Genomic DNA, 144,179 nt, shown 5'->3' with positions numbered 1-144,179 from the left:
CAGATGTTAAGCAATTTGTATTTCAATGTAATTTGTCTTTGGTTTCAGCTGCAAATGATTCGAAATTACAAAGAAATAATTTTTGCTGCCAGTGAAATCTGATGAAGGGCGAATCCTTGCTGCATGACTGAAAGAACAAAAGAGATCCAGTTGCTTTGTGTCTGATGATGATTTTGACAGTATTACCGGGTAGCCATATACTTTGCAAATTAGGGATTCATCAATTATCACCCCTGCTGATTATCAGATCCAGTATTTGTGTTCCCAGCTACCAAAATGAGTACTTGTCTGATATGATTATATAACTGTCATATTAAATTAAAACGCACTCCTCTAGCAGTGATTTAGGCACCTTTCTCTGAATGATTCTATGTTATCTGACTGGTTATACGTCCCCACTTGATATATAGTCAGAGACATGCTGCAGCACAGGCAAAAGGCAAAAGCAAAGGTAAAGATGCCTTTCCCCCCAAGATGTTCAGGATAAGTCACAGTTGTTATGACCTGTTTCCATGATAACAATATTTCATTTGCCCTCATTCTGGTGCACCAAGCCATAATGGCACTCATTACTGCCCCATGAGGGCTCAAAAAACAAACCTGGAGAAGGAGCAAAAAGCTGAGATTGCTTTTTCAGAAGTTTTCAAACTGTATTTTTCAGTTTTAGAAGAGAAATGACTGCTGACAAGAGAAGAGATTACCAACAGGCTGATTTGACAAATGTTGTTACCGACACCACCTTTGTCCCAGCCCATTGCCAGGTTGCTGAGTTTCTCTGTGTGAAAGAACAAAACTGGTTCCCAGACAGTGGGTGAAGCAGTCACTTTGCCAATAACAATTTTAAATGATTAGTCTGCTGCTGAAACATTCATTGAACACTTCAAATTTTTCAGATTCTCCCCCATATTAATATTAAAATGAAAGTTTACATGGCAGCTTAAAATATTAGTCATTGTTCTATATTGCAAGTAATTGATATCGGCCCTGAAAATCTCATACTGGTACACCCATTTTTTTTAAACGACTATTACCATTTTCCAATTTCGTGTTATTGAAGGTGATGGTTTCGTTACTGTATGATCAAAGTAGAAGATTGGAATTGGTTGCAAATAAAAAGAGCAATCCCCACAGAAATGTCTGACTTCATTGAACTGGATGAGATTGAAGCTGTCTCCTTAACCACCTTTCTGTCCATCTGCCACCGAACGCCAGTGGAGTTGATGCAGGTGCACACCGAACTGTGCTGTCACTCAACATTCTGAAGGCTAATTCAAAATGACAGTCTCTGTCCATCTGTGCAGCCTCACTATCTCTTTATTTTAGAAAGCACAACTGGGGGGCAGTCGGCTTTCTTTAAAACCTTCTTATCCCTAGAAATGTGTGACACTTTTTAATACCATGTTAGATTTTCTTGGCTTGGAGGAAACGGCCGTAAACGAGAGGCATTTGCTGAAGGCTTCCGCTTTGTTTTAATTTGATAAATTATTTTGCCATCTCCTTTGAGAAATGTTGCTTTAAGGACATGTTGCTTCCACGCCAAAGTCACCTCTTGAAAAACATTTTTACAAGACTGTATTATCCGCTTCATATTTCAAAGACAAATCCAGACAATATGACGGAGAGAGCATCAAGCCATAAACCACGAAAATGTGACAAGCTATTGTTCCTTTGCTGGGTTTTCTGTTTTTGCACAGGGCTGTTTTGTGTCAGCACAGACTGACCTTCTTTGCCCATATGAATTACAGTTACATTTGCCCAGCAGACAGTGGAAAGTTTATGAAATCTCTCTGCTATATCCTCTCATAAGGCCATATCTAAGGCCACAAATACTGAATTATTGTCCAAACACATCACAGAGGAAGCCTGTATAGCTGTGGCCTGTGTACAGGTGCCAATTCAGGCTGCCTTCTCTATAGGAATGCTATATATGTGCTGTCGAGGACTGCAGTCATAAATGAGAAGGTCTCTGTCCATAACTTTTTCCTTATTGTTTATCAGCCCCGTCCAGGACCCAGTCAGCCTCTCTGGACACCTGCTGAGCAGATCATCTCTTGTGAAACATAGATCTGAATTTTGACAATGAACCCAGGATGAAAAGATGGAAAGAGCAGCAAAGTATGAAGAAGAGAAAAGGAGAAGCTATATTTCAGGAATGACAGACCGTTAAGGGGCAGCTGGCAGCAGTTTCTCTCACTTCTGGTCTGTGCAGTTGGGTTATGAATCAAGTAAGTCATCCAAGCTATTGCAAAGTAGAGGTCAAACTTTATCTTCACAACCAAAAATTTGATTTGTATGAAGATTACCAAGCCTCCAAAGGCCCTTGGACATTAAGCAGATGTAGTCTACATATTATATTGGTGGTGAGCTGACTGACTTTGAGAAAATGTTGTGCTTTCACTGATATGCTGATAAAAGATGTTTTAAAGGAAAGAAACTAGGAAATTGTGGCCCCAAAGGGGCTCTAGTCAGCTTAGGATTCATGTGACTGATGGTGCCTGTATCTTGTTTCACTTGACAGCAATATTGACCGCAGTGTTAGTTCAGGCAGGCCACGAAGTCAAGCTCAGCTTCCAGTCGAGGTAGATCACCTGATAACAGTTGAACTCAATGCCTGGCAATATCAGCTGAAAGTTCAGCTTCATGCCCTTCAGTGCATCCAGTTGGTAAATCTCAGATAGAAATTGTACTGTAAGTTGCTTACATACTCTATCTACAACTCCTGTTACATATGCAAGCCACTTTGCAACCTACCTTTGTTTTCTGATCTGTTCTTTACTGGTGGTCATTTTGCTGTTATGTTCTCTTAAGCGTTTTATACTTTCATGTGCAAGAGCACAGTGATATGGTCCTTGTCCCTGAAAAGATAACAAAGAGAACAGTCTTCATTTAAATTGCTCAATCACAGATAAATCTGTCCTCTTCCACGGTCTCCATTGGGTTGCAAATATGGGATTTTAACTTTTAACTAATAAAAAAAAAAAAGTCAACATTGAATTATAGTCAAGTTGCAAGTTTCAAGAAACCAGAGAAACACAAACTTAATTTCACATTCACAGAAAGAAAGAAACAAAAGAAAGAAACATGCACAATATAAAACAGGAGCTAACAGCTGCAAAACAACAAAACACTGACCTTTGTCTCACTAATTCAGTTGAAATAGAAACACATACAAACATGAAACAACATCAGCATTCATTCAGAGTTCTTTGCATCTTACCACCTGGTGAATATTGTCGGATTTTCTCTCTCTTTTTTGAGCGAGCAACCAGTAAGAAAATAGCCTGATCCATTAGCAACTAATTTAGCCTTTTACCAGGTATTTGCTAACATTTTTCTTTGGTCAGATAAATTATGACTCGGTCTGTTTGGCTAAAGGTAGCTGCCTGGTACTGTGTACAGTTTTTACATGAAAACAGTTAAGTGAACTTCAAAGGCAGTCTGCAATTATGTATACAGTGTGAAAATACATGCACAATCCTTTTCACGTTGCATCATATTGTAGTTATCAGACATGTATTTTAACATAGTACAGATAAAGAGTAGTGCAACATACCTGTAGAGTACATACACTTTACAGAGTGCAGTTACAATAAGTTGAGTTTAATGTTGGATGTTATGAATTTTTTTAAAAAATAAATAAGGGGTGTTGCTACAAGCATAATGTGCAGCTAGAAACAACATTATGCAATGCATTTTGTTCATATTACTACATTAATTTGACAAATTAATGTTCTTTAAGTGGCAAATAAATTAAAAGTTAATAATAATAAAAAATAGAGCAATATACTGCAGTACATGCAGGAAGTCTCAAGGAACTAATCAAATATTTATTGTAGTCATTTATGAAACACACACAAAAAAAAACAGAGGAATTGTTTTGGTCGCGCGGTTGCCTCTAATCATTTTGCTGCTTGTACATATACACATGTTGTCTTAAGGCAAGATCGATCTCATGTTGTGGGAGGATGATCAACGGTCCTGCTCCTTTAAAGCTGTAATTACCTTTAATAACAGTGTATTTACTGTATTAGTGGTGCTCATCTGGAAATTATCTCTCTCTAATTGCTCTATTAGTATGTGTAGCATCAGCCCCCACAAACTCCGGTTCCATCATTATGCGAAGTTATCTTATAAATGAAAGACTTGGCTTTGCATGGAAATTTGCCTTTAATTATTTTATTATTAGAGGTTCTGCAATGTATCATTTCTGGTTTGATGATGATTACATGTCAGTGTTGTCTCTCCGTTAGTCACGAACATCACTCTTGGTTTAGGGTTAATGCCGTCTGTGGGTTTTCTTCCTCCGCTGCACATTAACAGAGCAGGCAGAGCTGTAGCGCCATGGACTGAAGTCAAACACCTGCAGAAACGCTGTGCTCACATTTGCCATCATTGCTGGAGAAAGAAAGCCAGAGGACCAATGATGTTTTTGCAATTTCCCTTCGTGCAGAGAGATAATTAGAGGAAGAATGTGATTCATTACCCTATTGAAAGAAGCATACCTTCCTCCCTGAGCGAACAACCCCTCCACTTCAAAGGGAGCACAGGTTCTTTGATCCACAACCAGGAGTAGGAGATGGATAGAATAGTACGTCGCGGTGATTGCTGTGCACTTCGTGGCTTCGCCTCTGCCTCTGGAAGATGGATGGGGATCGTCAGCCACGTTAGAAAGATAATGTGATTTGATTCTGAGAGGATTTGGCCCCTAAACTTGCTTGGCCAGAGCTGTCGAGATTAACTTTGTATCATGTCCTGTGATGTCCACCTTAGGTTTTGCTGGTTGTAGTATCTTTCTTTTCTTTATTTCTTTCATCCCTTCCCCACATGTGGTCTATTTTACAGCTCACTGACCTCAACACTGATGCCGTAAAACAGAGCTGGGAGATAAATGTGTGTGCATGAACATTTTTTTCCCCGCCGTCTTTCTTCTTATTCTCTTTGTTACTCTCTTTGAAGAGCAGGACAAGGTGATATTCCAATTCACTTGGTGGCTATGCTTCTTTCAATGTATCACTGACCTTCGATTCCATTACATTTCTCAATGCTGGCTGATGCAAAGCTGGCAGCAGCCTTTTCAGAATGTTCTTTCTTTTTAATTTGCAATGTTCTATCTTCTTCTTTAAAAGCTTTGCTACAATTCCTTCACAGATAGATGCACTACTTTCGCGCAAAGAGAATCCCAATTAATTTAGAGGTCGTTTGTTTAGTCCTCCTCATCAGATCAATTTTATGCAGGAGGGAAACAGGGAAAATCGTTACACAGCTTAAAAGAAACCTAAGTGAATTACAGTAATTATTTAATGCTTGGTCTTGATCAAGCTAAGTGTCTGTACAGGCTCTTATTTATTTCCTTAATTGCCCCTTCATCTCCCAAGGTCCCTCTGTGGACTGTGATAAAAGAAACATTCATGAACAGAGGATGTATCCGACTGTAAAGAAAAGAAGCTGCAGTTCAGATGTTTTTATTGGAGGTTTTTGTTATAAACCAACTTGGAAAAGTCTCAACTTTCTCGGGAGGCCTTAAATGAACCCACAGTTTCTCAGCCAGTATCCAAGATAGTGTTCTGAGATGGTTGCCCATGTTCTACAGTAATCAGAGAGAGTGGGCAGTTTATTTTGTTTGCCTGAACATACATTTTCACGTGGAGCAAGTGTCCCTGGTTGTTTTATGGGGGACATTAACACTAAGAGAAGATTTTAAGTGGTTTGTTTGACCACACGTTCAGCAAACACTTTCCTTTTCTTTATTTTTTTTTCCAGAAATGTAGCAGAGGAGCTGTTTTTGCAATGCTCCAAGAAAAACTTGTATTTCTTTTGTATAATGGAATCATTAATCATTTGTAATATGGTGTGGTCTTTTTGTGCCCTTTTTTGCATAATACAGGAAATAGTAGCTGTTTAACTCAAGGTGTTGTCTCTTGTTCACTGTAGGTTCTTTGTGCTCAATTGCATTGCATAATTTATTTAAAAAAATGATGTACAGGTAAAAATACAGTGAACACACTTCGCTTTGATATAAAGTAACTGATGAGTTTGTAAACTTGGAGCATTTTCCCCTTAGTTGAAAAAGTTGGCCTATTGTTCAGATGTGTCTGGAGAGGCAGCAAAGAAGTAAAGGCAGGAATTCCTGTAGTGTAAACCAGTGTATATATTGCTGAAAGAGACATTTCTTGTTAGACCGCATTCATTCTCCGGCTAGCTTCTATCACTACACCACAAATGCTACAGTTTGTGTGCTCTGCTGAATCCTAAAATACAAAACACTCCCACTCAATGGAGCTAAAAGATTGTGTGATGCTTAGGCTGAATCATGTTTTTGCCTCAAATTAACTTCTTTAGAGTTGTATCTAGGACCAAACCGAGACCACACTGCACCCGAATACAATATCCGTGTTTACGTCTGCCAGGCAAAAGAAACTAAAGGTAAAAACAAACCCGATTAAGATTTCATTGGACTAAAGAATTTGCTCCTAGTTTGAATGTGATTCGCCTGAGAGTGAACAGTAAGCAGTAATGCTAAATTAAGCATGGCATAAATTACAAAGAATCCTTAGAGTATTTGAGAACAGTACAGATTCTGCCACTAGCAATTCAAGGGGAAAAATGATTTTACATTTATTATTAACATAGTTTTGTCAATTCATAGTATGATATCTTTACTAACGAGTCCAACTGGCACCAGAAGTTTCACTGACAAATGTCCTCTGAAACCACTGTTTAAGCTCCTCATCCATCTCTAAGGCAGGGCGCAGCCAAGTCACTCTATGGATCTCTTTCGTTTGGACACTACCCAGAGCTCATGGCCATGAGCAAGGGCTGAAATGTAGATCAACTAGTAAATCAAAAGCTTTGCCTTCTGGCGCAACTCTCTCTTCACCAAAACAGTCTGGTGCAACAGCCGCGTTAGTGCTGCAGCAATCTCCCCTGTCCGTATCGTGCTTCACCTTCCCATCACTCTGAGAAATACCATTCTGAAATGGATAAACTCCTTCGCTTGGTTCGACAACTTTCCCTCAACCCAGATGGAGCGATAGAACATTTCCCGACAAAGACCCATGAAATGAGTCTCTCTGACTCTCGCTAATACGACTCAGGCAGTTGCATAAATCTCACCTAGACTAGACTGAATAACAATACATGCAGTTCTTCTTGATATCAAGTTCCCGCATGAAATGTTTTTGCATCTGACTTTGTGGGTGACTTTCTTTTGTTTTCACATGAAAAAAATATTAACCAAATCATGAAGATTAAAAAAAACTGTTATCTGTAACATTAACAGAGATGCCATTCCAACTACCACAGCCACAAACCCGCTGAATCGTCTTCTGATTCTAATATGACTTTAACTCCACTGCTTCACCAGATGTAGTTTTGTTGTGCCTTAAAGAATGAAAGAAGTGAAATTACACCCTTTCAGTTGAAGCTTTTTACTTTGAGCATGGCAGATTGTTGTGTTTATTGTGCTCTAGACAAAACCGGAGGCTTTTCCTGTCAACACCTCTCGCGTACAGCGCACAGAGCTTGACACTCTTCAGAGAGCAACTATAAGTACTCTGGCAGAAGGAGGCAAAGGGAAGGTCAGTTAATGATTTTGTGAGCTCTAACCTTAAGAAAAACTCTGCTCCTTTTAAAGGGCACTGCCTGAGCAAGAACAACAGTTTTATCTTCTTTTACTTGAGTTTTGAATCAGAGGGAACAAAGCGATAGACAAACAGTTCAGCCCAAACAAAAGAAGATAAATCCAGCACCGCATTTGGCAAACCAGTTGGAGCTGAATGAAACGCACCTGGTAATTCATATGGTTGCACAAGCTGACGTGGCCGCGACTCAGAGAGCCATTTCTCAACTGCCTGGTTTACTGCCTGGTTTAATTGCTTCTTGTTGTAAATGTGCTTTGGATTGAAGGGCAAAAAACTGTTTAATTGGAAAGCAAAAGTAGGGGAAAAGTTGCAAGTGTTACATGCTTTTATTTGGACAGTAAAACAGTAGCTTTAGTATAGCAGTATTAGTTGAGTCAATAAAACGTAGTTTATGTAGATGACAAGAAAACTCACTTCATAAATCTGTCATTTAAAGGAGGAAATATGAGGAAGCAGTGTGGCAAATTGGGATAATGCTTCTGAATGAAACTTTTTCCCTATAATGTAATTTCAATTTTACTGCGTCCTTTGAGGTCAGTGAATCTGTCTCACTGTGCCCTGGGAAGGTAAACTTAATTTACTGCTATATCTCTTTCCACTACTAAGGCACACCATATCCAATAGTGAACCTCCTAAGCATAATCAATTATCTGAGCTCCAATGGTGGAGAATGCAGAATGCTGATAAGACTTTGTAGACGTTTTTTTTTCCTAATGAAGAGAGAAAAGACGATTTGGTTCAATACCCTGGGGGACTTTTTTTTTTCTTCCTCCTCTCCTGGTAAAAGAGAATTATTCATTGCATCCTCTAAGGGAAAAGTCGATCATTCCCAATAAGTCACTGAGTTGTTGTCCCGCTTTGGTTGTGCTGAGTAGGACCCTAGGCAATGTCGATTTTGTGTCATATGCTTTGCTCGACTTTTTCTTAAAGGCACGGACGTCAGGCAAACAGTGACTTTGACTTTGTCGTATTGTATAGACAACTGACGCTTAGTGATATTTGTCAAGGTGCATTGAGAGGTGCAAGGAACATCAGCTTCGCCCCCTGTTTTCAGTGCAACCTTCCTCCCTCAAAATCATCTTTTCCTATCTTGCAGCGCTCTCTAATCACAGCAACAAAGGGTGGAAATTGTGAAAGGACGGACGCAGCCCGTGTGTGTGGTCTCCTCCAGTATGATTACTTTGATGATGATCCACTGGCTGTAATATTTCAGAAATTATATTTCTTTGGAAAATAAAAAGCTTTTTTATCACACCCTTGGGTGAAGTTTATGACAAGCCCGTGTCCTAATGCATTGTGTTGATTGTTTCGTTCAGCCGATTTGCATGCGGCGAGCTGGCCTGCAGACACGTGCAATGCTGCACATTGATAAGGAGTGACGCTTCCCTAAAGATCAACTGCATTGATTTTCTTTCCATATTTTTTTACCAAGCTTTGATAACAACCTCAGGCTTGCATTGACAAATGCTACGCGTGGGGCTATGCAAACAAATGAAAACAATGCTTTAGCCTCTTCTGCTTTTTAATTTTTATAAGTAAAATGATTCAAAGTCATACTGACCTTTTACAAGAAGCATCTGTGCGGAACTAGAATTTATGATCCGTGGGTCAGGCTGTATGCCAACACTCGCTGCTGTTTTTCTACCATTAAACAAGAGTTATGTCATACTTCCCATTTAATCACGGGCTTTTTCAGAGGTCTGGGCGGAATCGGTGCGCTCAGCCAATGACTCACTGTGAGGGACCCATTTGACAGATTACACCTGCAGTCGCACTTAAAGGTAATGTTAGTAGGCTCTTGGCAGAGAAGGAGGAGAGCCTAACAGTTCCATTAAATGTTTTCAATTGACCTTCATGGCAAATGAACAGTTGGGTTCAACATAGTCAACAATAGCGCTTATTGCTGGTTGAAGCCTTGACATTCAATATTCCTGCTACAGAGCTGTTACTCATTATTCCTGTCAAAGTAACGTTTGTCATCATTGTATTAACACCACCTCTGCCCTTGCTGGAGTCGAATTTTAAACCTTAAAATTACTCAGGTCAGAGTGTTTTCTCAAGGGTATACCAGCAGCTTTAAGGGCAAACTTGGCACTTTCATGGTCCAGTGCTGTGCTGCAAGCTCTCTGCCACTACCTAGGAGACTCTCAGGATCATATAGACAGCAGAGTGACAAAGTGTGGAGCAGAAACCTGTTTAACACTTCATCATTGCTGTCATAGACATCCAGGAGGAGTCAGGCAATTCACCACATACAGGGAGCGAGAAAAGACTCCCGGTAAGGTTGATCACATCTGTGAAATTAGAAATACTTTAGGCCTATATGGCCACCAAATGTGTTTGCTTTTGTAATTATCTGCAGTCAATTGTTCTGAGACTCCCTCCCCACCCCCCCCCCTTTTCCCCCCCAGAATAATGCTGCATGCTGTTCCTGTGCAGCACAGAATTTGTCAAAGTCAAATAGAATTTTTGGGCAAATCTCACGGCCATGAATGGACCAACAAACTCTATTTCATGCATTGTTAGATTTAAAGAGTATTATAAGGAATTCAGGAAGATATATCTTAAGGCTAGTGTGTTTGAGTGTGCTACACAGAATATACTGCAGGCTGTTATAATAGTGGTTAACGGGCTGAATCAGGCCACGGTAATGCACCAGCACCTTAACAGTAACGATACAGTTAAAGAAAAGTACGACAGATAAGCCCTTAAGAAGTTTCTAAGGAAAAGAATCTCCAGTTATTTGGAACTATTGTGTTTCTCTTTGTTATATTTTAAGGATTTTTATTGCAATATGTTAGTGTTACAGGCGTGACTTTCACACAAATATGTTTTTGTGCTTCAACCATGTCAATGTTTAAAATTTTAACCCTTTTTACACTTTTTCTCTATGAAATACAGTTTTTTTTCTTTATTATTTATGTTTTTTTTTTATGAAAGCAAAGTTCCATATTTTCTAGACAATAAGTAAACTATATGCACATACTGCCCCCACTAGCTACAGGGAGTGCAGAATTATTAGGCAAGTTGTATTTTTGAGGAATAATTTTATTATTGAACAACAACCATGTTCTCAATGAACCCAAAAAACTCATTAATATCAAAGCTGAATATTTTTGGAAGTAGTTTTTAGTTTGTTTTTAGTTTTAGCTATTTTAGGGGGATATCTGTGTGTGCAGGTGACTATTACTGTGCATAAATATTAGGCAACTTAACAAAAAACAAATATATAGCCATTTCAATTATTTATTTTCACCAGTGAAACCAATATAACATCTCCACATTCACAAATATACATTTCTGACATTCAAAAACAAAACAAAACCAAATCAGCGACCAATATAGCCACCTTTCTTTGCAAGGACACTCAAAAGCCTGCCATCCATGGATTCTGTCAGTGTTTTGATCTGTTCACCATCAACATTGCGTGCAGCAGCAACCACAGCCTCCCAGACACTGTTCAGAGAGGTGTACTGTTTTCCCTCCTTGTAAATCTCACATTTGATGATGGACCACAGGTTCTCAATGGGGTTCAGATCAGGTGAACAAGGTGGCCATGTCATTAGTTTTTCTTCTTTTATACCCTTTCTTGCCAGCCACGCTGTGGAGTACTTGGACGCGTGTGATGGAGCATTGTCCTGCATGAAAATCATGTTTTTCTTGAAGGATGCAGACTTCTTCCTGTACCACTGCTTGAAGAAGGTGTCTTCCAGAAACTGGCAGTAGGACTGGGAGTTGAGCTTGACTCCATCCTCAACCCGAAAAGGCCCCACAAGCTCATCCTTGATGATACCAGCCCAAACCAGTACTCCACCTCCACCTTGCTGGCGTCTGAGTCGGACTGGAGCTCTCTGCCCTTTACCAATCCAGCCACGGGCCCATCCATCTGGCCCATCAAGACTCACTCTCATTTCATCAGTCCATAAAACCTTAGAAAAACCAGTCTTGAGATATTTCTTGGCCCAGTGTTGACGTTTCAGCTTGTGTGTCTTGTTCAGTGGTGGTCATCTTTCAGCCTTTCTTACCTTGGCCATGTCTCTGAGTATTGCACACCTTGTGCTTTTGGGCACTCCAGTGATGTTGCAGCTCTGAAATATGGCCAAACTGGTGGCAAGTGGCATCTTGGCAGCTGCACGCTTGACTTTTCTCAGTTCATGGGCAGTTATTTTGCGCCTTGGTTTTTCCACACGCTTCTTGCGACCCTGTTGACTATTTTGAATGAAACGCTTGATTGTTCGATGATCACGCTTCAGAAGCTTTGCAATTTTGAGACTGCTGCATCCCTCTGCAAGATATCTCACTATTTTTGACTTTTCTGAGCCTGTCAAGTCCTTTTTTTTTACCCATATTGCCAAAGGAAAGGATGTTGCCTAATAATTATGCACACCTGATATAGGGTGTTGATGTCATTAGACCACACCCCTTCTCATTACAGAGATGCACATCACCTAATATGCTTAATTGGTAGTAGGCTTTCGAGCCTATACAGCTTGGAGTAAGACAACATGCATGAAGAGGATGATGTGGACAAAATACTCATTTGCCTAATAATTCTGCACTCCCTGTATGGCTAGATCGCCAACCAGAATTTTCCATTTAGGAATGGGTATTGAATGTTAAATGCTTCCACCTGGTGCAGAACCCACCTTTGTCTGTGTCTGTGCGTATGGAGGTGTGGGCACATGTGCATGAGATAACTGTGCTCACTTGTTTGTGTTTTTTCTTTCTTTTTTCTGGATCTATGTGAATGTGAGCGAGCCAGGTGTAAAAGGAGGATAAGCATTTTGGGGGTTAAAAGGAAGACAGGAAGCAATGTGGATATTGACCCACATTCCCTCAGTGTGTGGAAGTACAGGGGGGGGGGGGGGAGAAATTGTGCTTCTGTTGAGGCCACATGGGGTGAGGGATGAAGACTAGCTTCGTGGAAGTTTAACAATAGCTAACCAGCAAAGCTTCTGCCCTGGGAAGTCTAATTTTAAGGCTTTTCTGTGAAATCTGGTTCAACTTTGTCTGTGAACCGGCTCTCTTAGAAGTGTTTTATTAAGAGTCCAATCCATGAGTCCTGTGCCCTTTTGTAAAAGTCGCTTCGTCGTTTTAAGCATCACTGGAAGGCGATGGTTTTTAAGAGGGCCGACATTAGGGATGGGTATCGAAAACCGGTTCTTGTTGAGAACCGGTTCCCACTGTTTCAATTCCTTGGAATTGTTTGCCATTTTTGCAAACGATTCCTTTATCGATTCCAGTCGCCCCGAATGACGTCACCACGTTGCGGAGCGTCATTTACCTGGCAGGAAACACGGCGCGTAAGCAGCTCAAACGCTCAAAAGTTTGGTTATACTTTACGAGAAAGGATGACAACAGGGCAACTTGCAATACTTGCAAAGTAGATATTTCATTTAAGGGAGGAAACACTACGAATATGCAAAAGCATTTGCTCACAAAACACGTGATAACCTTAAATGAATGTCGTGTTTTTAATTCCGCTCCGGACTCGTGAATCTCAACCCAGCAGCAGCGGTAACGTTTGCACGTCCTCTTCCGTTAATGCGGCAGGTAAATAATCAACTAACAGTGCATATTATGTTAGCGCGATCTGCCTTATTACAAAACCATTACTGTGCATTTAGGTGACCGTGATGAGAGAGACTGACAGAGTCTGGCTGGCTCAGATGCTGGCAGTTCTCGCTGCAGTCTACCGGTAGCGTCTCCTTTCAGGCCAGGATAGACGAATGTCACCGAACAGTGACTAAGTTTGTGGTAAAAGGCTTGAACCCATTTGCCACAGCAGATGCCCCCAATTTTAGGTAAGTGAATGTGTTTAATTGTAGGCAGGGACATTACTGGATATTCTTGTGTAATTGCTACTGAATAATTTATGTTATACTTTGTTATTGCTATGGGAGAATATTTATTTTATTATTTTACATTTACAAATTTTTTTTCTGGGGACCCTGTGACACCCATTGAAGCGCCGTAGGCTGTGGATCTCTTAAGATCTCACTGTTGGGTTTGTAAGGCCATGTTACTCCTAAATTTCTATCTTGTTCAAAGAGAAGATATAAAACGAAGTTCTAAGCTAATTGAACTTAGTGTTCTCCTTTTTTAAAAAGAATCGATAAGAGAATCGATAAAGAATCGAATCGTTAAACAGAATCGAAAATGGAATCGGAATCGTGAAAATCTTATCAATACCCATCCCTAGCCGACATCAGACCGCCTTTGGGTTTGTGTGGATTTGTATGTGCGTAAGCGAGTGAGACCAGAACATAAAACGCAGTCAAAGCTGCTCAACATTATTAAACATTTACCAATTAGGATTCACAGACAACCTCACCACAGGCATCGTGGTGCTTTAGCCGAGAAATGCTCAATAGAGGAAACAAGAATGAATTAGTTTTGTGAGCTTTCATTGTGTGTTAGTGCACATGGTAGCTTTTGCTTAGTGATTAGGGATCTTGAAAATATTTAGGAAGGCCAAGCTAAATATACAGCCGAGGAGACGTTCTCATACCGCACTTAACCAAGTGTGAAATAGCTTTGGCTAAGTAAGGGGACAACCATTAATACTGATAAAAATGGGACTAGGTGCTCTCAAGGTGGAATGTGAGCTCTCACTAAGAAAGTGATTTATGTCACCTTCAACTGAGGTTAAAAAAAAAAAAAGCTGGCACTCCGAATAAGAAAAAAAAATCCCACACACACTTCCTTTATTATCAAAACCAGGTTGTCATATTGATTATGACGCTACATCCCACAGCGCTGTGTCTTTTCTTGATATCAAATATTCATCTTAAGGTGGGATTGGTGATTATCTTTAAGAGGCGGTGTCAGCTTTGCATGCTCCGTTTTGGCTTTGTGATATCAGGCTGTCACAGTTTAATAAAATGTTCCTTTCCTTCATCTCAAATCTACCTGCTTCTAAGTGCTTGGCAAACATGCTTCCACATGCTGCAAACATCACCCCGCCGTTTGGGATCAATACGCCGTCTTGTTTTTGTTTTCTCTTAATTGTCTTGGCAGCTTGAGAATATACCTGCTTGAAAATATTAAGTATGATGAAGAAAGAAAATCCTATCATCAGATGTATGCCTTAGGAGACACTTGGCAACTATTATACCTGATATAATAATTGACATTTTGTAACATAATCGCCTTTAGCATGTCATTTGCTGATTAAAGTTGCAAAAGCTGTAGCTTAGAAATTGAGGAGCCTGTGTAGACACCACAATGCAAATATCTTTAGGCCTTGGGTAAAGCGCAACTTCTTCATCAGGACCAAAACACTGTCAACAGAACGTGTGTGTGTGTGTGTGCGTGTATGTGTGTGTGTGTGTGTGCGAGTGTATGTGTGTGTGTATCTTTGTTTTTCTCACAGACACAGAGAGTTCCATCCAAGCACTGTCACCTTATGATGTGCAGGCACTTCCAGAGCTGTATCCTGCCTGGTACAACAGTACGAAAGGAGGATGTAGTAATGTATTGCACATTGCTGTATCTGGCCATTTTTTCAAGATTCTCCCCTCGCGTCATTATCATAACGTGAGATTCTGAGTGTCTGCATAGAGATTACGTCCAGGGTTTGTCACCTTCCTAATTGGCCAAATCACTGTGCGGTACATGCCTGTGGATATGCTTTATTAGCCTAATCAAGACTCTAGAGGGAAGACCCCGGTATAAGACCCTTCACAAGTAGTTAATAAGGTCCTTGGATGAGATCAGCTTGTAGAACTATAGCAAGCTAGCAATATAACTGTAGGGAGAAGGTTGGTGAACACTACATGACTTTCAGAGAGGATTAGGGATTTGTATATGAATGCTTAGCAAGTAATATATGCAAGCGCATTCAGCACTGCTGAAGCTTTTTGTGCAGAATCCCTGGCAGAGTTTGAGCATAGCTTTAAAAAAAACATTACATTAGAAATGTATACTCAGTGCTGCTACAAGGGGCCTGGACAATAGCTGTATGCATAGTCTCCTCTGCTATTCACAAGAACAAGTGCGTTGAATCACTTTTTGTTTATCTCCACATGCAGCAATATGAATAAGAGAGAACTACACATACATGTGCACATTTATGTCACTTATTTACAGAAACAGGATGGTTCTACATGAAATGCATGCATCTGTGAGGAAAAAAAAGACTAGTACTAATTTGAGAGTATAATATATTCTTTGAACCGTCTTCACCTGTTTGTATCTTCTCTGAGAAACAGGTTCAATAATAAAAATTCAAATAGAGTTGAGCATTGTGCACATAGCTTGCCAAAACCCTCAGGAAAGTCTTTGATGTTCTCAATCCCCGGGTGCACAGGAAGTGATGCATTTTATGTTTCTGGCAGAGCCGTAAATATAATCACCATAAACTAAATCACCGTAAGGCATTAACCCAGTGTGATCAGCCTCAAACTAAAGTAAATGGTTGCCTACAAAGCACACTTAACACTATTTCAGCAGGGTAGTTTGAATTTATGGATGCACACATAAAGATTCTGTTTTTCACCTTTTTCTTAGCACAAGGTCAGGTGAACAGGTATAATAGTGCTGCCCTTCTTTAATGCTTCATGCAAATAATCTAGCACCAGATGCGGACTGGTATGCTTCTCACTGAAAGACCTCCAAATGAAACAAAATGAGTGCTTTTAAGATGCAGCTGCTTAAAGAACTTAAATAACCTTCAATTTTTTTGACTTTGTGCACTTTCTAAAGCTAAATAAGAGTACATCTCCCACACTTGCAAAGCTCACTAAATGGTAAGATCACACCTATAATCCAGAAGGCCTCAGATGCTATTGTAACTAATGGTTGTCAAGGGTGCGCACACGGGGATGATAGAATTCAGCACCATGGACAGTGTTTTATGCTTCATCTGTGCAAAAGGCCACGGACAAATCAAGAGCATCACTGCAGGAGGGAACACTTAAGCACCCCGCTTATGTTTCCACCCTTTCTTGCCTTCATGGTCTTTAGAATACCAATCTGTGACTCCAAGACGGCATTGTTTTCACAGCTGCTTTGGCTGCCTAGAGAAATACACTTAATCTGTTGGTTCAGTTTCACTAAACAACATCGCTAAATACCAAAATGGGATTGTTGTTAAATTTGAATAATGTAGTTATCCAACTGTAAGCTCCACATAACTTTGAAGTGATTGCTTTTTATCACATCATGGACAAACTTTGTTACTATTTCTTACCAACATTTTTTTCAGGTACACGAGTAGAACTACTGATGCTAATGATAATCATATTAATTAAGGTAGATATTTCACAGTTTCAACTAACTGTAGGTAAAATAAAACTGAACTGGAACTTGAGAGTAATAAGACATCTTTATATTTTTATTTCAAGTGGTAATATATCCTTTTGCTGTTCCAGAAAAATGTCGGTTTCAAATTTATCATTTGTACTAACAAACAAGCATAATGAGTTCCAAAGAATTGGTGTTACATGATTATTATTATTATTTCTATTATTATTACTGTTCTGTTCTTTCCTTCACTTCATGACTGTCACTGATGTACTCTTTCCTATTCATGTAAACCTTTTGGCTCAACAGCATTCAACACATAATGCCATCACCGGTGGGTAATACACCATTAGCTCTTTGAATAGCTGCATCGCTATATAACTACACAAGACCTACACAAATGGATATGAGAACAGGACCATAAATCTCAGACTGCCTTGCCAGTGCTTCTTTTGTAGCCAACAGGTATCCAAATAATGGCTTTCTTTTCAGTGTGCAAGTTATTGTTTGCTGTCTCATCAATGCAAATGTAATTAATTCATTAACAGTTTTAGTTAATTAAAACTCTTTGTTGTCAAACAAAAAAGCTGATGGTGCATTGATCGCTCACTGACTCTTTACTTGCAGGTATTCCAAACCGCCTTAAATGTGACAGCTGTAAAAAAAAAAAAAGTGTCTGGTACCAAAAATCTTTTTTGTGTTTGTGTCAACATTTTCACAGAAATGTCTTACAGGGTAAAATGCTGAACCAACAGAAGTCAGGAGGGATATACATGTAGATGAAAACTGCAATTAACTGGTCGGCTAAAACATGCAAATGCATGGTGATGATTTTAGTTGATCAGCTGTAGTCAAAATTGCTGGCAAGATGTAGCTTTAACTTTTAATTCTGTGCTTTTTAGATTGAATCTTGTGGTCATGTTGTCAACGACATGCTTTTAAATTAGGACATCGGAAAAGTCACCATGTATTATAAGCTTGAAAGGTGCTACTTGTGAAAGTAGTTTTCTTTCTTTCTCAGTACTTTGCTCTGGAACATACACATGCATGTCATTTCCTTCTTGTTTTTGTCCACTTATGTGATGTATGCCGAGCAGGAACTCTGCTCCGTGACATAAGTAGCCACTGGCTCATAATGACCCCATGTCACTCTCTGCCTCTTTGCTGCCCGCCCGCTGGCTTGTGCCTTTCCCCACCATATGCAGCTGTCTCATATGCCTCCTAGCAACAGCTAGTCTTGGCCACAGCTGCTTTATAAAAAACCCCAACAGAGGCTTACAGACAAACGCACACTTAAGCATGTAGGCTTATTGAAATAGAGAAGTCTCTCACTTGTATGTAATACAGTGTTTACCATTGCCCCATCAAATCTAAATGAACATATGAACATCTACATATGTTCATTTAGATTTGGGTTTCTGAAAGGCGCCCTCAAATAAAATGCATTATTATTATTATTATTATTATTATTATTATTATTATTATTATACGACACTCAGTGTTTTCACTAATAGCAGAAAAAAAATTAGCAGTTATTAACCATCATGGAGATAAAGCAGACTTATCCCAATAAAAATATCACACTTCTGCCTTCATACACCATAAGTGGACAACAAAGCAAAATATCAAACATGATCAAACTGTACCGAGTCAAACCTTTGTTTACTTGAATCCCACACATGGTCAACCAGTCTGCTCAGGTGCTGGTGAGGTGCGTTGGGATAAACATGCTGTTTGTGATGTTGATAATTGACAGCCATGTCGCTACAGCGGCTATTCCCAGGTTATCTGGGGATATTCCTTGTGTGTTAGAATTTTGTTTTTTCCATTCTCCTGTCTCGTATCGACAGAATGCAGCAAAATCTGACGTGCATCAATATTCTGCACTCCAGTAATGAAGGAGGAGAAATGAGATGCTGGGAGCCAAGTGGGGCCTCGCTGTTTATTGGGACAAAAACAGCAGTAACAGCTGGAGTGCCAAACAACAATGTGCTGCATTTCAAGGCTTTTTTTTAAGGTGAATATCAACTACAGTATTTAACTTAAAGATATTTATCTCATGAAAGATTAAAAGATTAAATCAGACACTGTAAAGTCTTTGCTTAATTTAAGGAGCCTACCATTGCCACTGTAAGCCATGGCAGTCAAATAATCCTGGATAGAAATCTATCTACGAAGTCTAAAATGGTGGCTAAAATGCAGCTCTCTAAGTGTTACTGTAATAAAAATACAATTATTTTTAACCTATTCTTTTTGATTTGTTGATTTATTAAAGCAGCAGTATACAATTTGACATCTAGCCTCCAAGCTCATTGCTCCCTGTAAATATAATACACACAGAAATTGGGGAATAGTGAGTAAATATCCCTCTAGAGCCTAAAAGTAGAGACGGTGTTGGTGGAGGAGTTGGAATAGCAGGCAGTGTTGCATAGGGAGTGCAGGGCGTTGATATACCATAGGGATAGGAAATTCTGCAGCTTAAATCGAACAGCAGATTAGGAATGTGTGTTTGTGGCATGAGGAGGCTCGGGAGTGCTAGTGTGTATGATTCAGTTCATCATAGCCTGCCTGAACTACCTCACAGTCTTCAATACATTTAGCATGGCGACTGTTTAGTGCTCCTGTGGGATTAGTGGTGACGCTTTGCACGTTGGAAATCTATATTGAGCCGATATTAAAGCTGGGAAGATGTAGCCTTGCAAAATTGTTTGCTTGTATAGTATTAAGACTCATCGGTGCCACACGGTATGTTATGTCTATCTGATCATTGGAAGTAGAGTAATTTAGAGCGTGACATCAAAATAACTGCTTGGATTCATTCCAAGAGTTGCTTCCACAAGGACTAGCATTTGACCAAGATAACTAATGAGGCCAGTATTTTTTTTCTATCCACCCACCCTAGATTTTTCATAAACAATATATCAAAGACAAATACATGACTGCGAAAATAATTAATTGGCGTTCCCAAGCCAGACAAGAAATGTGATTTCTCCAAAGTGCCCTGGATCTGCACTGGGGCGTCCTTCTAGTTGGACATGCCCAAAAACACCTCACCTAGGAGGCCCTCTGGAGGCATTCCAGAACCACCTTAGCTGGCTCCTTTATCCACTCATCCATATTCTTCCCCTTATTCATTTCAGGGTAACTGGAGGGGCTGGAGACCATCCCAGCTGCCATGGGGCTAGAGGCAGGGTACATCCCAGATAGATTGCCAGCCTGTTGTGGGGCAAGAAACCAATTCACACTCACATTCTCACCTACAGACAGTTTAGAATAATCAGTTAGCCTAACCTCACTAACTGCATGTCTTTAGACTTAGGGGGGAAGCCCAAATACCCAGAGTGAACCCATGCAAACACAGGGAGAACATGCAAACTCTGCACAGATGGTTGATTCAAACCCAGGGCCTTCTTGCTGTGAGGCAGCAGTGCTAATTTATTATTTTAATATTTCATATTATAATGAATGGAAACAAAGTAACATCAATCATCAGATTATTAGCAATTTTTTAGCGTTATTATTTTGTTCTTCTTTAAAATAACTATTCACTAAAGTTTTACTTGGAATCACTTTACAGTTTGTGTGTGTTACTCATAGGCTTAAAGAATAACTAGTGACAAAGAGACCTACAACAAGTTTGTTCTTATGTATCTTTAGATGCAACTATCAATTTTTTAAAATGTACTTACCCAACTCAAGGTTGCTGGGCCGTAGCCTTTTCCAGCTGACACTGGGTGAAAGGCAGGGTCCACCCTGGACAGGGCACTAAGACATTTGTCTTTATTTATATATATATACATGAATTAATATCTGTCCCTGCTCTAGTATTTCACAGGAAGGTCTTGTTTGAGCTACAAAGACTGAAATGCTGTTGTGGCAAAAACCTTTTGAAAAGATCTGGCAATAATTCGACAAATTGAGTTTGATGCAGCCTGAGTATTTTACTCACAGCAGGCCAGTGTTGTGACTTCAGCTACAGTTAAATACAGAGGCTCGGAGGAAAATGCAATTTTGTGTGTAATGCAATCATTTTGCAGACAGTAATTTGGCGAGCAAAGAGGCAGAGTTCAGTGCTTATACAGGCTTGCACCCATAAATTGGCCACAGTTAATGCACTTTTGACATGTTGTTTGACATAATGCATTTGCTTTCTATTATTTTTATCAAGGCTATAGAAGAATATCGCTGGGTCATATGGTTTACTAAATTGGATCTAATGATGCAACAATGCCGAGGCACCTTTGTGTGAGTAAAGAAAAAGTGACATAGTGGAAATGCTTTGTGAAAACACTGAAAATGTTACAAAACAGGCAGCACAAATGATTATTTCATGCCTGGAATTTTGAAATGAATTTCTCCTTAGTACAAGGAGGACACATAATGTAGCACTTGCCTCTGACTGTCAGCTATGTGACACAGATTACCGTTCTGTCTGATTTTTTTTTCTTTTTTTTCTGCTGTGTTTCTTGATGACCAATGAAGTCAATACATAGTAAATGATTGTTTCAGGGAGCTGTCACTGCACAAACACTAGGCTTGCATCCTGTGGTGTGTGATGCTAGTAATCAACCAACCAGTGGGTCAGACAGACTCCAATCAGCCACAGACTTCATCTCACCCAGCATGACTGCCCATATCAGAGATGGCCGGTACCACCCACAAGATGCCATCTGCTCAACATTTCATCTCAAAATGCCTTTACCATATCTGTGCTTGCTTGGTGTACACTTGGTGGACTTTCGGAGGAGTCGGGCAAGCAATTAGATTTTGACATTATGGGGCTAGTCTAGTCTCTAGGGACCTGATGTTTTTTCTCCCCACAATATATGATCTACAGTATCACTCAAAATGTTTACTGAGAAAATAATAATTTCACTGCAATATATATGATTGCACGACAGTGCAGTGATATTAGTGGGTGTTATAAAAGAATGCTGAGTTAATGTATATTTTCTTCTGCACCCAAATCCTATATGTTTTTATAAACCCAACTAAAATCTGTTGAGTCTCTCAGTACTTTCCAAGTTTCCTGAATATCTGCTGCATTCTGTCTGTTTGTTAACAGGCTAGCATCCACAGTTTTCAAGATATCATTTGCAAACTTTGTGTGATGGTAGTTCCAGCTGATTTAATTCTGGTGACAATTTGATTGAGGTCAGCGTCAAACCAAATGATAAATTCAAGCTACCTAACATGATTATCAGCTTCAAACTTCACAACAAGATATTACGCCTTGGGGGACATGAGTACTTCTCTTGGCTAAGCTCTTGACTTTGACCTTCACTATTAGTGGCCAAGGTCAAAGTTGACCTTGAAAAACAATTTCAAGAAGCCATACCAAGCTGCTCTTGTTGGTGATTATTTTCAGGTGTGAAGTATCCATTCATCCTCTTCTGCTTATCCTTTTTTTTTTGTGGGGGGGGGGGGGGGGGGGGGGGGCTTAACCGAGCTGTCTTAGGGCAAAACAGGGTGCACCCTGGACAAATCGCCAGTCTGTCGCAGGGCTAACACATTTACACAGACAGCCATTCACATTCACACCTATGGGCAATTTAAAGTTTTCAATTAGCCTATCCCCACTAACTGCATGTGTCTGGACTGTGGAGGAAGCCGGAGTATCTGGAGAGAACCTACGTAAACACATAGAGAACATGCAGACTCCACACAGAAAGACCCCGCCTGATGGTGGTATTGAACACAGGACCTTCTATATATTTCTACATTTAATGAGTATTTTTAATGTGTGTTTCTATATTTCTGATAGGAGACCAAACTCTTTTGTATAAAGCACTTAGCTTTCATTAAAAGGAACTGGGGTATTTTGGCTTTTCTGCTTTTGAGCTAGGAATCTGATTGAGTCTGTGGCCTGACACTGACATCATTTATCTTTTGAAATTTCAAACATCCTAATGCTCTTTTGAATGTCCCATCACTAAAGAGCACTAACCAGAGTCAGCTATCAAGCTTGAGCGAACATCAAAGTCTGCCTCCAGTAACTGTGTTCACTTAAGAAGAAGAAGAAAAAAACGCATGGTTTGGATCCAAAATCAAAGTCAACAGTTTTCTTCTGACCATATTGTACGCTCCAGGGGTTTAGCTCATTAAGATGTAGCTTGTGGAAAAAGGTTTGAAACCACTGTAGTGAAAGAATATTTGAGTCTGTGAGTCTCTTCATGTGAGGCATGCATTTGGATATGTGTTTCTGTGTATGTCCCACAACATTCATTCTCATTTTGTCATTCTGACTAAGGATTATATTGTGTTAACCAGATGCAGTCATGATTCAGAAACAATAGTAACATTGTCCGCTCCATTTCATTGCGCCGAAGATTATGTTATTCCTCTCCAAACCTAGAGCAGCAGAGGAATACCTCAGAGTCGGCTTGCGGCCCTGACACAGGAAGCCCTAGATCCATCACGCCATATCATTGTCTTAGTGTGCTTTGTTACATTTTAGGGCCCTGCTCTCGGGTGAAGATAAATGCTGTAAACACTGCTTTATGAATGAATAAATTCCCCTCGCACCGACATCGCTCCATGGCCCACCGTTAATAAACTGATTCATGGCGTAATCCACTCTCTCGAGCGTTCAGAGCCCCCTTTTTATACCCCCTATTTATGTTTGCTGTTATTTCAGAGAGTCAGCTGAAAGGAACCGCAAGAGAAAGAAGATAAATCACATTTCCCTGCTTTAATTTATGGAGGTGAGCCGGTGTTATATGATCAAATTGTGTCCCGGCAAACACCGCTGGTGAAAAGCAGTGGAGGAAAACCTGAAAGGGAAGACGAAGTCATGCACGGCATCTCTCCCTGCGAGCAGGATAAGTGAGTGAGTTCATTACAAACCTCATTGTCCGTAACCACGACAGAGAAGAAATCCTGGAGAAAAGGTAGAAAATATGTTGCACCTAAGTCCTTGCAAAGGTTTTGTCTTTCATCATTGTTACGAGGCATGAAAACTGAAGGCCTTTCTTTCAGACAGGAGAAATCATTTTGCAGAAAACTTTAACATTTGTTAAGCTTTTTTTTCCCTTTTTTTTTTTTTTAAACTGTGGACATTTCATTCCACAGTTGATGTAGATGTTGATGTTTGGTTTTCTTCCTGAATACTATCGTTGTTTATATTTACTGCGGGAAGAAACGGTAAAAACGGCGTTTTATAAGGAAAATGCTCGAAAGCGTTCTCCGCCTGTGAGCAAAAACAAAACCAATTGGTCGAAAAATGTACCATGTCGACCAATTAAAACATGGCATTTAGTTGTTTAGGGAGGGGGGAAGTTTTAGGAGTGACGGTGGTGTTTTGAGATGTGAGAGATTTGCGACGTTTAGCGCAAATCTTGTGTAGTTAGTGTGTACTGTAGTCAATGGTTTTGTTGTGTGTGTCAGAACAATGAGACTGTTAAAGGTGTTACAGGAGTGATACATCTCCTGTTGTCAGGCCTGCAGGTATCAGGCTGTTGTTCTCCTTTATCTCATAGTGGACAGAAATTATTTTTTGGAGCGGCACAAATAATTTGTGTGGCATCAAATTGATGCAGAACAGCTGAATGTTCTGTAAATAGCTTGAAATGTTTGTTATAAAAAACGCCTTGGCTGCATTTTTAGGTAAACAGCTGCAAAAAACTTTGTTTGCAAAACTCAGTAACTTTTTTGAACAAGTAACTATATAATTAATTGCCCAGCATTGGTCATTATTTACTGTATTTTGCAGACAGAGAGTTACAGGACTCTCTCCCAGACCCACAGACTCAACCTCATAATACAAGTCAGAGCTTTATAAAAAAAAAAAGTTGTGTTTTCAAAATTGTGCACACCTCTGATGTCGCTCGCAGTGGTCCAAGGGACCGCTCAGGGAGTTTGTGTGTTCGCTCAGACACATGAAAAATTAGAGGGAACATTGCCGCTCAGTTTTTGTTTTTTTACCAGAGCTCGAGGAGGACACTAAAACATTCAGTAAAGAACAAGATGAACTGATTGTTCTGTACTGGTGCCACTGGAAGCCACTGTTAGAATTCAGCTTATTATAGAAGCTAATCTAAGAAATATGTAGTGAAACACATAAAAATGGATGCTGTAGGAGACTTGTTCTTTTCTTTTATAAACTATTTATTCGTCTGCTGCTTTGTACATAAAAACATAATTTACAGGTATTCCAACTGGTCTTTGAGGAAGAGGGGAACAGGTGAAAGCAAGCTGAGCGACTCCTGCTCAGAGACTGATTTGATATGCAAATAATGTTGACCCGTGGTCCAGGTCTGACAGAGTGGCCATCTGTTAGCAAGCCAGAGTGGCTGGTGGACGAGACCCCCAACAGTAATCCCTCTGCCTTTAGCCCTCTAAAAATAACCTGCTTTCCATGTTTGTTGTTCTATTAATGCAGAAATAACGTGCATTAAGCCAGTTTTCCAAATAACATGTTGTGGATTGTTTTCTGTGCACGGTGACTGTTGGTAGAAAAATAAATGCATATTCATAAAGCACATTCAGTAATAGTGTATTGACTGTGAATTCTTTATATGACCAAAATTCCCTGGATGTTTAATGTTTTTAATGATAAATGTTGCATGTATGAATGTATGACGTACATATATGTTATTAGTAGTCGGTGTTGTCTTACTAAAGGAAAGGGAATAAAGCTAAACTTCATTTCAACCCTTACAAACTGTGGCGTAAAACAATATCTGCTGCCAACAATAATAAATAATTTATTACTGTCTATATTGCCACGTCAAATCTGGAGAAAACGTTTATATGAAACTTGAAAAGATTCTTTTTTTTCCCATGAAAAAATGAATTTGGCCTACAAGTCAAGCTATTATAAACCACAAAGCTTTAGTATTTAAATCTGAAATGCACTTTGACCTGCTGTATGATCTGGTACTGACGAGCCGAATGTGAATACACTCAACTTTGGACCAATGCTGTATTACAGCCTTGACCTTAACTGGGGTTGCTGCATAAACAGTTCTGCATGCACTATAATTTAGCTGAGGCAGAAAAGTTATGCAAATACGTGTATTTTTTTATTCTTGCTGATATGCTGCAGCACACATTTATGTTACACAGGTGAACGAACATTTGGAAACTTTTTTTCATGCGTGGATAAGCGAAAGAGGAGGGATGGGTTAAAGGATGATGGATGGATGTTACTTCTGTGTTTTGTGTTAACGTGGACATTTCTCATACAAGATAATTATAAGAACTAAGTATAAATCAAATAAAAATAATGTTGTATAAGGAAAGTGCAAGTGAGAACTTAACAAATATCTTAAAGTTCTAGCGGTGGGAAAATTATTGATATGGTGATCCAATGTAAATCTTACTGTTTTAATTTACTGGCACTTTAACTTAACAGAGCCACCTCTTTAAGATTCTTGAAGCAGGGACTTCAGAGGTATTAGTAAAGGTAAAGCGGACTGTAGTTAACTTAATTGCAGAGAAAAGGAAAAGAAATCCAAGCGAGGAAACAATTCAGAGGGCTAATTATTCAAAATGTCTTCTGCCGCTGTAGCCCATCTGCTTCAACGTTGTATGCTTTGGTTGGAGGCAGTTGTTTTTTGAGTTACCACTGCCCTCCTATCAGCTTAAAGCAGTCGGACCTCTGGTTTCAACAAGGCATTTTCCCCCAGAGAACTGCTGCAAGCTGCATATTTTCTCTTTTTCTGACCATTCTCTGTAAACCCTAGAAATGGTTGGAAAACCCTACCAGATCAGCAGTTTCTCAAAATACTCAGACAAGCCCATTTGGCACCAGCAACTATGCCACATTCAAAGTCACCTAAATCACTCAAACCCATTTAAGTGGGAAAATAGTATTAACGCAAAAGCTTAGTTTAACAGATGAAATGATGAAAACCTGGAACTGGAACACCCATAACTGAACTCGACCATAGATCAGCGTCAGGTCAGCTGCATGGACATAGATTACAGAGTAGAAACTTCCCAGCTCAACACAATCAGGCTAATTAGCTATTCCTTAACAGTCACTCAAATGAGGGGCTCATTTCCTCAGGACACAGGAGAATATTGCCAATAAGTTTGAGTGTCTGACCATGAAGCTGTCAAACCAGCAAAAAAGAATAAAGAAAAAAGAACTCAGCAGTGATGAATAAAGTTTTGGGAAAACTTTGTTAAAAAGGATCCACAGAGCTGCCATCGGCCAAAACATTTGAAAAAGCATCATTAATAGGATCCAACATTGTATTAGAAATAATGATATTTTTTAATGGGCAAGACCAGGTGACACTGACTCGTTTATGCACAACATGAAAGAAGCATTAGGTTCAAGCTATTAATTAGTATTTGTTTCTTTTTTTCTCTCAGTTCGTAAAACTGTTAGAGACACAAATCACTGTTTACTGTTCATATATCAGTCAGCCTGTGCTTGAGGTTATGCTTGAGGTTATAGGCCTTATGGCATATAAATGAGAGACTTCTACTTTGTTTTGGGTGTCTGCATCTGAATACACATAGCACAAGTGAAAGCATGGCGATCTGTCTGAAGCTTACAGTAATTTGATATGAGAGCTGAGCTCCAAGTTAGAGAAAAAAAATTAAATTAAATGTTTTCCATCTACTCTGCTACCAAAGAAAAACCTTATGCCCCTCATTTTCCGCATTGTGAAAGGCAGAAATAATGATTTCCTATTTGGTATGCATCTTTCTGCCTCTCTCTGGTGGAATGTTGATTCTTGGGGAGCAGAAAAGGCAGTGTGGTACATGTGCCTTATTAAAAGTCAGCTCTGTGTTCCATATCTTATCAAATACAGAAACAAAAATTATGAAAACAACCCAATGTGTTAGATTGTCTGGCTGAATGGTAAATATCAGGTGCATAATGAGCTTTCCCTGTCGCTGTTTTTCTCTTTTGTAATGTAAAGTGGTTAGGCACCTCTGAGAGAAGGGCACTCCGATCCTTCAATAAACATCATTTCCTCCATTGCTCATGTCCCAGGGACATCCAGTACCTCAGCGGTATAAAAAGTAAACTGCTTCTTCCATAAACCCAATTATGGGAAGACTCCAATCAGCTGATCCAGGGCCTTGTGGGATAACCTCTTATTTCCATAGAAAACATGACTAGTAAATATAAAGCAGATTAAGCTGCTATATACAGCAATGCATTTGGATGATTATATTCTAACTTCATCAGTCTTACTTTAATTCGTGGATATAAAAATTGGAAAATTGTAAATAGCACCATTTGTTCACATTAAAATCTCACCAAAGGATGCTGTGTTGTGCATCCTTGTTTTGGTTTCAGTTCTTGTTCTCTTCGTGTTTTAGATCCAATTGTTAATAGAAAATTTAAGATACAACTAGCTCTAAAAATGTCTTATTTCTGCTGTGCTGCTGCATGACAAAATATGATGTACTAGCTCAGTAAATCCAACTTCTTATCCACAACATTACAATCACTATTTTTTATTCTTTCATTAAATAAATAATGAATAAAAATAATGAAACAGACTCCTTCCTTCTACGTTCTTCACTACGAGTATAGAAAGGCCTTCATGAGCTCAAAAGTACAATTTAACAAAAAGACAAACAGCATAGACTCACAAGTCACTTCATTGCTTATATGAACAGGAAACCACAGCCTTTTGATTAAAGGCAGCATGAATGCAGGCTTTCATTTTATTTGCTCCAAACTGTTACATCCATGATCTGAATGTCACACCAGAAATTGAGACTCATCAGACCAGGCAACGTTTTTCCCGATTTCTGCTGTCCAACTTTGGTGAACCCGGGGAAACCTTATTGAATTGAGTGGGGAGTCAAGGAGGCATTGTACATGAAAAGGGAAAGACCATATCTGAATCGAGGAGGGGGCCTCAGGGTAGCCATTCCCCAGATCTCTGCGAATGGTACTCATGGCCATTGATGAAATGTCATTGACCAATGGTCTTTGATCAGTGGTCATGACAATTTGCATCAAGAAACTGACCTCACAGCCCAATGTTCATTCACTGGGCTAGTTTCAGTCATTATGCAAATGTTTATAAAGTTGGGGAAACCTGCAGTCAGCTGAGACTGAAGCAGTCACTTGGATGAATGACGATACATTTTTCCCACTGGATGCTTTCTTTCCTGGTCTGCCATGTAACAATAAATATTAGTTTGCTATTAAAAAAATGCCTTTAATTTTTAAAAAATTTTTGTGAGATTTATTTTTAATCAGTCTAATTCTTTTGATGATGTCACAGTCGAAACAAATTCTGTATAAACAGTATTTTGTAGATTGAGGAGTTAAGAATATACCTGAAAGTTAAGTTGCTTTTATAAATCTGCTACATCGCTGTTCTGTAAGTCTAAATATATAAAGTTGTTCTAAACAAAAGAACATTATCTGTCCTTCATCTTTTTCTCTTCTCCATTCAGTTGTCTTTAACGCATGCATTGTAACATAATAAGAAATTTGCTTCCTTTGTTAGCTGTAATTATTCTCCCGCTTGATAATGTTCTCTCTTTTTTCATGCGTGCTATGCGTACACGATCTATTTAGGGCTACTGAACTGACTACATTTTACAGTCTGGTCTGCAACAATGGTCTTGATATGTGTTACGTTAATTCCTGTCTGTGCCACATCTTGACCAAGTGTTCAAGACTCAAACTTTTTGTGAATGATAGTGCAATTTTTCTTTGTTTGTTTGCTTGTTTTATGCCAGCAATAGAAACAAAAGTGCACTGGCATGGTGAAATTAAAAACAAAAAACTAATTGAATGCCATATGCCCATGAAATGGATTCTTTTTGTGCCTCTGGGTAATATTGTTTGTAAAACCATATAATTCAGAACCATTCTCATTTGTATCATTGACATATCTGCAGTACAGAGTAGTAAGAGAGAGACTACACTGATATTATGTCTTCAATCTGTCTACCTATGTGCTGCTCCTCTACTCATACCCAGTTGCTGTCAAGTCTGTTTGCTGCTTGTACTTAACAAACTCAAGGCCTGTTTGATGTCCTGTGAATATAGTCAGTCAATGCCGCAGTCATCAACCACTTCCGAAAATGTTAAAGAAAACACACTCAGCTGTCATTGTGATATGAGGAGTAAAGTTGCGCTAAGTTGTCTGAGTCCATGACTTGTATTTTCTTTGAAATATCACTGACAGCACTCATGCCATCTGTTACAGAAGTGCTGTACATGTCTAATCCCGTGCTTGGGTTCTTTAGATACAAGCATCCCACCGAATCATGTCTAAATATGCAATGGGGAGGAACCACAGTCGGCTCAGTAGCGAGCGACCTTGATCCTGCTTCTCTGTGACATTCTAATAGCCTCATCATAATAGACAATGAAAAGACCAAATTTAGAGTGGACAGTATGCAATGTAGCCACACAAACAACAATGCAGTTAAAGGCCAAGACTAAGTAGGTGCTAGGAAATAATGCAGAGCCTGTTTGCAGAATTGTGGTGTACAATGAAGTATTTTGGTCATAAAATGTTAATGCATTGTTTGAAATGCACCATAAAGACGACACTTAGCGCTTACGCATGAGGTAGGGATTACTTCTTGATGTGTTCATTGTCTATAATTAGTGTCCTTTTAGTTTATGTCATTGTTTGGTGGTTGTAAAAATGAAGACGGTGCTACATCAAAGCTCCTTCTCCTCTGGCCATTATAATGTTATTCTCCACGTGAGGGCCAACCACTTGAAGACTCATTTCACTTGTCTTTGTAGCGTCACTTCAGTTGGCCTTGTAGAGCTGATGTCTCAGTAATTCATTATTGCGGAAAAGGCTACTCACAGGAGTGTGGCATACATTAAAGGAACAGGAACGAGAGAGAGAGAAATAAGCTCACTGAAATTCACCGGTGGAAACTGGATTTTAATGTTCAAGACTCTCAAAGGACAACAATACTCCTAGTTATTTTTTTTTTTTAAATAACATCTAACTAATCTTACAGATGTGTCCCATCGTGTGTGTGCTAAATTGTTTACTATACCCTCATCAGCTGCAAAGCAAATGTCATTGAAAATCTCAATTACAACACAGGGCTCACATCGGCAATAAATTCCCAACACACAATAACAAGTTTAACATCCATTTATATCCTTGACGGGAGAAGAAACCTAGTAAATTGCACTACGAAGTCTTGTCATCTTGATAGCTTTTGTACTTGTGCATCTCTCCTTTTTCCCTCCTCTGGCTGAGATTAATTGCTCTTGCACCCAGCACTGACAACAGCGTTTATGGAGGTAGGGTTGAGGTAGGGATGCCTGTATTTCAGGTCCTTTCCCTCCTTGCTTTTTAAATTTTTTTAAATTCTCCCTATGTCCCTCTTATTTACCACTCCTCTGTGATTCACCAAAGAAAGGAGGGAAAAACACACCGAGGGAGCATGTAATGAGAATAAGGTAGATAAGGAACTAAAGGCAGCAGCCTGCAGCGGCAGAAGAAAGGTGATGGCTCAATTTATGATCACCCACCCACACTTTTAAATGCATCATCCAGATACCACCTGCTGCCCTGTTGCCACTACTGATGCCTTTGTCACCCACACAGGTAAACTGACTTTATTACTCTGGAGAACCAAGAGATGTTGTAATTACAGAAAAAAAGCATGTGTTATAGCAAGGTCTTATTTGTCTTATCAGACCAAATGTTTGCACTTCCCACTCTAGAAAAATTAAAATAAGAGCTCAAAGGTCTTAATGACATTCAGGGATTTTAATTTCGGCAACATTAACCTCTTCTTCTGTTGGTTGAATCAGATGGGTGCTATACAGACAAAAGACTGTAATAATCTTTGTCACGTGTGGCACTTTATCTGAGATACTGAAAGGTGTCTTTGAGGACTGAAAAGGTTTTTATTCCCAGCTGAATTAATTCACCTTTTGCATTTCCCCATTGTACGGCTCTCAAGAGGGGACGGACCGTCTAAAATACCTTCAAAATTCAATGTGCTCCAACATTGAGGTACTGGCATAATGTCCTGAGTTGTTACCAGATGACTTAATAGACAAGGTCTGAACCAAATTGACCCTGAATATCTAGTAAAAAGCCATTGACAAACTTTCCAATGTACTGGATCAGCTATGGCATTCATTTCTAAGTTTTTGTAAAATGTTTAACGAATGGAAGAATGAATAGATAATAATAATACCAATATAATAACAGGATTAAAATTCATGATTTTTATCAGCAGTTAGTCTGTACATCATAGTTTTAAAATGATAGTCTCATTTATCCCATTGAATTGTATGATTATAATGTATAATTGGCAAAGTAAACTAAAGTGGAGACAGAAAAGACACTGTGTGTTTACAGGCTATTTCAATTTGTTTTCTGACACTTTATTTACCAGATACTAAGAAAGTCCTGTTTTTAAATACTATTTGATTCTGAAAACTGGAGGATGTAGTATACTATTCTGTATGAAATAAATGCGAATGTCTCAAAAACGTGGTCCTAAGTCCATGTGCTTAGTTTGATTTTAATAGCTAGACCCAGTTTGGATTTGGATTGCCTGCCCCAGGCAAATTCTTTGGAAAACTAGAAATCCATATGATTGCTTTTGTGAGCCTTCGTTTGAAGATTATCTGTACCGAATTTGGTGAAAACTAAATTGTGTCAAGAGAAAATATAATATCCATTATCCCGTTTACAATATGGGTTTGTTCTAGGGCATTTCTGGAAATTGGGCACATGATTCAAATATTACATGCATTTCCAGCCTTTAACAAGTGGGGGCAGTACAGTTCTCCGGGGGCAGAAATCAAAAGTGAAGAAGTTCTTCCTTGGCCCATACACTTCTCCGCCAACTCTGTTATAATTTAATAACCTCGTTGGTGAAGGTAAGCATTATGCGGCGTGCTTACGGTGACGCGACCCAGCCACCAACAGACTCGCAGTTTTTCCAGTGTGTGCCCCGCCCTCCCCCTGTGAGAGCCGGGATAGACTCCACCTCTCTGAAAACAATTAAGATTAATCAGCAAATTGCAAGGAGTTAGAGAAGCTGAAAAACTTCTATTTTTGCGTTGGATCAATTATTTGACAATCATAATTGTTATTATTATTATTTTCCCGCAGAGAGACTAAATGAAATTATTGAATAAATCATGTAAGCCCTCAATATGAAAATATCATTTAACCCCTGCCAATAATTTCATTTTTGTTTATTGTCTGCAGCTCGTGTTCTCTTTTAACATTCACCGTGGCTGTGAGTCAGTCCCCGAGATTTGCAAGCTGGTTCAATAATGTGCGCGCAAAGTGCTTATGTTGCCGTCATTCTTCAGACACAAAGAGCAGGATGAGAGCCAATTCCGTTCCTTTGCCACCTGATGTTGTCTCTCAGGACTGCAATTTTGCTAGATAAGTGTCCTTATCCTCTGGTGATACGGGACCCACACTAAGAAAAAAATCTCTCAAATTCTATTATGCCTTTGCCATCCTGAGAACATCTAGTGTCACAGCTACTACAGGCATACATCATATCTCCCCGGACACAGACTCGGAATAGAGAGACCCAGCTTCCTCCATCGCCATCCTTCTCTCCTTCTACTTTTGTAGTCTCCTCTGATCGCGTGTAAAGAAGAACGGACTGAATAACAATTCTTGTTGACAGCACTTTCAAACTTAGTGTCTCTATCCCTCTCTCTCTCTCTCTCTCTCTTCTGCTTGTGAAAATACTGACACCAAATGCGTTTGCATCTTCAATGGGAAATATGTCTGGCATTTACATTTATTACAAAGAACATTTTGAAGAGTTTTTGTTTCTTTTTTATGTTTATGTTTGTGTCTTTTTCTTTTGTCAGAGACATCACCAAGTCTAGAATTTCCGCAACGTCTCATAAAAAAACATTTACTTATACTTTGCAGATGAAGCTCATTTGTGATCACAAATTCACTGAAGGCACAGAAATCCGCCAGGCAGCCACATTAAGCTGGAGAATGTGCACTGCTGTTTACCCTCGCTCCCTGCCTGCCCCCACCCCCCGCGCCGACCTGCTTTCAAGCCCCAGTGGCATTCTCCTATTCAACTGATGAAAGAGATTGCTTGGGTCTTGCACTAATGAATTAGCATTATTATTATTAAATGATGTTTGTAAATTATGACCCAGTTTGGTCCCTATGAATGGAAACCCAAAACCTACATCATCAATTAAAAGCTCACAGCCAGCCTGCTCAGTTAGTTAGTTAAACTTAAACTGATTTTCTCTTCTTCTTTTTTTTCTTTCTTGTTTTTTTTTTTTTTTTTTTTTTTTTGAGTTCTGAAAATTCCATTTGCAGCTCACTGGCGCACCCTTGTGGTGTGAAGGCAAACACCTGCTCTCTTAGCAGACTCACATTAACTGGTGTTATTGTTCGAAATCGCTGAATTGTTCATGAAATGAATGGATGTGTAAAAAATAATGTATTCTTATTTTGTTTTTATAAAAATCTATTTTTATTTCAGTAGCTTGTTGGGGAAAAGTAATCTAAACGTAAGGATGAAGACACTTGAAAAAAAAAAACATGCTTGCAAATCTTAAAGCGACTCCTTCATTAATGCCGATTTTGGATTTAGCCACAAGGGGGAAGGAGAGCGGAGCGGATGCAGGCGGATGACGCAGAGCGTCTCATCTCAGTGATCAAATATTTCTTTTTCATTTGAAATTCTGCTTTGTTGTTAATGATGTTGACAGCAACTTCAGTCGGCTTTTGATATTTCTGATGGCTGAGTGTTTGATAAATGCAAATTAGAAAAATTTTAATTAGTTGTGTGTGTGTGTGTGTGTGTGTGTGTGTGTGTGTGTGTGTGTGTGTGTGTGTGTGTGTGTGTGTGTGTGTGTGTGTGTGTTTCAATCTAAACCGATTGCAGGGAAAAAATTTTCTGTTCTCTTCCTATAGTGTGCTGATTATTTTGCATGAGAATTGTGGCATTTCTTACTTGGAGCAGGGTCTTTCTCACAGTGACATCTTGTGGAGGACATTGTGCATTTAATATCTGTGGCCAAATACTGAGTTTCAGCTAAATCAGATCATTTCAGCTGTGAGGAAATCTGATTTACTTGAGATACACTGATAGTCCTGTGATGATATAATTTCAAAATACCTTTTTTTTTGTTATACAAACCAACATTAAGAGTCTAACCAACACCAAACAGCATCTACATACAAATGGTACCAGTTCCAGATGTGCAGTTGTATAATGTTTAAAAGAAACTTGCTACTGTAATTCTCGCAATGTTTTCTTTGCCTGAGCTTAAACTGTTGTGTTGACCCTCCACACTGAAGCAAGTCAAGGGACCTAAAATAAACTAAGGGTGTTTTGTCATCTATTTTTTCCCTTTAGAGATAAATAAAGACAAACATCACTCTGACTGTGCTGTTAGACCACCTACAGCACTTGTAATCTCCCTTCAGAACACAGCAAGATACAAATAAGCTACCATACTGTAGCGGTTGAGTGAAGCATTTTAGAATTAGAATTTTAATGAGAATTTTCTAACCATGTGCTTGCAAACACTCCCAAATTTAAAAATCACATCTTTTGAATTAATTTTGTTTTACAACAGAGAAACCCATCAAGCTGACAGACCTAAATGATGCAAGACTCCTTTACAAGTTCTAAGTGAACACAAAGAACACAACCAGCAGCTGTCAAAGCCTTGCATGCTGGCATAGTAAGTGCTCCTTTAGCTGCATGTTTAGCAGCGGGTTCAGTTTATTTACATATTCAGTCAAATTGATGGTAAACTGAAACATGATGAAGGCGGTCACACGGGATGCACTGGAACACTGTCTAATACAGTTTGAAGGCAGTCTAAATGAATCTGGATTGATCTGGTTTCAAAGTATGTTTCAAAGGAAGAAACTGAGCTGCTGCAACGTTTGTCTCCTGAGTCCTTATGAGTCGTCTTACTTTGCATTGTGTAACCAGACCTTGTTTGTACTGAGTCTCCCACATGTCGAAAGAGGTATCAGCGACATGAACTCATTTTAAAATATAATAAAAAGACCTTCTCTGCTTCCAGATCAGAGGCTAGTGCTTCTTCTCTATGCAGTTTAAAACAAGACTCAACAAGATAACATATCTGAGGCATGCATTTGTATAAAGGTGTGCCATTATCATATACAGGTCTGTGCACAAGTCTTGAGCCACAACTCATTTCTTTATATTTGTTTGTATTTGGGTTACAAGTAGCTAGACGTTCTTGAAGTTTGTTAAAAAGGTCTTTAGCAATAGTCCAGTCCTTGTACCAGAGCATTTTCAAAGGAATGTTTGTTTGTTTGTTTGTTTTTAATCCACTTAACACTGACCTGCCTAATCATTCAAGCATAAAAAAGGCAGCTAATTCAAGGGATGAACCAGTGATCTGTCTACATGTGACAGATAACTTAGCAAAGAGCATGTTTTTAAAGAACATCATTTGTTCCCATTTCTTCCATTGAGCCTATGAGAATGCCAAAGATAACACAAGTTTGACAGGTTAAAAAAAAGGTGATTTCCAAAGAGCCATTAACTGAAAACTTGGCAGATCACAGTGTGGTGTGCAGTGTGCCCTCAAAAACACTTTGGAAACTGGGAGATGCATCTGGCCCTTGAGTTCGTCAGTTAACCGTTTGCCAAAGTCTCATCAGAAATAGTGTCAGTAGAAGAGGAAGAAAAGGCTGAGATGTGCCAAATTATACAAGAACTGTCCTGAAAATCAGTGGGGAAATGTATTATCGTCTAAAGAAACCAAATTTGACACTTTGGTTCAGATAGTAGCTAATATATAGGATGGAGGTCAGGAGAACATACCTCGTTGAAAGGCTTCAGTTTGTAAAACATAGTACAGGCTCTATCATGGTTTCTTTCCTTCCTTGGTAGTTTTGGTCCTATATCTCTGCTGTGCATCTGCTTGGGCCAAAGACTCTGAAAATGTGGCCACCAGCTGGAAAAGCCTGTGCTTATTCACTTTTGCTATTTTGTTTCAACTGTTTAAGTGGTAACATCAGGCTCTTAGGAAATAGCCTTTGCTTCAATCTTTACTTACCATTAATTTTGTCTTCTATTCCAGGAAATCTCCCAGTGTGTGTGTGTGTGTGTGTGTGTGCGCGTCACCGCCAGCTGCGTTGATCACTCTCCTAACCCTTCCCCAACTTTTCCTATGAAAGCTGGATTCAATCTTGGCACGTTGCCTAGTGCTTCCTCCCCTGAGAACTTGTAAGATGGAGTAGACCCAATTCTGGAATGATACTGTTCTGACCCACCTGCCCACTCTTCAGGAAATCAGTCAGCCGAAGAGCAGTGTTTTTGGCTACTTAACCGCCTGCCTCAGAATTTGTAAGGACTAAATATCCTTTCTCAGACTCTTTTGTCATCATCGTCTTTGTAAATATATCTGTTGAGCTGCTCTCATTGGCTGTGTCTGCATTCTGGGTCCATCTGTCTTTGCTTCGAAACATGGCAGTTTGGGGTTGCCTTTCAGTCAGTGATGTCAGGGAACAGTAAAACACACATTGGAGGACTATCAGTTATAGATTGGTCTCCCCAGAGCCTGGATCTCAAGATTATTGGAGCGGTGTGCGGTCATCTTGACAGAGAACAGAACAAAAAGGCAGCCAACATCCACAGAAGAGCATGCCTAAGAGAGTTCAGGGTGTGTAGAAAGATAAGGGTGGTCATACCAAATATAGATGTTCAACCTTGGAATTAGAATTGTACAAACTCTGTTTTTGCCTCATATTCTGCATCTGCATTTATTTTTTGTCATAAATGTTCCTATCTATAATGAAATGAGGGTGGGTACAAGACTTACTCAGTGCTGTGTAGATTTGTGAGTGTTTAGTCCTTCAGTGCGGCTTGTTTAGCAACATCCACTCCCATACTGTACTTCACTGGCCAAATGTCTCTCCCACACAGCTGTGAAGATATGGAGTATTTCAACAATAATTCATGACTGCTCCCAGAGCTTTCCCTCACTTATCCTTTCAAGCCACTAGAGAATTTATACGTCTTTATCAGCAGTAAGTCTCAGTATCAGTGTGGGTGATGTAATTCTTAGGAACAGGCATCATTCTCAGAATTTTTGCAGTCTCTCAGTGAATATCCTCAATGTTCTTGCCATTGCTCTCGGGGTATTGAACTCTTGGCATTTGTATTTTCATTTGAATCTGCTACATGACACCTTTTAAATTCAAAAGAATTTCATCGGAGCACAGTAATGACTCCATTCATATTGGCATTTAGCTTAATGTTCTATCCAAGAGGTGGGACACAATGGTGGAAGAACTCGCTTAATGCTTACTTTCTGTGCCGCTACCCTGCAATTTAAGGCCTAGATTATGGTGCATCAGTGTAAATAGCATTTGGGAAAACACCCAAATCACACTGTCATCCTATTACTTTCTTTGTGCTAGTTAAAATGCCACAAGTAAAATCACCTTATCATAGTGCCTGCTTACTTCAAGACCCCTCTGATGCAAGAGACAAGCCTGCTTGCGTCACATTTGATTTTGACTCAGTGGTTTTGATCAGTTAATCGTGACTGTTTCCACTCTAGACGAGTTTCACAGATTTGCTAAATAAAGGCTGGAGGGTGGGCGAGGAGGGGGTTCAGATTCCAGACCTACTGTGGCTAAAAGGAAATGATGTCACCTTTGCCCAGACCATGACTCATTAGTTTAAAACTGAGGTTTCATGTTGCCCTACATTTGGAACCTTGGCAGGCTCCACTGTCTTGGCAGTGCCATGGAAACTTTAAAAGGAAGAACACCTGGGACCCTCTAGACACATATTTCCATGTTTGTTCCCGGCATTAAAACAATTAATTAATTTAAAAAAAAAAAGATCTCTGTTAGACTACATACTATGTTCTTATTCTAAGCTCTCAAATTTCTTACCTGTCGCAACACATTCCTCTCTGAAAAAGGAGAGTGTGGCACACATTTCCAACGTCATACAGGAAGTAAATGTTTTTCATTCTTTCATTGTTCACTGGGAGCCAGATCATTATTGCTGAGGTACATACTGTGAGTTCTGCAGTTACGGAGAGTAAATACTGAAAAGTACCAGGGAGTATAAAAAACAACACCATTTAATTAACATTTGACTTGTTATCAGCCCCCCTCTCCCCACCCCTCTATTTCATTTTCTGTGATATGCATAATGAGACTGCAAATGAGCAAAGCACTAAACCTATGCAACGTAATATGTGGAAGCAGACTATAAGATTTTAGCAGCATGCATCAGTAAAGTGTGGTTTGGACCGAAAGCAATCAACACACCCAGCACTGAGCACACAAATGTACATAGCTGGGTGGCCATATGTGTACTTTTATATAGCTTCCCATGAGAGTGAAAATTATAGGAAGCTGTGTGTGTGAATGTGCACGTAGACAAACATACGCAAACCACTGATTGGTTCAAGTTATTTCGGCCTAGTGACTAAGTCAAATGAGGGCCTTGAAAGAGTACCTGTGTATATGAGTAGGTGTAGTGTGCAGCATAGTCTGGAAATGATCATGCCTCTGCACTTCTACCTGTGTGAGCTTATGATTAGCTCAAGGAAAGCTATATTTAGTTTCTTTTTTTCTTTGCAAGGGAAAGTCTATGTAATCCGTTATGATACCCAAGCAGTGAATCTCTTCAAATTAAATCGAATGCATTCATTTCGTTACAAAAACTATTTGGGGGGATTCAAGTCAACCACCCTTACACTAGGTTATTTTTTTACAGTTTATTTTTTCCACTTTATCAGCACAACAATGCAGAAATGTTAGAGAAATGTTTACATTTCATTAAATGAGGCAGAACAGATTCATTGTTAACATACACAGGCAGATTGTGCTTACATGCATAGCCCTACCACCCTCCCCCAAAACCCACTTCTAAGCCATGAAAAACCCTGCAAAATGCAGTTTTTGTAACTTTGTGATGAAAGTAGTCTTTTACCCAGGAAATACATGCATTGTCTACGGGAGAAAAACTGCTTTTCTTATTCTTTATACACAAATCTTGATCTTCAGTAGTTACATCGCAAGTCTGGTTGGAATAAGTATAAGTCTTTTAACAAAAATACTGAATACGTGCGCCCGAATGATTTGCAGTGCACAAAACCATTCCTGTGGTTTAATTTAATTCTTTTTTTGCGACATCTTGTATCAAGACGGTCAACACGGCCTTTGAGTACATTCATGTCAAAGAAGAAGAGTTGTGGTTTGTTTTTAAGATATTGGATGTTCCAGATCACCTCTGGCCTAGAAGAAGAGTTTCCCATCAGCAACTTAAACTCTTCCAGATTTTGGGGGGTATTTGATGCATGTGAGCATAAAAGCCAGAGATAGTGATGTAGGCTATCTCAAGAGGCTCTGTGTGTGTTTTATACAGTACATGATGGAGAAAACCTGGTACAAGGCATAAACATGGGCAAGATTTCTTTTTTAGTCCCTGCATTATATAGTGGTTTACATGTTTGCCTAACAGGAGGAAATGATCCATAGCTCAATCTTAAGAGACACAAATCCCTTTGCAGTGGCATCAGGAATGGCATCCAGCATTAAACAAAAAATCCCAAATCAAATGTGTGGATGCTACCTTCTGTGGGACCCCTTGTGAATAAAGGAGCAGCTGAAAGTAGCTTTAATTTTAGTATATGACTCTTTTTTTTTCTATCTGAGTTATGGGGGTTACTCAGACCATGGCTCAGATTAGTGAGGTGGGTGGGCAGGGGTGGGGTGTGTGGGGAAAGTGTTTATTGACAGTCTGAATGGCCCAGGGGAAGACCTTGAGCATGTTTGTAGTATGTAAGCAGCTCAGAGCGAGAGGCTGTAGGCAAGTGCTGCTAAGTTCCCGGGACAAAACCTTGGTAACTGGAGAGAGACAAGTGGGGGAGGGAGGTTGAGCCTAAAGTCAGCGTGTATGTATTAGCATTTAAGCATGCATGTGTCTCTACATAAGCTCTCTTACTATTCCCAAGCTGCATGGTGGGAAATAATTAAACATGTTATTTTTAAACCTTTTTTAATCAGTAGTCTCACTTGCTTTAAAAGGTTCCCCTGTGAGATACCTACCAGGCAAGATACAAAAAAGCTTTTGACCTTGTGAGCCAGTCTTAAGCTTTGCATTCCTGGGAGGCTGTGTTGTCTGAGAGATCTGAGGGATTTCTAGCTTTCACAACTCCCCATGGTTTCTAACCTCAGTGTTTACGTGTGCTGGAGAAAGAAGGGAGGGAGAGTGAGGGTGGGGTTCCCGAGTGTGCTCTATAATGACCACCACTTGACTTTGGCATTGTGCTTTGCACATGTTTCTCAATCAAATCCTTACCTTCTGAGGCTAAATTTACTCTGCCATCTCACACAGAGGACCCACAGCTAAGTTCAGGTCTACTCTGTAATTCTATTAAGCCAACCCTAATATTATGCAGAGCAGCACCTGACAGATATAACAGCAATGCAATTTTTTGCTACCGCAAGTGTTGTGAAAAAAGTACCTGCCACTGGGCTTTGAGTAGCTTGTCAGTTTCATTCATTCTTTCCAAAAGATTTAATTAAGTTGTTATATCGAGTAATATTTTATTTAAGATACTGTTGATAGAGGCATGTGCAATGCATCATTACATCACTGGAGAGATCCTTGCAAGTTTGATGGTTAAATGGATGACCGGAATATTTCAACAACTATGGCATGAATCAATATGGAGTTTGTTTCTAAAAAGTGAAATCCTAACGACTTTGGTAATAGTCTTCCAGCTTTACTGTAGCATCTTTAGCCTTCTGTGTTTTGGGTGTTGGGGATCTGAATCCAAATTATTGTCTTTCCAGCTCCGTTTATGCAGAAAACATTTATCTTTTGCAGTATATCCAATTGTTTCAGAACCTGTCCCAGTTGTATGCAGCATTTTAAATGCATGGTATATGCATTTTTAGTCAAGTCTGCCTCATGAAATATTAAAGTTTTGCACAGTTAGTTAGACTTGACCTAGATATTAAATTCTCCTTTCACAGAAACTTGTGAAAGTCAGTACAAAAAGATGGTTAGGGCAGAGTGCCCAGATGAAGGCAGAATACCACAGCACAGAGCTGCAGACCACAATGTCCAGTGTGGAAGATTCCCTTTGTACATACAACAGAGGTATCCAAGGGGAAAAAACACCCCTTTGCTTGTGGTTGGTCTTTTAAGTGGGAGCCAAAGACCCAATTAGAAGGATCAGGGTGGATCACCACTAGTTTTGTCTTGATGTGCTGTGGTCACCAGATTGCCAGCCTGTCGCTGCTGCCTCTGGCTCCTCAGAGGGCATTAGGTTCATATGGATGGCTCAAAACAAACACACCCGTGCTGAGGGATTCTTCGTCTTTAGTATCTGGTAGGATATAAAGAAGTGCTAACTACAAATCTAACAAGAGCCACACAACTGGAAACATGCAATTATATCATACCAACAGACAGACAGCTACTGGGGAAAGCTTTCTATGGAATCAAGACAAGAGAAACTATGGGAAAGCTGCAATATCAATCATTTCTATTGCATATAACCTTTTCTGAAGCAATTAGTAATACCCAAGTACAATTTTAAATGTTACAAATATAGATTTTCAGTTGGGCACACAGATTTTAGCTTGGTGGGACTTTGTTACAAGGGAGGGCAGAATCTTTCATTCAAAGATTGCTGAGGTTTGGCAATAGAGACATCATTTTTATGGTCTTGAAGTAAGAGATAGTGGATGGAAAATGCAGAATCGCATCTGTTGTAGCAAAAGTCTGCATATAAAACTTAAATTTTGCCACTGTGATGTCACTCATTTATTTGTGGAGCCTCAATGTCAGCATTTTATTTAACAAAATGTTGGCATGTGGAGGCAGAAGCAACCATAAAAACTGATCTAAGTTTAAATTTGAACATCCATCCATCCACCCATCCATCCATGCCAATTCAGGGTCACCTGAAGCTGGAGCTTATTCATCACATTTCCAAACAGTCCATGCTGCACAAAGTGCTAAAAATATAAAATGCCACTAAAATAAATCTAATACAAAACAATAATACAGTAAAATGTAGGAAAACAAATAAGTCAATAAAAACAACTAAAACAACAACAACAACTAAGGCTGTTAAAACCCAAAATGTTTACATCAAAGTGTGTTAAAAGCCAGGCCATAAAAATGTGTCTTTAGTAACGATTTAAAATGTTCGAATGTTTGTGCAGATCTAATATAAAGAGGAAGGCTATTCCAGAGTCTAGAACCTGCCAATGGGACAATGACCAAAGCTAAGCTAAACACTTACAGGAAATTTAGAATTGCTGTCAGATGTCATAATCGTACAATTAAAGAATAAATTGTACAATTAAAGTCTCCCTTGTGATTGTACAATTATATAACACCTAGTACACAGTTATGTTTTACCATGTGTCTTGTGCTTTTGGATAATAATACATTTGATACTTTATGGCACATTTGCATGAATGAGACATTTCACTCACTGCCTTTCATCACAACTTCAGATAGGCTGTTGCTCTGTCAGTGTGTGGTTGAAATCCTGTTATTCTCTGCTTATCTTTGATGGTTTTAAGAAAGAACCTTGATTTTTGGGAGGGATTTTTCTTACGTTTAAAACTGACATGACACTATTAGTGAACTATACTGATGGTTATTGATTTTAGGTAGTTAACCAGTCACCTCAAAGACTTTTCAGAAACGTTACCATGAAAGGCTAGTGTCTGTTATTATTATCCAGCAGTCCCAAGCCCTCTTATTTTAGAGGGGCCTGTTTGTCTGTACATAAGGTATAACAATATCCATATTCTTGCCAGACTGCCAGTCCTAAAGAAAACTTTTTTAGTGGGGCATCAACCATTTTAAGTCTCTGAGATGCAAAAGTCCAACATAATATAGATTTACATGCAATAAGTGTAATTCTTGTTACATTCTGAAGCAATGCTATTATTAGTGTTGCCTTACTTTATGCTGAAATCTTTGTTAGATTTCCATTTATGATTCAAAGCCTATTTCAAATGCTTCCTATCATCACGGAGTCAAAATTAGACCCATCAAAGATTCATATATTTAGGCCTTAGTTTCATTACGGCCCACTCTCACCAGCTCCTATCTCGTGAATCATTATGGACATACTGAGCGTGGGTGGTCATCTCCAGTACTGTGCCAAGAATTACAAACTAGCTGATGAAAGTAGCAGGGAAATTGACTGTTTGACGTTTGTCGACAGTCATCAACAAACACGGCAGCAAGTGGCGTCAGCTGGTATTCAGGCAATTTCACTGCCTGTCTAAAAGAACGATCAGGGTATTTGATTTGTTCTCTTTGCTTGCCAGCATTAAAAAAAAAAGTAGATTATATTTAATTTGTAATGCGTGAACATTGCCCTAGATAATACCTTGAATGTGCTTAGATTTACAGCTTCCTGTGAGCAGACAATATAGAAAAAATGTGCATTTACACAAGTAAGAAAAAGTAATCAATTTAATTTCTTCACACCATCAAGAATCAAAATATATTCAATTTAGCATAACAGCCAAATCGCAGTCAATATATATTCTTGGCTGGACTGATTGATTTCTTGGATTTGTATTTACATTTAAAACAAAGGCTGAGTTTTCTTACATCTAAGAATGAACTTGTTTTTATCTTCTTTTTTTGTCTTACCGTCTGTCTTTACAATGAAAAATCTCTGACATCCACTTTAGAAGTGGCATAAACAGTCTGTACCCACAGGGGGGCTCTAAATGCCAGGCTCTCGTTGCTCCTTTTATGCAACCACATTGACCTAGACACATAGCCACCACGTAGACTTGGGCGCACACACCCTGACACCAGAATGCCCTACTGCACAACACTAGTCTTCTGTCTGCACTTCAAATGACAAAATACAGGTTTAAATACACTAAAAGATCATTCAAAGGACTCCAAAATAGCTCATAAAGGACATGTTGTGTGACTGCTGTTTGCTTTCTATAAACAGAGCTTCTGTGGCTTTAGAAAACTCCCCATCCTCCACCCATCTTCCATTCCACATTTGTCTTTTCCATAAATCAATATCTGCTGAGAGTGTGGGGCTGCTGATTGTTTTTACAGAGCGTTGCTGTGTAATTTTGTTAAATGGTACTTGCACCCAGTTTACTTTGAGATGGTAAACAGTCTGGCTGGTAAAAAGTGAGGGTGTTGATTCCCCTAGAAGCATACAATCAACATAATTGGTATTGTGGACTCAATGTATTTCATTACTTACCTGGGAGTTAGGCATGATGATAGGCCCGTAATAATAAGTACTATTTTGGTTACAACCAACATTATGGATCATGTTCAATATGGATCATCTTGTCTTACCTAACATGTGGCATGAATCTTTTTGTTTTTCTGTTTGTTTCATATATGTTATAGATGTTAGCCTCACATGTGAGACTGCAAACAAAACATATTAACAGGGATTTGCAGACTCAGAGTCTCGAGCTCTTTTTATACAACCCAATAAAGGTTTTACAATGTGTTAGAGCTGCTGCTCTTGCCTCAAACAGGAGTTTTTAAATGGTTAAAAAAGAATTAGCAGTAAATACTTCCACTCTTCAGCTGGCACAAACCAGGTTTTAATCAAAATGTAAAAGTCATTTTCTTCTTCTTTGCGCTCCAATGATGCAAATGTAAAAGTGACGATGATGATCGAGTTTTTGGTTCTTTCTATAACAGGTACCTTTACCAAACGAGTAGCAGCAGGCCTGCATACTTCTGTGTCTCCACTGCTGAAGATGTTGCTCCATAGTGGAGATCCTAGACTGCTTGTTAACAAATGATACAGACAAGGTCACATTTCCAAGCTTTTAAGCATGCCTTTATTAGCTGCGTCTGTTCTGCTCACACAGTTCCTAAAAGACTTCTGGTCCCCGAAGTCCCATTTATGTGAAACGTGAGATTAAATTCATTTAACATCTTTTGAACTGTGCACAAGTGAAAATAATGGACACAAACGTATTTTCACGCATCCATTAATGCACAAAATGCCGACTCAGTGGCATCAAATGTTTCCTGCTGTATCTGTGTTCCATCACAGTACTTTTCCACTGATGCCTCACTCACAATTGCACTGCGCCTGAACCTTCTCCCTGGCCCCAAACCACACTAATCATACAACTCCCCTACGACCCCTCCGCCCTCTTCTATAAATGTAATTTGAGAAATTTACAATGAAATAACCATGCACTACATTGTATCTCTCTCTCTCTCACACACACACACTCATGCAGTTGGCCTTTTTGCCATGATGTGTTTGGATGAAAATGTTGCACTGTATCCTGCAGAGGTGGTATATTCCTCAGGGATGATCACTGATTTTGCATGGATTTCCCGGATCCACACAAACCATGTCTTACAAAACTATTCTGTCAAGAGGATGATGAATTACCTAAAGCATATGGCTAATGATAACTTGTATATTTTCACTGGAAACAAATTCCATGGAAATACTCCTGGTTTCATTCCAAACGCCTCCTCTCTCATTGTCCAAAAATGATTCAACACCCACAATCATAAGTGAGTGTGTTGCACTGGATAACATGCTGTTTTACTCTGATTGACACAAGCACTTTTACGTACAGTGTTTTACGTGGGCTCTGGATAGGCTGGCTTGGTGCCAAAAGTTCATAGTATAGCGCACCAAAGGTTTATTAATCTACAGCTGGAACTTAACTCTAGTAAAAACAAGCAGTGCTAAGGTGCACGAGGAAATTAACTGGGAAGAAAAATGTAGGGAAAAAAGTGGGGAAATTAAACTAAGAAGAACTGAAACTGTATATCTGTGACTTACTGTAGCCTTTTTTCAAGAGAGTTAGATTTGGTGGCTCAACAGCATAAACAGAAGTATGAGAGGATGTATCTTGTTGAACTTGGACAGTTAGGAATAGTTATTTTGCCCCTTAATAGATTTTCTGCCTTGTGGCACATGCCAGGTCACAAGGCTCGTACGCTTTAATGTTTTGATTCATTACCCCAGGCAGTAAATGAGTGACTGCACTAACAGGTAAATAGTGCATTAAAGGCAGACAAAATATGCTGGAAACTTCTTATTATCCCCGTGGTGCAAGATTGCCTCTAAACCATCAGCTACAGATATGACCACACATAGACTGACCCCAGGCACTTAAAATCCTACAATGTTGTAAACACTTAATTTAAATCCTTTGTTTGGTCAAGACCAGAGTGCTTGCTGGGGTAATGTCTAAATCACTATTTGCCACTGGGCACCCTGCAGTTAGTGGTGCGCTTGAATTGACTTTGGTATAAAAACTAAATTCCCATCTCAAAAACCATTTACCCTAAGTATGGGTATTCATCAGGTTAAACATGGTGCGTACAACCATGTACAACTGTAAAAACACAGACTCTAGAGTTGATTTTATTAATAAAAGAAGGACATGACCTTGAACGACCCGCCTTTGCCTCCAAAACACCGAGTATACTGTATCCTACTTGCGACTTTCGAATAAATCAAGGTTCGGATATGTGTCACCATTTCTTCCTTTTGATAAAGGCATTGCTGTGAGAATCTCCTAGGTTTTTCCTGCATGCCTGGTTGTAATTAATGTCACCTTTCACAGGGTCTGGACACTGCGCAGTTCAAGGGAAATGATGACTACAAAGGGCTCTTTCAGCAGCTGAGAGCCTTTCCTAGTCTGACCTAAATCTCCTCCTTCTCCGCTCCCCGCGTCTTTACTGCTTCATAGCAGCTACTCAGAAATTCAGCCCTCATTCGGCTTTACGGGGAGCAAAAATGCACATCTGGTCAGGTAAATACACGGCCCTCAAGGGGGAAGTAAAGCTCCAGAGGCTGTCGGCAATAAAAAGAAATGGGATTTGATAAGAAGGTGAGAACTTGGATAAAATCTAGGGCTCAATCTAAGGTGGATATTTTATTAAGTTTCTAGATGGTAAACATATAGTCATGTAAGGGGTAAAAATCATAGTTTTCACTGGATGTTTTTTTTCCTCTGTAAGCTGTGCTTTTAACACCTCCCCTCTCTGTTCTGTCATCAGTCTTCTAAGCACCATCTGTACCACTTCCATGAAGTTGCATGTACATGTTTACACTTAGCCCCTAAGGTAAACTGAACCACATTTGCACTGATATACATCATCACACCGCGCCCAAACACTTCGGGGCTACTCCCTGTGCAGAGGAGTACTTCAGTCCAAACCAACCATGATGGGTTTAACATGTGATGCGTCCAGACTTGAACTGATAAAGCGATAAGACAATGAAAGCTTGTGTGCAGTGGTAACTACATCCAGACTTTCTACAATCTACGAGGAGACTTTTTGGTTTTCTCTCTGGACAGCGAGTGCTTTAAATGAAAGAATGTGCTTTCAGCTGCTCCATTATTTCCTACGAGGTCATCAAAGTGGATGGATTCACATGGTATGCCAGATGCAACCATCACATTTACCCACACTTATGACCTCCTGAAGCTGGGTTTGTGTCTCCTTTCAGGGTCTCGTGAGACTCATGAGGCAATGTGTTGACTATACCGCAGCATACTTTAGTATATTAAATGCAAAATTAGAGTAAATGTGAAAACATTAATTTTTCAGTATTCAGGGTTTTTTTTAATTGAATTAGACAATAAGTTAAAAAATAGTTTGCTGAGTTTCAAAATAAAGTCACTCATATCTGTCAGAAAAAAGGAAGAACATTTTGCAGAAATATTTTCAGTAAAGCAAATCAGTGTTACCAATATTCAGTACAGAAAGAAGGAAAACCTTTCAAGTAAAAATGACACATCGATCTTCATTTAGCTTGAATTCTTAATGAATTCTGCTCTCTTTGCTGTGCAAAATTACAGTGCACAAGTTCTTTTAATGGGGCACAAACCAAATGGAAATGTAATTAAAAAATCACAAATAAAACCTTGACTGACTCAGGGTAGAAAACAATGTAACTTACACTGCAGAAACATGATTATTAGCACCAGTAGTAACTTTTGAAGCAATACGCAAGTTCAGTCACATTTTACCTGAAACACAATTTTATACACAATGGTCATCTGCACAACCTCACACAGTAGAGCTAATTGCTAGCAAATCAACCAGGGTGGATGAATGATGGTTACCATGACAGAGCAATGAAAATCATGACAATCTACAGCATAGACGATTTCCTGAAAGATTTTTGTTTTGAATCAAAAAATGAAGCAGTAATGTGACAGAAATCCTTACCCTGCTAGCTTGGTTTTTGTTTCAATTTGTGTATCAAAACTGTTAATTGCCTTTGTTACTTCCCTGGCCTCTCTATTCTCTGTCTGACAGAGGTTATTTGAATGCAACTTTTTCAAGATTTTAAAGCATCTGCTTTAAAAAAAGAATCGCATCAGAAGAACAGCTTGTGCACAAAACTTCAAATCATACAACCAAACAAAAAAAAAATTGGATGAAAAAAAGCGAAGCGTGGTTGAAAGACTTGACATCATAAGGCCGTCAGGTAGTTCAAGGATCAATAAAGGACACTGCAATATAGCGGGTGCCGCCGGTTGTGGGTAGGCCTTCATGCAGGTGAGTCAGTCGTCCCGGGTGCATGAAGCTCCAGCCTTTCCTCGGTGATTCTATGCTACAGTTATACCGATGGAAACGGCAACCCCCTCCCTAAAAAAAGTAAATTGGATTTATAATTGTGAAATAAATCACTGGGTTAACAATACTCATCAGACAGATTATCTAATTGGAAAGCTTAAAATAAAATCTACATTTAAAAAATATATATAACAGCTATAATATTAGTGTGACTTATGCCCCATAATACAAGTCCTTACCTGAAAGTCTATGCCTTTGTTATTGAGAGCAATGTTAATGGTGAAGGTAGAGGAGTCATGGTGGGGCCTCAGGTAGGCTTGTCTCTCAGGAGTGTATTTTACAACAAAGTTCATCAAAGCATAACCCTGTGACAAAAGGATAGAAATGCATTGGCTGACAGTACTGATGTTACAAATAAAGAATTATGCTTACAATGTGTTTACAATATGGTAATAATATTCTAATAAGTGAACCTGTCCACCAGTATTACTTTATTATTATAAGGTTACTATCACTTTAAAATCTGTATAAAATTTTTTTAAAATACATGGATGTCGCCTCCAGCTCGCACTGGAACGGTTCGCAGCCGAGTGTGAAGCAGCGGGAACGAGGATCAGCACCTCCAAATCTGAGGCCATGGTTCTCAGCCGGAAAAGGGTGGAGTGCCCACTCCGGGTCGGGGATGAGTTCCTGCCCCAAGTGGAGGAGTTCAAGTATCTCGGGGTCTTGTTCGCGAGTGATGGGAGAAGGGAGCTGGAGATCGACAGACGGATTGGGGCTGCGGCTGCAGTAATGCGGACGCTGCACCGGTCCGTGGTGGTGAAGAGGGAGCTGAGTGTAAAAGCGAAGCTCTCAATTTACCGGTCGATCTACGTCCCTACCCTCACCTATGGCCACGAGCTGTGGGTAGTGACCGAAAGAACGAGATCGCGGATACAAGCGGCAGAAATGAGCTTCCTCCGAAGGGTGGCTGGCCTCTCCCTTAGAGATAGGGTGAGAAGTTCGGCCATCCGGGATGGGCTCAGAGTAGAGCCGCTGCTGCTCCACATCGAAAGGAGCCAGCTGAGGTGGTTCGGGCATCTGACAAGGATGCCCCCTGGGCGCCTCCTGGGTGAGGTGTTCCAGGCATGTCCCACCGGGAGGAGGCCCCGGGGCAGACCCAGGACACGCTGGAGAGATTATATCTCTCGGCTGGCCTGGGAACGCCTTGGTATTCCCCCGGACAAGCTGGAGGAGGTGGCTGGGGAGAGGGAGGTCTGGGCCTCTTTGCTTAGGCTGCTGCCCCCGCGACCCGGCCCCGGACAAAGCGGATGAAGATGGATGGATGGATGGATGGATGGATGTCAATTTTATTGCTAGCAAGTTCTGATAGTGTTTCCAGTATAATATTATAGTATTCCTACTAGACATACATACAAAGGCATATGTATGTTTCCTACTACAGTTTTTAGGGCCACTGAAGATTGGTGAAAAAAATGAGGGAAGGGGAATCGTCTCAGAAATTTGCCACTTTAATCTTGAAGCTTTGCCTTTTTTTCCCTCATAAATAAATGCACCTTATTGTCTTTCTGATCTTCAGCGGCCCTAAAACGGTATCATAGTTTTCCCTAGTTTCTGGGTACTTATTACCAAATGACTTAAATTTCAGTGTCACATTAAATTATTATAAACACTGTTGACACAAGAGATTAGTTGGATTACTAAGGGGTAATAACTTAAATTTTCCATATTGGCACCTTTTTCTTTCCACCTTACTACCCCATTATTACCATTATTACCACAATATTAACGAGTGGTGATGGGAAATTCTACCAATTTGTCATCCAATGGAAAATTTGTCATCAGTTGTTAAGATTCACATCAGAATCACAAACATAAACATGAATAGCAGGTCAGCAGCTCATTATATGATTAAACTTTTCTGCTGTTATAACTCAGCTTTTACTAGAAAAAGGTCAGATTCACACAAACCTTTGTGTAATAGCCAGAGAAAACTTTTAACGTGACAGGTGATATGAACTCTCGGATGAAATGCAGCCACTCTTTCTCAAACCCAATTTGCTTCATGTGAATGTCATCTGTCGGCACAGTCTCATAGCCTCCAGCAATCCGCTTGTCCTGAGAAAAAGGAGAGAAACAGAGCCCGATGCAGTGTGACTAACGATGGAACAAATGACCTACTATCCTCAAAGTGTGTGTCCACAGTTTTCAAAGTGATGGTGATTGTGATGATGTGCATGTGTTATTTTTTTTTAAACCACAGGCTGTTCTGTTGTCTGCCTGTATGAGACTTAATGACCCATCCAGCTCAGTCGTCTCTCAAACAGAGTCAAAGTATTTGTAATATATTAATCTCCCTGGCCAACTTTGAGCCACTGGGAATTAGACACCATTAAACTAAAACACAGCTGGGGTTTTTTGGTTGTATTCAAATGGCCAACCTTGTGATGACAGCACTAAAATCATTTTTCACTATATGCATTAATCATAGTTGCATGTGTGTAACTTTCTGTGTCATACCAAAACATAACTTTGACATTTAAAAGTTAGCAAGCTAACCAAGAATAGTCTGTTTGATACTTGTTACATCTGGATGCCATTTAACCCACAAACAGTGAAAGAGTGCTTAGAAGTATCAGCAATAGTTAACTCAGTTAATTTATGTAAACTTTTGGGGTAATTTCAAAAATCTAAATTTCTACTGTATAGTTTAAAAAAAAATCAATAAACCTTTTAGTCATGCTAGTGGTGTTAGCAAATGGTAGCATGCCCTCACACTATTGTTGTGAGCTAAAGCTGGTGCTGCACATAACCAGCCATAACCAGCTTCACTAGCAGGCTTTTTAATCATTATTAATGATGGGAAGAGTGTCTTCTTGTTTCTGGCAACACACAATGGGTATTTGTCATTATATAACATAAATGAAACCATCAGTTGATGAATTTAAAGTACACTGGTTGTATTTAGCCCTAAAAAACTTTAAGATGTTAAGCAAGATAAAGCAGACATATCAAACTATAAGTACATTTCAGTTTTCCCAGCACATCTGTTATGCTAACTAAATTAACTTAGGCTACGTTCACACTGCAGGTCTTAATGCTCAATTCCGATTTTTTGATCAAATCTGATTTTTTTTGCCTGCTTGTTCACACTACAAATAAAATGTGACAGCAAACGCACTCTAGTGTGAACGCTCAAAGCGACCTGCATGCGCGAAAGAAGACGTCACACACAACAAGCTGTGTTTAGATGCAGACCAAACAATATTGTTTGACTGATGGCCCTTAATATAAAGACTTCAGACTTTACGTTTCCCAATTTTGCTTTAAGTTATAAAGTTATTTTGTTATTTACATTTGGCCTAATAATTATCCTTATTGCTGTTTTAAAGAGGAGCGGTGCTTCAAAGGATAGTTGCAGATTTCTGTCAGAATCTACAGATTATACAGTACAAATAAAATTTTCACGTTTCTCCAACGTTGTCTTCCCAACAGTTTCACTAACATCTACACTGGATGGCCAGGAAGCGTTCATGATGACTTCTCGGGGGCTGATAATTGGCGTCTGTCTTGTGTCAGTGACGTAAAAGACGGATTTAATGCGACATGACCGTTCAAACAGCAGTCGCTTTCTAAAACATCAGATATGTATCGGATTCAGTACCACATTCGAAAGTGACCCAGGTTGGATTTGAAAATATCGGATTTGTGCTGTTCACACTGTCATACCATGATCGGATATGGGTCGCATAGGGTCAAAAAAAGTCAGATTTGATGCGCTTTCGCCTGCAGTGTGAACGTAGCCTTAATCTTTGCCATCTTCTTTCTTATCATAGTGCTGAATTTTTACGTTCTATACTTTTGGATACATTTAATGTATTTTTTGTCCCTGTGGTGAAGAGGTCAGTGGTTGCATCTCAGTGCCTGGCCTCTCTAATAAATAACCTTTGCTTTTTGGCTCATACTTCTAAACTGAATCCAGTACCACTGATATTTTATTATGGTTGTCACCTTATTAAAATGTGTAAACATAAAACACAGAAAGAATAAGAAGAGCACTGTGCCTGTAGTGTGACGATTACACTTAGCACTTTATGTTCAGTGAAACTGAGCTAACAATACACACCTGGTGTTTGCCTCCAGACCATGAACCGTAATGCTCCATCTCCTCGACTAGTTCATCACAAGCCTTCTCTGAAAAGACTGCGAACCAGAACACATCTGGACATGGCTATAAAACACGCACACACATATTGACACACAAAAAGAGGCCACTGAGAATAGACTTGAATAACACCTTCATGTTGAGCTCTAGTAACTGTAATGTAATACCCAGATATGGTAAAACCAGATGTTGGGATTTTTTTTGCTGCGACATTATGTCATCCCATTTCCCCCCTCGGTCTGTATCAGTATGTTGAAGACATACAGATACACATGTATATATACAAACCTGCTCCAAGTAGTTGTCAGTGAAAATTCGAGTGTAGTTTGAGTGGATATATTTCTCTTTCCAGTCCTGCAAGCAGAAAGTACTTCAAATTAGTGCCCATTTTTTGAACTGTTTTCTGACCTGCATACCTCACAGAGCTAATCTCATCTCCCACAGGGCAGATCCCAGCTTGTCAAATACAGTAGTAAATCATCAGCCAGGAGCCTTATCACACCAAAGTCATTATTCCAAAATTGTCTCACATTTGTAATCGTTCCATTATTGTTAATAACCTTTACAGGTGGCTGTTGTTTATCTCAGCTATTCAGAAAAAAAAAGCTTTTTTGTGGTTGAAGGATAATGAGAGATCATAATGACTTACCACAGGGTTTTCAAATATCTGCCACAAGTCATTGTTGTAATGAGAAATGTTATAATTGGCTGTGGAAATGAGCCTCCCAAATTCGTGACGGTTGGTTATGTACATGAAGACTCCCTGCAGCAAGCAGGAGAAAGTTGAGTAAGTTTCATAAAAGTTCGAGAAGCAAAAGATTTCTGATGTTCCACAAGCAAGATTTACTTCTCTACATAATCATCATGCATGCAGTATTAGAACACATGAATACTCATGAGTAGTTATCACTGGCAATGAAACTGACAAACTGATACTTGTGGCAAACTACTAAAAGCTTCATTTGCACAAAACTGAGAATATAGTTGGATTTAAGTGTGCTTAAACACACTGAAATCATTACTGAACTCTATGTTCAAACAGACACAGATGTCATATAAATAATCTTAGATTATTTATGGGTGTTGGGGGAGGGTCCTAGAGGGTTGGGAACTGGATAACATGGGGCAGGAGAGGAGTGGGAGAACAGGAACAGAGGGGTGCTAGGGAGGTCGGGACAAAGCAAATCCAGGAATTATATTCCCTCTAAAGTGAAGCATGGGGAGGGAGATGTGTAGGAGTGGTTTGGACTTACTATCAGACTAGGCTTTGTGCTTGATGAAGATGAATGAAAAATTAAGGATAGTTTTGCAATCTCTTTGCACAAGATTCCAAATTGCTAATGTACAAATGCATTCTGTGAAAAACTGTGATTTGCACCAGATGTTTAGCATGACTGCGGGAAAAAATAGTTTGAGCCTAGTCTGAGATTAGTCAGTGTGTTTAGAAAGAGCAGCTGGTAACGTGTGTGTGATGTAGGGTTTGGTTGTTTAGGGTAAAGCATCAGGACAGGGGAACTGCGCACTGTGTGAACTTTTTTGTCTCCTCCGTGATCTCCTCTTAGAAGCAATCATAAAAACATAAAAGATTATGAGTCTTTCTCTGTCTGACTGAGATCATTTTACTTTTAGACCTAAAGTTATCACAAGCAAAAAGTCAACATCAATTTTCGAAAAGTTGCCGGTCATCTTAATTTCTTATGCAACAAGTAGGCAACTCAGTACGAATTTATTAAGAATTTGTAACTGCGCATTTTCAAAAAACAAAACCTCCAATACTAAATTCAGTATAAGGGAAAATTTATTTCTGTACCTAAAACTATGCATGCTACATGGCTTAGATTGGTTTCTGAGTGCTAACCCATTGGAAATGGATGTTTCAGAAAGCAGAGTAGTCAAAACAAATGGAAACCTTTGGGGGCCTGAGCATATGGAATGATTCCGGAGAAGGGGAGTCTTTTTCTCTGTGACTGGTCTAAAATAAAGGAGAAGCATCATGTAAATAAGGTGACATTAGTGAATTCAAAATAAAAAACAGGGTGACAGAGGAAGTACATATGTCACACACATAGGAATTCAGGAGGAGAGGAAACACGCCTGCATGAAAAAGAAGCAAGATTCCCTCTGAAGCTGATGTTTTTGTAGGTTAACATGGGAGCAATGCATGCTGGGGGAGCAGGCCAAGCAAACCAGACAACATACACTGTGTTTGAATCAGACACCGCAGCTGCCAAGTCCAAGTGACGCAAAGCAAGACTAGGTAACAAGTTCACAAGTGAAAAGGAAAAAAAACCCACAAGAGACAAGACCCTTTCTGTCTGGTAGCCAGCCAGGCATCGGTTGTACTGACTGCGCTCAAGACGTAAGGTTAAAAGAAAGTAAAGGATGATGGGATACAAGTGTAGCAGAGAACCTCGCACGACCAAAGAGACACTGTAAACACAGGACGGTCATGACTTGCTGACGAAGACACTCATACATACTCATACATACAAACACTGATACTTGCCAGTCTTTGGTTTCCGTTGAGCTGTTGACTTTTGTTAGTAGCAAATTCATTGCTTAACCAAACTAACTATCATAAATATACCTAAAGTTAGTATGACCTTATACATTCTTGTTGCTAAATTAATCTTAATATTTTACGGACAGTAGTGCTAATAGAGGAATCCTTAAAGATGGCGGTTGTTCCTTCTTACCATGTCTCTGGCATTTCTACATAAAGCCATATCTGGGTCCAGTTTTTCCAGAACAAAGTAGTTCCTTTCTTTCAATTCATTCCTTAAGGCACTGCCCTTGACCAGGTATACATGTGCCATGTAAGGAATGTTCCACACACCCCTAGAAACAACAAGACATAAAGACAGGAAGTGCTTATTTTGTATTAATCCAGTATGTATGTATGTAAGAATGTATTCTTACAGTGTGCAGTAGTGAACTGTGTGGTAGAAAAGAAAAAAAAGCTCAGCATATTCATTTAGAATCTTTTGAAACTTACATAACAACCATTTATTTTCTGCATGCTGTCAATCTGAGTTCCAACTGTTGTGGGTGAATAAGTGTTTCCGTGCAATCTTAGAGCAAATCTAACTTACTAACTTACTTTTAAGCAAAGTCAGTCAGAAATAAAAGTTTAACTTAGTGTTTTTCTCATCAAATCACTTTTCTGACTCTTCACATAGGCCTTCTAAGTTAGCAGGTCTTATTTTTTGTGGCTAAACATGAAGGAAAATAGTTCCAGCACAACGGTGCAAGATTTATTCATAGTTACGGACATGCTCAGAGATCCAGTACCCACATTTGCTTTGTGAACCATGAAATGCAAAGCCATAACTTTGTTTACCCTTATTGCTCTTGTGACTTACACGCGTTTCCTCTGCACAATGTCAACATAATCTTCAGATCGGGCGTAATACCCATCCAGACTCAAGGCTCCCCAGAAGTTGGACCACAGCTTGCCGTGACGAGTGACAAGGGGGCCAATTATTTTTCTGTTGGAAAGTGAGAGACGGAGTGAAGAGATGGTAACTCTGTCAGGGCAGTTAAAACTCAGTGAAATCTCCCAAGCAGGCAGCCACCTATTGCACCAGACCACTTGCCACTGGGGTAAGGCCTCTATCTAAAGTCTCAACCTCTAGCTGGATAGTATACTTTATATTACACTGCAAAGTCAGAAACAGATCACAGAAAACCACGATTCGAACCACACCAGTACATCATGCTGGACTCAATTCAAAGAAGTGTACTTTCTTTCTGTTAAATAAACTGGGAAAAGGTTTGCAAAATAACACCACCATAAATCACAGTGTGGGTTCGTATATATACTGCAGTATGCTAATGGTAAACTTTCTTGGTTGAGATAAATTGGACTTTTGCTCCCACAACCTCTGTGCCAGCTGAGAATTCCCATGCTGTCTTTAAATATCCGTAAACGCCAGTCACAATACCATGCCACGGCCACAGTGACAACTAGTTTATGGGAAGGTTTCTTTAAGATCGTGAGCTGCAGAAGGGCAAAAAGAGGTTGAATGTTTGTTTTTTGTATAATGCAAAGTGGCATTTCTGAGTTAGTTCAATAGACTCTTTTGCTGTATCCATGTGGCCAGAGAAAAACAGGAAGCCAACGCAGCCTATTTTAAAACTTTAATTCACTCAGCTGTAATGTTCCTGTGGTTTTGCCACTTGCGGGATAAACTAAATGGTTCAATGATCACAACAGCTACCAAGAAGGTCCAAACAGGCTCAGTTGTGGCTTCTATTCCAGTTACTGTGTGATTACCTGTTTTGCTCAATGAGGAGCTTCAGTGTCTGTCTGTTGGTCAGCATGACATCAGAATCTATGCTGAAGTAGTAGTCGCATGTGGCATCCTGACGGCAAAGATCCCTAATGAAATTAAAACACAGACATGGCGGAGAAAATGATTTTTTGTTTTCCAACCCAGAGCTGATTACGGTCAATAAAAGGCTTGGAATTAATCACTGTCACGGCTTTAGATTTATCAGCGTCAAAGTATAAGGTGTAATTTTCAATGGTGGAGTCTGACTCTTGCTATCTTTAAACCTCCAGTGGATAAGGAGATTTCAGAAAATTAGAGACTCCTAATAAACCGAAGACTTCTTCATTACAGGGCTGTGCTGACCAATGCTTCCCGGGATGCTGTGCCTAAACGTTTTGGTCCAAATAAAGCTGCAGTTTACACCTGAGTGTGTGAGTTTGTGAATCCTTACACATTGCCGAGGATTTTAAATCAGTCACAATGCAGCCTGGAAAAAAAATAAGTCAATGAATTTAATTTAGCAACATTTACAACCTTCTTGAGGACAGTCTCAGTCTCCATCAGAGGTTTGTAGATGCTTATGACACCTGCTAAACTATGAGAAGACATTTTGGATTGGTCCTCCTTAAATAATTGTTTTCCTTCTACAACAATTCCTTTATGATGAATTGTAGATAGATGTGAAGAGTTCAGACTTAGTTGTAGAAATCCATAATGTCAGAAGGAAAATGGAATTGCATGCTAAAAATCAAGCATGCCCAAATATAAAGTATGGCAGAGGGAGCATTATGTTTGGGGCTGCTTTTCAAAAATAGGGTCTAAGGCTTCACAGATAGAGGAAGGAAATAATTAAAAATAAAATTTAAAAAATCAAAAACATTAGAATGGCTGAAAATTAAGAAAATTCATATTTTTGAATTACCAAGTTGCTGGCCTTAGCCTGACTGGGATGCTGAAGAGGGTTGACAGTTACAATAAAACATACCCTGCCTTGACATCCTTTAGAACGATAATTTACAAAATAAACATTATGTTATAGTTAAAAAACTTTAGACTTTAGAGCATGAACCCATTAAGAAAGAGCTTACTAAGACTTAAATAACTCGACTTTATTTTCTGTAATAGGAGTGGACCCCTACTACCATCTTTTATCTAAAAGCAATTATATTGATAGAGAGGGGAAGCTCACAGCCCACATTTCCAGTTTCCTTAGCACCTTTTCCCAGGTTTGACTGTGAATAGGGCTGCCACAAACGATTATTTTGATAGTCAACTAGTCACTGATTATTTTTGCGATTAGTCGACTAATCAGATCATCATCCATTGGAGGTAAAACGTACAGCTTATTGCACCAGCAGCATCTGCTCTTATATAACTATCATTAGCTTACAGCTTTAACTGTTTAAGGTATGTGCTAACTAAAAATAAAGACAAGATGATAGTTTATTAAATTTTAATGAAATTTGCAGATTGTTTCGGTGAAGTTTAATAAACTCCTTGCTATCTAAAATATAACAGGACACCGGAGTAAATTCTCGAGCATCTCATACTTCTGATGATCAGCTGTCTGCTTGACGTTTATTCAGCTGTGTAAAAACTATAACTTTAATCTCAGCCAAACCGATTTACTCAGGAACAAATAAAATACTAAAAAAAGCCAAACAATTACATTTTTAAGTTATCTAAGTGACTCATATATCATGTTTAACCTGAGTAGCGAAAGACGGCGGTGGGTTTGAAAAAGATTTGCCGGGGGTCCGGTGTTCTCACGGCTCTAGTTAGCCTAGCCCCCGGCTAGCTATCGAGCTAGTGGGTAACAGACATCTCCGAAAACGTCGGAGCGCTTTTGAAAATATGCGGTGTCTTGATAAACTGAGCAGATATTTGAGGTTTACACAGCTACATTCTCGCCTGAAAATATGTTAAATGTTTATTTTGTGACCCAGAAAGAATAATAAGAGCAATATTAAAACTAACTAGCTGCCACCATTGTTGGAAACTGCGCTGGGCTGCGCTATGAATTCTGGGACGCTGCTTCTTCTTCTTCGGGGTTTAACGGCAGCTGGTATCCTTGTACATGCAGTGCTGCCATCTTCTGTTTCAGTCCGTTATTACACTCTTAAATCCTGCTACTTATTCCTGCGTTTTTCAGGATTTTACAAAGCTTCAAACGACGCGTCGACTATTAAATCAGTCGTCGACGATTTTGATAGTCGACGTAATCGTGACTAGTCGACTAATCGTGGCAGCCCTAACTGTGAATGATATTCAGAAGCAAAAACTACAACTGTTTGCCTGTTATTAGTTTAGTCATATTATGTTTATCTGTAAATCTGTGATTTAGCTGAACCTAAGACCACGTTTTATGAGTAATCAATACAGAAAGACTACAAAGCAGCACCAAAGGTGTATTTGTCTCTCTGGTTATTCTTAATACAGACCTTGAATGCACTGAATTATTCATGCTTCTAGCAACAAAGATGACCGTTTTCCCAAACAGAAACCATGAAAACTCGTTTAGAGGTTTTGAAAGTATTGCATGGTTAATCAAAGTCAGAAAACACCATATCCTTTATAATCATTCAAAAATTCTAAGAAACTTCAGATTCTGAGAAATGATACATTTATAATAGTTATACATACATTGCCATATTCCTGGCCTCTCCTTGGCTCAAATTTTCTTCTGGTCCCACAACTTTGAAACTGTTGAGCACATTCTTGTTCTCTTCCCAGAACCTCTGGATGTGCTTCTCGTGGTAAACCTCCTGAGCAGGGAGCCAATATTAATGGATTAACAGAGACACCACATACTGTGTAAGGAGCCATGTAGAGATCTAGGAAGGAAAAAAAAAACTGCACATGCAGCTGCATGTACTCACATTGTTGTGGACAAAGAGTTTGAGTTTATCCTTTGGGTAATCCAGGGTCAGCAGTCGCTGAAAGAATTCAGGAAGAAATGGAGTTGGCTGCTCAATGAATACTCCAACCAGCACATTTGGATACTCCTGTTTAGATTCGAAAGAAAGACATATTGTTTAGATTTCATAAAAGTGTCCCTGGCAGTGGAAGACTTGTTTAAAATAAATCATGGATGATTTTGACATTTCATTTCTCACATAAGCAAACCATGAAGCCAATACATCTGTCACTGCATTAACTCTATTTTCTTGATTTGACTTTAGAATTGTGCCTTGACTATTGTCTTTGCAGAATTTGGTGCTGGCTTTAACATTTTAAATATGTTGTTAACACATTGCAAAACCCTTCGCATTAATTTCCTGAACATCTTCCATCCTGACCAGCTGATATGTTGTAATCTAATGAAGTGGGTAACCAAAACCACGGTACAAACACGTGCACAAAATGATTCCGCAGAAAGTTGAGGAAATAAAGATAAAATGGAAAAATGAAGCAATAGAGAAGAGAAGAGCAAAGACTTTCCCATGACACTCAGCTCCAGCCCACACAGCTCAGTCTGGACTCTTGATCCTCTTGACCAGTTCATGGCAAAGGTCTGGGCCAAGGATGAAAAGAGATCCGAGAAGAACCATCTAATTTGCAAGTTCCGCAATGACTGTGTTTTAGGCACAAGAATGGGAGCTCATCCATCAAGGCAATGTGAGCTTAAATTGTCACAGAAAAGCAGGAGCAGACAGAAACATTAAAACGAAAGCAAAAAGTTACCCTTAGCATTTCTTATAGCAGAGAAAAGCAACACCCAACAGTAGAAACAGTTAAAGAAAAGCAATGAAGTGGCCTGGGTGGGATTGTTTGGTCTTTCGTGGTGTAACTCTCAGTGTCATTGCAGGGCTTAATTTCAATCTCAAAACACAAGTACACTAAAAACCAACAAGTACCTCCTCCAAACTGGGTTTACCCCACAGGAAAGGCCTGGACAGTATGACCAAACTTTCCACATGACCTGAGCTCCCACCAGTTTCTGTCCCACATAAACAAAGGGGCACAGTGGAATGAAATGTCCTTTCTAAAGTGCCTATTATTGAGAAGGAGTAGTGTTTTCTTCATTCACTGTGGAAGGTCACCAATAGCAACTTTCACAGTGATGCCTTTCATGTAGCTTGGTTTGTACTGAATCGGCTCCAGTTAAACTATTGAAGTGTATCCATGCAGCATGTTGGATTACAGCAATTTTATTTGTGTAATGTGAAAACATCAATTTTAGTGAACAGTAAAAACACATTTTGCTCTACAATAGACAGATTTTCCTCAAACTATTTTTAAGGTAAAAATAAATAAAGATGAACTGAGATCTTGTGTTGGTTACAGTGTTCGCCTAGAGGACCCAGAAGTAAAGTTTGGCATCATTCTTGACAGACGTAACCACACAGCAATAGACATTTCCTATTGCCTGCCATTCCTGCCGGCTATACGTTGCCAGCCTGGGTTGAACTCTGTGACAAATTTTCAGTACAACCACTGTAAGTTACTATTGTGGATAAAACCCACAGTGCGGCGCATGCTAAAAGACAGCCTGGTCGACAGTGACACCCCTTTAAATGAGCCCTTCAGAAAACCTCAAAAGCCATATCCTGCACCGCAGATGTGCAGTGCTTCCTCTTGCCCAAGTAGTTCCCCTTGCACTTATGCTCTTTTAAAATGGTCCAGAAATGCGGAATGGGCACATAACCTATTATCGCTGGAAAGACAGTGGAGTACCAACAGAATTGCTTATCTGTTGAAATACGGAAAAAAATCTGGGATCTTCAACTACTGTCTAAACAGTCAGTGATACATGGGTGGTTGATGTTGGGAAATGGGCTGTATGTGTCATCCTTTCCGGAGTCCAGAAGAGAGGATGAAGAAGAACTTTCCACAGCAGCTATTTCAAAGCAGACTAAAAAAGGATGGCAAGTAGATGGAAAAAAGCAGTCTGGTGCACCTACCTTTAACTGAGAAAAGTCTACGACGTCATCATCACAGTGGCTACAGCCGTGTTCATAGTTCCATGCATTGGGAACATAGTTGGCCAGATAGTTCAAGTACATCTGCAAGAAAAAAGCATTCAAAGTAAATAAAAGACTTGAAACAGCTGAGGTCACATTCTTATGATATGTTTGAAAATCCTAACCTGGAATACAACTGTGGACGTAAAGATTTATTGTACGACTGTGTCATGACTGGACACATTCACTTGCAGGTCAGACTAAAGGCCACAGAGTGATGTGTCGTCTACAGAAGCCAAGGCTTGGCAACAATGTTATCATTCTTCATAACTTTCAACATATTGTTAGCACAACCATTGCTGCTCTGTATTTAGTGTGAGAACGTGTAATTTACCGGTTGCTACCGTTTGCCAGTCTGTTATTGCAGACGTTAACGCCATGATCATGTAGCTGTCACAAAACTCAACTTGGCGAGATAACTGGGAAATAAAATGAACTAATGGTCTGACAACTCGCTAGTCAGCTCATACTGTGATCTCTCATTAAAAGCTTTTCTTTCAGCTGTTGAGCCCTCTGGGAAGAATGACTCAGTAGTTTGGTGGGTTTGGTTCTTTAACAGGGAAGACCAAACATAAACAGTTGGCCAAAAAATGAGACAGGAGAAGGAAAAGACCAGAAGAAAAATCAACAGAATTATAGCGGGCATCCTGCTTTTTAGTTTCCTCAGCTCTACACCATGATGTAGAATTGAGTGATGGCAAAAACAAAATGAGAGTATTGTAGCTATATTCACTGCCCTTTATGCCTAGGTAACTAGCAGGTATCACGTTACCAGTAAGTAGAGTCAAATTTATACAACGAACAGAACATCAGCAGCAGTGATGAATGGTTGCTGGATAAAATCTAAAAGTCTAAAAGGCCAACAGAAACTCATTTGCAAATGGCAGGAAAGAGTTTGATAATTACATTCAAGGTTAGTGTCATAGGTCAGGATAATTATCTTAAAAGTATCTGTTCTGTCCCTTAAGTAGGCTACATTAGGTGTGTCCTTGACTGCAATTTCTTGCTCACTTTGGTGTTTCCGTTGCCATGGACAACTACTGGCAGAGAGTCGTACGCCGTGTTTCTAACTCTCACTCTGTCCGTTCCAAACTTGAGAAGCACTTCATCTGCCAACAAAAAGGGGAACACAAGACATTTTAGGCCATATTTTGAAAGCTGACATACTACATGGGCAAGAGCTGCGAGGATTTAGAACTTATAAACTGCAAATCCTACATGTTCACTGAAAGTAATCCACAGATTGGCGGCAGCACCAACATCAAATGTTGGTTTAAGTGTTTTTTTTGGTTGTTGTTTTTTTGCCACTTAGACATCCAAGACAGAGTTTAAATTATAAAGATTCAGAGATTATTCAATTAGAAAATAAAATATCTTTAAATTCTCACCAACAGCCCCGTTCAGGTTTTGAAAAATCTGGCACTTGTGGTCCAAAGTCATATTGAGAGATTCCTGTAAGAAGACAAAGACCTACATTTAGCCATCCATAGCTATCCATAATTTAAAACACAGACATGTGTTTTAAATTAAGATGCTGCCATTGGGATTCAGTGGTGCACAGTTTACTCTTCTGGGTCTGTCTTCTCTTATTGCAATAACCACATCCAATTTGAACCTGTTGCCAAGCTGTGGAGCTCCCATTACATTACTAATTGAGACATGGCAGATGTTGATGCAGGCACGATCAAGTCACTGTGCCCGTGGTTAAAAAAACACAATGGAGACATGAACCAAGCCACAGATTTAGAGAATCTTTGCTCTCTTGGCAGGACTCACCCGCTGTAATGGGTCCAGGTATATTTTAGTGTAGAAGAGCTGGTCATCATCATTATCATGAAGGTTCCACTGTGAAACTATTCTGTTTATGTACGGGGCGTAGCCAATTATACCTGAAAGTAATAAACAGTGTGAAACACAAATCCAGCAGTAAAAGATAGAGTGAGAAATGTTTACAGGCGTATACATGGCTGGTAGGCTGTTGGTGACAATTACAGTACAACTGCTGGCTCCGTGGTGTAGGTCGAAATACTTGGGAAGCCTGGACGTCTTAGCACAGAGTGTGACTTTTGGCAATAATCCCAAGCACACACGAGAAATAGCTAGGGACTTTCTCTTCCCTCAGAGTAATAATGGGTAGTAAGAGGGATCTTTATGTTTAGAACAACACAACTTACTGCTAGCTGAGTTTCTGAAACTATATTTGGTGGTATCTTACACACTATAAATGCACATTCTCATGGCAATCTCTACTCCAGTTTCCCCCCCACGTCTCTTCTTTTCCTCACTGTGTTGCTCAAGGACAGTGACCACAATAACAGATTGCAGGGTTTGGCTGTGTTGCTGGTTTGCTCCATTTTGCATCCTATCATTTGAAAAAAGCCTCAGACACTGTAAACAAGTCGATGGACAGACATGACATAATCTAAGCGGCAGGAATGAGAGAAAAATGTTCAAAAGAAATCATATTTTATGTTTTTAAGACAGACAGGGTTTAATGGCCAGATCCCAGGGATTTCAGGTAATTAGCTTTAACCATTAGTAGTTTTGTTAGTGTGCGTGACCCCTCACTCTACTTAAATAAACACATGCAGTCACACACAAACATAACCCTATCTTGACTGCATCTCAAAGACACTAGACTCTCTGTGACAAAGTATGCATCCAGATGCTATAAAACTTTCCCCAATGGTCACTTGGGCGGTAGCGTTAGGAACACAAACAAAGCCTACAATTTTATACAAACTGTGGCACATTCAGGGGCCCAAGACAAATCCACATGTCATGTCAATGACAATGAATGCTAAAAACAGCCTCTGATCAGTCTGAGACAGCCGGGCTCCAATATGGGAGGTCAGACCACACTGATGACCACAAGGAAGGCAGTAATTCAAGGTCCTGAAGAACTGGCAGGATGCAAATGACCAGGCCATATGGCTTATATATGAGAACATACTGTTACTTTCTTAAAAATGTCTGCATGAGTGCACATATTCTGAACTGTCTTCCCCCTCTCTCATTTCACATCTTCAGGTGTGTATTCACATCCCCTCATGTAGCAGAGAGGATCATTACTAAAGAAGAGAAACCGCAGTATGCCATGGGATTCACCCACCTCCAGTGTACCGCAGACAGGAAATACCTGACGGAGCAAGATTACAAGGAAAATATAGTTGAATTTCGCAGCAAAAGATAATAATAATAATAAAAAAAACATTAAGTGGTATTGTATTTTTAAAACTAACACTGGGCTGCAGGTCTCGCAGCTTCTCCACCTCTCATAACTGTAGAACTCTGAAGGACCAGTGCGGCTTAAATTCCCGAATTCCAGCCAGGCTTACAGGTCTTCAAACTTTGACAGCTGATGGTGGAATTTCAAAATCCCTTTGCACACATAGAAACTAGGTGTGTTTACAGTCAAGCATAAAATATCTAGGCACATAACATAAACACTGTGGGTAACATTGGAACCAGTTTCAGTGGAAACCATTGCCGTAATGATCCTAATATTGCCTTCAGATTTGCAGCGTCCAGTTGTCCAACACAAGGAACCATTCACCCTAACTAATACATTTTATTCTCTGGAGATGCCTGGATTTTGTCACTTAGGGTAAAACATGGGTGACAGGGTTGAATTAGAAACATTATGTTTACACAGGAGGTGCAGAGCAGCAGCAGAAAGAGAATGCCTTCAGGCAGAGTATGTAGTTGTGCTGAGTCTAATATACAATCCCTCTACTTGTGCATTTAAGAACACAGAAAAGAAGACCTCACATCTTTGTTTTCTTCTTTGAGTAAAATGCAAGCTGGTATACAGCTCGTGCAGACAGCTGGGTTGGTTAAAATAGAAGTGAATTGTTTCTGTCAGATGCATGCCAAACATGGGATTAAAAAACAAAGTTGCAATGCTTTTTGTGTAGATGTACCTCTAGGGAAGAGCTATTCTAGTCTTTTGAACTCACTTTCTTTAACCACAATTTATGGTTACTATTACTCCAAAGTCTCAGAGATTGGACTTGAACAAGTCAAAGCAGCTTTTCATATTCAGAACCTACCTCCAGAGTTGAGGTAGCGTTTCCCAGTGCGGACTAAGGGGTACTTGTCAGCGAGCTGTTTATCTGGCCATACCAGTCCCTCTGCAGCAAATAGCACCTTGTGATTGGCCTGCTGAAACTTCCTGAGAATTTCTTCTGGTCCCCCAGCAAAGATAAGATCATAGCTAAAAGGGAGGAGTGAAGACGAAATGCAACAGATCATTTAACCTTTCAACTTCATCAACATCTTTTTATCTTACATCTGACACACCTGCTAGGCTTCTACTTGCCTGAGACTGATAAACATCTCAATGTAAACAGTAGACATTCTTCAGGTGGGAACACTTGTTTAGCCAAGCACTGTGGATTGCACTGCTAGGCATTTCAAAAAATGCTGTGATTTGTCAGCCACCAACACACAAAAGCACTTTAACTGTGCTGACGCATGCATGGCCTATACAGTTCTGCGCCAGACTGAGGGGAAAATGCCCACCTCATTACATAAGCCTCATGGTGACTTGTTTAAAAGTATGCTATTACCCAAAGGTCAGATGTTTTAGTATGTGGAAAATCGTAATATTTCTGGTGATTTTATTACTTGGAGGTGTGAAATCATAACAATAAAAGAGGTGATTCATTTTAGTGACACCATTCCCAAAATAATTGCTTAATAAATATTTTCTAATAGATGTGGCTGTGATGAAGCCACACTCGTCTGTACTTGTGGGGATTTGACATGAACTAAATCCCATTTTTTATAATAGCTCGAGTTGTGCAATGACAGTTTATCACCATGCCAAGCAAAGCAATTGCAAAGCAATTGTAACTATTCATGTAGTTTGCAAACCAAGAAAGGTGCAAAAGACAAATTTGTCCATTAAAACAATTGTCTTTTAGATTTCTTTCTCTGTATTTCTCGTATTTACCTAAACTTACTCAAATGTCTTTTCATGATGTTTAATTAACCATCACTGTAGTGAAATGCCAAATTGTTTTGCTACAATTCCAAACTTTGGTGTTATTGAACACTGTGTAATAATAACTAGTGAATATTAACTTCTGGTACCAAGAATTGTTTTAGGTTGCTAGACTCATCAACACAAACTAGCAGGCGAATGTAACCAGTATCTAACATAGCTTAAACAAGGTGCTGGAAATATTCCTTAGAGATTTTGGTCCATATTCACGTGATACCTAAATATCCACGATGTAAATATCCCATTTCGAAGGTGCTCTATTGTTACCTACTTACCATGAAGTAAGTAGAAAATTTGTCAATAACATTGTCATGATTTGAGCTTTGTGACATGGTGTGTTGCCATCAGAAAATGGGTTCACTCAGTTACAATACTCAGGTTGGCTGTGGCATTTAAATCATGCTCCATTGGTGCTAAAGAGGCCAAGGTATGTCAAGAAAATATTCTGTGCCCCATTACTGCACCAACATCCTGAACCATTGGTAAAAGGGATGTTATTTACACCCAATTCGGACTCTAGTATAATAATAATGGATTGGATTTATATAGTGCTTTTCAAGGCACCCAAAGCGCTTTACAATACCACTATTCATTCACTCTCACATTCACACACTGGTGGAGGCAAGCTACGGTTGTAGCCACAGCTGCCCTGGGGTAGACTGACAGAAGCAAGACTGCCATATCGCGCCATCGGCCCCTCTGGCCAACACCAGTAGGCAGTAGGGTAAAGTGTCTTGCCCAAGGACACAACGACCAGGACAGAGAGCCCGGGGATCAAACCGGCGACCTTCCGGTTACAGATGCGCTTCCCAACCCCCTGAGCCACGATTATTATCTGAATGTTGCACCAGAAATCAAGATATCAAGCATGTAATTAATTTGTTTTCCAAATTTGTTGAACCATTGCAAATTGTGGCCTCACTGGGTGACACCCAGTGTGGTCTTCTGCAGCTGTTGTCCAAATGCTTCAAGGTTCAGCATTATGCGCATTCAGAGAAGCTATCTTGCACATCTTGGTTGTTACCAGTGATCATTTCGAGGTTCTGTTGACTCTTCTGATCTCTGGCATTAACAAGGCATTTTCATTCAGAGAACTGCTACTCACTGGATATTTTCTCTTTCTCTGACCTCTATTTTGGACCTTTGTATGACCCAGACATGGTTGTGTGGGAAAATCCCATTAGATCAGCAGTTTCTAAAATACACCAGCCTGTCTGGCACCAACAACCTTGCCACGTTTAAAGTCACCTTTCCTTCCCATTCTGATGCTCACTTTAAACGTCAGCACATTGTTGTAACCATGTCTGCATTCCTAAATGCACTGAGTTGCAGCCATGTGATTGGCTGATTTGATATTTGTGCTAATGAGCAGCTGAACAATAATAAAGTACCCAGTAAAAAGTACATCTGGACATAGTTATGCAGCAATTACAGAAAACGTGTTATTCTCCTGTCTTATGAATTTAAAAATGGAAAAACCATTCCGTCCTGTCTTTACAAAGGTGTGAGAAAACACATTTATCAATTTATATTGTGCAACGTGAAACACTGAAGTGATTACTTCTATCTATGCATGTCTTTTTTTAAATGCATGTAGGCGTTTTGATTTTGAAAATTCAGCACATTTTTTAAAACGCACAAAAACACAGTGAATTACAGTTTAATGACTAAATTCATCAGAAGACAAAATATAGGCCTGTGATTGTAGCGAAGGCAGAAACTGTCAAAAAACCCGAGGTGGTCTAGCAGGATTATAGATGTTAAATTACATTTAACTGGCTCCTAATCCTCTGAAATGCAGAGGCAGTTGAATATACTACAATCACTTCCTCTAAAAGGAAAAAAAATACATTCCAATTACCTGTTTCAAGGGTGTGACAGCTCTGCACAGTAATTATGGTGAACATTATTCATGTCACATGGTATGGCAAGTATCATCGTCCGTTGCTCTATTTAAGGAAACGTGGCATGCAAAGCTCTTATTATTCTTAACCACTCACATTTACTCAGTGAAACTTTCCATTTGACTGCAAAACTCATAATTCACCTACCTGCATGGGAGAATTATTCTCCTCATGTATTTGGTATTGCTCTATAATAATGCCTTTACAAGAAGAAGTGGAGCACACGTAAATATGCAGAAACACCTCTCACTCAGGAAATAAGGCTTTCAAAGCAATTATTATGCTCTGTGATTGTGAAAATTAGTTACAATATCTCATTTATAGCTCTACGTAGCAATTAAAGGTGTTTTGCATCTCTTTTTTATACTGAAACAGAAAACATAAATCAGATCAAAGCTGATGGTTAAACAGAAGCTGAGCAACAACAAAAAACTGAAATAACAAAGATATAGTGTAAGGAAGCAAAAGCACATGATCAAATAACTTATTCTTTTTTTAAAATTTATTATATTTATTGACTGTAAATATAATAAGAATAAAGGCTTTTGCTTGTCTGCACATCTGTCTCACAAATGTCTATTGGGAATATTCTGCATATCTTACATCTGTCAAGGCTTAGATTAAAATAAATTTAGCCAATCAGACATATTTTTTATATATTTTCCCATGTAATTAAATGTGTTTATTTAACAGAAAATGAATCTGAATATTAAAGAAAAGTTCAGAAAAAAACAGAACGTACCTATCCACAGAGAGGACAACAAGATCCTCCTGATCAGCCAGAGCCTCCATGGCATTCTTCAGTAGTCTGACTTTTTGCCCTCCACCAATAGAACGACCCACATCGCCGCCCTTCCATACCTCTCCCATTCCCAACACCTAAAACATAACACAGAATGAGTCCCAAAACCCTCTCGACACCAAAACTGGCCTTGCAGCCCTGCCTTGTCTGTCAGTTTTATTTTGTATAGTTTTCAAAAAAACACAACTCTAAAATGCACAGTCAGATTGGTTACTTGATTAATGATAAAATAATTCAAATTCTTTAAAGCTGATGGGTTAATATTGCTCAGTTGAAGAGCTTATTACGCTGTGTTCAGTCTACACAACTGCTACAAGATATCAGCCCGCTTATGGCTCGATTTGGAGGACACAGGGAATCATTGTCTGATGGGAATGAAAATGGGAGCGTTGCAAGACAGCTGATGTTTTAATCTTACATAGTGTTTGTGATGAGAACCAGCGCTGCATCCGGAGCATGCAAGCCTTAAAATGCCCCAGTAGACAAAAAAGCATGTTAAGAGTTTTCTGGATTCTTAAGTGGCAGCTCCATCACTTTTGTGAAGTTGATCAGTATGACTAAAGCCTCTGAGAGTTTTTTTTTCTTCCCTGCTGTGTACAACTGTAAACTGTCTGGTTGCATTCCTTTCCCAGAAACATCCATCTAGCCCTCCTTCTTGATAACAACATGTGCAAAACTGATCCGGGAGCCATGTTTACTCTGCAGCCTGATCCCGTACAACGCAAGTGTGATACTATAATACTATAATAGCCAAAGCTAGCATAATAACCATCAGTAACAGGTAAAACTCCTGAGATACAATTACATTTTCTGGATATTCTTTTTTTACTAATCTTTTTTATGAGCTTTCTGTACAGAAGTTATTGTATGCATTTTGCAGAAACAATATAAGCAAACACATAATAAGAAACAATACACAAGAAGAACTTAACTTAGTTCAAACCACTAAAATGGATTGTCTTGGCCCAAAAGGCTTACAAAGTATCTTGAAAATGTCTGCCTGGAGAACAAAAACAAACTGGTGCAGCACAATTACACGCATAAGAATACAAATGAGGGCAGAGCATGAACTGAACCCTGAGCAAGAAAAAAAAAGAAGGAAAAAGCGTTTTTTTGCAATTGTTTCAACCACAGAGGGGAATTCTGGATCCAGATTAAACGCTATCCATGAATGTTTTTGCAGCTTGCTCCACTCCATTGTTTCCTTTAATAAGTGCAATCAATCCAGGGAAGTTTGTGTTAAAACATTTTGCTGCTGTGTGTGTCAGTGCAGTGCCCTTAACTCTGGATTTGTGAATATGCAGTCATTTCAAAATTTAAAAAGAAAGTTTTACCTTCACAGTGTAGTTAAAATAGTCAGCAGACCTCATGAAGCGGAGGAAACCATCTGTTTCCTCAGTTGCAACAGTTAAGACGAGCAATTTCTCTGAAAAAGAGGAAAAAAAGAACGTTAAATATTCCTTATTTTGACCTTAAGTCATCAAATGCTTTCTTTCCTGTGAAATTACAGGGATGCAGGGATATACTCTTGCAGAAGACATATTAGGTTGCAAAATTTTTGGCTTTCATTGAAGGATATCCACAAAAATGTGTATATTTTTCTAAGCTTAAATATATGCATTGAGATTCCCACTTCTTTGTGGACCATGATCGTTGTAAACCTCAAACCTATGTCAACATACTGGTAACTATTTGGTTAAGCAAACCTATGTCTCAAATTAGGAGGGACTACTGTAGTTTTAGTTTGATCCCAAAACGGAAGTGTATTTTCAAAGACAGACAAAATAATTTCTTCCTTTTTGGGATAGAAGAACTCCCACAAACCTCCAGGATATTTCTAGTGGCCTTGAGTGCTGAAAACTGAGGTCTGAAGAAGGGTTAACCAAATGCAAATTTTCACAGTAGTGTGTCTGGATTCCTCAAAAGCTCAACTCACTGAGCTAGTTTTCACTTGTTCTGTCATGTTTTGTAAAACGAGGTGTGTGTGTGTGTGTGTGTGTGTGTTGGGGGGGGGGGGGGACCACACATCTTTAAATCTTTTTCATGAAATGCTATTACAACATAAAGGGGGGAAACTAATTAATTCCTAGCTTACATTTTAAAATGTGCTGTTCTGTGCTAGCCATCAGACAAGCTAACAAAAAAGTTAATGATGCTTTTATGTGGTTTTAAATGACTATTTGAGAACTATTCCTGCTTTTCAAATATGGAAACCAGACTATCCTCTGTTTAATATACAGCACAAAGTTCCATTAAACCCCTGTAAAATATTTATTGGACATTGGCAAGTGGAATTGGGAGTGGGAAAGAGTAGATATCTGGGACTTATAAACGCTTCCACAGGACCTAACTCAAAAATGCAGCCTGCCCGAGAACATAGTTAAAGAGCTTCCATTTCTCCTTTGGAGTGCAAAGTTTAACACGATTATCATCACTGATCTTTTTCTTGTCTTTTTGACTGCAATGCAAACCTCACTAGACGTATAAAGAGTTAAATTATTAGACAGTTCAAAAAGGACATCACGTTTTCATCTTGAGAGACCTGTTAATCTTGGCCAAATAAATCTTACATGGCTGTCCTTTGATGTGGATCTAAAAAAAAAGCTGATACAAGTTAAATGGATACATTTGTTGCTTCAGTTTTATTTCATATAATTTAAATGCAGTTTATGAAACCCTAGTTTTTAAAATGTAATGTTTGTTCAATGTTAAGATACAGAGACCTTAGTTCCTGTTCCATCCCTTGCCCCATACAATGAACAGTTGGAGGAGCATGGGCTTTTTAAAACATTTGAACAACTACCCTGAAAACAGAAGATTTGTCTGCAAACAAGTGATAGTGTAACTTAAAAAATGTGAAACAAAGGTAAAACAGAGACCCTTTGCTCTTGAAACTTGTTGGCTGCAGCAGTATGGCACAGCTTTTACTCTGAAGGCAAACAGTCTTATTTGCATTTGTGTTGCACTTTTCACATTTTCACTACCATTTTATTAGTAGTTAGCGAGTGTTTGCAGGCAAGTCTGTGTCTTCTAAGCAAACTGTGGATGACTGCAACACTACCACAGACGTCCATGAGACCAGTTTCACCTAGCGAGACAGCAGCATTCGGCAATCAATCACTGACTGATCAGTAAATAAACCTTTTTCCCGAGTAACCAGTAGTTACCAGGGGCCACAGACCAGTATCTAAGTCTGAGTGACCAATTGGAGTTTTAGCAACTGATTTTTTAGTGACAGCCATCAACCTCCAGCGACCCCTCGCCAACTAGTTGGGGTGTACACATGCTTCCCTAGTGACTGGAGGTTGCTAGGGAGACACCAACCATTCTCTAGGCCTGTTTAACTGGGGACGAACTGACACAGACATACTAACAGCTATCTACTACTTCTCACTATGTGAACAAAAAACACAAACAACTGAATATATGTAAACAAACCTCCGAAACTAGTGTAAAATTAAACATGCTGTCAAGTAGAGCTGGGCGATAGAACGATAACGATATGTATTGCGAAATAACTTTTTCTCGATTGAAAAGTTAAACTATTGCGATAGGCCTCATCTCTCTTGTCCTCTTAAAAAAAAAAAAAGAACAGCCAATCAAAATTAACTAGCGCAGAGCCGAACCAATCACAGCCGCAGCATCACGTCACGTGACTTGTTACGTACAGCACAAGTGCCAAGCCGCACATGTGTATTTGTTTGGGAAGCAGCCAGCTGCCGTGCCACCTGGTAATGGAGGAAATGAGTGTGCCGACTAGAGAAAAGTCAACCGAGAGCGTGACCGAAGGTGATCGAAGAGAAAACAGATGATGGTTCCAATGCCGGAGAGATTGTCGAACGGAAGAGCCACAGAAGTTCCGTAGTGTGAAGGTATTTCGGCTATTTCAAGTCTGACAAAAAACAGAGTAGCGCGCACTGTAAATTGTGCCGAAAGCAAGTCTGGAAATACAATAAACCGGTGCATGCTCAATCTCTGACTGGAAGCGCTGATTTGTCATTCGGCTTTTGTCAGACTAAAGTAACTGTTAAAACTGTTTGAAAAGCTAAGCTATACAACAAGGAGAGATTGAGAATTTCCTTTTAGTTCTCAGTTTATTTGATATTGACAAAAGTTAGTCAGTTTTGTCTGTTCTTCTGTAAAACAAACTCAGATTTATTTTTAGAATTAATATTTTGTTTCTAAGTGGAATTGACAATTTAGTAGTCTGTTTCGTTTGTTCTATTTTGAAACTTAAACGCTTTAGCGGCTGCCCTTTGTGTAGTTTGCAATATTTGCCTTTATTTATCTGAAAAAGTCTCATGTTCCTTACATCTACCCAGTTGAACTTATTATGGGAAATAAATATTTAAATAAAAACAAGCTGCTGATTATTTCACATTTTACTTGTGAGCAACGGCACATTTAAAGCTTACAAATATAGTTATTTGGCTTATATTGTGATATATATCGTTATCGCCTGAAATGAAAAAAACATATCGTGATATGAAAAAATCTTATATCGCCCAGCTCTACTGTCAAGTAAGGAACTAGTTCACATGGTAGGTCCTGTTCTAGAGCTGTATTTGTCCAGAAACCTCATTGCAACTCTTTTCCATCCCTTTACTGTCAGTGTGACTTAGCTTAGACTTAGCTCTCATTTCTATCTAGTCTGTGGCTCCGTCATCACAGCCATTCCAGTATTAGTGTGACGTAAAAGTCCTCATCGAAAGTGGAAATAATGCCCTGTCTTGCTTTTTCCAAACAGTTCCAAATGCTATGTCACCCAACAAAACCTAGAAACATTTAAAAGAAAGAGTTTCACGTCAATCACTGTAAAGAGGCAAGGGATGACTATTCTGAACCACAGGTGTTCCCTGTTCTTGTTCTTGGCTTGAAGCAAGAAGATGTTGGAGCACAGTGCTGCCAGGGGATGATGTTTCCAGCAGCTGAGAAACACATTTCTCATACCGCTCTATAAAACAGGTTATTTAAACAGTTGCAGGAAAGGCTTCTATTTTGCCCATTTCCCTAAACCTGGCTGACCTGTGAGACACAGAGGCAAAGCTGATGTCTCACAGGTCAGCCAGGTTAGGTATGGGGATAAACGAACAGACTTTCAGACTGTGTACCTTGGAAGCTAGCCATAGTGTTGCAGACAGAAAAGGCGCACACAAATATGTCTTGGAAAAATTCCAAAACCTCCATGAAAGGTCTCTTTTACTTGTGGGCTGTGATTACAGCCAGGGGAAATGTTTAGTATTTCTTTTTGAAATTAACTCCATTTGTTTTTTCTGCACACACATAAACTCAAGACTTCAAGTAGGTTTGTTTGTATTTCTACGATGAAAGATAACAGGGTGCTGCATATTGTGATATCTGCACGGTGACATCTATTTTCACTTCGAAGAGCTGTGCTTCAGTACAGTATATACTCTGAGAAAAAAAGGAAAAGAAAAACAGTGACTTTCCTGTTATGTCAGTGAGACATTTCCCATGAGGAAGAAACGCACTGACAGCTAACACCAATTACTCCTCTGTGACTCTGATGTGACCTTTCGGAACCACATACTTCACTCCTGTCATAAACATGGAGACCACATGAGTGCATCCCAACAAGCAAGCTCCCACTTAAGTATAGCCTGGAAATGCAAACCACCTTTGATTTAAAAGAAATGAGACATACACTTTTATTTCCTACATTCCAAGTGTTTCTTTTTTTTCAAACATTTATGGCAATCCCCTAGGAGTTTCAGTGCCCTCATGTGAACTGTTGATGTTAACTTTACTTAGAAATTTGTGAAACTGTCTTCAAATGCAAGCCAAAGTTCCATCAGAAAACTGATGGGCCAAGCCAATTTGTCAGGGAACGTTTGATGGAGGCTATTGCTGCTTCAGGAGTCTCAACAAGTTACTAATTCAAGGGTTCACATTTCCAGTCAGCATTTTGGGTAATTATATAATGTGCTCAACAGAAACATTAAAAGTAAAGCCATTCATGTGTTCCTAGTTTAACTAGCATGTGGTCTGCTATTGTGACAAAGATTAAAACCAGACCACATTTTGCTACCAATTAATGCAGAAATCCAGGTAAATCTGCCTATTTATTTTAAATTTAGAGGACTTGTTCACTCTTCATTATTTAATGGAGCAACAGCACTGTCATATTAGATTAGTGCAAGCTTCTAGGATAGGGCTCCATGAAATTATAACAGACTATTAAATTAAAACAGATTATAACAGTGAAAAGAAATTGTTAAATTATTCATCTAATCTAGCTATACCATCTCACTTGTTTCCCCCAAATATTACATTTTCTTTTAGAAATAAATATCCTTTTATGCAACATTCATAACCTATATTATTCATGTTTAATATAATAATGATAGCTACTATAGGCTTGGTTTAGACCAGGGGTAGGCAACTCCAGGCCTCGAGTGCTGGTGTCCTGCAGATTTTAGATGTGTCCTTGATTCAACACAGCTGATTTAAATGTCAAATGGCCTCCTCAACATGTCCTGAAGTCCTCCAGAGGCCTGGGAATGAACTATGATCCAGGTGTGTTGACCCAGGGTGATATCTAAAACCTGCAGGACACTGGCACTCGAGGCCTGGAGTTCCCTACCCCTGGTTTAGACCAACTAAATAACTGGGTGATGAGCTAGCGCAGGGGTGTCCAACTCCAGGCCTCAAGAGCTGGTGTCCTGCAGGTTTTAGATATCACCCTGGGTCAACACACCTGAATCAAATGATTACTTCATTATCAGGCCTCTGGAGAACTTCAAGACATGTTGAGGAGGTCATTTGGCATTTGGATCAAGGACACATCTAAAACCTGCAGGACACCGGCCCTCGAGGCCTGGAGTTGGACACCCCTGAGCTAGGGTGTTAATAGAAGACGCACTTCCTTCATTATTTGACTTAATCCGAGGGACTTTTTCAGGGTAATAGAAATACACATCTTCCTTTGTTTTTTTTGTCTAACACTAATTTTGAAACTTAGGGCAACTGACCAGCAGTCCTTTGATGTGTTTTTATGCAAACACCATAATCACACCCATAATGAAGCATAATTGAGCGGCAGATGGTAACACTTATAAAGGAGGTTTTCATACAGCTGTGATTTTAGAGTTTTAGTGTCTAGTCAGGGTAAACACAGCGTGTTCTCTTGTCAGTAGTGTATGAACAGCCCACAGGAGGAGAGGAATGTAGCTCATACAGTGCTGCTGAAACTCTTCTCCAAAAAAGGCATGGACGCCAAGTGGTCTTTCCTTTGCACTTTTCCTCTGCACCACATGGGGCTCAGCCGTCTAGGTAAACTTTCACACTTGGATGAGCAAAAGTTCTGACTCACTGGCTGGGGCTAGGCTTAAGTAAGCATTTCTTGCAGAAAGGAAAGGGGTATCGTGGGAATGTGCCCTGGCCTGCACATAAGGATAACAGGATTCTTTTTGATGAGATGGTCCTGGCCAGTGAACACAAGCCTTAGTTCTATTTTGGTCAAGTAAGTAAAGATACTTCGCAAATATTGCAGTCAATGACCTACACTTATTTTATCTGCATTTACTGGCTTGAGGACGCTGTTCATGTCAACGAGAAACAATCGGCCTCATTCACAGTCTGCTGGAATTGGTCCATATTAACCAGAGCATGATGGCAAGAACAAGAGACCTACTGAGCTAGAAAGGGAATTCTTATAACCTCATCCAGAGGTCATTTAGATTTTCATGCAAGGATTTCATAGTGAACTTTCAGATATTCTTGCAGAAACTCCTGAAAAGCCAGTCTGTGATGTAAATTTAAATTTAATTAAGGTTTGTGTTGACTTCCTGCATTTCTGAGTATATGGAACATGTTAAGAAACTGAGTATAATGGATTTCTAAAGATTCCTCTTAATGTATGGCTTTGCTCCTCGTGCATAACCAGAACCTTAACGCTGATTTATACTAGCACTTTGTATAGCTGAAACCCTTCATTGTGTTACTTAAAGTAACAAGTCCTTCACATACAATTATCTCTCTTTTAAAGGTAATGCTGCTGAAAATATAACTATATAAAAGAAAAGTACAATGGAGAATCATTTGGCTGGCCAAAGCACATTTTTCCTAAGGCAAGTTGGAGAAGCAAGGTTGGTTTAGCAACAAAATATAACAACACTGTTTTAAGGACCCAACCAAGTTTTAACATAGAAGACTACTTTTGGCATGCTTCAAAAATGTGCTGAGACATGCTTGGAGGAAGCTTTGTTTTGAGTGCATGAAGGAAGATTAGCTCCAGAGGCCATACTGGTGCTGGGAAGTGACGAAGCTATGCCAGGTGATCTTGGCGTTAATCATTGCAAACAGTGCTTATCTTTGTCTACCATGACATTCCTCAGCGTTATTAAGAATTTTCAGATAGAAGATAACGAGGTTGTTGTATTTTCTTGTGTCCTGCAAAGCTAACTCCAACCCTGGAAGAATGTATACTTCAGCTTCTGATGAATGAATATTTCATCACTTGTATCAGTTGCCAAAGTTACCGAAATTATTCAAATTCAGCCATCACAAGAATCTGCAATCAGCCAGCATCCCAGCTGAGATACCGGGCCGCAGCTGGAATGAGAAAGGTGTTGATCTGAATATCAATGCAAACTTGGTTATTTAACTCACCCACATTATTAACAATGCCACACAGCGTTAGTCAGTCTCCTTCAGAAGGCTAGTAAATTTGGTTTAACACATTGAAGGGACAGAGGACTTGAAGAAAAAGCTCAAACCCAATCTTGACTGGACATTTCAAAACCTTTGTTTAAAATGTGAGAGAGTAGGGTATTTCTGAAGCTTTATGACTTGTGTATATTGATACTGATAACTTGGCACTGATAAAAATTAGAAAATGATGACCATATGAATGTGTACAATATAAGAAGAATACATGTACACAAAAATGAATGAACTCTTAAACTGTTAATCCCTGACATTTACATCCCTTCATCTCTAAGTTTTCAGATACACATAAAGCATACTACCCAGCCCACAGCTATTTTGTAAGGCTTTTTCCAGCTTTGGAAGATTTAGAATTTTAATGTGACCACAAAGAGGCTTATGCACAGAAGTTTTACTTTTCATGCATTAAACCTGGAGCTTGCAGACACGAGGACCTGTGTGTAGCCTTGGGATAGGCAAGGCATTAGTAAACCTTTTTGCTTACAGAATTGATGAAACAAGTCTTGTTTTTGTTGTCTACAACTAAAATAAAGAGTTTATTTTTTAGTGACTACCAGAGTCACCATAACTGATAAAACACACTATTTCCATAACACAAGAGCCACGGAGGGCATCCACAGAAACGGCTGTGTTTTCAATTACACATTTCAAACCACAGGCACTTCAGGCGTAGGATGTGGCATGATGTCACCAACAGTGGGCCAGGAAACAATTTTCGTAGTCTCGTCACACATCATTTTGAATCAGGAATAGCTCATTACCTTTCCTTACACAAACAAATAAAAACTAGAAAAAAAGCTAATCTGTCATTTAGGTTTTGTCATGCTGTGACAGTATGGACAGTAATTTTCTCTTCTGCCAAAAAGCTGGTTATACTATAGACTTTCAGTAATAAAAGGAACACATAGTCCAGTTCAACATTATGCACTCGCAGGTTAAGCACTCAATCAATATGCTAATGTATTCTGTGCTGAATTGCTGTATAAGGAATAACAAACACAACTTAGGTCTCAATCACATTAGAGTAGAAATTGAATGTCAGCCTTTGTGCAACCAGGACAAATGTGTAAGTGATTGGGCTGATTTTCAGTTTTTTTTTTAATTTTTTGCTGTTTTAGACTGATTACAACCAGCTGGTTGTCCAGAGGTTGAGCATGCAAAATCCTCAACCTCTGCAAGCTCAGTGCAAGGCAATCTGTCTTGGTCCAACTCGGACTCACTCAATCACTCAATCAGATTGCGGAAGGCCTCCAATTAATCGCCATATGTCAAAATAAAGCTGTTAACAGGACTGTATATGTGTGTTAGACTAATGTCTTACTGTTGCAACGTGTTAGGTTTAGTGTTAAATTAACATGCACAATTCTCAGTCTGACAATTTGTTTGAGACACTCACAGCCAACACAACAATGCAAACATGCCAGGATTACATCCCATCTCCACTTGAGTAGTTGTGCCATTTAACTTCAGTATTTTAATAAGACATACCGTAATGTTAAAATGCAACAGTATAAAATGCTTTTAGTTTAAAAAAATAATTAACATAACACTGCAGTAGATTCCTAAGAAAATACTTGCTTTGATTTCAGATTTTCTCCTACTTTCCTGGATAGTAGTTTTTACAGTGATTGAGTCTTTCTTTTTACCCAAATCTGTAAATATCTGACCTGAGAAGGAGGGGTCGCCAGCAGAACTTCAAACTTTTAAGAGTTAAGAAACATGTGGAAATTAATCTGTAACGTGTTTTCCAGCATTATGGACCACAAGTTCTAAGTACTCTAAATGTTTCAATAAATAATAGTCATCTTGGCGATTTTTTTCAATGAGGAGTGTCGGCCCATCATGCCTCCAGCATCATCAGTGGCAAAGCCAATGAACTGTGCTTGAAATATTTCTTCAGAGATGCCCTCATAGCAAGGTTTTCTAACAGTGCATAAATTCAATTAGTTGTACGTACTGCAGAAAAACCAAAAGATGTGAACATTTAGTTTTCTGGCAACGTAACAGTGACTTCATTACCAATGATGGCTCAGGATTTGATGGGCAAATAATATTTTATGTTCTTCTACACATATATATATCAGCGGTTACACATAGATTTCAGGTTTGCATAGAGGAATAATTTGTAATAAACCAACAACACAGAGTCCCAAGTAATTTCTAACAGAAGAATTCACCCTTATATCATAATTATATTGATTCTCTCCTCTCATTTGTCAGAACTGTCACACAGTTTTCAGAGAGAAAAACGGACATTAAATTTGCTTCTTTTGCTGCACCTGGAAAGGGAATGAAATGATTTGTTTAAGGCAAACAATGAGCGGGTCCCTAAGAGCATGGGTTGGCTTCTTCTCAGCTATGAAATTTATTTTAACAAGAATCAATGATTACTCATATAAACTGAATCACTGCCTCATTAAATAGCACAAACATGGCTTTACTTTTGATTTTTTCTTTTTTAAAATTGGTTTTGTTGTGTATCAATTACTTAAACCAACATTATAATCAACTACAAAAGGCACTTGATGAGCACATCCTTCACCCGGACTAATGACTTATCCTGCAGTTTTATGAAGTACAAATCAAAACTTAATGTACTGTCTCATTGTTCATGTTACACCTTGATCTTTTCAGTTTTGTTTAATTTTGCAGAACAGCAGGAATGCACATGAGCATGTCTCTGACTTTGTAGCATAAATAAATAATAACTAAAAAAGTTTTGTTGTTTTTCTCTCTACTATAAATGCATTAATGACTTTCAGAGGCAAAGTCTGCAAACTGGCCCCAATGTCTAACTTGTTGGCAAGTGAAGGTAAATTTTCCAGCCTCAGTATTTTTGACATTCTGGCCAATATTACTACAATCTAAATGAGTCCTGAAATTTTGACGAATATGCAGGAGTCTGAAAAGTACTGCCTTTTCAGTCTTTTCAGCTGCATCAATATAAGGTTCAGCCAGCATGTCTTTTGTCAAAGATCAACAGCTGCTTGATTCCCAGAAAGCCATTTAAAATGACTTAAAATAATTGATTATTTGTACAATAGGGAGTGTTTTGACATTTTTAAAGTGTCATTGACTTTCAGTTCTCCTTGAGAACTGTGCTTCTTGCAGTTTTCATGTATCTATACATTTACAAGTTAACATAAAATCCCTGGGAAACAGCAGAGAGAAAACAAGGCAATGCAAAAAAGCAGACAACACAACACATATTTGGCATAAAGAAGGCACGAAACCAACCTTGTGGTGACATAGTGACAACGTTCTAAGGCATGATTACAACCTTGGCTTGGCAACAAGGTTTGTTAAGTTTGTTAGACTGGAATTACAGGCAATAGAGAGCGCTATTATACAGTATATAAGGCATGGACAACCTTAGGTGGGGTTTCCTTTTCTTCTCTATAAAATGCTGCCTGTTGACACGTCAATGATGTCTGGGAAAAGGCTGAGAGATGCATTATCCATGGAATAGGGGGACAGAGTACAAGCCATGAGAAATAGCCTTTAACCTAGCCAGCATTTACTATTAAACTTCAGGCACTGCGTCATATTAAATGATACTAGTTCTGATAGGATGCCTGTCAGAGGTTAACAGTGGGCTGGTTATTTTAAACTATGTGTTGCAGCAAACTATTCAAACTTGGATTAGCAAGACCTGCATATTGAATCCAATGCTCCGTCCGAAGTTCACACAGTCATTCAGACATAAGTGAAAGGCTTCTTTCAGACTGCTGGACAGTGGGGGTCTACACAGCCCCAATTTTTGTAACTTTCCAAAACGGACAAACCAAACAGCCATGTCCGTTGTTCACCATGAGTGGCCAGGTGCACACTGGTGAGAAATGGGCAGAGCTGTAAATTCCTCCTCTTCTACTGAACCCTTTTCAGTGCTAAATCACACCGTTTGCATCTTGTGCTACAACCAATGTTTAACGAACACCTAGGGACTTAGGGTCCTTTCATTGGTGCCTTATTAGCTACCATTTCTACTTTTACTTAAACAGTGGTGACACCTTGTTCTTTCATAGCAGCATGTGATTTGAAGTTGTTCTAATGAAACATATTTATGTCCACCTGGCAAACACACAACTACCAAGGTGTTTCTCTGGAAATGTTGCCTTTCTGCAAAATACTCATCGAGTTGATGCCAAAAGAAAGTCTTGCAATCATCCACTACCATGTACTGAATCTTTAACGTAGAACTACCCAAAACTAAAACAGCTTTGAATTCCCTCCTAGTTCTTTTCATTTAATCACTTTAGTAAGCACCACCTTTATATACAATGTGTAAAATGAAATGTCCAGTGCTCTCATTTTAAATGACTTTATATGTAGAGTTTACAGTTTACGGGTTCAATTTTAATATTAGTCATGGTTTTTGAAAGTTTGCTCTCTGTCACAAATTTAGCCAACATATTGCATCAGTTTAGTGATCGAAGGCTTTCACAATAAAACATTATATCCCTCGTAAAGTTAATGTGGCTACTGTGTGGAAGGCGCTTGGTTAGTCCAGAGCAGATGACAAAACAAGCCTGTAGAGACTGAAAGCAGCTGTTGTGTCCTGATAGTCAAATCTCCCAGCTTTTCAAATGATCCCAGATGCATCATTTGAAAAGAATCAGATTTCCAGATTTAACTAAAACACAAGCCACAACATCTGCTTATGTTGTCTATAGGTTTTACAAGGTGCTCTGTGACTATGGAAGAAGTCATGCTAAACGGGAATAATATGAGGGTAATTTAGAGCAGTTTAACGACAGCTACGTGTTAGCAGAGGGTGGATTTCCCCCTCCCAAAGTCAATAAAAATGTGACACGATTTGCTTCAAGGAGCTTAGCCCTTTACATCAGAATAAAGCCTGTCTCAAGATCTGAGCAGTGTTTGGCTCTGTTCCATAAACCTTAAATTATAACACGTTTACAGGCGTTTCTCTGTATCTCAATCACACAATTGCTTGTTTTCTGTATAATAAATAAATTAATAAATAAAATGATATACTCGGGGATTTCACTAGGATCTAGGTTGAGTCAATAACGATTTGAATGTTTAGTCTTAATGCAGAGTAAGGGGAAACTAGTGAAATCATCAAAGACTCGCCCGCAATTGGTTAGTTATTTCTCGCAGTGAAATTTACAGCCTGACATCTTTATGAAAAGCCAGCGCTGTGTGCAGCCAAACAAATAAAAACAGGATTGTGAGAAACCGCAGACGACTCTTCTGTCAAGCAACATCATGTAATTTTACGTTCCGACATATGTCGCGCTAGACATATTCACTTTCCCACACAGGGAGCCGCAGGCAGGCAACCTGCGTCTCATGTAGACATCATGTAACCGGAAATTACAGCCAGAAAAATAACCTACACAACTTCGTATTTGCACAGTTGGCATGACAACTCAGACGCAGGAAAATACAGCAACATGTAAACGCAGTAAAATGTGATGTAGCCAGTGGCGGTGTCAAAGTAGCCATATTTGCCAGTATCTAAACAAGAAGTGAAAGTTTTTGTTTTGTTTTGTTTTTTTAATCGTTTCTTACCTTTAGGAATTGGCACAGGGGCTTGAGGAACATCATTGGACAAGACAGAAGTTGCAAACTTGATCGAGGATGAAATCACTAAAACCATGAGGTATTCCATCTCTGCTATAGTGCGTGCTCCAGGTCAGAGAGCTGGGATATTAACTCCCAGCCCGGCAGCAGTGGTCAAGATCAGCCCAGGAGGCTCGTACTATTGGCTCTCGCGATAATACAATTAATAAGGGAGGATTTAGGAAAAAAAATCAACGAGTAGTGTGATTTCTGGTTGGGAGCCTGTAACTATTCTTTTAGCTCTAGGGAGCTGTCGTATAAGTGCTACAATTCAGGGAAATTAAATAGCAACAGGCGTGGTTCCTTAATTGCAGCTGCAGCTTGAGTTCCCGGTAAAGCCTATGAAGTGAGACGGTGCAGAGGAAAAAGATAACGGTATTCATTCACCCCTGGCACAGGGACGTCCTACGCGAAAAGTGTGAGTAAGCGCAGCTGTATTTGAACCCCGCACGCCGTCGGCTGTTAACTGTCCCCTCCCCCCTGAGCACATGGCATCTGGTTGACCAACACTGCTCCCCTTCTGCAGGGAAGTTGAAACAGTTCATTAGTGTAAAAAAAATATATATATAAAAGTCCGTTTCCAGAAATTACTTTCCTTTATAACTATAATAAAAAATAAGTTTTACTTATTTTATTTATTTATTATTTATTATCTCAACTTCTTGTTTTCTTTCTTACTTTCTTGCATATTTCTCACACTTAGACGTTTCAGATGGTCAAAAAACAAAAATAATAATACATTATTAGGATATCATTAGACAAAGAAAACCAGACAAAGCTGTTTGTTTGTTTGTTTGCATCATTATTTCAATATTCAAGGGAAAAAATGCTATACAGACTTATCTGATGCTTATTTTAAATTATTTAACAGTGATTAACCACATTTTTCGGGAGAAAAACACAGAACAATGTCTAAATAACTGACCTCTGTTGAGGTCAGTTATTATGATTCAGTAATAAGAAATAGACTGGCCAAAAACAACATCCACAGGGAGAGTTTCAAAGCCAAAACCACTGTGATTAAAAAGAACACAAAGGCTCATCTCATATTTCCCAAAAGAAAACTCTTGATGATCCCCAAGGCTTTTGAGAAAATATCCCGTGGAGTGAAAAGATAAAAGATTAATTTTTGGGGGGTTTGAGTCCAATTAGATTTGTCATAAAACTAATACCACATTTCATAAAATTAATATGAGAACAATCAGACATGGTGGTAGCAGTGTGGCTGAAGCTGCTTTGCTGCTTGCCATAAGTGATGAAACCAGGAATTCTGCACTCTACCAGAAAAGCAAAATCCTGAAGGAGACTGTTTGGCCATCAGTTTTTTTCCATTAGAGAAATTACAGTATGAGAAAGTTTTTCCTTTTTACTTACTTGAATAGTTAAATAATCCTTATAATTGAGTGTAAATAATTTGGTATTATAGCACAAGCTTGAGTTGAATACATATACGATTAGACATGTAAACTTATACAGTTAGAATGCGCAGCTTATGTGACAGTCCAGCTACGAGTAGGATAAAAGCTCTTCGTCCTTTCTGTCTTGGCAGGCTGCAGGCTCCCTGATGGCAGCACGGACAGCAGCCGGTTGTTGCTGGAATCCCATGCGATCTTCCTGGCTATGGATCATTTCATGTATATGTCCTGTTGGTTGAGTAGACCATCCTCCCAAGGACCAACTGGTCCCATCAAATGCAGATCCTCATCCAGGTGATGATATACAGTAGGGAATCCTGTAACATAATCGAGCCGATCGACATATATGAAGCAGCTATGCAATACTACACATGTTAGAGCTGCTGTATGCCCTCAACAAGAAGAAATGAAGGAGAAAGCAGAAACCAGATGATAAATCTGGCTTTCATTAACTGTCACATTGTATTTGTGTTTCCTTGTGTTTTAGTTGACACTGAAACTAATGCCTTCTGTGATTTGTGTCCCTGGTTCATTATTAAGAGTAACAGACTTGTCCCCCAGCTCAGACCATTTCTTCCTGGTAAACACTTTGCATGGCTGTTGTAATCACTGCCAGAAGATTGTTTTGCTTAATGACATCACCAGAATCGTGGTTTTAAATTTAGAGTGAGAACCTTTATTACTTCTTTCCAGTGAGGCCCTGATAGAACTATAAAATGTAGAGTCATGCCAGAAAGTTGGTATTGGATGTTTGACTTTGATTTCAGCTGTTCTCTTGTTTTTGTTTTTAATTTCTTCTTTTTTGGTAAGTCAGTGTGTAACTGACACTATAGCAAGCACTGGGCAGGCACGCTTGTTGAAATTAGTGTGTCATTAGTGTCATGAGAAAATTACCCCTTTAAATCTTGCTGTCTGTCTTGAATAGAAATACTTTCAACAACAGAGATTCCTCCTATTCGGAAACTCAAACTAACGCAGACCAAGTTATAACAGTAGAACAACCCTTGCTTTTGCACTTTTGCAAAAATTTCAGTCCAATCATTCACAGCCAAAAGAAGGATTAAAGCAATTTGACAGCTCAGCACCAAACATATAACTTATAACAGGGATTTTTGCCCTGTGGGTTTGTGAGGGAACTCTCTGCAGCTGGAAAATAAAAGTGTTTGTGGTGCAAAACCTAATGTTTTATTTTGGAAGCTTGTGACAGGAATATGCTACAACCATTGCTTCAGTTCACTGACTAAATATCCATTAGATATCTGAAAAAGCTAATGTAATGTTCTTTAGATTTGATTACACCCTGACAAAAATGTCCAGAAGTCATACAGGGTATTTCATTTTCTGCCAGAGACAGTAATTGGAAATGTGACATACCATAGAGCTGCAAAAAAAGCAGGAGGCCATCTATAGAGTTTTGTCTGCACTGAAGATTGAAGTAATGACATGTCAAGAGTCCACGGTGGTGGCAGTAGCACTGTTGACAAGTTTAAACATTGGGTATGTGGTGTGGGTGAGAAAATTGCATTTAATTACACAAAAATGGGCAAGTGCAGGGTACAGAAACTGGGAGATGGCTGCGGTGACGGGGGTAATGGCAGAGACGCCATTAGCTCATCGTTGCAACAAGACACACCTGGACCTCATTATCCCCACTCTATCTGCCTGCGTATCAGGGGATACTTGGAGACTTTGGATGGCAACACGGTTAAATACAGCTGTTTATCAACCTTTAAAAGGAATGCCGGCTGTTTGAAAGTTTCCTGCAGCACAGGTGGTGTGTTCTTAAGCCCGCCTTTTAATTTAAGCTCATTTTTGTGGAAAACAAGAACACACAAGCCTCCAGCATTCACTGTCACTTGAAGTGAGTAAAAGGCTAAATAGTGTTGTAGCTCCCTGACGACAGCAGACCATCCTCTATTTTTGGCAGTGTTGTGGAGACAGTGGGTTTAAAAGCGCTGCTTAAATTTAATCAAGCTGCAAGAAGAAACAGATGATTCATTAGGGAGACGGGTCTCAAAGAAGATGCTCAATACTGAACAGAAAACAGCAAAAATGGCTTAAAAAGATGAGAGAAACAGGGACAATTGAAGACAAAACTGCTCATTAACTGGTAACTAACACAAACAATAGTGAGAATAAAATGTAAAGAATAATATATATTACTCATTTAATTCATGTCAGTGCAATAGTTTAGGAAATATATAAACCAGAATATTGACTATCTGTCAGTTGGCCCTGGATTTTGTTCTACTTTGTGCTCTATTTTTAACACAACCCTCTTTTTCTGGTATGGTTTTGCAATTGCACTGGTGAGTCACATATAACAGAAACCCCTAAAGCATTCATGAGAACCCACAACTGCACTGTGATTGTAAAAGAATGGGTTTTATTTTTATCCCAATGCTTTGATCACTTCACAGAAAGTGTAATTACTAGTCCAGATCAATGGAAAGAGTAAAACTCATTTTTCTTACTTCAGCAGGTCATCTTCCCGAGCACCCAGTACGTCACCACGTCATCGCCTGGCTCCTGTGGTCACATTTATGGGATTTTAGGGCTTCCATTGGCCCAGGGTGTGGCTGAGGGATTCCTCGAAGGAAGTGCTAGAAGGTAACACTGCATTTAATCTTAGACCAAAGACCTTTAAATAGCACAGCGTGCACATTTGTTATAGTCACAGAGTCTAGCTGCACAAGGGGAAAGGGTTTAGATATGGATTAATTCCCTCTTTACGTGGATGGCTTTTTATCTACTGAAAACAGGCCACAGCTTACTGTAACCACTTGAGGCAGCAGTTTGTATTTATCAAGTGTATAGTTTCTTGCAATTCTTAAATATATGTGAGTTCTAGTCTTATGAATGTCCATTTCTACTGGACAAGCTGGAGTTTTGAGACACATATAATAAGCTCTTTTTTCCAGACTTTCATTTGAATGTCATCAGTAGGCTGCAAAGTTAGAACCGCAAGGCCTCAAAATGTGTACCAGAAGCGGGTTAAGGAAAAGAAGATTCAACCTTGTAGTAAACCTGCCAATATAGTGCCACCTCATCACTATAAATATGTGTACATACCCTACTAATTTGGTTTTCCAAATGCAGTTTGGAGGACAAGTAATTGTTGCCTTGATTCTGTTCACTGACAGTAGTTGGTTCAGTGCATCTGATATGTGACATCTATATCTCAGTGGTCACAAGGGAAGCTTGGGTGTGTGGTTAAGTTCACAATTTAGAAAGTGTAGAGTAGGATTTTGGTCCTTTTTCCCACAGATTTTAAGATGTCATCAACTACCAAAGGGTTGTGGTTTTGTCATAAATTTTGCGAAATATTAAACAGCCCTGTTTTTACTTGGTTTGCTCATTATGTTTATACTGCTTACTATTGTTCCCACTGTGCTCTAGTCTTTAGATTTCCAGCTTCAATAGTAGGTAGAAGCAGTACGGCACCCTGTGGCTGTTTCAGCAAGACAGTGCCTATCCCCACTGTCCCACTTCTGGATCGGGAGTATAATCAGACACTTCCCTAGCTTTAACATTTAGTACTGATATGTCTCCGATTATATATGCCAACTGCAATCAAGCGTTTGCAATAACTGGCACAAGTGTTTAACATCGCAGTGGAGGAATTTTGGCCACCTTATCTTTCCAGAATTGTTTTAATTTAGTCCCACTAGAGGATTTTTAGCATGAATAGCTTTTTTTAATGTTATGCCAAAGCATCCTAATCAGATTTAAGTTTGAACTTTGACTAGGCCATTCCAAAACCTTAATTTTGTTTTCTTTTTTTAGCCATTTAATGGTGGACTTGCTTATGTTTTTTTTTTTATCATTATTCTGTTGCATAATCCAAGTGTACTTGAGCTTGAAGATTTGAAACGATAACTGGACTTTAGGATTTTCTGGTACAGAGAAGAATTCATGGTTCCAGTTACAGCAGAAGCAGGAGACCATCACACTACCACCACCGTGTTTCACTGCTGGTTTGATATTCTTTTAATGAAATGCTGTGTTAGTTCTACACCCTAACCCTTTTCGTAATCCATGGATGACATTTTTGCCCAGTCTCTTTCTTATTGTTAAATCATGAAAACTTTGACTGATTTTAACTAAAACAAATGAGGCATGCACTTCTTTACAGTATGTTCTGGGTTCTTTTGTGACCTCTTGGATGAGCTGTTGAGGTGATCTTGGAGTAATTTTGGTAGGCTAGCCACTCCTGGGAACCTTCCTCAGTGTTTTCTATTTGTGGATAATGGTTTTCTGACATCTCAAAGCTTTAGAAACATCTTTGTAACCCTTTACAAGCGGATAGATTTCAGTTACTTTGTTTCCCATTTGTTCTTTATTTATTTAGATCAGGGGTGGGGAACTCCAGGCCTCGAGGGCCGGTGTCCTGCAGGTTTTAAATGTGTCCTTGATCCAACACAGCTGATTCAAATGGCTAAATTACCTCCTCGGCATGTCTTGAAGTTCTCCAGAGGCCTGGTAACAAACTAATCATTTGTTCAGGTGTGTTGACCCAGAGTGATATCTGAAACCTGCAGGACACCAGCCCTTGAGGCCTGAAGTTGCCCCACCCCTGATTTAGATCATGGTATGATCTGTTGCTTTTGAGATCTTTCAGCCTACTTCAGTTTCTCAGACAGTTTCTACTCAAGTGATTGAGATTTGACTTTCTCGTGTGACTTTCCACACTTAATTCAGGATTTAACAATGGGGCAATTACTTTTCCACACAGAGTGAGGTAGGTTTGGATAAGAACTGACACTAACATTCAATCATCTTTGTCTGATATTACAATATGTGTGATGATCTGAAACATTAAGTGTGACAGATCTGCAAAGAAATAAGAAATCAAGAAGCAGGCAAATACTTTTTCCACAGCTCTGTATATACATGTATTATAGTGTTGGTCTTAAAAAAATCTCTCTCAATTCTGATGGCAAAAGAGCCAAACGGGACAGGCGGCAAAAAAAAAAAAAAAAAAATCTCTCTAAAACACAAATGTCTGTTTCATTTTTTGACTAGTTTGTCAAAAATCTTTCTTTCTTTTTTTATTTACAAATTAAAACAGCTTCTAAATCTTTTTTGTAAACAAGCTGTTTCTGATACACTTACCTTCATAGGCACGGGCAGTCTAAACTGACTCCAGTCCAGTCTTTCTTATTTCAGTGTAAAAGCAAACAACCATCCCCCATTTCATACTTTACATCTGTTTTCTTCTACCCTTGTGGGTATATAGTGTTTTCTTAGGCTCCATTTGCACAGATGTTGCTTCAGCCATTTGTTTATCACCCTGGGTTTAAAATACAGATACCAGAAATTCCACTCTCTGTATACTGTTGGGAGACAATTGTAGTCACTGCAACACAGAGCAATCTGCGTTCCATTTTATTCTCAGAGCAGAACAGCAAATGTAATGAGAAAACGTGTTTTCTATTCCAGCTTGGGTTTCGCCGATTTATCACAATACTAATAGGATATGCTTATTGCATGCATGACAAATGCTAACAGATGTTAAAATGAATTTTAACATCTTTCAACATCATTAAAAATATGCAGAGTGATTACACCAAGCAGTTCAGTTAATATAAAATAATCAGCCAAACTTGTGAATCGATTACTACTATAATGCTGGCTTGTTGCTAGAGCTGAAGAATAAATTTGTTTCATATCACAGTTATGATTTCTAACAAAGGAAATCACAATCTGCAAATACAGTTTTAAAAGTATAGATTGTTAATACTTCATTCGAATTAATACGGTTATATTTTTGTAATGTTTGACAAATGTTTTTTGATCTGAGTTTGTATTTTTTCATTGCAACGTCAATATTGAACTACAGCTTGACTTCAAAAACCTTTTAATGTTGTAAATCACAAGTCAGGAATACAAATAATTCAGCCCATCTAGTTTCCCGAACCGACACGTCTGCTTAACCCACCACTGTTGTAGTATATTAAATATGTTTGACTCACAGATGTTTATTTTTTGTGTAACCAATTGTGTCATTTTTAAGTATATGTATTGCAAAATATTACACAGTTATCGAAAGCAAATGTGTTTAATTATAATGAAGTTTCAGATGTTTTGCACAACACATTGTTGTTTTTCCAGAATGTTTTTCACAGTCTGGAACATGTCAGGCATCAAAATTGCCGCACCGACATCAGTGAGGTCATTCTGTGTGGTCTGAATATGTAATTCCTAACAAATGTGGAATGTTCCTTGGAAACATGATAGCTTATAGCAGTAACAGCAGTAACAACTCCAGTAAATTCTGAAATGTGTGCTCTTTTACAGTACATGTCAAAGGAGAGTGATTTTTTTCTAAGGAAGTCTTCTAAATCCTTGTTAAATTGAATTTGCAACAATAAAGGGATTGCTCCTCACAACAGATAGTAAAGTTCCCAGTGGTGTTGATTGAAATGTGGGGTCACAAAGAGTTCAAAGGTGACAGTTTTACACCTGGTGGTAATATTTGTAACAAGCTGTGGTGAAATGTTAGCTGTGTGTGTTACCATTTTTGCAGGCATCTACATAGCGCTACATTGTTAATCTCAAAAAACTGTTCCAGGGTAAGTTTAAGTACAGAATTACAGTTGTCAGAAAAATAGATTATATTTAGTTATGTTAGTGAGGTTATGTACTTAAAAAGTTAGGTACACACTCTCTGTTTCCATAGGAATTAACAGGGTAATTAGCAGCCGTGTGCTGCTAATCAAATATACCTCATTAATTTGATGATGACCAAGTATGAGGACATCTATAAAAGCAGATGTTTTGTCAGTTTGCTGGTCTGGAGCATTCAGGTGTGTGCCACAATCTTCCAAAGACTAGACATCCCAGTAAATCCATGTCAAGTTCAGACTGTACAATACTCCGAAAAACTGCAGAGCTACACGTTGGACTCTACAGGCCTCAGTTAGCATATTAAATGTAAAAGTTCATTAAGCACAATTGGAGAAAGACTAAACAAATATGGTTTATCTGGAAGGGTTGCCAGAAGAAAGCCTCCACTCTCTAAAAATTACATGTCTTTGGAAAGTTGCTTTTGAACAAAGCTAAACACTGGAACAATTTGGAGATGTTTGATGCACACTGCCACATTTGGTGAAAACCAAACACAGCTCATACCAACTGTCACCTTAAAGTCACTAAAGTGACCATGAACTCCTCTGTATACCAAAGTATTCTAGAATAAAATGTGAGGTCATCTGTTTAACACCTAAAGCTTGGCCAAAACTGAGTTATGCAACATGACAATGATAGCCAAGAAAGCAACAAATCTACAGAATTACTAAAAAAGAAAAGAATCAAGGTGTTGCCCAGTAAATAGCCCAGTAAAGGTCCAGACCTTAACCTAATTAACATGCCAGTACCATAAGAGCTGTACATAAACAAATGTCTGTAAAGTTCAATGAACTGAAGCAACACTGTAAAGAAGAGTGGGTCAAAATTTCTCCACAACAATGTGAGAGACTAATGAAGTCAAATAATCGTGCAGTCACAGTGTCTCTGTAGTGTATTGGTTTATACATCTGCCAAACCAATGAAGGATTCCTGATCCCTGATTCTTGTAGCAATCCCTTATGAACAGGAGACCAGCTAATAGTAGCTATACTGTATATGTATTTGTGTTAGAATGCTAAAGTTAGCATTCTAATATACAAAGACTGACTTGGCTTGTTTACACTGGATTATACTGAGCTGCCATAGTGATGCCCCTGTAATATGGTGGACTAGTATTGCCTATATTTACTCATCTCCATCTTTGCTGTGGGTATTGGGCACTAGTTTGGGAGGTTTTTGTGTGTCACAATTGCTGTGAACAAGTGGTTGTTATGGGGTTGGATTCATTGAAGGCAGTTTATTTGATTGTACTGATACTCTGGTCTATTTATACCCAATACAATGCTGTGATATTTTGTTTCTCTGTGCCTACTATGTGACACAGCCTAAAGGCAGAGTTGGTTTACTGAGGCTAGAGTGATTATCAGCCCTTTACTTACAGGGCGTTGGGTCTTGGAGGACAACTGTTGTTTCCTGTTAAAGTTGTCACCATAGTGAAGTGTGGCATAGCTTGAACTGTGTGTTGTATCCCTTTTGCAAGTGGGACACTGGACTATTTTGTCCCTTCACTTTTATGATCAGTGTACTAATAAATTATCTTTTAGAATTTTATTGGTTGTCATCTTTTGCCCACGGCTGAGAAGGTTGGTCAGATCTAGAATCTGTGTGTGTGTTACAGCCCTTTCATAAACCCTTTAATAAAAGAATGGATGTCACTTGAAGCCTAGAAGAGCTAGGCTTACTTGCACATACAGAAAATGTGACTTGCTCTATCATAGACATCGCCCGTCCACAACAATCTGACCATCTATCCACCTCAGTACTACTGCAAATATAACCACTGCCATACCTATGTCATGAGAAGAATTTTATTTGATGATCAGAAAAAAAGGAAAAAATGGCATGAAGTGTTATTTTTAATCACATCCTCCCTCCTCCACGTGCACTCCTCCACACTATTTTCCAACCACAGCTTAATTATCTGTACCACTCAGAGAAGTAGGACATCATGTATTCCGGAAAATATTGCCATATAACATGAAAACCATCTGCACCACAAAAATAGCTGAAACTTGATATTTGCCATGATTCACACATATCCTTAAGTATAATACAAACCCTATATATAAGAGAAATTTGCCCTTAAATAGTTACCTTATAAGGAAGCTCTTAATATAACTTAGTAATGATAATTTTCATAAACACCAGGCTCATCAAAAGATACGAGTATTTTCACAGCAGATAATTTTTCCATTGAATAAATGTCATAACAAAAGGTGCTGTTGTTGAAAAGGCTGTTGTAAATGAGAATTACTTGGACTTATCCAATGAAGGTTTGCAGCTTATTTCAGAAGGGAGAAAATGAATAGTTTTCGTTTCCCTCTTCATTCTGCACCTCAGATCAGGTTTTTCCATTAAAAATTCAACATTCAGAAACATTAACAAAGATGTTTTAAGGAAACCGATGAAAGACTAGATGAAGGTGGTTACCAAGCACAGTGCCTTTACATAACCGTTTACAAGGTCTGAGCATTGTTATTAAACATATTGAAATGACTACAACAAAGAAGTTCATTCATAGTACTAAAGTTGAACTTTTTCACTATCAGTGGTTGTTAATGGTCAGTTTCTACTCATTTTAGTATTGAAATCAAAAGAACATCACACATCACGGTTCTTTTTATTTTTTATTGATGTTTTTCCATGGACTATTTGCACAATCTAAGCGTAGCTCATTTCCATTCATTGCGTGACTAAACAGTTTATCAGTTTACAGTAATAGTGCAAAAGTAGAAGAATAAGGACTCTAACTGTTTTTGTTATATAACTGACTGAAAATAGCAAAGTTCCCTTTTTTAAGATCACATTCTGGCTGAATTTTTTGGCGTTTAAACACAATCAAAGAGCCTTCAGAGGATCTAGCACCAGCATCTTATACTACTACTGTATTATAAGAAAAGGAAAGGCCCATGCTAGTGGCGAGAATGGGATTGGATTTTATTTCAACTGAGTATTATCTTAACCAACTGTATGCAAAGAAAAAAAAACAGACTTCATAAAAGACATCTATTAAGTTTTTATTTAGGTTTCGCATAATTAAGGGGTTTAAAAAATTATGTTTATAAAGAGAGAAATATATCCACTTATGGCTATTCTAAAAACAAGTGTCAATACATTAAAGGCAGAATAAAACACTCTGGACACCAAAAAAAAATGTAAGTTTACACCAGTAATATTATCTCTTCCAACTGGCAGTATATAGTACTTTTACAAAAATAAAAGCTTAAGTATTAATATGTAAAAATGGCTTATGATGGAGGCTAATTTTTCAGGTTTGTAAAGTCACAGATTACACAGTCATGGTGAAAAAAATATTTCACAAAGAATGTTTGACACATAACGCCTTTGCTACAATACTTTATACCACCCCTAATCACACCGATTGCCACAATTAATATGTATTATAATTTTAAATTGAAGTATGGTGAAAGAGTACCAATGTTCATTTTCTGCAAAATATTACTCTATTGTACTGGAAACTACAATATTGTGATACATGTAAAACTGTCATATAGGATGTTAATGTAAAAGGTAAACATAATCAAAATTAAATGTAATATAAAAGAAAATGGAAGCAATATATGGATATTAAAATCATATAATGTACAAAATGATTTAAGAAAACAAACCAGTGAACGCTTTATGTTCATAGTATCAGGTGCAGGTGTGTAACGTCCAGAGCCAGTAGTGACCAACACTGTAATACAGTAGTAGCATGCATTTCAACCTGAGTTTATCAAAAAAATATACAATGTCATCAGATACTAATAACATTAGCAAGTATTTATATCGTTCATCTGGGCTGCTTATTCTTAAATGAATATCTAGCTCCCTCTAGTGGGGAAGACAAGAACAGTATGTCAAGCTTATAGCACATCCTTTCTACTTCCCACCCACCCTTTCCTTTAAAAAAAAAAAACTGTGGAAAAAAATATTTTATGGTATTATAACTTCTGTTCACAGACAAGTACAGTCATAGCTCACAGACACACAAACACTTGTTCAAAGCAGTGCGCACAGACATCGCTATGTGTGGCAAATGACCAAAACATAAAGCAATAAAAAACAGGGCACTGGATATCAGAACTACAGATAACTGAATTAAACGAGTTCCTTAGTTCTCACACAGTAGATACAAGCAGAGTAGATTAAGTAAATTAGTATCTTTACTTGTAATGTGACCAAATTGCATATGAGGGTTTCATACTAATCATATTAACACCAAACCATTTTTTCCTACACCACTGTGCTCCGTTTTTGTTTCCTTGTATATAAATGTATCTTTACCCTAAACGTTATTTTGCAGTAATAGCAAAGTTTTTTCGGGGTTCCAGATTGACTTAATGGTCACAATGTAAAACACACAGCAAAAAATATATTAAAAAAAAAACATTTCCTTTAAATAATTACAAGATAATAATTATAATAATGAAATCTTCATGAACACTGGCTAAACTAAAACTGCATTTTGCACTTTCAGCCCAATGACATGATTTTGCAACAAACCTGAGCAGCTAAGACTAAAACAAACCTTCTATTTCTTTGTTCATGCAAAGTGTTGACGTTGAGGTACCATTTGGTACTTTCTTTAAACTATTCCTTTGAAGGCTGTTCGATGTTAGGGCATTTGGGACTAATCATCATGGCTTTGAGGCCTCGTTCTTCTTGCAGAGGTACAAGGAAATGCGGTTTGGCTCCTAGTTAGTTGACTCAAAGAACATGAAATCCTGTATGCAAAATAAGGAAAAAGAAAGCGTTCATAAAAATGTTTAAAAATGTAACGATGTAATGCTTAATCGTCTGTTAAAATGCATCAGCCAAAGCATATATAAAATTTGTACTGCCAATTTTCTAGAAAAGTAAAAACATATTGAAAGAATTTAGCAAACTCTGTTTTCTATTAGTTGAAATTCAGGTGATTCTAAACCACATTTCCCACTAAATGAGGGCAAAGTTACACATTAAGTCAGTCGGTCAGCTGCTGGTTGACTGTGTTGAAAATTACACCTAATCTGCAGCTCAAGAACTCTAAAATTATATCCTTTACAAAGCCTTAACATGACAGGTTAATACATCATATAATCATTTTGATTAAAAGGTAAGTGAAGGTTGAACTTACAATGAGAAAACATGCGCCGATCATCACAGCCTTGATTTTCACATCCAGATCCATGGGAAACTGGATACCAAAGTTGTCTGAATCTGTGAATGCCTCCCTAAGAAGCCCTGTCCACTGCTTACTGATTTTCCCAATCTTGCTGACTTCATCGATTGTTAAAATCTGTGGAAAAAGTTGCATAAGAAAACAGATTGTGCACATGTGTTGCATTAGCGTAAAGGTCATTCCCTGGACTTGTTTGGTTTTACTGGAACAGGATCATCGAACAGCTCATAATTCGATTTTGTTTTTTGCCCGCTGCCACTGAAATCTGAGATTTGTACGCTCCATAATGAGTTCAAAGCAGCTAGGGGATGGTAATATCATGCTTCAGTTACCCTTTCTTTGGATCTGGCAAAAGGCCTGTATCACTGACCCAAATCCCCTTCACAGCTCAATCTAATAAAACTAGCTGAGCCATGGAACAAAGCCTACACTATGCCACACAAGAGCATGCCCTGTGCAGTGGCTTCATTCAAGCCATGGGCTTGTGTTACTGGAAACACATTTCTCGCTTCAGAGCACGAGGAGGCTTCCTTTAAAAAAATAATGTCCAGTGGGTGTGAATGTAACCATGTCATGTTGTGTTTTCACAAATTTCACAGATTTCTCTGTGTTTGGGTAAACCCACCTCAAAGTCAACATCTGGAAGGCAGCTCCATCCGCAGAAAGGCCCATGAATTTTCAGTACAGGTTCGTTGTGTTCGTTAGCAACAATAAATTTAGGGGAGAAGGGATGCCACTGTTGTATCACATAGCCCACTGTGTTGCCGGGGGGAGCCTGCACCTCCAGCTGAATGAAGCGTTATTAAAGAACAGTTTCATTTCTAGTCAGCTTTTAAAAAATACATGTAAAAATCACAGATGTGGTGCAAGGTGTAAACAATGAGTGATTTGGTGATCAAAGGGAAATACTGTAATTTAACATATACAAAGAGGATGTCTCTAAACGTAGTTACTCTCACCTCTTGTAGACAACAAGGGAAGAAGCATGACATGCACTTAAGTGGTCTGGTGACAGTGATGATTTCTTGTCCAAAATTGTCAAGGATGTGGATGGTGAAGGAGCGCAGGGGACCGCAACACTGTCGACTCAGACAGTCGTTCTCCTCGACAGCGTAGAAGACGTTCTGGCCCATGACATTACGAACTTCATACTTATTATTGCTTTCAAAACCAATAAGAGCTGCATGGATTTAAAAAAAAAAAAAAAAAACACTGAACAACTGTCGCTAAAGACATCCTTAAAATATGCATGTAGTAAACTATTTACGTACTATACCTTCAATCAACTCAACTTTCTGTTTGATGAGCAGCTGATCTACCTAGAAAACCACATAAGCAATGTTATTTTTTTATGTAACACTTGAGAGGAGCAGCTGTTGGTGGCGTAGTGTTATATATGCTGGCATAAACATAAATAACAGGTGCTGTATTATTTCTCCCTCTCCTCACTGCCACCCAGTCACAGGAAACAGCCCCCCCTCCCTGAGCCTGGTTCCAGGGGCGGATCTACTGTGGTGGCCTGGGGTGGCATGTGCCACCCTAAAATAATCTTTTCCCACCTCTAGTACCACCCAAGATTTGCATATGACAGTTGTTTATTAAAATAATCTATCATTAACACTTTGAGCCTAGCTTCAATTAGCACTGAATATCAATTCTAAAATGAAATATACTGTATAATCCCCCCCCCCCCTCATTAAAAATGGTTCAGCCCCTAAACCAAAATGGCTTTGTTTCTTGTTGTCAGAAGCAACCCACGGCACATTTTTGACGTTTTGTGTAAATTTAGGCGTGTAACAATTTGATTATTTGCTTAGGGTGCTGCCCCCGCGACCTGGCCCCGGACAAAGCGGATGAAGATGGATGGATGGATGGACAATTTGATTATTTCTAATAAGAAGAGTGAAGAAATTTCTAACTGATCCATGTCATGTTGTGTACTTTTCTGGATTGTATACTTATTGGTCTAAGAAAGATACAGATTATGTTTATATGAAACATGTGTATACTTACTGCATTTAATGTATTTATCCATATATAGTACATATTATAGAAGGTAACACCTGCATATGTGTAAAGAAATGGCTTTGATTTTGCCACCTAATCTGATTTCCATGCCACCCTCATGCAACTCTAAGAAAACGTTTCTACATCTGACCCTGCCTGGTTCTGCCAGAGGTTTCTTCCTATTAAAAGGAGTTTTTCTTCCTGCTGTTGCCAGGTGATTGTTTATAGGGGGTTGTGTTATTTTGGGGGAGTTCTCTTCACTATTTTAGGGTTTTTACTTTACTATTAAATTGCCTTGACTCAACTGTTGATGTGATTTGGCACTATAAAAATAACAGTGAAACAGTTCGTTTCACTGTTATTTTTATAGTTCATTGTTTTAATGAGTAGCCCTGGATCTCAGATAGAAATAATCAATAGAATAGAAGAATTATAGCCCTGGATCAATACATTCCCCCCGAATTATGATAACTCTTATCAAAAATGGTAGTAGGGTATTTTTCTCCCCTCTTTGGGTCATTCAAGCAGCAGATAAACTTCAAATCACTTGGCACACACTCATTTTATGAGAGCGAGGCCAGAAGAGACAGAGGGAGCGTTCCCATTACTGTGTTTGTCACTTTTGGCCTCTGGTGGTAACTAAGCTGGAACGTAAGAAGCTTTTTCTAAAACAAAAAAAGGATGAAGGCAATGAGGCGCAGGCGAGGCCAGAGGGATCAGAGAAAAGAGTTGTTGCTATGGCAGCAGAGTAAGGATGTGAGAGCCACTGCCTCATCTACAAACTTTTGCTAGCCAGTTAATCTAGACAAGTTTTGTCACTGTTCAAATTTGTCAAACTTTAAATGGAGCTCTAGAAGCTGAGCAAAGCAGTGGGAACAAACAGTCTAGCATATGAGTACCAATCTATCTCTGATGACTTGATTTTTTTTTGTTCTGAAAGACAGCCTTTGATTGGATCAGAACAGCCTGGTCTCACATCTTTTACTAATTATAACAACTTACCCTCTGGAATAAACACATGCAGAGCATCTCACTTTATTTTAAGTGGATCAATATACTTTTACCATGGACTTCATTATGTTCTTCTCAACTTTAATGAATGGACCTAAAGCTGCAAGGAATGAAGAAAAAGACTGGTGGCTTCAACTAACTAGCAACTCTTTCCAACAGAGCTTATTCACAGGGCAGATGTTGACTTATCACAGCAAGCAAAAGTGTCACTATTAACAACAAGTGTAACAAGTGTAGCTTGCACAGAATTCAGTCACTTTTTCTTTAATTTTTCACACTCTCCTACTGTGACATGTCTGAATGCCTGTGTGAACATCAGTGGTGATCATTATATGTAGGGTTGTTAGTTACGTCAGTTTGGTTAAGCATTCAATTTAAGCTATTTAATTTAGAGGAAATATTGTCAATGCTACACAGCATTTTAATCTATGTAGTCACAAAGGATGAGTAAGTCAGGGTATGTTTCCATAGTTTTCACTGCTATGTGATTTTCTGCTGTGTCAGGTGGCTATTTAATATTAGGAACCAGAAGGAAGGTAATATTGCTCATTATGTCTGGCCTTGAGCATCAATTTAGACTTTTGGCTATGCAGATTGCTCCATTTAGAGTCACTTGTACTTTACCAACCTGCGTCAGGTACTCTAATCCTGGGGGACAGCCTGGTATTCCCGGGCTGGGCACAGCATACATGTTCATACCGTCCAGAGGGAGTTGATGAGACCTGTTGATGAAAAGTGTTTAAAACTGAGAAATGGCGCCATCTTCTGCTTATGTATAATCACAGTCGTGAACAAATGCTGCTAAACCGAAGCAAATGGACAACGATCCGTATATTTTCGACATCTATCTAGTATTTTGAGGTCGATAGAAGAGCCTGGGGGCATCGTTGTGCTCTCTAAGGTCCAGTATATGCTTTTTGTTAACCAACAGCGATGTAGTTATAGTCCAGAGCGTGGGGGGAGCGGCTGCAGACCTACATGGTGGGCGACACAGACATTCTTGGTTGGTTCTGGAAGTGACGAGCTTCTGACGGGGAGACACCAGCTGGAGAAATCCTCTTAGTCCGTTTGTTTACACATAAGACTGCGGGCCTAAAGCCCGTGTGAGCCACACTAACCGTATTCAAGCAAGCAGATCGAGTCAGCGCAGATTTATGTGACCGATCGCGTTAAATATGTTTACTACCCGTGAATGTTTCGTCAGCTGGTGCAGAGAGCGCACCCCGATCTGCCTACTTTGGGATTCAGACAGAGCCAGTCGTTCAAAGCGACGCGCTACAATCAACACGAAAGTGTCTCTACACGCCCTCCGCAGTGCTAACTAGACGCGAGACACCCAGATGTTACAAGAGGGACAAAAAATACTCACCGATTTTAACCTGCTACTTAAAATAATAACGGGCCACTCCGGAACCAAACCAATGGAATAAAACTCGAATCTCATTGGTCGACGTGGTTGTACTTCCCATCTTCATGCACCAATGGCGATATGAGAGTATAGAAATGAACTCAGCAGAAGCAAATAGATTTGAGTAGAACTGAACAAAATAGAGCAAAATAAAAAAAGGAATAACTTGCACGATTAGAGCGTTTGCATTACACAAAAGCAAAAGCAAACCAAAAATAGATAAGTATAATTGAAAAAGCAAACATTAATAATTAATGCTATTTAATTTATTCATTCATTAAGCACACGTTAGCAGCATATCGGTTTTCCTGGTATTTTCTTTTTCCATCCTCTTGATGTCACCATAAATACGAGGAAACGCAACTCTGTGAAACGGTTTCAAGTATATCCTGTTACCTGTGCATCTTGTTGTGGATTTTACAAAGCAGTCTACAATAAATTCGAGCAGTTAGGTTATTTACACCAATATTAATGGTGCCTTCATAGAAAGCAACCCTTGCCATGTATGGTAATCACATCGCATATGTGTGCTTTTGAACTGCCTGCTGATAACAAGCCGATAGTTTCTTCCGTCTTTAGCAAAACGCAAAAAGCAATCCCCCCCCCCCCCCCCCCCCCCCCAGATGTAAATATTTGATTTGTAAGAGTAACATGACAGTTTTCTACTTTGCCTCAATCCATATTATATTTAAAAAAAAAAAATACAACAGCCTTTCCGGATCTTGGTCATATATGTTAATTTATTTGCATCGTAAAGGTCAAACTTTTTTTGAATGCAGACAAAATATAATCAGTCACAACAGTTTATCAGACCTGATCTCACACAGTGATTTCTACTACAGAACGTTTTTTTTTTTTTTTTTTACAATCCCTTGTTTATGTGCTTTGATTAAGCTCTCAGATGTTATTTTTGTGTCTTCCTGTGTTTTAGTGCTATGATGCAATTGTTGTTTGATAATAAAGTTAATAGTGCAATGTCCAGAGGACTTTCAGATGTTAAGACCATATGCTGCCTCCTAAGCATGGATGGCATTTATTAAGATTGTTTCCTTAAGGGTAAGTACCCTGCAGTATATCTGGCTTTAAACTCACTCATTTGGCATTAATACCCTGATTATCTGTCTTTGGCTTAACTCCTTCTATTTTGAAAAACATTTTTTTTATACTGAAAATCACTATACAGAAATAATTTTATATTATATATTCTTATTGTTATATTCTACTGAAACTGAGAAGTTGAGATGTTTTTGTTTTGGTCATGTGGTTGAAAGACATATGCTGAACATATGATTTCCTTTTTTTTTCATGACTACTAAAACAGTTAGTTGAAGGAAACGCACATGAACTCTAAAACATAAATTTAACATTTAAATTTATTTATTTTAAATAAACTAAATTAATTAAACTTAATTAAACTCTAATCTGCACACAAAATAGTAATAATGCATTACTGCACTGTACTGGATCACATTACATTTTTCAGTAATGTAACTCAATATTATGTCATTACTTGTGTTACAATGTTTCTTGTTATCTACATGCTGGGTGGATATAAAGAAAAGAAAAAAAAATATTTCATTTTATTTTTCGCACACTTGCGCTGGAATCAGCTGATTTCATTTCCTGTTCCGGAGCAGGAAAATGGTGGAGCGGTTTACCACAGATAATTTAACATTAGTTTTAGTTTTGAATGATGGCAAAGTGTAAATCGTCCAGAACAGAAACAACTGCTTTATAGTCCTAACACAGCTTCTGCTCTTTGGAAGCACCTGCACAGACGGCATGCTAACACAAAGCTAGCCAAGAACCCAGAGTGATTTGAAAGGTGAGTGCATGCCCAGCCCAGGAGCCAGAGACTGATCTTTATCAGGTAACAAAGACAGTGATGAGCAGTCAGGCTTGAAGCCTGTTTGTGCCTGTTCATGTTTCTACAGTAACACTTAAATACTGTGGCATTTGTTTCTTTGAGCTGGTTTCATCTTTGCTTTTTGTTGTGGGTTTTGTGTTCATATGTAAACACTAAAAGAAAGATTCTATGTATTTTGGGGATTTGTGTTGGTGTGTGGGACTGAAGCACAAGGTTTATATTGCTAACTGGTAATCATGTGACAGTAATTAAGTAACATACTGAACTGCTTTTAGGGAAAGTAATGGTTAGTTTGTAATTCATCACTTTTTTATTGAGTGCCAACCCCAACACTGGCAATAGGCACATAAAGCTGGGTTGTATGGTCATGTCACCCAAGGCACTAACAATGATCATGGATAGTATGACAGAGGGATGGTGTGTTGACACCACTAGAGCTCTGAAGTTGTGGGATTTTGTTTCACAACTGGTATACGAGACACCGACCTGTGAAGGGAATCATCTTTACACCGTCTCAGCAGATTGAAGCAGCCTCATTGCATTCTGTTTAAGGGAGGTCTCACCTTACAGAGACCTCCCTTACATCAAGATAATTTGTTCCTTTCATGGCCAATCTTGAAGAATCTGTCTTGACTATAACTATGAACCAATAAATGTGGATCCAAGGTTATCAGTGTCAAACATGAACACAGATATGCTAAAGAATGGTTTTGGCTCCCGAATATTTTCAGTTTTAATGCTACCTTCAGGGATGAGCACTTGCCTCTGATTTGTTTGGTCTGACGTTTTTTCTGAAAACCTGGTTGCTTGTTTTCTGTGTGATGTAATCAATATCTGTATGTTGGATGGATGGATGGTTGGGTTGTCAACACGACAGAAGAGTTAGTACACTTTTAGCATACACACACACAATCAGTCATGGCTGCCACTCCCTGAGCCTGGTTCTGCCTGAGATTTTCTTCCTGTTTATAGGGAGTTTTTTGTTTCCACAGTTGCCAAGTGCTTGCTCAAAGGGGCATAGAACTTCTGAAATTCTGTTAAATTGAAAAGTAATGTGATTGTTAGCAATAAAAATTATAATGTCTGCAGAAAATTATTATTTAATCTCCCTAGAGGCCATAAAATGTGGAAACTGCATCATTTTTGTCATTTTCACGAAAGTCCATGTGCTCTTGGCATCCATAGAAGGCCCAAAATGTCCTCTCCTGACAGTGGAGCACAACTTTTATAGATTGAATAGAGTCAGACTATAGGTCTCAGACTGAGGTCCTTCACACAGGAGAAAGATGAATTGACTTATAACAGTTGTGTGAGTTGATTTGATCTCCCTGATTTAAGCTCTATTAGAATATCAAACTACTATGCATGAATTTGTTAAGTCCAAATAAGTCAGCCTTCATTTCCTTATACTGTATTTTACTATGATGGGTGCACTGTTTTGAAATATGTGCAGTATTGATGAAAATACAGTATATAAGGACAAAACAGACTTTATACAGTTCTAATAATTTTGCAAGTCAATATTTAGTATGGCCGCCTTTATTCATCAGCACAGCCTGCAATCTGTTAAGCAAGATTTGTTGTAATTTCTTTAAGTAGTCTTCAGGAATAGTTCGCCAGGCTTACTGGAGGACATTCAAAGCTCTTCTTTGGATGTTTCTTCCTTTTGTTCTGTTCTCTGTCAAGATGATTTCACACTGCTTCAATAATGTTGAGTTTTGTAGAGGGTAATCCATCACTGGCAGTGTTTAATTGTCTGTGCTTTTACTTAATTGGCACTGAGTCTGGGATCACAGTCATCCTTTACAGATAGTATTGCATGGTGTATCAAAATCTGATGGTTCTTTTCTGTGTTGATCATTTCTTAATATTCCGAACATCAAACACCTCTGTCTTTTACAGTGTGGTTTCATGGCTATACACTCACTGTTGCACCTCTCTCCTGACCTGTAATGTACATACTGACAGCAATTTGAACCGACAGTTTCAAATTTGGATTCACACACTTAAAATCTGTTTGTTTTTTTTCATAAATTCTCAGTCCAGTTCCCATGTAATCTTCTTTTCTCCTTGTTTTCTTCCTATCTCTTAAGGATATGATTTTAAGATACTGTTCTGATGTAGAGACCTTTGTTTTAGTCATGTCTTGTTTTGTCAAACTCTGAACATATGTCATCCTTACAGTGAAACTCAATAATCCAAGACATGCAGGAAAAAAAAATTGGCTTGATTTCTTAGACATGGATTAATCCCAGACCTAAATTATTAAAAGCTTTTTCTTAGTCATGTTTTTAATCGTCCTTTAAAACTAGGTTTAGGTTTAGGTTCACTTATACAATCTTAAGCTGCAAAGCACTGGCATTTCAAAACCTTGAGACTCAATTTCTACAAATATAGTAGAAAACCCTCCCTGTGCGCTTGAACTTCGAGAGTATCAATGTACCTTGCATCCACTGGAGAGCAGTATCGAGCTAATGATGCCCGGCCTCATTGGCGTTCGTAAGAAGACCAATGTAGAAATTGCTTTTTCATTGTGAAAAAAAAGAAGATATTTTTGTCCTTACAAACACACACACGCGCAAAAAACATTTTCTCTGTTACAAATGACATGACGTCGTTGGGTCGAGTATGCTTATTTGTGAATACAAATTACCTGATTTCCTCAAGCGCTACTGATTTCTCCAAGAAACACTAATGAGAACAAATGATGACTCACACACAGATCTGCTGACACTTCAGGCGCAAACACCTAAAAACATGTTTTAATTGATTCACGTTACGGCGATTGCTGACCCGATGTAACCTAAAAAGCGCTGAATCTACAGGCTGCTTTGTGTTTTCTCTGTTCTGTAAATAAATGTTTTGCTATAAAACCTAAATATTCACCCCCCCCCCCCTCTCCAACAGCTATACACGTAGCATGAGTTTGTAGACCCTGGATCTAATGTGAAATAAAGCAGACTTATTTGTAGCATCGGTGATCCCATTTATCATCCCAGCTGCCCAAACAGAGCACTGAAATGTCTTCATCAGTGTGATCAAAACATACTAATGCTTTGCCTCTGAAATGGTGGCATTCTTTACTCCCATTTAAATAAACAGACCGTCAGGGGTCTTTGAAAGCCAGTCAGATTGTCCTTCTGACTTCCAGAGCCGAGTTACTTCCACCAGGGAATGATCTGCACGTTTGTGTACGAGTGTGTGTGTGTGTTTGCGTACCAGTTGTACACCCTTTGCTCTTGACATTCCTACCTGTTCTACAATTCTTCTGTGTGTTTTTGTTTTGTTTTTTTTTATGTGAAGGTGGTGCTCTTTATCCGCATGGGTAATCTTTCGTGCACTCCTAACGAGGTTGTCAGATTCACCGCATAATGAGGAGCCTAAAGATAAATGTAAAAATGCCTCCATTACACCGCTTTCATCCTCTTGTTCATTAGGTTAGCATAAGGTTACAATACATTACTCCAGTCCCAATGTTCCGCACACAAAATTGCATGTGTCACCGAAGAGGCTGTGTTTTAGTTTGCCATGATAATGTTCATTCAGGCACACAAGAGCACAAACACGTGCATTGTTCCGCACTTAAACTAAGACCTTTGCTGAACCTCGATCTCTAAATCTCTTTTTCTTTTTTTGCCTTATTATGTTCTGAACACTGGCCTTTAAATTGGTCACAACAAGGTTTTTTTTTTTTTGTCTAGCATGAAATGTCTATAATTCACACCCTGAAACAAACAAACCTCCCAAAAATACAGATTTATTTTGTACGTTTATTGTCCAAGAACGCTGCTTTTGTTATTCCATCGCTGTCTCTTCACCTCTGCCCATCCCTCACCTCCCTCCCTCTCTTTATTTCTCCCATTTCTGCACCCCTGTCAAGTGCTTTGTTTGCTGTGACTTTCCATGTGGTTATCTGAGCGGAGACAGTATGCCTCACCCTGGCACAGGACCTCAGTTTCCACGGCAACTTTATAATTGTTTTGGATGTGTTCCAAACGCGACTGGATACCGAGGCATTATTGATGTCAAAAGAAACATGTATGAAATGAGGAGATGTGGAGGCGTCCATATGGTTCTGTACACAGCCTCATGCAAAGCCATTTACCCGTTTTTCAATGGGAGTTTTGTGATATCACTGAATAGATCCCACATGTGTCGCATGATATTTCATAATTTTGATCTCCCTGTATCACAAAGGAATAATAGCACGCAATGCAACCCACTGAACTGTGCAGTATTTACCCCATTCATGTCATTAAGTCATTGTCGCAGTATGCACAACTGGGTTGAGTTTGGTGACCTTACTGAATACAATATGTCCATCACGATGTTGATTTTCTTTTTTAAAATTTGAATTGTGAAAATGAGAACTAACTGAACTCGTGAAAGAAAAAGAAAAATCGGTGCCAAGAAAAGCTTTTCCGGTTACCATAAAATATGTCACTGCTGGCCTCATTCACTTCAAGTAGTCTTTGTTTTGACAGGAGAGGTGTATGAGTTATTCCAGCGCTTGTCACCGTAACCATATTGTGACCCCTCCACCCCCATCCCCCACCAACTCTGTCTCCCTCATACACACACACACACACACGCTTCCTCGCAGCACCTCTGAGCCACGAGCCGTGGCCACATTAACCACTGCGCTGCAACACTCATTAAAATAACATATAGTGTCAACAGCAGTGTGGCCCCAAGTGGATGAACCCAAAATGCACCATCCCAACTCACAAATCCACCGACTTGTCTGTACATTAGGGAACCTCTCACCAAGCAGCAGGTTTGCTTCTTACACTTGCTTATGAAACAGACTCTCTCTGTGCTGTTGTAGCACAGAATATGTGGCAAAAACCAACTGAAATAAGGCCCTGACTGATCTTTTTTCTCTGATCTCAGGCCTCTCTTCCCTCCGCTTAATTTATGACCTGTGAGGAGGAACCCAGGGAGTGAGAAGTGAGTGAGACTGGTGTGAAAGCCTTGAATAGAGCAGGGGCAACAGGCCCTCCAAATAATACAAAAGAGGCACCACAGCTGTTTGGAGGCAACACAAGCCTTCGTGAGGCACTGTCTTCTCTACTGAGCTCCGAGACTGGCACTCATGCTGACTTTGAAAGCTCTGTCCCAATACTGTAACGTTATGTCTGTGGAGAATAAACCTTACAAGATGATGTGCATGTGAAATTTAAAGTTTAAACGCTGGCAAAAAATTTGATCAAAAGACTATTTTGTTTAAATGTAAAACCCATCTTTTTTCCCCCTTTTTTGAAATGATTATTTGCGTTGAACTGGCATTTCCCATACTGGCTCTTAATGTGGTGCTAGCAACTGAGCAAACAGAGCAAAGGAGCGAAATGTAAATAAAGTGGAGAGAGGAATGAAACACACTCTATATTTTATTGCACATTGAAACAGCCAAGACGAAGGAAAGAAAAACACCACAACAGCCGATCATCTTTACAGAGGGCTGGACCACTGGGGGACCCCGCTGAGCCCCAGGAAAGTGTCACCAGCTTTCGTGAGCTTGCTGTCAAGTGCCGGTTACTGACTGTCAACTGCAGCTAAAAATGATTTTGGATTCAGGGGTTAGAAGTTCAGCATACTGTTTTCTTCCCTTGACTGAGGGGAAAATGCTGTCACTATTGCTTGGCCTATAATAATTTATTCTCCCCTGTCCAAAACTCAGTTGGCTCCCAGTTCCCACGTCTGCTTCTTAGTTTTCCACTCGCACCCATTAACTAGCCATATGCAGGCCGCGTGTGAACTTTCTGGAAGATGGCAGCTTTTTGTATAACTTAATTGCAGGCCGTATTCATCATTATGATGTTGTTGGGGGAGGCATATTGTAAAATTGTATCTAGCGGCACTTTCATTTGTGACTTTCCGTTGATCAAAAATAATAGAACATTGACTAAATGACCCATTAAGGTAACTTGTGAATAACTGGAAACTTCAGACTTCAATCGTTAAACCTCAGGTACAAAAATGGATACAAAAGAGCTCAGCCCTCTCTCGCTTGCTCTCATTCCCAACCATCCACACAGAGAGTATCCGGAGCCATCTGCAGACCACGATCCATCCCCAAACACTGGGGATCACAAAGGTGTTATTTTTCAAAGCTGGCCCTGTCCACCTCCTGCCGAGGGTGTGCGGCTGCGGTTCAAGGGAAGGTGGGAAACTTCTGAGGCCCTGTTCCCCTTGTATCCCCCTCCCTGTCGCCTGCCTCCTCATGGGCAGCCCTTTGAGGGTGTCATAACTGCAGCCTGTATAACATGGGTTACTGCTGACGGCGGTTGGTCACAGTTGATGAAGCCTTTAAAGCAGCCTCCCCTCTCATGGTTTCTGTTAAAATTCTGGAGAGCAGGACCAAGGCCTGGCTCCCAGACAATTACAGACATAGGAATGGGAGGACTCTGGAGCAAAGTCGGCCTGCATTTTAACTCATGATGGGTAGAGGGTGCTCCAAGTCCATATTTCACCAGAATATTGTTCAGCGCATTGCAAACCTTTCACTACCGGCTTCCCCTTGCAAAAAAAATAAAAAATAAAAATTAAATCATCCTCACCGTTTTATTTCTGTGCCCATGTGCTTAAAAGTTGTCAACATAAAATGAGTCTGCTGTGTTTTGGGCCACACAGCAGTGTCCACTTCACAAAACTAAGGGAGGAAAAACATGCGTATAGACTATGAAATATGCTGTAAATGGACAAAGCTGCCGAACGTGCAGCTGTTGTGATGCCATCCTGTTGTCTGGCGGGTTGGGGGAGGGTGTATGCAAGGTAGAAATGGGACAGAAAGCCATGACAGTATGGTGGTAATAGCATGAGAGGGTTCACAGCACCTGGTACTCACCTCTTTCTCCAGAGAGTCCCTGTGGACATGGTTTCCTGCTGGCACACCGTAAAACTTGATTGTGGAAAACACCCTCACGCTGAGGCTGATAAAAGAAAAAAATAGCGCATGTTTTTATTTTCAAATTTTGGTTGAAACAGCAGACAGGGAAATAAATTGTTTTGCAAATATAGTTATTATTTTAGGTTTGTTTTTTTTCTCCCCTAACCCTTGTTGAATTTTGACATGTAAAAACTTTTATAAAACATTAACCATTTTCTTACAGTATAACTTAAGGCTTGCTAATAACAAATATACATTTTTTTCTAAATACAAAACATATACTTTAAATTATTGTTTCTTTCTGTCAGTCTTAAAAAAAACTTTGCACATAAATGTGTAAACTTTAGTCAAGGTTTAAATATTTTTTACATTTAAAAAAAGCAATTTAGTTTTGCAAAAAAAAAACTATCAGAAAAATAATCTTAATATTGGTAATGATAATACTTACTGTTTAAGAAAAATAAAAGTTCATTTTTGAAGGAATGCTTAGCAAAAAAACAAAAACAAACCAACTTTTAATTTGAATTACATTTTGTAACTAGTATTTTAAAGGTTTCATGTTTTACATTTTGCAAATTTTTTTAATATAAAAACATTGTTGGTGAAGTTTTATATTAAATTTGAAAAATTGAAATAAATATCAATTATTATATCTTTGCTGAATAAAAATTAAAAAACAACAACTTATAAGGGTTAATATGCTAAGGTTAACATGCCAGTGCTTATTGCTAAATGAGAAACAGCTCCGTGCCTACAGTGAGTCTACTGTTCCTGCACGGCTTAGGGAGCGTGTTGAACCTGGTCAGGCCAGACAGATACAGCGAGGTGGCCACATTGCCCTGTGTGAGTCAGTGTCAGTGCAAAGTGCAAAGGCCAGTGCGGTTCAGGACTCCTCCTCAGGCTGTGCACTGTGAGCTACAGCATGTGGACGACGTGCACGGAGTGGACTTGAGGAGGCTCGACGCTGCACAATGCTCCTCTGTTCTTTGTGCTGTACTTCTATCTCACTGCCTCCCTGTCTTGCTCTTTCTGTGCTGCAGACACACATGCACGCACACGCACACACACACACTTGCATGCACACTGAAGAGTTCTCTCCACACAGTTGGAAAGACAGGGGTCACTGACTGGATGCTCCCGCCTGAGTACTTCAGTGCAGCTCTTCTCTGAGACATACACATATGCGCGCACACACACACACACACACACACACACACACACACATTCTGTTAATGTCTTTTTCCATGCAGGCACCCCATACAAAGCTTCAGTGGTGTCGTAGTTTGCTTTTCTCTCACAAAAGCTACCATTAATTGGATGGTTTTTTTGTTAGTTTTTTTAAAAACCCCAATTATTACTGTTATTATTATTATTATTATTCATTTTCTAATCAGGAACAACTGTTTCACAAATGCATTCTTACACTTGAGGTAATTCTGGCTCCTTCAGTGCTAAAAAAGAATAACCATGGCAGTTAATTGTTTTTAATGGTGCCTCTCAGCAAATCATCCATAAATTTTATTGAAGACTTTGTTTTGTGTATGAGGGGAAAAAAGCAAGAAAAGAGTTCTTGCTTTCTAAATTTAATCAAAATGTAATGAGATCGAGTCATTCTCCATGATATTCTCCGACTGTACATGGGCTGGAAGGATATTCTGTGTTAAAACTAGCGCAGCACTGTGATCAGATACCGCGTGCTTTCGACCCCATAGCAAAGCTGCCGTCAGCCTGGAATCTTACTTTGCCATCGCTATAAAATGAGTCACTTCTTTGTGAGATCCATTTTATTTTTATTTCACATAAGTGGAACTATTAAAGTTCAGAGAAATTAAAAGCAGATATACAACGTATTTGAAAATAAGGCTTGCGGAGAGAAATGGCATTTCATTAGTCTTGTAAGAGATGCCCTGCAGTGATTAGCTGGAAACCCTATAAAGGCACAAAAGTTTACTTTATTACACGGCAGACTTTTCACATTATGGCAATAACAGAAATAAGTTGCAGTGAAAATAATGTTTAACCAAAACAAACAGAATGTATGGAGGGATTGATTCAATTATGCACGAGTAATTGACTCGACTCTCTCGAAGCTTTCGCTTTTTCTACACTGATGGATTCGTGTCAGCAGATGATTCAATCGACAACCTTTCAATTGTCCTCTGTATTAAATACCGCCATATTGCTGTAGCATCGATCAAAAACTCAGTAAACCTGCGGCCGTTAATCATTTGTGTCAAAATCAGAGAAACATGACCCAACCACGCAGTGTGTGCGGGAGAGCGAAGGAAGCGGAATGCACGAGGAACAGGGAGGTTGATCCCTCTGCCGCTTTGACGTCCGGCATCCATCTACTGGTGTTATTCCTTAATCTGATTCACTTGGCTGCTCAGCAGACCAGTGTTGCCTGTTGGAAGGGTTTCATGTGTGTGATGGATGCTATTGTCAAAAATGCCAAGGTCAATATGCGACACAGCGGCGAAAAAAAAAGAAGAATTTCTTATTTCAAAAGTGCTTCCCATGTATCATCATCTCTGCAATCTGACCTTGCTTCCCTCTGTAATAACATTCAGAGGGAGGACAACTGCTGGGTGCATGCTCATGGGTTGGCGCTGATCTTTAAAACGGGTCACGGAGCTGAAGAGAAGAGGCCCGTGTCACTCATGACAGTATGCAGGCATATTACTTACACTAAGACAGAGTTGGTAATGGAGCTGTACTCTCTGTATGCTGGGTGACAATTATGTCTTGATTTGGGAATCTTAACAGAGGGGCCACTGTTTGACTGCTCGCTTTCTGTGCGAGAGCAATTAGCTGATATCGAGGCACAACATCAGATCGTCACGTAAACAGATTCAGAGTAACGAAGCGGCAATTTTGGGAAATGATGAACAGTCGAGGTGAACTTGTCGCACAAACAGGTGAGAAATGCAGCGCAACAATTTGTTCGCTTGATTGACAGCATCAGCTTTGCTTACTTTTACCCCGTTTTATGCCTCATGTAACTGCTAAAACTTAATGATATCACCTGCAGTATTACCACGTGAGGCAGTGATAGACTTTTAATGACATGAATTGTGTGGAAGTTGAATTTTCCTTTAAATACAATATTCCAGTGGCTCAATTAAATCCCCACACAGACATTTTATGCGCATGCAAAAGTATTTTTGAAATTTTTCGTCCATTTTTAGTTCGTCTCGCACTGGTTTGCTCTCAAACTGGTTGTGATGGCACACAATCAAACCCCCTAAATGCATCAAAAGTGATAAATTTAAATTGTCTTTAGTTCCTCCTGCACAGAGAAAGTCAAAGTGAATAAAATGAGCTAAACACATTTTGATTGTATGTTTGACTTTAAGTTATTAAACCCACTGTGCTATTTCTATGTCATGTAGTATTTCCCTTACCGCTCAGTTAATAGCTTTATACAACTTTTAATTGGACTGTCTGATAAGTAGAACAACATTACACATTCAGTTAGGAAAAGCTGCTATCACCAAACAAGGTGGACATCACACCATCCAATCCCCTCCTTCCTCTAAGCGATGTAAGGAAATGGCTGCTAACCCAAGTGGCGTTTCCCCACTGAGCCCTCATCTCCGACTGTCCACTGACTCGACGCTCCCACAGGGGATACTGACCTCCTCAGCCACCTGGGGAAGACCCCCCTACACACTGTTAAATATGCTCACAGAAGGGAACCAGGGAGGAGAAAATCACATTGTTAAGACTCTACACCAGACACGCTGCCTCCTCTCTGTCCGGTTTCCTTTTTCTCTAAGGCCACGAAATAAGAAATACCCCTAGTCTTGGAAAATGACTTCAATTAACCATAATGTTAATCACTATTGCTCAGAACAAAAGTCAAGCTGAGAAATCCCTTGATGGAAATTGTTATAATTGCCCTAACAACGGGGATGAATATTTCTCCCTGCTTAATTACATGTGACTTAATATTTAAATATACCATTTGCGGGATTTAAAGTATCTTAATCACGTCCATTAATTTTAAATATCTAGCATTTGGAGTGGCGGGGGAGCAGACAAACACCTTTTACAGTGTGACTGGTTACATGTGGCAGGTAACGTTAGCAGAATGTCAGGTATGCATTATGCACGAGGCGCTGCTGACAGGGCCTGTATACCTCGACAAGAACAGGTAATTGTGCTTTCCTCTTACAGTGGGAGGCACAGAGTGAGCTGTGTAACAGGCTGACTTGCAGCTCTGACCCATCCGTCGTAAACAATGGCACCTTTCAGATGACTTAGATTGAATTTCAACAACCATGATATAAGGGACTGAGCATATTTACTGTGTAACAAAAATATGTCCTTTTAATAAGCTGTGCAATTGCTGACTGGAGAATTTAGTGCTTAAACAATTAGCTGAAGTTGGCGTGATGCCCACATTTTTGATAATAATTGAAGTCAACATAGGCTAGCTTGAGCCTTTTTTCCACATTTTGGACTGCTATTTAAAGAACTCGGAGACTATTAGGCATTTCGAACCATATTACTCCTTAAGCAGTTAACTAATTTACTTAAAGATCAATCAGCCTTGATGTCTACAAGGGTTAACTTAAGAAGAAACAGCGCAGCACTGTTTATCCAATGTTCATTCCCTCCTCTGCTCTCACTGTGGTCATATAGGAACTCGTGACATGACTCCTTGAGGATCAGGGGTGGCAACCCCAGTATCCTGGCCAGCAGCCAACTGTGGCCTTTCCAATCTGGCCACCTAAATCACCACCTCATCTAATTGGCTAAATCACCCGCTGTTCACAAACCCTCATTGCTGTGTGGCAAAGGCCTTCTGAGGATTCAGATGATGTTTGCAAACTGTTAGCGTTGTGTTTGGTCAGTGTTCAGAGACTCTTCCAGTAGTCTGAAACACAAGGGTCTCAAGTTCTAGAGTAAAACTACATTTTTTTTCTCAGTTTTTATGTTTGAAATTTGACTGCGAGAATAAGTTTTTGAGTTTCAGAGCAATTACTGCAATGCACACAAATCAACGCGACACTGGGACGCAGCTTTTCCACCATGCTGTCACTTATCGAGAGTTTACAATAAGCTGAAATGCTGTGGGGCTAGCGAACACACAGAAACACAAAGAGAAGCGCACACACATCGACAGACAACTGTGTACACACACACAAGTTAAGCAGGCCTTTGGGTCACGCAGTGTGAGCGAAAAACAGAGAGTGGGAGTGAGCGAGCAGCTGCAGGAGCCATGGGGTGGGTTGGGCCTTACGGCGAGCAGCAAGGGGCTGGGGGAAGCTTAGGGGATGGAAGAGGCTGAGGAGGCTGGGGAGGGCTGCAGGGAGACCCAGAGCTAGCGGCCGCCTGTTTAATTGGAGCTCATTTACACAGCAGTGGAGCAGGAGACACCTGAAGGGCCTTCCCTGCCTTATCAGCTAAATGGCTCTCACTCCCCCTATTCCACAAGTCAGATTTTACTTCTTGTTTATTCACGTGTCTCTCTTTCTCAGAATCTTGTTTCTACTTATATTTCTAGAGCTCTAGATCTGCTAAACTTTGTCTTTTCATATATTATTCTTTGATTTAAAGAAACAAAAACAAATATATAGGAATGTGGAGAAGACTGCTGTTGTATACTTACGACATATTTACATGAATTTTAAACAATCCATTCCTTTAATATATTATCCTCCTATAACATAATTAAATTAATTTGCATTGACAGCGATGCCACCATAACACCTTCCTGTATTTTTAAAATGAAGGCAGAGGATGGTAAGGTGGAAAACAGGAGGAAGCAGAGAAGGGGAGTATGATGAGGAGGAACAGGGGAAGAGGAGCCAAAAGAAGGAACAACTTACTGTAATCATAGTCATGTTCAATCAGACACCTGCTATTAAGTTGATAAATACACTTTTCCCAGTGTGAGTCCGGATACACTGAGTACCCCTAAGGCACTGTTCTGCTCTTTAACTACCTACTCTGCCTGGCTTCTTCACTCAACCACTGACTCTCTTCCCATTAACTCACATTTCACCCAGTCTCACAAGATGTCCCAAAATTCATTCCTTATAGGGCACTATATGATTGACTAAATGTAGTTCTCAACAGTGGGACACAGAACAGATTTGGTGAGTGGTTTTTCTGGCTTTGGGGGAGTGAAAAGGTAGGGAGTTGGGAACATTTTTGCTCCATTAGTAAGTACTTTTTTTGTCCTTTTTCCCTTTGTGCTTACAGTAATAAGAAAAAATGGGAGCAGAACGTGTGTATGCGTATGTGTGTCACAGAGAGGAGGCGGGTGTATAGAGAGGTGGTTGTGCTTGAGTCGGGGAGGGTGCACAGACAAAGCTTCTTGCCTCCTTAATCTCTTGTCTCGCCTTTTCAGCTCCCGTCGGTGCCCACATGCTGGTGACGGGGCCAAAAGGATGCCTCCTGTTGAGAATCTTACTCAGCACGGTGTCATGGCCGCCACAACACCTGATAAACATTAAGTACAGGCTGTGATACCTAAGTGTTATTATTTTTGTTTATTTATTTTATATCTCCTTAGTATTACAGTGTCCTCAGCTTGTCTTTTTTTTTTCTAGTAAGAAAAGGGAAAGATAGATGTTTTTAAGGTAACTTTTTTTCTAGACCAGAAAAGCAGGAAAACTGTATTTCTTATCCCAGGTTCCAGATTTAACGTAACTCATTAAGCCAGATAACTTCTTTACTATGTTGTGTGTACTATTTTAGGGATTTTAGTGTTAAATATGTGTCCTCCACCAGGTTAAAAGTAACTTCTTATTTTTTTTCTTCAAAATATAAAATATATGTTCCTGTAATTTAGGATACAAAAAATACTGCTTGGCTCTCTAGGTACAAGAAAAATGAAATGCGCTCTTTTTTTTCTTACCCCTCTCACTCGATAACTCTCCATTTCTCCCATCAGAAGGCAAAACTATAAGAGACACTGCTCTTGTCATAAAGCTGTTTTTACATGGAAATACATAAAATTACAGGACGTGTTTAATTTATGTCACAGTGTTGTGCGAGTGAAATGGACAGGAAGGAGGGCACTGGAGACACAGGATAAATATATCCTGTAAATAATATGTGAGTGGGGAAGAAAGGTGAGACTGGCTGCTCAGAGTATTTCAGAAACTGCTGATCTACTGCTGATCTCTACAGTTTACAAGGAATTGTCTGAAAATAAAATACCCAGCGAGTGGCAGTTCTTAGGTGAAAATGTCTAGTTGATTCTAGAGGTCAAAGAAGAATGGTCTGACTGCTTTGAGCTTAACAGAAGGCAGTAACTCAAACAAGCGCTCGTTACAACCAAGGTATGCAGACGAGAATCTCTGAACACATAGTATTTCAAACCTTGAAGCGAATGGGCTACAGCAGCAGAAGACCACACCGAGTGTCACTCCTGCCAGCTAAGAACAGGAATCTGAGGCAACAGTTCATGCAAGCTCACCAAACTGGTGAATAGATGATGGGAAAAGCAGCATTCAGATGGTACAGGCAGAGCATTGCATCAACAACAGGAAAGCATGGATCCATTATGCCTTGTAGAAGCAGGTCAGGCTGGTTCTGGTGTAATTGTGTGGGGGATGTTTTCTTGGTACACTCTGGACCTCTTAGTAGCAACTGAGCATACCTGAGTTACTTCTGCTGCTTCCAGCAGGATAAGGGACCATGTCACAAGCTCAAATCGTTAAACTGGCTTCTTGAGCACGACAATGAGTTCACAGTATTCAAATGGCTTCCACATGTTGTGGAATGGGACATTGGATCATGGATGGACAATTTTTTTAGCAACTGTATAATGCTCTGATATCAGTTTGGTCCAAGTTCTCTGACAAATGTCTCCAGCACCTTGAAACCTTGAATTTCTGCCAACGCAAAAGGCGGTTCAATCTGGTGATAACAAGGTGTATGAAATACAAGGGGCGGTAAGTGTATATATATATAAAAAAACAAACAAAAATGAACTCTGTTACTGTGTTTCTATCATTGCCATACCCCCTGAGTCACTGCCTCTGGCATGATCACAGGCCACGGGGATGTGGTAAGTACATCAAAGACTATCTGATCAATAATAAGCCTCTAAGTTCTTCTGTTTGCTGTGATTTTGTCTACATAAAATTCACAAAAATAATCTTGAACCACATTCTTTTGTTTACGGAGTAAATAGGGTAATAAACGTCATATAACAATATTTTTTTAAGTGTTCAAACTCCTTGCACCAATATTATGAATGTTCAAAAGAATGAAGAAAACAAACTTGTGGAAACAGCATGGTTAAAAGCTAGACATTATTGAAATCAAAACTTGCTTTGAAACCTGAATATCCTGTGTACACTATCCCAGAAATGTTTTCCTTAAGTTCCTTTGAGCCTTAAAAGAAAATTCATAACAGTGTGGTCAAAGTTCAAAACCATCTCCTGCTTGAACATCTGAAAAAAAGGCATAACATACTATTCCTCTCTAAAAATCACACATGTCACTGATTGAGTTGCAAACTGGCTGGGATGAGTTGCGTCTGGAGGCACCAGAGGGGGGTCCCTCTCCATCTTTCTCTTCCATCCCTTTCCCTTCCTCTATCTATCTATCGGTTGAGTGGAATTCATCATCTGTTGTGAGGACGCGGCACATGATAAGCATACAAGCAGGCGAATCGGGCCGCTGTATCACTGGGAGTGAATGAACGACCTCATGTTGACCCGACCAAGGGAGGAAAACACATGTTCTGCTGGTCTTGGCTGGCTGGCTACCTGCAGAGAGGGTTGGGAATTCCTGCAGCAGGAGGGATGAGGGGATGGAGACATGGACGACGTGGAGGAGGAGGCGAAAGAGAGCCTGTCTCCATGTGTCTACTCTGCCCTAACATTAACTTGGAGATGATGTTGGAATATTGTCCTTCTGTCAAACATGGCAAAAGTGTCTTGTTGGAATGGCTACATGATTTCGGTACTGGTACATTAAACCTGTTAGGGGAGCAACGTGTGAATGTGTTAACCTCTGAAACAATTGAAGACTAATACACAATTAACATGTGGTTCCAAGCCTGGTAAGCTCTTGTAGACCCTGCTCATACATACAGCAAATCCTGGGCTTCCTGCTATGAGCTCAGCTAGCTCCATGGCTACGTTTTTTTTTTTAAATTTTTTTTTAAATTACGTGCAAAGCATTTTTACACTTTTAAATCTGCAGGAGTATCTGAACTCTTTGTCCACCATTTCCTCAATTCAGAGACACTTTTTTTTGTTCTTCCACCCGTGTTTCAGTGAAATGCAGCTCTGGAATTCATTAACGCTTAAGGTGTGTGTGTGTGTGTGTGCACATTGATTTGTGTGTCCAAGATGGAGTCGTCAACACACTTTATAAGTATTTGTGCAGATGCAAAAGTATATACCTTGCCTGATATGAGTTTGCATTACATGCATAAAGAATAGCTTGTATGTATATTTTGGCCATTCTGCCATGTTTCAGCACTAGACTGTCACAAACTGAGATTGGACTGTGGCCTGATGTCTGGACTTGAAGTTTGAGAATGTTTGAAATGGTATGTGTGGCAGTGGAGGTATGGATGGCTTCAGAAGGGCGTGGTCACTGGATAAAGAGAATGATTCCTGTTACTGGGGTGTGGGATGAAAGGCGGAAAAGCGGTTGGTAAGGGGGTTGTTGGAGGCGGTCCACATCTCCCCTTTATTTACTTTGACCCCAGGTCTGCAGGAGGCCCAGGGAGGGCACATGCCAAACTCCCCAGGTGGGCAGAGCTGCCCTGCCCTTTCTCTCACCTCTCTGCCCGCCCCTCTGTCTCCAGTTAGATATATGTGTTTGGAGCTAGGGCTGCATGACTGGCAATGATACCCCCTTTCTGTTTTCTTACATATCTGGATTTAGACAGTGTGTCTCAGCTAAAACAATATTTGGATATTAATGTTGTCTTTTGAAATGGATTCTTCGACATATTTTTTGACTGTATTATTTATGGTACATATTTGAAAAGCATTATTTCTATCATAAGTAAGCCTAAAACTCAAGAGGTTTCCAGTGATTTTCAGAAATTTAGTTAAAAACCTTGGGGTGTTTTTTCTTATTGACCTCTATTTCAGAAAAGGCATCGAGATTCCATTTATGTCTACAGACATTTCTAACGCACTCCTCATAAATATGTGAATTTGGGTAAAGCTGCAGAATGTTTTCTCTATAAACCAACCAATGATTTATATTCTTGCAGAATAGCTGGGGGACATATTTATACAAATTAATTTTTTAGTCATAAGCAACAAGACGCATTAAACTTTAATCCTAAACAAATGTGACGTGTTGTTTGAAGATGCAATTTTACAAATGTGTAAAATTAATTGGTAAATTATGCATAGGCCTCATCAATCCCCTTCTTTAATAAACTCACAATTAGGGGCAGGGATGGAGGATGAATGGGGGGGAAAGAGGCAAAAGGAGAAAAAGGCATAGCGTTTTAAGATGTTAATTATTCAAATGAGGCAAAGTCTACCTGCCTGATGCTGGTGTCATCACAGTAGTAATTATTACCATAGCATTGCCATGGTGAATCAGAGTGTGATTTATTTAGTTAAAGCAATTAGGTTGTGATTAGAAATACAAACATAATTGCAAATGAGATTTTTCTTGTATGTGGGCTGTTTTTGTGTTTTGTCCCGTTTATTCTTTCCAGACACCTTTTTTGAAACCTCTACATTTTTCACTAAATATTTAGGGTGTAGTACAGTGTAGATAAAGGATGGAATAATCACATTCAGGTGTTATGTTTATTTATATGTGTGTATGTGTAAATGCTTGTACATTTAAAGGAAATTAAAGCACCGGAAATAAGAATAAAACCCTATTTTGGCTTAGCAGTTTATATCCCAGCACAACACTAATGGCATCTGCAATTGTGGATTTGTTATTTTCTAAGTCAGATGCTCCTATTTCATCCTTACAGCAGACAGCGGAAGAAAATCTTTTGCTGTTGGTGTCATGAACTGACTCTAATCAAGAGGTCTTGTTTAGTAAGGGGACGGTTAATTGATTGTCGAATCATGTCATACTGTAGCGGGTAACTGAGATGACTCCGGGGCAAATATGTCTTCGTGAACACGGTGCCCTCCTGCCCAGTGAGCTCAGCGGAGTCAGTCGCAGCACAGTGGCAGTGCTGAAAATGTCACCCCAAGATGACAGTCATATTCCATTACAGCTATCGCTCAATATCTTCATGCAGGGCAAATTACAGCGTTTCAACAGAGCATAAAGTAACAAAGGAAAAGCCATATGGATATAAAATAAACTAGATTTATTTTTTGTGAGGGCTTTATAGCTACCACAAATTTTATGTCATCTCTGGATTTGATAGTCAATCAGGACTTCACAGTTGCATGTACTTTTTTTCATAGGCTGAAGCAGAAAAAGAGTTTAAAAATCCGAATAAGAATTACTTAAAAATATTTTGTGTTGAAAGTAACATGCTGTGACATATTGAATGACCAATTACTCTACTGTAAACTGCTTTTCCATTGAAAGCTGAAGACAGTTCCAAAATCTATCCAATTCCACTGGTTGTAAGTACCCAGAATGTATTGGACTTCTATGGGGACGGGAATGAAGCTGCTGGGCATCCAGCGAATTTCAGCTCCATCTTGTTTCTTGCCGAAAGGCTCTGGCGTGGGCCTGTGGTTGCCAGGCGCCTCCTGAGGTGACTCTATCAGAGCCAGTCAAGCCTGAAATCAATCACTCACACCCATCAAAGGCTGCCCTGCACCGCCATTGTGACTAAGCCATCTGGGCCTCAGCACACTGTGTACATTTATCTCTATGAACTATACGTATACTGTGGGTTTTTTTCTGTATTTTTGACTGTAACAGTGTGTATGCATGAATGTGTGCAATACATTTGTGTGTTTGTGTAGCTGCCTTTACAGAAAGATAAGTGGAAAGTAGAAGCAAAAGGCATACTGTATTGCTTTCTAAACCATAACAATCACCAGTTGTGAGTGCTGGAGGAAGCAGTGGCAGGTCTTAGCATCCATCATACAAGCACGCTTCTTTACACCTGTTCACAGCCTTCCATTACATGCTTCTCCTGCATGGCATCATCTGCTTGAACTAGTTTTCCTATGTGGAGGGCCTTCTCCTTTGGCCTCACTTTGGTCAGTCCCCTGGTCTCCAGTCCATCCTCTCAGTACTGAGTGCTAAGTGCCCAACACTGCCAAACAGAGTGGAGCAGAGCGGTGCGGAGTCTGTATGTGTGTGTTTGTGTATGTATGTGTACGTGTGTGTAGCAGCTGCCATTGGAGGGCAGTAGAGCACCAGCGCATCCATCTCTATCAAAGTGGCCCCAGTAGCCCCAGAGGGTGCCCTAGTGTAAAGCACTACTTAGAGGGATGTTGGGAGCACAGAGACAGGCTGGGGAAAATGTGGACAGGTCAGGCCAACATTGGACTCCAGTGGCTCTATGGAATGTGTGCAGTATGCATGCTCAGTTTCATATAAAGAGATAGACAGAAACAAGTGTGCGGAGAAGGGGGTAGTAATGCTGCAAAGAAAGGAAACGGTTGCAGTCAGTGCTACATGGTAATAAACAAAATATGACATTCAGTTTTTACATTTAGCAGTGATCGCATCTTAACAGTCATATTAATATAATCATTGTGCATCCCATTATTTGTAGTCACCTGTTATAGAACTACACGGATTAAAACTGCAAATTATTTGGTTTACTCTATATCCCTTACAAGTGAGTGCAAAACAAAATACACATTTACAGACCTGCCACAAATGTGATTATATTTTATGTTATCTGATTAGATGCTGTTTATGTTAGGGAGGATTTTACAGTTAATCCTCCCTAAACTTAAAGCTATAGGCTCTATACTTTGAATAAAAACTCTGAATCATTTTTCCAGGAGGACATCTAAGGTCAGCACTGTTCATACAGCATTAGTCAGTGCTTTTCAATGCCATCTTTTAAGGGACCTTTGGGGGGGGGCTTGGCTGTATTTCGGTAATTTTTGGACATATACCCTTTAATCCTGTTTCTCAGGTCAAAAGTGTAAGGATATGGAGCCATTAGCTTCACTAATTTATGTTTAATTTAAATTTCCTCATTTGTATTTTTTTGCAGTAGTACCATGGACATGTTGAGGTCTAAATGTGCTTTTCAGATTATAACATAACTATTATGCATCAAGACAAATAAATGATAGATTTCTTAAACTTAAGCAAAAGTGTAAGTTACTTAAAACCATTACCACCTTGTGATATGGCATATCACAGAAAATTGCAGTACAAAGCATGACGTCCAAATTAATAACAACAATAACAAAGAAATGTTTCTCAGATATGCTATATTTAGAATAAGAGATATCGATCCCATGAACCTTGGCTGTGTATTTTTGCAGTATTGACATATTTTTGTTCTCTAGTAAAGCATTTAATGATGATACTCCTAAATATTAAAAAATCTGTTTGTTTACTATTGTTCTTCCTAACTTACTTTAATATAAATATCCCTGGTTATCCATAATATTGCACTCATATCTTATGTCTCTTCTTCGTTTCTTTTACACATTTTACACATTTGCTTTTTGTTTTTGTCTTTTTTGTTTTTGTTTGTTTTGTTTTTTTTTACAAATGTTACTTGCAACATTTCGCAAAAAAAAAAAAAAAGTACAGAAGATTATTTCGAAGAAAAAATGCATTTTGGAGTAAGAAAAAAATGTGAAAATAAATGTTATATAGATGTTCCTTTATCTAGCTAAATTAAAAGAAAAAAACAAAACAAGAAAGCATCCTACTCATCATCCAACATTTGGTTAACTTAAAACAAGCCAGCTTGGAAACTTTCATCTCTGCAAGAAAAACACATGTTCCTTGTTTTCTCCTTTTACATTAACATCCATGTTTTCTCCATTCCACCTCGACAGAGGACTGGGATGCCCCAGTCCCGAGTGCAATGTCCCAGACCTTGGTTGGCTCTTTTATGTAAACAGAAACTCCTTGCTGTGAAGGGGTCCCATAGTTAAGAATTCCACTTAGAGAGCACACTGAACTCTGTTGCAATATGGGGCGAGTCATGTCGTTGCTTTACTCTTTAAAGCTACTTCATGTAGCTCTAAGTGTAGCCGTAATACCCAGTTGGCTGAGTGAAAGTACAATAAACACTTTAGGTTAAGTCACAAACTCCTTTCTCTTTTAGGGTCATATCCATTTATTATGTTTGATCAATGTTTTTATTTATAAGGTAAATAAATATGTGTGTACATTAGAAGACACGTGAAAAACCTGTTTCATATTTATATATACTATTATTTTACAATTCTGGGGTGTGTGGCATCAAGAAATACATTTTTTTTTTTATATTTGTATCTTTTTTTTAATTAGTAGGACAAGTTCTTTCTCTTTTCATCTTTCACATTTTATTGTCAAATTGTGCTAAATGGGTATTGTGCATATACAACTGCATATTCAACATGTTTTACGTAATTTCAACATTATTTATGTGTGCTAATATACAAATTGTGAAATGCCTTTACAGATCTGGGAATTAAATTTTTAAAGTTCAACTTTACTTTAAATATTTATAAATAATAATCATTTTATTAACTCCTAATATGTTTCCCTTATCTCAGAACAGTTTTTTTTTTTTTTTTTTGCCTTTATCAGGTTGTATTGTTTGACGGCATGAGAGATACAGCAGGACACAGAAGTTTGCATGATGATGGCATCATTTTCCAAACACTCATTCCATGTTTACAAGTGCCACAGGGCAAAAAAGGACCTTTCATTTCCCTCCTGCTAATTGTTTGATTTCCTGTTGCCGCTGGAGAGCTCAGCCTACAGTAAGGGAGGAAGAAAGAAGGCCCAGGTTGGCACAGGAGCTTGCACACACTCACTTCATTTGTCTCATATACTGCAATGGCTCCAGGCTACCCTTTCTCTCTGGAGCTTCCTAGAAATACCAAACGGTGACATCTGATGTTGTCTGTCTACAGTTCTTTTTTTATCATCTCCCTTTTTCCCCCTACACCATCACAACTGTTACCGCCACCCTTGCAGTGCTTGTCAATGTTTGTTTCGTAGCCTTACCTCACTATTAAGGTAAGAGTATAGCATTAATATTTGTGTGTTCATCACACAAAAGCCTGTATATTGCTAAATTATGCTGCTACTCTGCATGATGTTCCTGTTTCTACCCTCAGCTGTTATTGTGTCTATCTGGAACTTGTCATCAGTTAGTTTGCATGGAGATACAATCCTCTCATCCTATACTGATCCCAGTTCTTAGTTCAGCAGGTGGTGGACTTTAAAAGTTCTTGTTTGTAAGCTGCCGTGGGAGAGATGACACATTTACGATGAGCAGCGCAGGCCAAACAGGCTGAATACAGTCTAGGCAGGGAAGATTCTGCGCTCGTGGCGTGCATTGTGGACTTCCTTCTGAGGGGCCATAACACCACATAGGGTGCTGCACTCACCTACTACTGTTTGATCACAGAGAGCTATTCTCATGTAAATGCATGCTAATCAACACGCAAGGAGATTGTTTTAATCGGATTGCTGGTTTTTTTTGTTTTTTGTTTTTTTTTGTTTTCCTCTGTCTTGAGAACTTAGGAATGCATCAGGAACAAAAAAGTGCCCTTGTCAGGTGGCAGTAAGCCAGTAATTCCTCTTGCAGCTTTTTGACGTTACCACAATCCCACTGACAGACAGAGTCTCTGCGGGGACCTCCATGGTGATTGGGCTTCTTTGCATGCAGCCCTGAACCTGGACGCTGTCCTTTTGAATTAAATTTAAAGAGAGACCGCATACTCAGGTTACTATACTTTTTACATTTCAAATGGAATTATAAAAAGCGCAGCTATAATCATTAAAGGAATAAAAACTGTAACATAAAATGTGTTTTCAGAACAGAAGCAAAAGGTTCAAGAACAAAGCTGCTGCATTGTAAGAACAAAACTTTGCACTGATGTCACCTTTGTGATAAAATGTTTCAGGGAGCCACCTGTACTTTTTTTTTTTTTTTGTTAAAGTTACGGTAAAAAGCAATTCCTGGACAAGCAAATTTTATGAAATGAATTTACACTGTTTTGTGCGATTGTAATGAGAAGAATGACAGTGGCTGTTGAGTGACTGACTTGTGCCACATCGCCTTGGGTTTTGTGTGACGGATGCCCCTGCCAGTGCCAGTGCATTTCTGCCTGCCAGCAGGCCTTTAATCCCTCCTAATGGGGGTTGTCATCTCACCGCTAATTTAAATGCTCCAACCACGAAGCTCCCCCACCTGGGTAAGCTAATCCCAATGCGAAGGGCCCCCTTCCCCACAGCTAGCTGCCTCGTTTTGGGGCCCAGGGGCCCGGGGGCCTGACCACCCTCCTACACAACAACAGCATCTTTCAATCATCTCTCCCTGATTGTATTAATCTTATCTGTGTTTAATTACATTTTTTTAAGATTATTGCTGTATGCCATCTTTGCACACTGTGGGGGCCACAGAGGGCTGCTCATTTCGAATGCATTTTCATTTGGGCACAAATCCCCACAAAGACTGCCAGAAATTATAAAGGAGCCATTTTTTTAACAGTTGGGGGAGTTTGTAAACTTACTAATAGAGCATACAGTTATGCGGTCTCTAGTTTGACTTTGTCTAATACAGTTCATATATTGAAAAATAGGTTTAATACACATTAAGATCCAGATAAGGAAGAAATATCATCGCTGATTTTAGGTAAAAGATGAAATGCAAGATTAAATATCACAATAATAGTCGTGTATTCAAAGTCTCAAGTAAAAGTACAAAACTTTTCAAAATGAATAAAACAGAATGTAACAATTTACACATAATGGGAAGCACATGTTTAGTAGAGTTAAGGAAGCATTGAAAATTCAAAAGAACAGTATGTGCTGATTTGGAATTTGATACCAGAACCACATTTCAGTAAAGCTGGGATAGAGGTATATTTACTTCCACATTTTAAAAATTATTTTTAAGCTGAGGAGACCAGTAGTTGCAGTTTTTAAAGTAAAACGTTTCCCCATTCTTTCTTGGTTGGATTTTAGGACCTCAACTAGTTGGGCCTTCTTTTGACATATTAACAGCTTGACCAATGTTATTAGGTGTCAATTTTTATGAAACACCCAAATTCCCAAATTCCTTTAGCATGTAGGTAATATATACTCAATGTAGTTTAGCCCAGTCTTGATGAAATAAGCAAGGCCTTCCTTTAGACACCTCATCCCTTATATAATGGTTAGTATTCATCAGCGATCTGTAACATGCTCATACTATATGCACTAATGTTCTGTGTAGTATCATCGATGCTGGCTTTTGAACTGTGTGCTATCACAACTCTGATCCATTGCCATCAGTTTTCAGCTTTACCTCTGTCCATCTTACTGGAAAGGAGAGAGGGCTGAGAAAAAGGACTGCATATTTGGATCTGTGTTTTGTTTGTTTGTTTGTAATTGTCTTTTGACGAAACCTTTTTCATTCTCTGAATCTTTCAGTGATACCGTGTTCCAGATGATGAAGATGATGGTAAAGAATCACCAAAATTTGCAATTTTATGCTAAGAAATTATCTGCTTGCTAAACGATTTGCCAGTGTGCTTTTGTTGGGGATTTGTGAACCCTTTGCCAACCTTACTCCTCCTCACTTCTTGCTCATCTTTTTGTATATTGTGTCAAATGTAAAGTGCAGCTACATAACCTCATTTGTGGTTAAGTTGCCATAATTTACAGACTTTAATCATGTAAATAAATCATAACATCAGCTGTCAAATAAATGTACAGAATTTTAAAAAAATCCAATATTTCCAAGTACAGCAAAGTGAAAATATTACTCACAAAATGAAGGCAGTTACACAAATTACAAATACCTCAAAATTTCACTTTAGTACAAGTACAACTTTTCGGTCATAGCAGCTTTGACAGTTAAAGTACGTGCTCTTTTCTTATGATTTCATCATTGAGTGGGAGTTGTACTTGCATGTGTGTGACAGACTGAAGAGTTTTCTTTTTTTCTTTTTTTTGTTTCCTCACAAAGTGAATATGAAATATTCAGGCTTTAAAGACTGATGCTACCTTTTTTAAAAATTCAGAACTTTACCTTGTTAGTACTTTTGTTTTTCTTTATCTCTTTGGGCATTGTTTAAACTACACAACGACACTGATAAAACAGGAAGCTAGCTAAAGGAAGGAAGCCAGAGGATTTTTGTGTCTGTGTGTGTGTGTGTGAGGAGGGGAGGGGTTCATCAATTTTGTTAAGCAGAGGCTAGAGGGCTGCCGGGCATTGGGGGATGCTCCAGCAGGTGCAGTTAATTAACCAGGGGCTAATTCTCCACAGTGTTCTGTTACAGTGTAAGAATGACATGTCTCCAGACTACATCTTGATATGTCTGTAAGATGCCCATGGTCCGGGCTGACGTTAACATGGTTACTAACAGGTGTTTCACATCTGCATCATCACAATTCCTCTAGTCTCCCTAATGAAGCTCTGATGTTTGAGAATGATTGCAATCAGAGATATGGGGTTTTTTTTCTGTCAAACCCACCCACAAGTATAGAATTAGCCATCTGGTCAGATTAAGACTTTTGTTTGATTGTGACTTCCATACCAATTTTCTTGGCACTGGCCTACCACAATTAAAAGATTGAAAAGTAATTATAGGCACTCTTGATAAAGATACTGAAGAAACGCATTGTTTGAATAGAATTAGATGAATTATGTACATCAGAAAGAACTAGCTGTTCATTTCAGCACACACTTACTGCCTGTGTTTTATTAATATAATGTACATGATGGTGTTGCTAATTGTGTTAGAGTATTTGCATACAGTAGCTATGAAATCTATTCTCAGCCCAGCACATGCATTTGTAATGGTGTTATGCTGGGCTTGTAGCAATCAGCAGGACCCTGTGTTCCACTTTAATGTGGAATGGGCGTAACGGCACACACAGAGCCAGTTGATGATTTTTTTTTTTCACCACACATTTAAAGATGTTATATGAAGTTAAACAGTAGCATTTCCATGTTTAAGTCCAAGTTAAATGCTTGTGTGAGTACAGGAAGGCAAGGGCCAGAGGGCGCCTTTCTAGCTCCGTCCAAATCTGGGAAGCCAGGTTCACTGCCCAACAGGGGGCAGCGGAACTGATTATTAAAACATTTTCAAAAACGATTTGATGTTCAAAGGTGCTGGACATGCAAAGAAGTGACACTGCATGCAACTACATCATGTACAATTACACGCCCGTTATTGTTACCTCTTCAATTGGTGCTGCAAAATAAATGTAATGGCAAGATCAGCTCATTTAAATAATTTCCAGAGTGCAAAGGTAGATATGGGTTTTGGGGGAGAAGAAGAAGAAGAAGAAGCAATTTTTTTTACATTATTTATTATTTATTTATTTATTTGAAAACAATCATTTGACTTCAAACATCCACATTCAATCAGAGATGACAAACCTGTGCGTTCAAATGTATTTGATCTGTCTCTTTTCTCGTTGACTCTTTCTACAATCAGAAGTAAAATAATCGAACCATCACAGACACACGTTTGATATAACAACCCACCACCTTGCCAAGATTAATGAGGAGAAATAACATATGACCACATTTTCTTGATGGAAGTCCAGAGACCTCCATTCTCAGCCCCCTGAGTGTCTTTGTGGCCATTGGAGATCAGATCAGTTGTGTAGCTCTATTACCACCCATTCAGCCCTTACACTGGAAGAGGAGCCCTGTAATGACTCTCTTCAACAAAGCATCACTGGTAAAAGGATTAACTAATTAAATTAACAGAGTAAAGTACTTTATAACTGTTAATTATGTGGTTCCCTTGGCTGCTCTGGGCCACTAGCACCCTTTGTTTGAAAGCCCCTTGTCTGTCCTAATTGACCTCTGGGGAGCCTTTGGTGTATGCATTTGTGTGTGTATGTGTGGGTGTGTGTGTGTGTGTGCATTGAGGGGTGCCTTACACAATCAACTGGCAAGTATAAACAAACTGACAATTTACTTTGGTGTAGAGTGACACTTTGTAGAACGCGGGGACACTTGCTTAAATGACCTTGAATGTGCCACCAGAGAATAGAGCCTTCTCTCTGGTTTGGGCCCCTCAGAAGCCTCATCACGCTCTTATGGAGGACCCCAGCTATCTTTTACATTAAGGCATCACTGTTCGGATTTAGAGAGATATAGGTAAGATTTTTTAAAACGGCGTATTTTTTGGATCTCATCACAGAATTCTGAAAAGTTCAGGATGTGTGGGAGCATGTACATGTGCATGCCATTTATCACCCAAAGACTGTCCGTTTCAGCACAATGCTAGTGGGCCATATAGTGCTTTATAGTTTGAACCATAGAGGGTTTGTTTTGTTTATACGCCCCATCCTTTAAACTTTTCATGCCGTAGCAAGAAGGCAGGAGTGGAGAGTCTTTTATTCTCAATGGTGTCTCCTCTAATGCGTGGCCAATCACATTATTAATCTCCATGGCTCCAGTCAAAAGGCTAATATATGTGACCTGGTCTGCATCCATTCCCGTCTGTGCTAGCTCCGCCTCCTCCCAGTTCTTCCTTTAACCACTTCTCTTCTTCCAAAGGCCCCAACCACCAAAGTCCTAATGACGTCCTTGACAAGTGATCTATCAGTTGGCAATTACAACATCTGTCACTATGACAAAGCTGCCCCTCAAAGATGGCTCCGGCACTCTCCTTTGGGGTAACTCTTCCTCCCCTGTGATTATGTCTAGGTCATGTTTGTGTGTGCCTTGGAGTTGGGGCAGGGGTGGAGGGTTAGCCACTTTGTTCAGTAAAAAGGGGCCGCCCCACAACACAGACAGACATGTTGACAGCAAACACAAACATAGCAAAACAAATGGTTCACGCCTACCTCTTTAGATTTCCATTCAAATGCACTCCACAACTCTGTGGAAGTGCTCTATCTTCTATAGAGGGAAGAACCTACCAGCTGCCATCGTCTCTCCTCACTATAAAGAGGACCTTTCACTTGGGAACAATGAGAGGGCTTCTCTTTTCTCTTGGCCTAGAATCTCTGCTGCACCATGTTTAATTTCAGTTACCATAGATCAATGCTGAACACCACTCCAGAAGAGACGGGGCTATCTGAATCAGCCAACAAGACTTTTGTTAGCATGCGCAAACATGCATTCAAACAGTGACTGAGCAATAACCTACAACTGTCATTGTAACAGTCAGAATTTAACCAGCAGACATGTCATTCTGAACGCCTACGCACCTTCTCAGAAAGCACCCTAATCTGTAAAGGTGTGTTTTGAAGGGAATAAATCCTGTTTCAGGTGGATACATTTGCAGATGATGCCTTTCATGCTGTCTTTTCTGTGGCTCAGTGGGAGGAAGGTGTGGGACTTTGCCTTGCTTTTCTTTCACCCCTTTAAGTGGAGCACCGGATAGATGGCATGACATCACGGGCCAAACTGGCAGCACAATACAAAGGTCATGCAGCCCATTGATCTAGGGGGCCCCTGATAGAAACCCCCCGTATTATGGGTCTGCGCACGCGGGGTCTTACACACACTGAGCCATAGAAACGGACCACAAATGGAGCCTTGTTGTCTCCCCATTCAGGGCCTGCAATCAGCGGATTTACACTTTGATGTGGAGCTGAGGAATAAAGCCCTTTCGAGCACTGACCTTTATCGACTGACGGATTAAAATCCATAGCCCCCTCTCTCTAGCTCCCTCTCACCCTCGCTCTCTCTGTATTTCTCTCTCACTCTCCAAACTACATCTAACTTACAGTCCAGATAGCTTTCTGCTGAAGGCGAGCATTTCTAAAGCCATTCCTTTTCTTACCCTTTATTCTTTCATGCTCACCCCGACTTTTGTACCTGGCTGCTAACACTGAACTATTTATGTATTTATTTTTTATTATTTTTGCAGGAATTTACTCACTAAGACAACTGCTTAACTGTATTCATTCAGGATAAATAAAGAATTACCCAGCTGGTGTCTGAGGCGTTTCATCACATGGAGAAAATTTAACCATAAACAAGAATGTTTTATTTCAAGCTTTGAAACAGCTTGCCTTTTGCAGTGGTCACTGTCACACATACAGCTTTCTCTTCTTGACAAACTGTACCATTCAGATATACAGTAGCAAGCCTTAGGGCTTTATGTGTGCAGCAGTTCCTTTAATTGTGCATCAAACCCAACAACATATATTCCATTTTATGTTTTCTAATGCCTGGATTCCCATCTATTGTTTTTAAAACCATCCCTAATGCTCTCTTGGACAGTCCTCTGTCTGCTGTTCTCCCAGAGGTGCCAGCTTGAACCAAATTAACAGAAACAGACTCTATCACCTCTCTGTCCACAATCAGGCCAACTGGATTTGATAGCCCCATTTTGCTTTGTCAGAAACATGCCAAAGCCTGCTGTAATCCGCTAAAGAACACTTAACAACCAACTAATGTCACGGTAGACCAGCAGTCTGTACGCTGTGACGCACTTTAAAAATCTCGCAGCCATATCCACTTAATTCAGCTAGTGCTTTAGAAAGACCCACCTGAGAATTGTGAGACTGCCTGCCGAGAGTCAACCATCAGCATTAGAGAGCATTACTACTGTGCAATGAAAAAAACACTCAGGCTATTTCCCACTAGAAAATGCTAGCCTACAAGCCTTTCCCAGAGCTCTTCTAAGTGCAATGAGAGTTTGAGTCTCGGTTTCATGCCGGCGTTACAGGCCCACAACACCAATTTGACCGCAGATATGGGAGTTGTATGCAGGCAATTACTGTTCTGTTAGTGTGAGGCTTTGTTAAAGAGTCATTAATTTGTTAGCTAAACAATAATGGTTCAAGCGCTCAAACTGTGAGTTTAAAAGGTTCAAAGCAGCACAGATCATGAAACTATTCTTTGTTTTCAGTTTGCAATGTGTAGGGTCTCGGAGCAAAACAATTACATCACACTACAACAAGGCCCTGAGTGTACAACAATGACAAGAGAATTGTGCCTTCAGGCAGAAAACACTTTACACACTGGAGATGGAGAATGGACGGAGGGGGAGGATTTTCTGGTTGATGAGCATAAGGTACACGGTTCATTCAGACAAATGGGGAGAAACAACAAGGTACACTGAGAGAAAGCTGAAAAAAGAATAACACACACACACACACACACACACACACACACACACACACACACGTACAGCTCCATGAAATATTAATGGGATATGTTTACTGACAAGCTACAATAACCAGCAGCTCTCCCTCTTTAGGGACTTCAGGGAGAGGGAGTTTGTGCTTGACTGACAGCCACTATATACATGAGGTACATGTGCATGACCTGCGAGCACAAACACAGAAGCACACTCATATGTGTACTTGTGACTGGAAATTATGACTGGGCAGGAACAAGGAAACCCCATTTCATACCTACTTTCATACCTACAGCAGACACTGAGAGCAACCTGTGCATGCACTGCAGTGAAAACATCTTCATAATTTAAAGCAAGACCTCTAGTGACTCAGTTAATAACACGGCGGGATTATGTAAGCATAAGATACGTCTCCTGTACATGCTGCAACCCCCCCCCCAAATCTCTTAACCCTCTCCCCGGTTTCTTCCTTGGCGCTGCTCCCGAAATCTTGCTCCGTCCCAGAAATTCCAAACTTTGCTTACCTAATTTTTGCAGCATATTTCTTTGCCACAGGAGGTGGTTATGACAAATTAGAAGTCTACAAATGTTCTGATGGTGTAAAGGCTCCAGCTGTCACCAGGGAGATGGTGATCAGGTTTCCAAGCTGCATGGTCTCTTGGCGCCACAAAGAGTTCCATATGGTCATCCAAATGCTCCACCTAAATCTGCTCCCAATCTCCACCCTGGAGCTGAGCACTTCTACTGAATTAGTCACAAGGGCTTCTGAGCATATGAGGTACAAGACAACAAAAAGCATATGCCCTTCATGAAAAAAGATGAGAAAGTAGTGAATGAAAAAAATAATTTCTATTTAGTTGTTTCTTGAAACATACCCTTTAGGATCTAGGTATATTTTAGATGTACTCATAATACCTATGATATTGCCTGTTATTAATAAGAAAAAAGTAGCATGTTCGCAACCCAGTTGGGTTTGTGTCACCAGTGACAGTTAATGGATAACCATGAATGCTGAGCAGGCTATGACATCAGTTAATAACATTTGCAGCCTCTTAAAAATCAGTCAAAACAACCACATTAGTTGTGCATTTTTATGTGTATGCAGCACATTGCGAGATTAATTTTAAACAGCCCATGGTAGAAAGAAACGACTTGTTGTGTCATGTTCTTTGCAAAGCCTGTCATCCCGCTTCAACAGAACATCTCCCCATAACCTCATGCTCCTGTCACTGCTGAACAGTGAAGAGCAGGGGATTGGTGATCTATAATTAACCAGTGAGTTGGTGTTGATGTCATTGACACAGCGTGGAGTTAGAAGGTGGCAGTGCCAAGGCACCTGTTGTTGTCGAGCGTGGCATCTGATATCATTACCTACCCAGCCGGAGTGCCAATGTCCCCGCTGGGCCGCGAACTGTCCGAGCTACCACCAACAATCACCTTTCACACACACTCGCGTATACATATACACACACAAAAACACACATATCATCGACTGTCATCGTGTCCTCCTTTGCATAACCAACTCTGACGGTCCTAACACCTAGAGGGCAGAGATCCACAGAGAGTTTCAATTACTGTTAATGATATTTTGATGGTAGCCGGTTAACTTATGCAACCATCAGTATACAGCTGTACAAATATTTGATAGTGAAACATTCAAAATCTACAATATGTGGATATGTGGGTATAAAGCCTTAAAGGTTTAAAGGCACAATCCAATATTTTGGTAATGCCTGTGATCAGACAGAAAACAGTTCAAGGGAAATTTAAGTATGGAAGTCACTAAGTAAAGTAAGTAAAGTTTATTTATGTAGAGTTTTTCAAAGACGTAAAAAATCACAAAGCACTTTATGACAAATAAAACACAGCTTGTGAAGTAAAATCAAGGAAAGTAGCCCTTCAAACAACTTCAGTTAAGAAGTAGATCAGCGCTCAAGCTACTTTAATCTTTTAAGATACTAATTACTAGAACATCTACTTACGTGATAGAGTAGAGATTGTAAACCTAACAACTAATAAGCACCATTGTGTATTAAGGTTTCGTTATGTGCCTCTATATTAACTTACAATATGAATATAAATCATTTTTGACCATGATTTATATTCACCACCAAGATGTGGCTAAATCTTTGGTTCCCTTCTGCTTAAAAAATTATAGAGCACGTTTTTTTTCCTCATGTGACTTGAAACTGACACAATTAACTGGCATTTATCATTTTCTCTTCCATATTTAACTGAAATGGCATTGCTATTAAGATTTTAAAAACATAAAGGAAAATGCAATGTATAAAAACTATATTACAATAATCCTGATATTTAATTATAGGCGCCCTTGAGGAAATCTCTACAACCACCTTTGAATTTATAGTTTTGTTTTCCTTTGACAAGCTTAGTCGAAGGAAAACAAGTTTTAGTTCTTTCCATTAGTATTCAATTGGATTAAGATCAGAAAGAGCTGATGTTTTGTTTCTTCTCCACTGTTTATGCATGATTCAGATCATTATGCTCCTGAAGTGGCTGTGACCTGTGACTGAGATGGAGCTCCCTGACAATGCCAGTGTAGTCAGGGTACTATGGTTTGCTCCAGAATGCCTTAATTAGCTTTTGATTTCATTGGATCTCAAACAGAGTCAAAGCAGCCTGTGCCAGATGCAGCAAGCAGCGCCATGATACCAAGCCACCTCCGTGCTTCACAGTGGGCATGGTGTTTCTTTGAAAGCTTCTTTTTTTTGTTTTGTTTTTTTGTTTTGTGAGCACAGAGCTTATGTGACTTCTCCAAAAGCTCTAATTAACTTCATCCAAAATATCATCCCATAAGCATTGGTTCTTATCAGCATTCATGTTAGCAAATCCCAGTTCTTCCTCTTTTATTTCCTTTTTCAAAAGTTGGGTCTTCCAAGGAGCTGACTTTCATTCGGAAAGCAACAAATGGTGCAACTGGATACTGTCAATTTGTCAGCTTGTATCTATTTTGAAGTTTTCTTGGTTCTTTTCCCACCATTCAGACGTTCCTATCTAATAATATTACCAGCTGTGGTCACAGGAACACCAAGCTCCTTCGAGATGGTCTTGTAGTCTTAACCTTGAACATAATTTGTAATTATTTTCTTACTTATCTCCTCAGACAATCGTATTCTTTCACTCTCCCACATTCAGTGTGGTGCACACAGTGATGCCAAAGCACCATGGGTACTTTTATTCATTTAAATAAGATAATGACTAATATATTTGATAGAAGCCTCCTGCGGTACTAATTGAAGACAATAGTCTGCTTGAAATGTCACTACAATCCATATTTATTGCCCCTTCTGAGGGGTATCAATGATTTAATCCAAGCTATTTTACAATATTTTAGTAAAAGAAGCATGTCTTTGGCTCTTTTCACAACTTATTTTTTATTGCTATATTTCAATCCAATAGACATGCAGGTATTCACACACTAGACTGCTGCACAAAGAGGTATGAAAAATGAATAGAACGTTTACAGTGAGACAATGTGACCGTTCCAGCTTAATGCCACATATTAGTGTAGCAGCTTTCCCAAGCAGATCAGAATGCATAAGCCCTGGGCACTGACAGGGATTTCACAGCCCAAACTGATTTTCAGGCTGGCGGGATTCACACACAGAGACACACACATGCGCACACACACACACCCTCGAGTCCATATCAAAAAACACAGACAAATATATATCATGACATGGTGCTGGGGTGAAAATTTGTTTATGTTTTTCTATTTTTTGAAGTTATGCCAGTATGTCACATAATCGGTCACACACAACTGTGCAGTTATTTCTTTACCTCTTATCATATTTTTATGTAGACAGTTCTGCGATTTGCAGTGTGTCAGCAACTAAGAATCGTTTCTCAATAACTTTATACTTTCACTTTTTAATGAGTCATTACTGCAGATGCATGCATCAATAAATTAACAGACATATTTACAGAAGACTTTGATGGCATGTTTTTTTTTCTAATTGCAATAACCTAAACCCCTGGGCAAGCAAATCCCATATTGTATTTTTTTTTCTTTTTTTTTTTAATGAATCGGTAGCTCCCCAGATAGGCAATAAAGACACAGCAGTGCTCTACATTATTGATTCAGTTTCATAACAACATGGAATGTCTTTATTCACTGCAGTTGGTTGAGAAGAAATCACACGTGCGTTTTTTTTTTTTTAAATCATTGCACCAATTAGTGAAGTTGAGGCCTTTTGCTTTAATAACTCTTGTAAGATTTGATTTATAATAAAAACTGTGTTATGCTCACCATGGTGTTGCTGTATTACAAATTTAAAGTCATTTACTATATAACCAAACATTCAGGAAATATATTAGGTATGTCAGTTATGTACACAGGCATACTTGCACAGAATTGTAAGTGTATAAAGCCAGGGAAACACACAAAGAAAGAAAGACATAACTACAACAAACTTCTATGTTTAATCATTAATGGTTTGACAATAACCATGATCACCACAGGAGGGGCATTGGTTTTCTGTCTGGATTCCGTCTGCATAAACAAAGTCTTCACAGCTGTCTGTCCAACACATTGTCAAAAGTAGTTTTCATGAAATCTAGTGAACAAAATCGTCTTTGGTTTGGTTTTTTTTTTGGTTTTTTTATATATATACTGGATCAAAACTAACTAAAGAAAAAAGACAAATATTTTTTTTTATAAGTTTCCATATAAGTAACACTTCTCCTTTTTAGTGTCTCTCTTGGCCATTATCTGGTGCAGCACTATGTGCTGTGGTGCGGTGTTTCCTCAGGGAGCTGGTAGCCTTTTCATTAATGTCCCTCAGAGTTAAAGCCCAATGTCCTCTGGGAGTGCATGTCATTGGCTGACAAGGTTGAGGGATTTGAGTGAATTTTCCTTCAATAATGGAAATATCCCAAGCCCTTGAGACAGACAGACAGGAGACTGGCAGGAAATATCTCAATCTGCATTGACCCTTTGCTGGCACTCTCACATACTCTTAGTGAGAAGAACATGTGCACGTACGCCCAACGCGTGCATACCTGCACACACAGTAGATTACATCTGGATTGTGTTGCAGTGACCGTAGGCCCCTGAGTGTGCAGCCTCAGTGGCAGTGCGTGGGTGAAAGCCAGGGTCCACTGCACCATGGTGGGGGCTCTCCATCACTCTGCCTCCTGGCTTGACAGGCCCTGGCTCTGGGGCCCATCAAGGTCTTGCTGAGTGCACTCAAACTGTGCACTGCTGAGGAAGGGATTCTGTATCCTTATAATGGATTACTCACCCACATCACCTGTCTGAGTGGATTCTGTTGACCGACAGACACATGCTGCATACAGACATGTAATCGTGCACTATAACCTCTAAGGAAAGTTGGAAGATTGATATTGTAGAAAAGAAAATCCTTTATCAAATCAACCATAAAGTGCAATATGAGCAGCATCATTGGCTTTTTTTTGTGTAATAATGAAAAACAGACATTTCGCTCTTTGTCACGAAGAAACACTACACAATAGATTTGCTTTTCTTCATATGGGATAGCTTGTAAAGTGAAGTTCTTTCCTATCTAAAAAGGTCACATGCCTTCACTATTTCCTCTTAATTCGGACAGAGAAAGGCTGCTGGTGTCGTGCTGCTGGACACCTGCAGACCCCAGTCAAGGCTGTGCTCCTAATCAGCCTAATACATATGTGTCACATCCAATGACCCATTGGCTCTGTTCATAATAAAGGTCACTCTGTGAGAGATACTCTGTCCCCCAAGGTCCTTCTTAATGGGGAGCCACCGTTGCTTTTATTACCAAGTGCACGCTACTGACTTGAATATTATGGCAAGAATGTAAACTCACTGTAAACAAATCTTAGCTGTTATTATAGGACAATCTAAAATCATGTAATAGTCTGTATCGTTCTAAATATAGACTAAGACCATCAACTGATTGATCCTACTCCATCACACGTGTTTAGAAAGCCTGATTTTAATATATTTGTATGTACTTTCGTCTTAAGAAAATACCATCACATTAGTGAACTGAAAATTTGATTGGGTGAAACACTTCATTGTAAAAAAGATCTTCTGAAAACTACCCTGCAGATCCTGAAGTTGGTTCAGAAAGGTCCCACGGATAAGTAGCACTCACCTGACTCTTTCCACTCTCGCTGTCCAGAAACAACATTGCAGTGATTTTCACTTTTTTGTGAAGAGGAATCAAGAGTTTTTGTGCAGCGTTGCTCAGTTGTGTTTTACTGTGCCCCTGTGACGCAGAAGAATACGTTTAATATTACACAATACAGATAACCAGCAGAATCAACTAACTGATGCTTTTCTTAAATCAACCGAATCATTTCTTAAATACTCCATAAAGGTTTAGAAACATTATTTTCCAACAACACATCCTGAATTCAGACATATCTAGACATATCTCCTTATCTCTTTCCCCAAAGTAATACTTAAAAAAACAAATATCCTACTTTATGTCAGTATGAAATTTAAGACATGTTTAGAAGGTTTACACCAATTCAGCACAACAATTTGCAACACCTCCTACTTCCTCTGAGAAAAATAAATTCTGTTGTTTGCAGTGTGGATTATAAATTCATAATATAACACATGCATAGAGGTTAAACAGTCAGCAATACCCAGCGTTGATTATAATGGGTGGGGGGGGGACATATGATAGTGTTCTTTGCAGGTTTTCATTTTTGTTTCTGTTTTGCCTTGATACATCAGTCACAGGAAAAGCCTATTAGCACAAGGTTAAGAACAATGTATCCCCTTTCCCTCCAGACAGATACTGTACATCATTTTTAGTAAAAGCTGAAAAGCTATTGCTGGTAAGTAATGGTTATAGAGGTCAGGTATCGATCTGCTGCTGAAGGGGACCTTAGGGGCATGTTACCAAGGGCTATTGTTGCTTGTCAATGATCCCTTTATGGCCTTGAACTCGACAGGTCTGCTACCATAAATCAAGGTTAAACTAGCCCTCTAATAGCAAATCAATGATGGTCAATAGATATTATCATGTGATTATAATTCAGTCAAGTAAACTATTAGTCAAAGCTATAATAGCCTTTATAGTCTGTCTCCAGTGCTCCCAGTACAGAGGAGAAAGCTGCAGATTCTCTGTAAAGGTTCTACGTTGATGCAGACTGTTTTCTGAGTTCACTGTTCTGCCTCGAAGTCACGCTATTCCAAAATGGCAAGGTCCTCCATTAGTTTAACAGAGGATGTTGCTGAGATTTGAGAAAACAATGTAGAAGTTATATTGAGATAACCTTTACACAAGAGCAGATATTTCACCTGCATTAAGATTACCCCGAGTGTAACCTACTTGTTATTTAGCTCTAAGCCTCCTCTATCAATGTGCTTCTAGCTACTTGAAAGCAGCATCAGTCAAAAGTGTCTACTATGCAACTAAATGGAGCGCAGGGACATATCTATCTAACTATAACCTTTGCAGCACTGATATTTATGATAAAGACCATTAGGTATTTGTGAGATGCTTGCGCAGGGGCTTTAAGGCTAACAACAATCGTGAAACAAGGCACTATCCGGGGGTACATCGGGTGCCGTGTCATCTGTCTAGCCTTTCAGGGAAATGCCACTGCTTAGAAATTTTTTGAGAGGCAATGATACAAACGTTGCGTCTAAAGCTTCTGCCGTAAAACCACGAAAGACAGTAGGAAAAATGCATTGTTATCTTTGATTCCCCCCACCTCCCCTACCCTATTTTTCCCTTTTATTTATTGTCTCGTTCCCGTTTGCCCCGTAGACTCTACTTGTCACAGGCAGTATCACAGCCACAGGCTGGACAACTCTGTATTCACCTTACTGTGTTAAAGAAGAGTATATACTCTGAGTAGCTGACTACAGAAGCAAGAGGCAAGGGAGAGGGTGGCATGCTCCAGTTTGAGCACTTGAATTAGAAAATATACTGCAGTGACAGCAGTGTGAGGATACTGATCTGACTTTTAATTCAGTCTTTAAAACTTTGAATCTAATGTGTTCTTTGCTAAGGTGCATTTCACAATAGATTCTAATAGATGCAAATCAGATGATAGCATTTATACTAATTAAAACATGTACAAACACATAATTGCTCTTATTCATGCAGATTTCATTCAGTAGGCAAAATGCACCTCATCAAGCATACCTCTGTTTAGTGTCTTAGGTTGTGCATCTCAATGCTAATATGCAAAAATGTAAACTACAAACCAAATAGTGCTCTATCAATTGCATCAACACAGCAGCGGGAAGCCCCGTTTCTTCTTTTGCATATTCATAGGACAACTGCATTCACGTCAACGTGATTGTACTTTGATTCCACATGATAAAAGCCTATCTCATTTCATTCTTGCACCTTCATAGTCCAAAACTAGACACTCTGATTTGGTAAAATGTAATTCTAATTTATCATTTTTCTGCCCAAGGCAAAACTCTCTCATGCCCGAGGCTGTTTGAAAAGCAGTCGGACACAAAGACAGACCCTGGGAACTTTGCCCATGCAGTCAATCAGTCCGACACCCCAGAGTGCCCAGACCCGAACAGCTTGTTTTTTGTCCACGGATATCAAACAACTTCTCCTCTCCCGTTAGATAATAAAAACATGTAAATAGGACTGAGGTGTTTCTGTCTTTTTTGCTCAAGATGGTTGGTGGATGCACTGTGTTTCTGTGGTCAGGGGCTGGGCAGCAGAGCAGACATCAAAGGCCAGTGGAGGTTTGTGACGTTGAATGCAGCTGGTGTCTGATTCTCTTTGCTGGACAGAGCTACAGGCAGGGCCTCAGCTGCACCACAATAAAGACACACAGGGGAAGGCAGTGCCTTCAAAGACTAGACAAATACACACGCTCGGTTATATGCAGTCAAATACACACACTTATGAACGCACACCACACGAACACAAAACAATGTCCCTTGAAAATTATTTTCACAAACCAAAACATCACGCAGTTTCTGCAGACAGATCATGAAATCACGCTGGTTTTATGCTCTTTCTTCATCTTTCTTTTGCCTAATTTCTGTGTGTTTCCTGGATTTTTTTAAGTAACACTGAACTAACTAATTGCTAATGGTTTCTGTGTAAATATTTTATTTACAGTAGCAGGTTTCAAAGAGGCGACTCAAAATGTGGGCCGTCAAAAGAACGCAAGGGTGCCAGGGAGATTTGAGATGGCCACAAGCCACATGCGAAACAGCTAATTTAATTGTTGGGACATTATTCTGTAACAGAGGTTTTATTCACAAATCATTACATTTACTGAATTTGTCTCTGTCTCATAACTACAAAAAGAAATAAATTAATCAATAAACATAGGATGGAAAACCATACCGTAAAACATACATAAATATTATTGTGACTCTGGACTAATGTGGATCTGTTTAGGATGAAAATGAACAAGAGTGGTAGGTTATGAACGACTACATTTGTGGCTATTAAATAGTATAATGGGATCGTTTTTCATCCAGAGGGAGAAGAGAGAAAAAAAACAATCTGAAGGACAAAGAGGGAAATCCTGATGGCATGCTGTGGACAGCTTTACATCTTATGTGGTCCTGACTTCACAGTGGGAATCTGTGTCAGTGTTGTTGACAGTTTTTCCCTTGTGTCCACTCAAGAAACTATCTCAATGGTTCTGGATGTGATAAAACAACGGCACTGTCCACTTTCAGTTATCTGACTGAAGGTGAATTTTCAGCAAAAACAAATGATATTTTTTACATTGCAGGAATAAAGTTGTTTATTTGGTTGTAAAATATCCCAATATTTCCTTTTAAATATCAGTATGTCTGTTCATACTCATTTTTAAAAAGATGACATCAGAAGATAGTGGTCTCAGTTCCAGATTCTGCCTGTAGAGGGCATGCCTGAACAGCAATCTGGTCAAGCTCAGTGGGGAGTCCACAGACATACAATATCCC

At 39.3% G+C, this 144,179-nt stretch overlaps 2 protein-coding genes and 1 long non-coding RNA gene across 5 annotated transcripts; 1 reads left to right on the top strand and 2 right to left on the bottom strand.

The window, feature by feature from the left end:
* Positions 1-48,456: 48,456 nt before the first annotated feature.
* Positions 48,457-85,169, bottom strand: plod2 (procollagen-lysine, 2-oxoglutarate 5-dioxygenase 2). Of its 2 annotated transcripts, XM_026179687.1 has the most exons (20): positions 84,720-85,168; positions 71,831-71,922; positions 70,437-70,573; positions 66,835-66,998; positions 64,559-64,671; positions 64,171-64,234; positions 63,794-63,891; positions 62,723-62,824; positions 60,698-60,823; positions 60,462-60,583; positions 57,821-57,925; positions 56,907-57,032; positions 56,241-56,382; positions 55,454-55,516; positions 54,194-54,307; positions 53,833-53,898; positions 53,506-53,610; positions 51,351-51,497; positions 49,619-49,744; positions 48,457-49,451 (listed from the first exon to the last, which is right to left on the bottom strand). In XM_026179687.1, exons 1-20 carry the CDS (start codon positions 84,817-84,819, stop codon positions 49,296-49,298), a joined length of 2,268 nt encoding a protein of 755 aa, XP_026035472.1. In that variant the 5' UTR covers positions 84,820-85,168; the 3' UTR covers positions 48,457-49,295. The 2 variants fall into 2 exon arrangements, with proteins under 2 accessions (XP_026035472.1, XP_026035473.1); XM_026179688.1 differs by lacking the exon at positions 55,454-55,516 and having other exon boundaries at positions 84,720-85,169.
* Positions 85,140-101,687, top strand: LOC113029079 (uncharacterized). The gene is made up of 4 exons (XR_003273338.1): positions 85,140-85,188; positions 86,320-86,479; positions 88,668-88,795; positions 99,797-101,687. It is a non-coding gene; the product is annotated as an uncharacterized LOC113029079 (long non-coding RNA).
* Positions 95,430-102,437, bottom strand: LOC113029077 (phospholipid scramblase 1). 2 transcript variants are annotated; one of them, XM_026179690.1, is made up of 7 exons: positions 102,367-102,437; positions 101,626-101,719; positions 99,256-99,298; positions 98,939-99,159; positions 98,605-98,766; positions 97,935-98,096; positions 95,430-97,542 (listed from the first exon to the last, which is right to left on the bottom strand). In XM_026179690.1, exons 2-7 carry the CDS (start codon positions 101,692-101,694, stop codon positions 97,513-97,515), a joined length of 687 nt encoding a protein of 228 aa, XP_026035475.1. In that variant the 5' UTR covers positions 101,695-101,719; positions 102,367-102,437; the 3' UTR covers positions 95,430-97,512. The 2 variants fall into 2 exon arrangements, with proteins under 2 accessions (XP_026035475.1, XP_026035474.1); XM_026179689.1 differs by lacking the exon at positions 102,367-102,437 and adding an exon at positions 101,976-102,345.
* Between the last annotated feature and the right edge of the window lie 41,742 nt (positions 102,438-144,179).

The sequence above is a fragment of the Astatotilapia calliptera genome, chromosome 9, assembly GCF_900246225.1.
Source record: "Astatotilapia calliptera chromosome 9, fAstCal1.2, whole genome shotgun sequence".
Classification (NCBI taxonomy): domain Eukaryota; kingdom Metazoa; phylum Chordata; class Actinopteri; order Cichliformes; family Cichlidae; genus Astatotilapia; species Astatotilapia calliptera.
The sequence above is the reverse complement of the archived record's forward strand: the minus strand, read 5'-3'. Positions and strand labels throughout refer to the sequence as shown.

What these genes read in the sequence shown, in the direction of transcription:
- LOC113029077 (XM_026179689.1), bottom strand. Translation starts at nt 101,995, where the DNA reads ATGTCTGTGTCGCCCACCAT. An exon ending in TTCCAGATGTTGACTTTGAG is followed by an intron (nt 98,097 to 98,604) that starts GTGGGTTTACCC and finishes CTTTTTCCACAG; the next exon opens with ATTTTAACAATCGATGAAGT. An exon ending in TCGGCGCATGTTTTCTCATT is followed by an intron (nt 97,543 to 97,934) that starts GTAAGTTCAACC and finishes TTTTGCATACAG; the next exon opens with GATTTCATGTTCTTTGAGTC.
- plod2 (XM_026179687.1), bottom strand. Translation starts at nt 84,819, where the DNA reads ATGGAATACCTCATGGTTTTAGTGATTTCATCCTCGATCAAGTTTGCA. An exon ending in AACTCTTTGTCCACAACAAT is followed by an intron (nt 60,584 to 60,697) that starts GTGAGTACATGC and finishes CTCCCTGCTCAG; the next exon opens with GAGGTTTACCACGAGAAGCA. An exon ending in GTAGAAATGCCAGAGACATG is followed by an intron (nt 55,517 to 56,240) that starts GTAAGAAGGAAC and finishes CCTTTATTTTAG; the next exon opens with ACCAGTCACAGAGAAAAAGA.